Source organism: Notolabrus celidotus, chromosome 5 (assembly GCF_009762535.1).
Source record: "Notolabrus celidotus isolate fNotCel1 chromosome 5, fNotCel1.pri, whole genome shotgun sequence".
Taxonomy (NCBI): Eukaryota; Metazoa; Chordata; class Actinopteri; order Labriformes; family Labridae; genus Notolabrus; species Notolabrus celidotus.
In genome coordinates this window covers 20,501,540-20,614,210 of record NC_048276.1, presented here as the reverse complement: position 1 = coordinate 20,614,210, position 112,671 = coordinate 20,501,540, and the positions used below count along the sequence as shown (strand labels likewise).

General features: G+C 40.4%; 1 protein-coding gene across 2 annotated transcripts; it reads right to left on the bottom strand.

Annotated features, from left to right (window-relative positions):
- Positions 1 to 15,724: 15,724 nt before the first annotated feature.
- Positions 15,725 to 106,633, bottom strand: spns2 (spinster homolog 2 (Drosophila)). Of its 2 annotated transcripts, none has more exons than XM_034682932.1 (13): positions 106,030 to 106,633; positions 79,370 to 79,435; positions 55,564 to 55,700; positions 49,880 to 50,031; positions 46,856 to 46,922; positions 43,024 to 43,166; positions 41,362 to 41,514; positions 39,755 to 39,944; positions 37,219 to 37,284; positions 35,885 to 35,983; positions 31,463 to 31,626; positions 28,243 to 28,289; positions 15,725 to 19,910 (listed from the first exon to the last, which is right to left on the bottom strand). In XM_034682932.1, exons 1-12 carry the CDS (start codon positions 106,259 to 106,261, stop codon positions 28,247 to 28,249), a joined length of 1,512 nt encoding a protein of 503 aa, XP_034538823.1. In that variant the 5' UTR covers positions 106,262 to 106,633; the 3' UTR covers positions 15,725 to 19,910; positions 28,243 to 28,246. The 2 variants fall into 2 exon arrangements, with proteins under 2 accessions (XP_034538823.1, XP_034538822.1); XM_034682931.1 differs by having other exon boundaries at positions 28,253 to 28,289; positions 106,030 to 106,475.
- Between the last annotated feature and the right edge of the window lie 6,038 nt (positions 106,634 to 112,671).

Below are 112,671 nucleotides of genomic sequence, written 5' to 3'. Positions count from 1 at the left end.
ACATCACCCATCTGTTCCTGAGCGCTGTTTTGAAGCCAATCGTCGGCGGCAGCCATATTGGAAAAGGGGAACTCAACCAGGCAGAGTGTGAGGTAAAGGGGAGGAGTTTCAGCCTCCTAGCCAACAGCTATGTGTTCCTGTCCGGGAGTCAAGTCAGTCATGTCCTTATTTGGGCAAAAACTCATAATCTTAATATCTTCTGAACCGTCGCATTAGAAAAAAATGTCACCCCTGTACAGTGTGTGTTGATAGAGAGATTAGCTACGTAGTGCCAAGCTGTTTTTTGAACCAGGCTGTAAACATGTTTATTTCTGCAGCAAAGATCATCTTTTTTGAATTGTTGTCTATGTGGTTTCCGGTGTTTCTGCAGCCAGCCTCAAGCGGATTCTCAATGAATTGCAGTTTATAACACTTCCGCATGGGCTTCATAGTTTGAAACCGGAGGTTGTCACATGGTTAAAATGCATCATAAAACAAACTTTGGAGGGAAGCATAGGAACATTGCTACAACACTGAAAACAAAGAACATAAAAACAGTTTTGAAGACAAAAATAAAGTTACCAGTGTGAGCAAAAATCAAAAAGAGGCTTGTTCATTCAAGTCTTTTGCACCAACCTCTGCCTGACAAAATATTTTGTACCTCTGCCAAGGGAGTTATGCTTTTTCTTTTTTCCCTATTTACCACAAATATCTCAAAATTATTTCACCATTTGGTGTTTGCAATATGATGACAAACTGAATGAGGCTCATGGCTATCAGAAAATAAAGACTGCCTGTTCCATAAATGTTGCCACCAGGTGGAGCTGTAAGATCGCTCTTTCGCGCATTCTGCAAACAATACAATGTGCAGGCTGTGCTCTTTTCAGTGGGAGCGTGCCGTTCAATAAGCAGTCAAACTGCATTTCTGACGACCTAAAAATATCCTCCACTGCATCATCAAAGCAGACTTACTGTGTACAGGGTGTGTGAGCATAAACAGTAAATGACTGGAGCTCATCCACACCTCAACATCTCACCCAGACAGATACAGTGCTGCTGTATCTGGTGCTACCCTGCTCTGACACACGCAACCACACCCACACTCAGGCAGAGACTTCCTCGCACCTTTAATTGTCTGGATTCTGATAATTAGATGCCAAGAAATGCAAATCCCATCATTCTAACCCAACAGTGTGCATACGCTAGATGAAAATGTTGATCCTTAACAACAAGAGTGAGGAAAAAAAATCCATTTCAGCACTAATCACACATTTTACAACAAATTACATATTTCATGCTATGAGAGTAGACACACTAATGTTTCATATTAATTGGTTAGCTCTTGTACTTGGCGGCTTCAGTTAAAAATGATGAAAAATTGAGGATATTTCAGATGGTTGACATGTCAATGATTGAAATTACACTCAAGAATTCCATTAAACCCTAAGCTGCACTCCCAGTGTACTATATTACCCACAGTCCTCTACCATTTCATTCATAACCAATCAGCAGAGGAATCAGTGTTACCTGCACACAATGTGAGAGCAGCTCAGACTGTCTCCTGCATGAGTATGAATATTTAATGAGGTGCTGGTGGGAGAGAGTCCTGCGTGGATTACCCTGCTGCTGCTGCCTACAGCCCATAAATCTCCCCTTCGTCCCTCGAGGCCGCCACCTACCATCACATCTGATGGATTCACTGGTCGGATTAAAGCTGGGATAAACTTCATGAGGGTTCAGCTGTTTGTATGTAAAACAGGGTGTGAGTGTGCTGAGGATAATCCTGATTTTACACTATTAGTTTTAGGCTAGGATGTATGAATTGTAATCAGAATTTAGAGAGCAAACAGAAAGTTCAGTACCTCTCAGCAGAATCACAGAAGACTCGCTGTAATTACTGTTAAAACATCTAAGGCACTTAGAGGAGTCTTGATTAAAAACCTTTGTTTTTTAAGACTTCAGACTCAGCCATGATTTGAGCTGTGTGAGTCAGATCTTCTGAATGAGTTGATACCTTTAAGAACACCAGAGGGACACATTCTCTCATACCTGTTTTCACACCTGTTCAGAACTCAGTGTATACTTACAGTTTATTACAAACGATTAAAAAGGATTTAACTGTTATAGGAACAATTCCTAAATGCAACACACCCAAATTAAGTCTAAACAATACCCAATATGTATTTAAGTTTCCATTTACTGCCAGTGACTACTTTTCTCATTTCAGCATCTAATGTGACACTGCTCGAATAGAAGCTACAGTATATAACATCATAAAACTGCTGTCAGTGGTCAAAAACAAACAAACAAATACAAAAATCAAGGCCTTTGGCTCCAAATTTGTAAAAAGACAACATCCAAACTTTCTGCTATCGTCTGACAACAGTACAGCCTCTGGGAGCCATGGCCCACTTTTGGGGGCTTCCAGCATAGCCAGCGGCCAGTGGTCAAGGACTCCTGGCCAAAACTCCTTTTTAAGTTTTGTCTTTGTTAACAGTGAAGTGAGAATGGTGTTCGGGTAGAAAAAAAATATATTCAAGAGCATATAATCAGCTGCACTTTATGCTGACTTCAGTTTGTAGATATTAATTAAAGCTGCTATGAGGAACTTTCAGTTTGGGTTAGTGATGGGCGGATGAGTCCTACGAAACTCTGCGGCTTTCTTCCAATTTGTGCCAAACAGATTTGATGCTTTAGAGCTTCAAACTCGTTAAGGACAGTGACGTCTGGTGACATATAAAACTTAAGGCAGCCCTCTCAGTGAAGGACTGAAGCACCAATACACCTCTCTGTTATTCATAGTTTTAGAAATAAAAAACAGAGGATTGTAAAATAAAACTATCCATATATCTGCCTACCCTTGTTCAGATGTGCTGCATTGTAGATGACTACAAATGGAAACAAGATCACTTCTGATACTGAAATCTGGTTTGCTACCAACAGATTCTGTATTTATATGCGCAACATGTAGATTAAAAAATATAATACATGTTTGTTTTTGGGTTGTTCTACAAAGCATCCTGAGGTTAAGGGAAATGTTGTTGATTTCAACTTAATCTTCGTCCAAATGTTAATGCAGAAGATCTGTCCATTTCAGCCAGTGTTCTGGCTCTCTGGCGTACGAAGCCCCTGAAGTTTCTAATCTATATTATTCTGTGTAAACAAGAGAACTTGTGTGGACACTATAATTCTCATATGAACATTGTCTCATAATTATCTTGTGAGAGCAAGTTTTTATCTGTGTGCACAAATTACTTTATTTTGTGCACACAAGATAATGATTCTAACACCGGACTTCCACCAGATAGTTGTCCGGTCCATCTCTGCTCTGTTACGTTTCGTGCTCTCTCGTCCGTCAACTTTCAGAACACAGCATGTAGCAGAACCTCTGGACAGCTGAAACATGAGACTAAGGTTTTCCCACTGTAATTACTGAATCAGCAATTATCCTCCTCAATGATGAGCCTCTCTTCATCCATGCTGTCTTGATTGGACTCTGATAACCTCTAACCTGTTGACTCCAGACCTGGCTCCATTCACCATAATGGTTTGTTGTTGTAGTTAAATAAAGTATGATCTGGCAATAACAAGGAGTGCTTTATTCTGAAAAGTAACCAGATGTTTTAATTTTGTTTTGGTGCCTGACTTTTAAATCTGCTCTGTGCTGATTGATGCACCGTGCTCTGGCATCCAGCAAAAGTAGAAGTCTTGCGTATCAGCTACTAGGTTTCGGCCTGCTAGACGTGAAACGGAGCGTCTTGTGGAAGAATAAACTGTATATAAGGTTTTAACACTAGATTTAATTTATCTCATGCTGTGTGCAAGCATTTGTAAATAAGACGTGAAGTATCCATCATTTTGGTTCTGAATAAGCTTGGTGAAAAGAAAATTAAAGGAATTTAGAAATGGGCTCCCTCTTTATATTTTATAAAGACAGCATGAAATGTGCTTATTGTGTGTTACAGGTTTTCAAAATGTATCTTCAAAATGGAAGAAAGGGAGTCCAGCAATTGTAAAATAAATCTAGTATGTGTTTGTCCTGAAGACATTTCTTTTCCTGCAGTGTCACTGTGAGTCTACATCATTGTTTCCAGCTCACATTCAGCTCAGGCCTGCTGTGTGAGAGCAGATTTCTTGGACTGGTTCCTGCCCTTTGTCTCCACATCACTGTCCACAGGCTACATGGCTGCTCAGCATGCTAACATGCTGTGGCATTTTGCCTGCTGCACAGATTTAGGTGCCCTTTTTGCACCACGCTGAGGTCAAGCTAACATTCTGCAGATGTCCCCCTCTCAAAAACACATCCTCCAATCTCCTCATAAAAATCTTGTATTTTTCTTTTACCAGCACCAGGAGCTTTTAAACGCAGCAGGACTGTTGTGTGTTTTTCATGATCTTCACCTGGGTCACAGTGATGGACAGGAAAGACCTCACCAACATCGACTGTGTCAGAGGTCGTCGGACATTCTTACAGTCTAATGAGGATTTCAGTTTGAATGTCATTAGCTTAATGTATCCGTATCAAAATCAATGCCATCACTCATGAGATTAATCGACATAAGGATCAATTAAATTGATTTGACATATTGTCAGCTAAGGATTGGATGAACACATACTTCACCTGTCAGACTGGACTTAAACAGGGTTTCTAAAACCTTCTTCAACCTGGAAATTCCCTGAGATGTTAACTCTTTATCCCAAGGGAGGCTCAGCCTGCAGGAAATTATACCAGGAAGAGTTTGAATAATTCAACACAACATATTGAAACTAAATCACATGGAAGCCCATGAGAAAAAGACTAGATCATGTTCAAATTATTTGATTATAACTCTAAGATGGAAATATGTTTATTTAAGGAATCTATTGACAGTCAGAGTGCAGGAATTAAAGATGCTGTCAACTGTAGAAATAATTTATTTTGTCTGTGTGTCATGCTGCAGCTTGTGTGAGCAGGATGATGGAAAAAAGTATGATTTAGTTATTCAAGTAGCCATGTAAGATTTGCTGTTGTATGATTATGTGAATTAACGAGAAAATTAAAGCTCCTGTGAGGAGTACTTCTTATCTCTTTGCTCATCTTCTCCTGCACGTGTACAAATTGCTTTTTGACAAAACATCTTGTTTTCTATTACTGTTGAGTGTATAACTCATCGAGAATCTTTATTTTATTTTTTTTCACTTTCTTTTTATTGAATTTTAGGCATAGATAAGACAAAAAAAAAACAAGACAAACATTAAGGACATAATGGAAATAAATAAGCAAATAATAATAAAAAAAGGTGCTGCTGACAGTAGTTGAGGTGGTGAAATTTACAGCACAAATATAATTCACACATTCATTCAATATGAGAAAGAGAAAGAAGAAAAAACAAAACAAAAACAAACAAACAAACAAAACAAAACGTAGGCATCAGCATGTTACAATGTGAGTTGGTGGCAGCTCTAAAAACACAAGTGTCATCTGAGACGCTGTTAGGAGGGTTCAAGCGACAGGGGAAATAAAACTGAAGAAGAACATGTAGGTCCAGATTTATTTTGATGTTTTTGAAGAGCATAGACTGTCACTTGTGCTGTATCATGTGCATGTAACAAGTATTATTCTGAAAAAGTGAAGATGAATTTGTCAGTAATCAGCTGAGATGATAATTCTGCAATCAGTAGCACCACCACCAGGGATTTTGTCCCCCATGAAAGAATATAAAATTAAGCCCAACCATCACTTCACTCCCCAAATGTTTGAATATTTTTTGGCACCTGTCAGTCATGGGCTTTAAGATAAGATAAGATAAGATAAGATAAGATAAGATATTACTTTATTGATCCCCCGGGGGGGAAATTCAGTTGTTACAGCAACCCAGACATAAGTACAATCAAGAAAGAAGTTTCAATAAGTACATAATAAGTGCATAATAAGCACAAAATAAAAATAAAACAAAAATAAAACAAAATAACATAAAATAAAATAAAAAATAAAATAAAAATAAAAATTAGGAAAATAAAATAGATAAATAAAGCTATTTAAGGATTGTCCTAACTGTTCTCCCCTATCAATCAATCAATCAATCAATCAATCAATCAATCAATCAATCAATCAATCAATCAGTCAATCAGTCAATCAATCAATCAATCAATCAGATATTATTATTATTCTTTATAAAGCGCTTTTCATACAATGGCATTATAACACAAAGTGCTGTACATAAAAACAACCTAAAATAGAATAAACTAAGAAAGAGAAATCTGGTCAAAAACCAAAGACATTAATTAATGATTAATCCCTGTACTATCCCATTCTTCTCAATGGAAATGTCTAAATTAAGTTTACATAAACACTGATTCTGCATGGAAAAGACTTGTTGCAGGTTTCCATTTGTAAACATTTAAATGTACAATTAAAGTTATATTTTTTGTGCATTTTCTGCCTTGATTGGAAGGACAGCTGAAGTGAGACAGGAAAAGGGGGAGCAGTGAGTGGGTGAAGAAATGCAGCATAGGGTCGTGGCCACGAGGTGTGGCGACTGTATACAGGGCGTGCACTTGAACCGCCAAGTCAACTGGCACTCCAACTTGTAGACAGATTAGTTTTGTGTTCCCGTGCTTTAGCTGGCTTTGGGGCCACATCAGCATACTGGCCAGGGGTCACTATCTGCAACAACATCAAGTGTACGTCAAGTGACTTTTTGCTCTATAACTCACCTAAAATGTCATTAAATGTGAACAACTAGATTTTTAATTTTAATGCTTTAAACCATTGCTACCATAATCATATGAGCCATTCGCTCCAAAATGTTTGTCTATTGTCCACCTCTGGGTCACCACAGTATTGAGAGAAAAAGGAACAATGAAAAGAAGCCATAAGACCTGAATTACTTCAAAAAGCCTTCAATCCCATCCACTTCACTGGACGAATGAAAATTTGTCCTGATGTTGCCGTTAGATTAAAACATCATAGGAGGCCAAGAACGTCCGTACCAAATCCCATGACAGCCTATCAATCAGTTGTCAAGAAATTTCACTCACAGTCATAAATGTCAACCTCACCCTGGCACTTAAGGAAGTCGAGGAATCAACAAAGTCAGTGGGAATCATCCTCAAAGAACCAGGGATATGTGCCAAACACATGTCAGGGCAATTCATCTGATAGTTGTTCAGATGTCTCAGTCTATATCAGAGATGGGACGAGACAAAAAAAAACAGAACTAACATCCTAAGAGACACATTGTTGGTGTGGTTTAATATGTTATATAAGTTTTATTGAAGCAAATAATGAGGGTGTTTCTGGACAGGCTTATCTGAGTTGTATTTTTAGTCACTGTGAAGTTTAACTCTCACGATTCACTGGTTTGAACAAAGGGAGTTTGTGCATTGTAGGAATTGTGTGTCCTTTTCAGCAGAGTATTCAAGCACAACTGATTCAGCGTGGTTGGAGAGCACTTAATTACCCAGGGAGGTGTAGTGTTAGCTGCATGTGTAATGTATTCTGGGATTATAGTAATTTTAATCACACTGAGAGGAAAAAGAGAACATTTCTTCATCTCTGTATTTAATGAGGAGAAACACTGAAATTACCTCACTTAACCTCTGGCTCTTGTGTAGAAGAGTGGTGTGCATCTTTAATTCTGCTTTTGTAAACATATGTTTGATTTGCACACACCTGTGTAACCCGAAAACGCCTGCTGATTGTCGTGAGTGTATACACTGTATGTATGCTGTTCTGTTTCCATTCATACAGAGGTGTTTCCATTCATCGCCTCAGTCATTCACAAAGCTGCCTCCAGTCCTGCCTCTGCTTCACGTGTTGAGCCCATGAATGCAGATGCTGCTGTGCACTCACACACGGGTGCATACACAAATAGCCTCTGGATTTTTTTTCTGAATCAGTTTATGCTGCAGTGGAAACAGTGGTTCTAAAAATAGAAACACAAGAGCTAAAAACAGAAACTTAAGCCAACAAACATCATTCACTGTTTGCCAAGTCGAGCATAATCTCATATTTAATTCAGAAAACTCTGCTATTCATAACTCTCACTCTCTGCACACTGAGCCCACTGCGGAATATAACAAGCACAGTCCTGGTTACACTATTCCACTGTCAATTTACATTACATCCTTGTTAGCAGGCATGCTAATCAGATTAATCCCTCACAGCATCGGGGACCTCATTGGCACAGTTTGAAATGAAGCCAGCGCTTCAAGGCCTGATGGGTGACGAGGAGTGATCATTTAACCGGCTTCAGGCTAACGACGTCTTCTGCTAACGTGGCTCCAGTGACAGCAGGCCTGACCATTACTTACCATTCATGTAATCTTGAATCCTTCGTGTTGGCTCCTTCATTGACATTGCTCAGCCCACCATGAAGTACATCTCTTATTCCTTCCACATGGGCAGACAGTAAAGAGGGGGAGGACGTCTCATGCTTCCTCTGGAACATGTGTCAGCCTCCTTAATGACACAGTAACGTATGCAGAGACGTAGATTAATGCAGACTCTGACAGCTGAAGGTTAGCTGGCTCCTCCGGCTCGGCTGTCCACTCACACATGAAAGGAGAGAGGGGCAATGAAGATATGCTCAACAACGTGAAGGAAAGAAGAGGAGGGAAGTCTCTCAGCTGTATGTGGAAGACAATTACTTCTGTTCCTTTTCACCCAAAAAGAACTTGTTATGTAGTGATTTTCATACTTTCTGTTAACTCTTGTGTCTTTTGTTGTTTAATATCCACTTTATCCCTACTGTCAGGAAAACTTTCTAATTTACAGATAAAAACATCTTTGGTTCATTGATTGTTTATTTCATCTACAACAATTATTTGTGGAGTACCTCATGGACCTCTTCTTGAACCACTTCAGCTTTCATTCAACAGTGAGTTGTAATTCACTTTTGAAGAACTGCAGTGGATTTTGTAACTAGCACAATTTAGATTTATATTAGATTAAACCCTTTCACCCATTCTGGTCACCACAGTGGACTGCTATTTAAAGCAGTTTTTTTTGTTGGTTCATTTAGACAGTCATCACATTCAATGCCACACACTATCCAGCTTTTGTAAGGTCACAAGATATTTTTCAAATCCAGCTTTTTCTGACAGATGGTCAGAAATCCCATGCTGCTCAGTAATATATAGACAATCTTTATTTAATAGAACACCCTTGGGGTTAAAAACAAAGAAAAAAACAAAACAAAAATATAACACATGACATCAAGTAATCACAAAGAAGGAATTCACTCTAAATATTAAATGATTGAGCATTGATTTGAGAAAATAATTATGTATCATTTGTCCACTTTAGCTTTATTTTAGTTACAATAAATACTTATATTGAGGATGTGTTGCTCTTGAAAAAAAAAATCTGATTAATTTTTTTTGTGTTTATCAATTGATTTATGTTAGTGTGAGGGTATGTGTAACTTGCAGGATCTAAAAAAAACAATGCAATTGGTGCAATTAACTTTTCTGTTACTTTTATTTAACCTTTATTTAACCTGGAGAAACTCATTGGATTTATCAATCTCTCTTTCTAGAGTGTAACCAAGATAGGCATCATAGCATAAGAGCAGCCTTACACACCAACATAATACAAAAGGTGATTATACAACTTTATTACCCAGCTGTCTTACTAATCACCTGGTTGAGTTGAATTCTTGATTCTGATTGTCTAAATCCCTTGAAAACCAATTTCAATTCTGAATAGTGAAGGCAATAAGGATAACTTGATCACACACGTCCCATTTGTCAAATTCAACCTGCTGTAGTTAGTTACAGTAATGTGACCACTTCCTGTTAACCTGTCAAAACGATACTTTCTGAAAGCATGGTCAAACAACATGGAGGACATCTTTATCATTAATCTTAATTTAGTTAGAGAGCACAAAACTTTAGATTGGCGATCAATGACTGATCAGTCACCAGCAGAGAAAAGACGACAAGAGACAGTGAGAAACAGTGCGGGATGTTTAAACACAGAAGGAGCTGAGTGAAAGAGACACTGATCAAACTGATGAAACCACAAAGTGCAACACAGTTTGGCCTTTGGCAGCGTTCTCCTGGAGTGAGAACAAATGCCAAAAGAAAAGTTATGCGGAAGTGAACCTTACACAGGTGCTCTTTTAAGACAGACAACAGCAAAACGTTGAAGTTTAGACTTTAAGCATGAATGAAAATGCTCAGTTTAATGTTAATTCAACTTGTAGGTCTCCTTCACGTCTGGGTGTGATGTCACCCGGTCAGGATTCTATTTGGAATTGCTCCTGGCTAAATAAACATTATACCTCATGTAAAACTCTGAAAAGCATGTGGAACAAAATCATAGATATATCAAGCAGAACATCTAAAGCTAGATGTGTCTGCCTCCAAGTTCTCCAAAAGCCCCTTACAAGCATCCAATAAGACAAGATTCATTTACGTGAGCAGGAAACTGAAATGCTTTTACCAAGCTTGGCTCTGACCTTTTGAACTGACAGTGAGAAAAAGTCCTGGGACTGAAGATTACAAGTTCCTGTATTCTTCTGCCTGGTGTAGTTTAGAAAGTATGAAGGAAGTAGATCTAAAATAGCCTCATAAATATGTTAGATATGCCAGTGTTTTAGTCTACCTGCAGAAAGGGAAGGACTGCCAACACGACTGAGGGTTTCGAAATTTGTAATGAAGCTCACAGTGCTCCATGACACACAGTGTCAGGATCATGTAAGTTCTGAGAAGAGGTATGCATGTTTAAGAGGTCACCACAGTCTCACAAAGACATAAAAGTTTCAGCTTTCAGTCATTAAAAAGGCAGGAATTGATTTTTGAACAAAAACGCTTTTTCAATTTTAGTCTTCTCAGTGTCTGCTCAATATGAGGTGTACACGAGAGAGATTCAACTGACTTCTTATGTCAGTTTCAGTCAATGCGTCTCTTTTGATGGACACAGCAAATTTTCCATCTTGCAAAGCTGCCATTACAACGTGAGGGTTCAAGTTATTTGAAATTGCACAAACTAAATCCTTAGCCCCCACCATAGGTGTTTCTAGCCCATTTTTGGGGGTGCTGAAGCAACCCTAAATTGAATCCCAGCACCCCTAAAATTTGAGAGATTTTATTTTATTTTTTTCTGTATGTCCTTTTTAACAAGCTAGAAAAGTTTCAAAACCATACAGCACTTGGTTGAAACGTAATATTTTTACAAACAAAAATACAGCAACCCCCCCCCCCCCCCCCCCCCCCCCCCCCCCCCCCCCTCAAAAATGGTTTGATCCACCCCATCTCTCCCACCTTCCCACAGGTTGGGCTCTGAGCGCTCTATCTGCACAGAGCACACTTTCCCAAAAAGTGTTCTACTTTTCTTTCACAAATGTGGGAATGAAATTGCATTGAAATGTACAAAACAGTGAACTGTATCTTGCCCGGCCGGGCAGCTCTCTGTGGGCTCAGCACCCGTAAACATCCAATCCTAGAATCGCCCCTGACCCCCACAACCTGTCAGATGAAGAGGTTTAAAAACTACTTAATGTCATCAAATCAGAATTTTATTTTGGAAAATAACAATACTAAATGGCGAAAAAAAACCATTTAAATAAAAAAAATTGTAATCAAAAGTGGGCAACAACAACAACAATTTTATGGGCTTTAAAGTATGTGTTTACTGAGCAGTCTGCATACTTTTGGTGTGTGTCATATCCACAGTGTCAGCAAGATTCACCTCTTTATCCTCTCTTAAGTTAACATAAAAGGAATATGCATTGTACTTATGTATCCTAAATATATAGAAATATATGATTTCATTTTAACTTGGTTAGAATATAAACCCATCCAAAATGCTCCACACTGTAACTGCATCTACCATCTACATTCTCCTGGTTTCCCACACATGGTGGTGTGGTGTTGTCTCGTTGCTGGCAGTGTTTGTGACGTAAATGTTGTTTTCTTCTTCTCGTCTTCTCGTAATGACAGTTGTCGAAAACTTGAGCACATCCCCGCCTAAAGTGAACCTCTAATAACCCAAAGAGCTATTTTTGCCTTTTCCCCTCAATTGCACTTACACTTATAGTTGAGTGTTGTTTTCTGTTATCAGTTTCTCCTGTTAACCCTTCTTGTTCAATCCTGTGTCAGGAAGAAAATGTGCCTCGTGGGCCTGTGGAGGACTTAGCTCGTCAGTTTGAATCTTCTTCTTCTTGGTACAGTGTACACTAATTTTCTTGGCATATTTCATACATTTTTCATCCGTGTTTCTCTTTCAGTAGAGTATAGAATTACGCTGTGAACTAAAATGAATGCTTGTTGAAGATGAATTTAGAAATAAGTGAAAGAGTTCAGCCAGCAGGATCGAGATCCAGGATCTAACATTCACATCCAAAGAGTCAGTAGCCGTAAGAAGTGTGTAGCCAGGTGTGATCGGAGACTCCTGTAATGTTTCCACCAGACTTCTCTTCATGAAGGTGACTGTCTTCCTGTAGTGTGAAGCAGGTTGGAAAAAGTCTGCTGGTGTCTGCAGAGAGAGGTGAGAGATTCACAGCGGAGGTGTGATTCTGCACACCGCAGATTCTCCTTCTTTTCATGTGCTCCTCTGCAGCCTTTTTTCTGTTTGAGATGAATTATCACGTCTCCTTTTTCTTACCCCTGAGCCGCTCACTCTGCATTAATCATCAGGTCAGTGATACACCAGCATCTCTGCCTTGAGTGAAGTGAAACTCTGACATTATTACAGAGAGCACAGCGGGGATTGCATCATATGAAATTTGTTATTCCAGCTCAGAAGAAGAGTATATTATAAAACAAAGACTATAAGCGTGTTCAAAAATTCACTGAGCAGTCGTGTGAATCATGTTTCCCGACACTGTTATTTTAAAGACTAATTAAACATGATTGTGGGTGTTACCACAACATAAATCTATTGTCTTAAATTCATAATGAGATGCTGCACGACAAGCAAGTTATGTTGTGATGTAAGAAATAAACCATGTTGTCTTTAATTCAATTAAAGACTTAGCATGTTTTCAACTTGTTCACACCCTTTACTGATTAATGGATACTCAGATACATCTGTCTATTTAAACATGGGTTACTGTTGAAAATACAGTTTTATTTGATTTATGATTTTATGACTGCTAGAATGCTTCAGACACAAGAATAAGAAGAATATTTCTTAATTACAAGTGTAGCACGATAAATCAAAAATGTTTTTTACTTGAACTGAAAGCTGACTTACTTCCTCCTGAACTGAGTAAACATTATAACATCAGGCCACAGTGATTCTAAATGCATGGTTACATTTAAAAATGCATGACATAGACAATGCTGCTTTATAAAAACCCTGAGTTGATTTGACATTTTGAAGCTTCACTTCCACCTGCAGCTATTTTTCACCCTGATTTACCCTCCATGTCGCACAGAGTTTGTCCTCTGTGAGTTTAAGTGCAAATGGAAATTCCAGCGCTGGCTAGAATGGCTACCCTTTTCCTGCCGACGCCCGACTGTTTCCTGCACGCTGCATGACTAGGTGTGTTGACTCTGAGACAGGAGCGTCTGACTTTTGGGGTTCGTGTTGGGCTGACTGTGGGAAAGGGTGTTGGTTTCTGTGGGTCAAACACTAATTCTCCACTTTGAGCCTCTTCTAGCTACTCTATAATCTTCTCTCCTCAAAGTACCAGGAAAATGAAGCTCTGCTTAATTAAAGGCTTCACGTCCAACATCTTCAGTCTTCTTTTGTCACAGACACACTCTGTACTTACTCTTTGTGTTGGTGCAGCTCTGTCATAGACAAGTCCATTAGTGCTATTAGCCTCTGTTCTGTAACTGCCCTTTCTAATGAGCGTGTGCACACATAGGGCCTTCAGCTGTGGACTTCCTCTCTTCCTGTGAAGGTAAATATTATGTATTTTTTTTTCTGATGAAGCCCTATGTCTGTCTGTGATGTGTCAGTGCGTCTGTACATTGCTCTGGAGACTGGAGATTACTCTACAAACTGAGTCTCACAGAGGCCCGCCTCACTGCACCTGAACAATACAGTGGTTCATTCACAGACTGACTCTGGCCTTCTCCTGTTGCGATAAAAATCAAGTCTTTGTGAGACTCTGCAAAGAGGAGACGAGGAGGAAGAATGGTATCCTGTTATCCAAAGTGGTGTGTTTTTAACTGAAAGCATGCATGTATCAATGTAATACATTTAACTTGAATCATCCTCTTAAATCTTCCCTGTAATGGAGCTAAAGAAATTGAATAGCTCAGTATTATAACAGCAGATAACTTTACACTCATGAGTAAAGTACAAAAATACCAGATTGTTGTGAAGCAACAAATCCTAAGAAGATACAGTTATTGACATTTTGTTACATGTACAGTCAAAGTAGTTTTATTTCAAATACACATTACAAAGTGAATATTTTTAGAATCAAACATGACAAATGTAAAGTCCACACATTTTGTTTCATGACTGGACAAAATAATTGTGCCAGGAAATGGTCTTTCTTTAACCTTCAGTCAACTAAGGTTTTTTTTGACTGTGCTGATGGGAACCTAATGTCCTCGCTGATGGCACATTATGTTGGTGCTATTGCATTAAACTTTGCATCACTGTGAATATGACATTGAACATGTAACAGAATCAGCTACACTTGAGAGGACGGGTCACGGTCACAGCTGAACAGGCTGAAAATCAGCAGATTGACGATCAGTGCATCTCTGGTTGAAAATCAAATGTTTGATGTGAATTTAGTCCACCTGATAAAATTCATATCTCAGAAAACTACTGAGAACAGCTCATTAGGCATCGGCTTGGCTTAGAGATTAAATCACACTGCCTATACACAGAGACTAAAGACCTCAAAGTGGGTTGCGTGGCTCCAACCTGTGGCCCTTTGCAGCACTCCCCCAGTGGTGGTTCTGGGGAGGGGCCAACAGGGGCCAGTGTAAAACCCCCCTCCACACCAAACAAATATTATACAATAAAAAATGCTTTGAGCGCTAAGGGACTCATGTTGAGTGTAAACAGCCAAACAGCTGCTGTCAGTCTGCATTTTGATATAGTACACAGTAGTATATATGTCTAGTATATAGGGATGCACTGATGTTTTGCCAGTTTGTGCTCAACAGGTCCTCGCCCTTCTCAGTCTCTTTTGTCAGGGTTGAATGTGTCCCTCTGATAACAAGCTTGGCCCCAGCCTGGCCCCTCCAGTAAAATTGGTCTAGAACCACCACTGCACTCCCCACTCTGTCTTTACTGATTCCCAACCTATCACTGTCCTATCACTCAATAAAGGCATACACCCCCCAACACACACACAAAATTAACTGTTACTGTAGATGAGCAAGATGGTGGCCTCTGTGGAAGTGGACCTGCTCCTTATGTAGATGTAAAAGGCTGATTCTAAGTCAAAGAAAACACATCAATGTGTATCATCAGGTAATTATACCCTAATTTAAACATACTGATAAATATACTAAATCTTTACTGAGTCTGTTTTGCTAAATGCCGCTAAAAACTACGGACTGCACCTTTAATTTTTTTGTGCTCTTGCTAGAAAAACTAGTTTAAATTCACATCTATCACGTCACAAATTTTAAAGTTACACCAGAATATTTCCAGATAGCTTGTATGCAGACATTAACATAAAACTGAACTAACTACATTTGAACCCTCGCTCTCTGTGTTTGGAAGTCTCCTTTGACAAAGAGGAAATTTGAAACTTGGTTTCAGGCACTCGTGGATGTTGATAAGTTTTGACGTGATGACAGTGAATCAGAACGAAGAGGAACAAACGACACAGTGATATGAAGTGATTAAATAAGTTTATTTGATTTACAGACATGTACATTTTCTATCACAGTTCAGTTCTAGTATAATATCCTTTGATTTCTCAAACACCTCTCTTTTGTATTTACTTGCTCTAAAAATAAAAATAAACCTCTATTTTCTGCTTAACATCAGAAAAAGGCTTCTTTATACATGATTCTTGTATGACAAGAGATAGCACATTTTCAATACATCACTTCAGTGATTATTAACACAGAATTACTCAACACACAGACTTATACTCCTAAAGGATTGGTGCTAAATCGTCTAAATTTTGGCAAAGTGAGACTCGATTCATGACCCATCTGACCAGAGCCAACGTCCCTTCTTCTGAAAGATGACAAAATGTCAGCACTTACTGTGAGCATGAAGTGACAGGCCTCTGCTTCAGAGGCTTTGAAGTTGATGATTCAAATAAATCCCTGAACAATACGTGTGCAAAATGGTTTTATCAGTTGTTCTTAAGAAATAATAATAAAATACATTTACTTACAAGAGCTACAAAAATGAATGCAAACATACTGCACCCTCAACATGACAGCAATCGGTTGTTTAAAACAATCATATTGCATCATTCCTTTTGTGTGTTTTATGTTTGAGAAGTCTACGGTGGCGGATGAGGGCAAATAAGCTGCAACGATCAAGATTTTGCATGGGGGGAAATGGGCTGCAAATTACAATAAGTGAAAAAAAAAAATTAAAGAAATGCAACAATGGAAACATGCTGCAAATTAGAAAATGTCCTAAAAATACCAAAACATGTGCATCATCAACAAACAAACAAACCCTAGAACCCAATCAATATCTCCCAAAGGGGGCACTGAATAGAAGTGAATTTTGTTTTTGTATTTTTTATTTTTTTTTACTTGGTTCTGCATTGGCTTCATTTCTGAATTTGTACCCAGCTTCCCTTAATGTATATCTTTGAGCAGTTGCAGTGTGTTTGCCCATCTAGGCCACCGTAGAAGTCCAATTTATAATCACAGTAAACAGGGTGAATCTTGATGATGTAAAAAGGTATTGTGTTGTTTTGCTGTGACACAAAAGGAGGAACATTTCTAAACCCAATGACAACAGCAAAGTGTAGTATGCTCAAACATTAAACTTCCCTTTATAGATTATTCTTCATTATGATAACAAACAAATAAATACATTGCATCCAAGCCATCATTTACAATATATTAAAGTTGCTGCGTGATATAGCTTTATATATCTCTATTGTAGTTATAAAAAAACTCATTTGGTGACATTAAAAAGTCGATAAAGGAAGGTAAGAAGCTTAGTTCATTAAGAAGGTGTAGGTGTGTAAACACGTCAGGTTGGACAGAGTCACATTCAGAGAGCTCCACGCACTGAGAGAGAAGCTAAAGCTAATGATCTGTATCAAGGACACAGCCCACACAGCACCCCACACACAGCCGGTGAGTCATGCTCACACATCAATGCTACGAGAACTACCTCAACGTCTCCCTTTATTCCCTCTGCTGAGGTCAGACCACCACCACCCTCCTCCTCCTCCTCCTCCTCCTCCTGCTGTTTTCTCTGAGGTCTGCAAAGTGCTTTCTTTCCCTTTAATGCACAAGTTTTAAAACCTTTGACTCCATTAGAGGCTTCAAGGTTTCTCTAAAACTGTATCAAGACTAAAAAAACTCCCTTCAAGGTAGCTTAAAATTAAAGTTTTTTGTACAAGCAACTAGGAAGTTTAGACTTTTCTCTTTTGGAGTGTTTTATATTTTTCTTATGAATGTAATTGCAACTACTAGAATGTAATTAATGCATCAAATGTGTCTATGATGCTCTGATGTGTCTTCTGCACATTTTGCATGTTCATTCTTATGTTAGGGGGACTCTGGTATCCTGTAGGGAGATCTGAGACCCTGCTGATCTGGTTTCAAAGGGGGATTCCTCTCTTATCCGTTATCAACTATAATGAGGCCCCTCCATCAGTCTAACCTGAGGCTGAGGAATTTCCTGTTCCTGTCTGGGATTTTGATTTCTCTCCAAAATAAACCGATAATTGTGACTCAAAGCTTTCTTTCAAATGTGGAATGGGATATCTACAACTGTGAGGGGAACAGGTCTCTTTTCACAATGGCTGTTATTGTAACCGGTGGGGACTGGAGTGGAGTCCATCATTAAAGGCGACTCTGTCTCTGTGTGGGTGATGTGTCCAGAAATTTAAAACCAACCATCAGGGAGCTCCCCTCTTTAAAGGGAAACATTGCTCACTGATAAGGCAGTGTGTACAAAAAAGGTTGGTTTCCTTTTAAAAATGTTTCTATTGCTTCTACACAAAATCAAAAGTCAAAGAGTAGCATTAACTCTTGGGAAAAGCATATACAATATAAATAATAAAATATATATTCCAGTGTCTGCTTCAAGGTCGCCAAGATTGCATCATAATCCTTCTGAAACAATCATAGGCAGAAACCTCCAGTTTCAAATCAAACATCACAACAAAAAAAAAAAGATTAAAAAATTCACAAGAAACCTTGTGATGAAAACTAGTGTGCAGAAATCTCTCTACTCTGTCATGCTCTCTGGTGCTGTCTGCGCTGATTTAAGTGCTAAAAGCTAAAAGTAAAACACACATGAGGGGTCAAAAGAAACAGCAGATGATGTGAAAGCTCGAATTCTTAAGGCTGATTCACTGACCGCTGGACAGTAACACTATTTGGCTCTTGGTTGACAGCTGTGTTTACATGCACAAGGGGATAGGGATCAGATTTGTTAGGCGTAAACTGCGGCTGTTTCCGAAACGGCCTGCTACATACTACTTACTAATGTAGTAGGCAGTAGGTATTGCCTACTACATACTGCGTTTGAATTTAGTATGTAGTATGACTGTTCTGTCCGATCTGTCATGCAGCATGCTGAGCCAGACTTCGCTGGATTTCCGGTTTTGGAAAGCGGAAGTAAACAACGGTGAAGCCGATAAATAAAATGCTTATTTAGCATCCATTTATGATTTAAAAAGTTAGGAAGTGGTTTATATGTAATTTGATAACTTTCACAGCACCCAAAAACGGATTTCCTCCCGTCAAAAAATGAGGAAAAAGAAAAAGCAGAACGAGCGCTGTGCATTATGGGAAACAGTACGCGAGGCAGACTGGTCCAATGCATACTGAGATATTTTCCCGAATCAGTAGACATCCGGGGAGTTTTGGCATACTGCAGATTTTGCTCTTGTTCACATACTACTTACTACATACTGAATTTTGGACATATCAGTACGTACTGCTAGTATAGTAGGCGATTTCGGAAACAGCCCGCATCTATCATGTAAAGAGGTTTGGAATTCACGTTGTAAATACTTCCCATCAGGATATGCAGGAGAATCTGATACTGAAATCTCTGCAGTATGCTCTTTAGAGTAAGGCCAGAATTTATGGGAATTTAACAGCTTATTTTGTTCATTTTGAGGATAAATTTGTGCAAGTAAAACAAAAAGTGGAGCTTCATGAATACAGTTTAAAAATGACACTTCTTCTGTCCTGCTGCTAATATAAGCAGCTTAATCAAACGGAATTCATAACAAGAAGCTGGATTATAATGTGCATGTAAACACAGTCTGAGATGGAAGTCATGAGGGTTGTATGAGGTCAGTGCAAAGTCTGAAGGAATGTAATGACGCCATGGCACTTGGTGCGGATCGACAGCCGATGTTACAGACAGACAGACGGACACAGAGGACACAGAGGAGACAGACAGACAGACAGACAGACAGGGCAGGTTCATGGTCAGCATTCAGTAGTATGGCATCAGGGAGTCACGGGGGCTGGGGGGGGCCGGTACCACCTCCTCCCAGGAAGGTTCAGTGGATCCTGTCAGATGGAGACAGAGGTGAAGAGGACACCAGCAGTTGTTCAGCACACCGCTGTGCGACTTCAAGACACAGCCTGTGATTCGGAGGCGTTTCAAGGAGGGGCAAGACGCTCCCTCATTCCAGTTCTGAGCGGCCTCCATGAGCTTAAAGGAAGAGCAGCAGGAGCCAGAAGGAGGAGGAGAAGTGGGAGGAGGAGGATGATCATGGAGGTGGCAGCGGTGATGTGAACTTGGGCGTGGCTATAAAGACGTGGATCAGCTGCCCTCGGTTTATATCTCCATCTTGTCATCCTTATTGAGTTTGGTTGCTCCTTCACACGGCTCCTAAATGGTCTGTTACCTAAATAAGAGAAAGGAGGAGAGAGAAAGAGAGAGAGAGGGAGAGAGGGAGGGGAGGAAACAGTTTGAGTGCAGCCACACCACAGGACATTCTCATGTAATTAATGTTGAGGTTGAAAGCTCCTGGGCCATCTGTTAGGACCTTCCTGATAACACCATGACCAGCCTGTGACCTAAATATTTCCTGCATACCGACACATAAACAGTTTGTTTAATGCAGACCCCCCCGATCTAAGAAACAGCAAGCTGTAAGCTTCAGTACCACACAGCTGCTGTCAGATTTAAAACGGGGCTTTATCTTAAAAGCCAGAGTGTACATATCAAATATTTAACTAAACATATACATAAAGATCCATGAGGCAAAGGATTTTCCTATTGAAACCATGTTTCTGAGGCATTCAGTAAGCTTTCTCAAAAATACAGATTACCAAAATATTACGTCACTGATAGGGCCTGGGCTTACGACAAGCATGTATTTGTACTGGCAGTGCCAAAAACCTAAATTTCAGAGCATTTCTCACTGGCGTTTCACTGTTGCTAGGTTATGAAAATTGTATGAAAATTGAACGGATCTCAGCCATTGCTGTTGATGAGGCGGATGTCAGGAGACCCTCCTCTTCTTGACTTTGATTGGTCAGTGATGGATAAGTAATATTGATTTATAAACTTTTTTCTATTGAGAGCACAGCAACACAAAACAGCTGATGCTGAGGGAAAGTTTGTTTTTAGGAAGCTGAGCGGTAAGAAAGAAAAGAAAATGCAGTCGATGGACACAGGCCCTTACACTCGTCAGTTACTGATCGCTTAATATTCTCATGTGTTTATTTGTATTTTCATTTGAATTATGTTAGTGTTGAGACTGTCCAGTTTGTTCGAGGACATTGAATCAAATTATCCTTTGGCCTATAAACTCAGTGATGGACATTTTGTGTAGATGTTTTGTTTATTAAGTATTTCATATAATCATATTCTGTTATCTCTTTTTATTGTTGTATTTGTTATTTTACACTACGGTGGTACTATCACCATCAAATTGGTACTGTATATTGTCCGTAAGAAGTGGACTTAGCCTCTAGTTTTAGAAATGCATTCATCCAATGGCCACTGGGGAGACTGCATGGGTTGCAATCAAAAGATGTTTAGACGTTTAAACACACAACTTTTCAAATTACAAACGGTTGTCATCAAAATGAACCTAGAGGTACGTACATGCACTATTATATGGAAAGGCTGCTCTCAGGTTTACATTATTAAATGTTTGGTTGTTAGATTATTGTTAGCAATGAAAAATAATTTCAGGTTTAATAAGTTGATTTTTTTGTGTATGAGATACAATCACCAACATATATATTATGCTTATGTTACTTTACACATCAGGTGATGTATATAAGTGAAAGTTTCTCACTGAATTACTTGATAAGTTAAACATATTGTGAAATGGATACCCTCAAAAGGAGCAAGATTCTCAATAAATAATTCATGAAATAGATCAATTAGATGAATCATTTTACAAGCTCATGACTTTTTCTGACTTCTTTAATCTCTTCCAGCTGTAAAACACTAATAAACAAAGTTCATATGTGGAAAACTGCAGCACCAAAGGGGAGAACTACACTCTAGCTTGAGACTATTAAGCCTTCATGGTTCCAGGCTTCAGATCCCTTGTGATTGGTTTGGAGCGAGAGCGATGCGTCCTGTTGTTTGTTGTGGTCTGTCATCAGGCTGCCCTGAATGCTCCAGTACACGAGATACTACTGCAGCTACAGCGGGATTAGTGCAGGGGGCTCGAGCTCAGAGCGAGTGTGCCTCACACTCCAAACCACATTTATCCATGCACACACTCCTGCATCATCACACCTGCAGACACACAGGTGTGTTTGAGAGAACAATAAAAAGCCAAATCATCCAAACAGGGATAATAGCTTTACAGGAGGATTAGAGGATTCTGCAAAAATATGTTTTGTTCTGTAGCTGCAGATCCGATCCTCCCTAGGATGAAACATATTCCTCAATTATTGGTGTCAGTTGTTTCTGGTAACTCTGACTTGTCGGTGAGCCAAACATGAATTTAAACCGCCTTAACACCAGCCAGACATTGACAATTAGGAGATGGGAAGGCTTTGATTTCTGTGAGAATGCTTTCCTCCTCACAGTTTCACTGTCACTGTGCTGAGACTGCTGGCTTCTTAAACAAAGAGGAGCTCTGAGAGGTCTGGAAAAGACAATAAAGTCTAAACAAACCAACTTGTAGTGGGTTTTTTTTTCCTGGGAGGAGTTCAATCATGACTGAATTTGGCTGGCAGGAGGTCCCTATAGATCTGACAGGGTTCCAGTTTGGCCGAAAGTGTAAAGATATAAAAGTAACAAACCCAACATATCCTATTGCAGGCCCCTTTTGAAGCCTGAAGTTCTGCATCATGACTGAACCTTCTTGGTTTTAAAACCAAGTGTCCATATTTGGATGACATGAGGTACAGTATATCTTGGCTGACAAGTGGCCAAGTTAGCAACTTGTCTAATTCAGTTATCTGTACATATCATACATAGCCATGGATTTAAGAGTTGAGGCCATTAGCAGTGGTTTTACTGAGTTACCAACAGCTAAGTAGCATTGGTTTCTCTACTAGTTTCATACACTGATTCTGTATAAATATGGATGGTGCGCTTCCATCTAATCCCATTATAAATAAGTAAAGCCAAAATACTACTTCGATCAGTACTGACAGATCAGATCGGTTAGGTCAGTACAGTCCTCTGTAGAACAAGAGACAGGGGAAGCTCTAAAAGATTTGGCTTAATTTTAGCAGAACTGTTGTGCTGTCCATGTTTTAATCAGCAACCTCCGGTATCAAACTATGAAGCCCATGCGGAAGTGTTATAAACTGCAATTCATCGAGAATCCGCTTGAGGCTGGCTGCAGAAACACCGGAAACCACATAGACCCCAATACAAAAAAGACGATCTTTGCAGCATTAATAAACATGTTTACAGCCTGGTTCAAAAAACGTCTTGGCCCTACGAAGCTAATCTCTCTATCGGCACACACTGTACGGGGGGAGAGTTTTTTTCTAACGCAGCGGTTCAGAAGATATTAAGATTATGAGTTTTTGCCCAAATAAGGACATGACTGACTTGACCCCCAGTCGGGAACACATAGCTGTTGGTTAAGAGGCTCAAACTCCGCCCCTTTACGTCACACTCTGCCTGGTTGAGTTCCGCATTTCCAAAATGGCTGCCGCAGTCGATTGGCTTCAAAACAGCGCTCAGGAACAGATGGGTGAAGACACGGATACTACGTCCATATTTTATACAGTCTATGGTTTTTATACAGTCCGTGGTTTCATACCATCCAAAATCTGTTTGCAACCACCATAGTCGCCCCCTGCTGGTCATTTCGAGAAACAGGTTCAAGAGGCTTTTGGATTCTCAGCGATCATTATTGTGTGAAGCCAAGCTTGAAGATGGAAGCTCATAAGCTGTACTAACATTTCACTGCTGTCTTAGGGGTTAAAAAATCCTATATGTGGAAAATCTAATATATCTTTTCCCCCCACCAGGTCTCATTAGATTACAGTAGCTATGGTACAACAGCTGGTTGTTACAAACAATACAGTTAGCTTTCAATTTACACCTTTTCTTTCCTGCATTGTTGTTTTACTAGTTTCTATGAACCAGATGCTGCATCCACTTCTTGTATACTGTCTGCAGTGATTGGTCCCACAAGACCAAAGTTCATTGCTGCTTTTGTTCCTCCTCTTCAAATCTGTATATAATTGTAGAAATGTTAAGCAAGTTGATGGTTTCTATGAATGCATTACAAGCTTAAGGTTTAAAATAGAGCCTAACCCTGTGAGTGTATGTGCATGCATGTGTGTGTGTAGTCTGTGGTCACTCTGCTCCCATTCTGCACTGCTTACCAGAGACTCAGAGCTTTTGCTGAAGGAGGAGAACATGAAGAGTAGGAAAGTATGCGCCTGCAGCTGTATAAACACTTTGTCACAGTTACATTTCGGACAGCCGTGACTGACTCTGAGTTTTCTTTTTTAATTTCCTGGGAAAAACAGGATTGTGATTACAGAATAAATGAGTGTGAAGCTAGGCTGTCAGATCTCACGCTGATCTTTTGACAGCAGCCAGCTCGGGATGTCCTCCAGTTATCATGTGGTGCGGGGTGAGTCTGGTCAGCGTCGGTCGCTTCCTCCTGCTGAGGAAGTTAATTGGATCTCAGTGTATCTGATCTCAGTCTGGGATTGCATCACTGGAGATTAATAGCTTGCGATGTATAACAGCTGAGGCGATTACTGCTTCTCTTTATCCTTTTATTCGGCGGTCGTGTGTCTTTTCTCCTTTGCTTTTCAATTCCTCTCCTACACTTCCAATCCTCATCAGACTCATGCACTCCTTTCAACAATCTAAATCTTCCTCTTATTCTGCCACATGGTGTATCGTCTTCCTACTCCTTAAATTCAGCTAGTTGCCCCTCTGGGACTTGTGGTTGAACTGTGAACTGTATTGATCTGAGAGTTAGACCCAGGGGAGGAAATATTGCCTGTCACTGATTGAATTATCCCCCAAAACAAATGTTGGAAATCAATCACCACAGAGCGGCTCCATGTTTCACTTCAGTCGTATTCAACTCTGACCTCATGTGGCTGTAATCACTGTTCTCTATAATTAGCCCTGTTTGACAGCAGGACAAAAAGCTTTAGCTGCTGAGTGTGACAGAGAGCTGATGAAACCCTCAGGCTGAGCTCACAAACTGCTCCTGAAACCTGATCTGAGAGGCAGCCACGCAGGAGCCTTTCATGTCACCTGTCGTTAGCTGTGCATGCTAATGTCTCCCCCGCTACTTGTAATGACTGTGCAGCACTTACAGTAAAAGGCCAAACTGGTGGTTTTGCATATTATAGCCCATTAGCTACAAATTATGCGTCATTTATATTTCTGCAGAATGTTCTCCAAAGAATATGACAACTTTTAAGATTGATTTCCTGCCGTCACGACAGACACTGGCTCCCATTCATCAGCACACAATGCAAATGAAGTTACAGAGCTTTTGGAGTTGCTCATGATGGGTGATACATCATACTATTGCAGCTTTCTATGTTATGGGGTGATGTAGACTAGCTACATGCATTACTTGTTTGTAGGAATGACTGTCTACACTTTTAGAGCTGTTTTGACAAATTTTACCATACAGCTATTCAAAAAACAACAATTTTAACTACATCAGTTTCACATCATCCATGTCAGCCTTTTATCTTAAGCCTCTTTCACATATGCACCCCAGAATTTTACCATTTTCAGGAGCTATGCCGCCAAAATTTTCCAAAGATGCTTTTTTACACATATCCCTCACAGCACGAAACCTTCCCTTGCATGACATCAAAGGCACACAGCAAAATTCACTGTGTAATGTCCACAACACATACAGACCTACACTATGATGATTGCTTTTGTATTTGTAAACAGACAGATGTGCACACATCTTCACTACTCTCATCCTAAAAATGATTTTCCCTCTCCATCCTTGGGTGTTTTTATTCATCCCGTTACATGTTATTCATCCCGTTACATGTTACTCACCCCTGATTGCTCGCTGTGAATATTCTGGAATTTTTCCTGCTGTGTTCTCACATCACATATTAAATTAATCAGGGGGCTGGCATAAAAAAGTCTGGGTTAAGTCGAGGTAAACATTTTGGCTGGTTGCTTTCACACATGTCGCCCAACCTAAAAATGTTTGTTAGTTTTTAAGCGTTTTAAGAATACAACTTGAGACAGAATTGCCTGAAATGTATTACCTTGATTATCAACTACATTATTATTACACATAGAGCAGTTATTATGGCTCATATTTGTTAGTATTCCTTGTCCTTCATGGGGATGGAAGTAAAACTTAAATCCTTCCTCCATAATTCATCTTATTCTTAACCCTTCGTTTTACTGTTTCTTCCAGCTTAGATAAATATTTTATATTTCAGATTCTTTTGTATTCCTTTGTAATGCTGAACAACACAGCACAATAAAGCTTGACCTTAAACAATGCTTTTCATCCACCGATGCTCAAATGTCAAATGTGAGTGTCCTTGAATGCACCGAGGAGGAACATTTTTATAACAGTCATATGTTTTAATAGACAGATAGTCAATGTTTATGATAGATATTCCAGTGTGTTCAAAAGAACATCCTTTATGTTAAAGTGAACTACTCAGATAAGATACAAAAATACTGATAAACACAGTAGTGTGCAATTCAACACTTTTCCAATAATGTAAAAATGATTCAAAGTGGATTTCCAAATCCAACAGCTTCTCCCTCACCATTGATAACTCCTCTGTCTCACCCTCCCCCCAGGTTAAGAGTCTGGGTGTCATCCTTGACAGCACATTATCCTTTCAATCGCACATCAATAACATCACCTGGACTGCCTACTTCCATCTTCGTAACATCAATCGTCTCCGCCCCTCCCTCACCCCTCACACAGCCGCCATCCTTGTCCACAGCCTTATCACTTCCCGTCTGGACTACTGCAACTCTCTCCTCTTCGGCCTCCCTCACAAATCCCTCCATAAACTCCAACTGGTCCAGAATTCAGCTGCCCGGATCATTACCCGAACCCCCTCCATCCACCACATCACTCCTGTCCTCCAACAGCTCCACTGGCTCCCTGTTCAGTTCCGCATTCAGTTCAAAGTCCTTCTGTTGACATTCAAGACCATCCACAACCTCGCCCCCCCATATCTGTCCGACCTCCTCCATGTTCCCACTCCCTCCCGCTCCCTCAGATCCTCTTCCTCCATACACCTGTCTGTCCCCTCCGCCCGTCTCACCACTTTGGGGAGCCGAGCATTCAGCCGCTCTGCTCCCCGTCTCTGGAACTCATTGCCACCTCAACTCAGAAACACAGATTCTTTCCTCCATTTCAAATCACAACTCAAAACACATCTGTTCCAAACCACCTACTCCGTCTGACTCCAATTGCACTGTCACTTTGTTATTGTTTCTATTTTTTCTTACCACTTTGTTAGTTTATATTGATTTCATTTTGACTTTGATTTTGTTTCCTTTAATGTAAATTTGTGTATGTATATATATATATATATATATATATGTGCGGTGTCCTTGAGTGCAGAGAAAGGCGCCTTTAAATAAAATGTATTATTATTATTATTATTATTATTATTATTTTGTAGGAATCTTGGAGTGTCCAGTCTTCCGCCTGCAGAAATTTGCACTTCCATGCAACCTTTCCACAAAATCAGATGTTGCCTTCAAATCCTACACATAGATGCAACTGGCAGAACATCCTGCTTCCTTGGCTGAACTCTAAACACCCTGTTAGAAATCCAGCACACCTAAATTTCCAAGTATTCACAAGTCGGTGCAATTTTATCATGAAAAACCCTCTTCAACAAGCTTATGATCACAAATTTGCTTCCATATTTAATTCTTCGAAAGCTTAGCAAAACACCTTTTTTTTAGAATACAACCACAAACTTAAATAACAAGAATGTATTGGTCCTATAATGATTAGTTTGAGATGCATTTCACACTAAAACAAGCTTCATTGGAAGGTGGTGATATTAAAACCTGCAGTATTTAAATGGATGTCTAATTTCTTTCTCTGTGTACATACAGTATTTCCACAAAGAGGACAAAAAATCCTTAAAAGGTTAGAAGGAAATAATTAGGAGGGGGTACAACCTTGAACTTCTGGATTTGCATGATAACCTTTACAGATAAGTCACAACACATTCCTGGTTCCTCTAATCAGTGACCCAGAGTTTAATCTTGTTTTCCTTTACTGCCAACTTCAGAAGTTCCCCATTGTCCAACAATGCGGAGTCGGATGGTTTGCTGCCAAATTATTGTGTCTATTCTTTCCTCAGTTAATAATTGAAGGGTTTTTTACACCGTGTGTGAGAGTCTGATAAAGGCAGGAAGGCAGCTCCGGCCTTGATAAGATGCCAGACAGTCGGTCAAATAACTCCAAGAACTTATTGACTCTCCCTCTGAGAACAATGTGTCGTGGAAACAGATCATAGATCAATCATTTGTGTATCATCTTGTGAATCAACTGCCGCATTTACAATGTCATAAAGCTTAGGATCCTTTCAGGTCAAAGTGTCCTTTAAGCCCAGAAAACATCTTGTTCTCATTTATGTGCCTCTTCAATGACATGATGTTCTCCAGGTGATGAGAAGACAGCGGACTAAATGTTAACGTGCCACGACTGTCTCTGTGATATCACCCACTAAGACTGTGTTAGAGCTGCTGATGTGAAAAGCAGTACAATGTAAAAAGGGTGTTTAAGAGAAAAGGTGATTTACCTGGTCATACCTTGACTGTGGAGGAGGGTCGTGACAGCTGGCTCAACCTGAGGACAGAGGAAGAGGTTCAGACATTAGTGAAGCTGAAAAAGTACAAGATGGATCTTTTCAAAGCACATCAACCCTTTGAAAAACAGACCTCCTGGGGGCAGTTTTTCCAATGCCAGAAATTCAGTTCATAAGACACTGTTAATGCCTTGCTTTTCATCAAAAAAATAGGCTTTGTCCCACAAACTGGTGCTACCAATGATCACGTATAAAATACACAGATAAATATTATATTTTGTTACTGTATTTTACTCAGAAGATGGCGCTTGAAGAAACTAGGAATGGCTTCAATGCACAAAGCATGCTGGATACATAGCGAAGTGGATCAGTCTAGCAGCACCACTTTTAGCACTTTTCTCCCTCATTAGGTCATAATCATGCATTTACAGAAAATTGTGGTATACTATTAAGTTACTCCTCAATTTAAGACAAGGGACTACCAGTAAGGTTGTATTAAGCAGATGTCAAAAAATGTCTGATATTTTTGTAAGTTCATTTATTACACAACTCAATACTTTCATAAACTCTGAGGTCTATTTCACCTTGAGCCTGTGTTGTATGGATTCTTGGGATATCAAGTTTTTGGAATTACTCCAAGCAATAAGCAGATAAAACAGTCAAGGCACTAGTTGGCCATTTCCATTGCTAAGCTGAAGTCAACTTAAATAACCTCAGTCTTTAATTGATTACTTAGTTTTAATTTCCATTTTAAATTCCTAGTTTTTGGCCAGATGTGTTTTTTTAAGTTGAATAACTTTCTGACTCATTTTTAATATTCTTCTACCTCTTCCAAGCACTTTTACAATGTTTTTTGAAAAGTGCTTTATAAATACAAGGTTATTATTAAACATTTATTATTCTCTTTTCCGCCACTTTTCACCAATTTCACTCATCACATGCCATCTGTCCTGCTTGATCTGTCAGTCATCACTCTTCGCTCCTCCAGGCTGCCCTGACCCACACCGAGTCTGAACTGTCAGGGCAGAGTGGCATAGCAGATGAGACAGATCTGCTCTCACACATCACTAAGTGTAAATATGGACCGGGTGAATGCACCGAGGAAAAGAAGGGAGAGGAGGAAGAGGAGGAGGAGGGGGCTTGCACTGAACCCTAGCTATAAATGGCATCCCTGCAGCCAAAAAAAGCTAACAACCTAGAAATAATACAGCACTCTTCAGGGCTGGAAATAGAACGGCGCGCTCCAGTGAGTAACTCGTTCGGCTCCGCTCCCTTCAGAAATAGCACTGAGTATCTGAGGACACACGCTCAGAGGAGGGAGAAAGCAGCCTGTAATGTTGAGGGGAATTTATAAATTGGAGGCTTTATAGCGTGAATGGAAACCATAAATATCCCAGTCATGAAAAAAACTAAGTTGTACAAAGTTGTGGATGTTGTCATCTTTCTTGGTCCCTGAGGAGCTGTTTGCAGCTTCTTACATAAGAGCGGCTGCTGTTGCTTAACTTTGAGGTTTTTCTTCTTTGGGATGTTTAGTACAAATCTGTACGACTCTGCGGAGGCCTTCAGTAAACTATGTGAGCTATGCAGCCTGATGTTTGCTGTATGGATATATCCATGGATGGTATCTCACAAACTGGTTTATGATTAACACACCTTTGGGTAAGAACAAAGGTGGTGGAGAACAAAGGCAAGATGAACTTTTCTGAAAAGAGAGAGTAGTACCAAAAGTTTGAAGACTGAATTATTATCAAATATAGTAGTATAATCTTAAATTAAGTAGCAGTAGTAGTTGTACTAGTAGTAGTAGCAGGAATAATAGTATTGGAATAGAATGGAATAGAGCAGATTTTATACTATGCATTCCATTCCATTCTATTCTATTCCCACTATCAACCCATGTCTAGGATTGTATTTGTTGAAAAGTACAAAGAGAAATAAGCTCCCTGTGTCTCTACTGCATATCTGCAAGTGTTTAACTCCATCTGGGGCTCTGTTAGTTTGGCCCTACAGCGTAGCAGAGTGAGAGTCATAAAAGAGGTTGTGGTTAGATATAGTTTGAGTGAACATGTGCCATCAGCCCACTCTGTGCAATAATGTGGTCAGATAGCTTTAACCACAAACTAGTATCTATTACTGGCACAATGGCAGAGTGTGACTTTTCTTTCAGTCATTGTTTCTGCGTTTGTTCCCCTGTTTTTATTTTCCTGGGTCAGACCCAACAGAAGCCGCAGTCCATAGCTCAGTAGGGTTTTTGAAGAGACCCCCTTTGAAACTGTGCATCAACATTACACAGAGGAGTTATTGAGTGCTTGTGTGGTAGCTTGACCCATGGATTATTAGATGCAGTAAATCTACTAAAACGGGAAGTTAAGAGTTCACACATTTCTTTTTCCAGATTTTCAGCAAAAAAAAAAAAAAGGCTTATCCTGTCTTAGTTGTATAAAATCTTGCACATGTGTTCTAATGAGAAGTTTTGGCGTGGGAACGACCTGCAACCAACTCCACAGAGTAAAGAAAAGACAACTGTAGACAGACATCAGACTGCCATCCTGTCTAAAAATGTCCCTCATCTTCAACAGGAAGGAAGTCATTTCTGAGGGCGCCGGCACCAAGGGAGTAAGCCATTATGATAAAAAGTAGGAAAAAATAGTCAAGAAAGAAACAAGAAGTCATGTCTCACCATCCGAGAGAGGATGAGTGTTTGTTTTAGCCTTTTATGGGCATGGCCAGCTACTGTGCCCCTATGGTTCATGTCTTTTGGTGTTTGAAAGAGGAAAATATGAATTCATGAATAAGAGGGTCGGTAGCTGGTAAAGTCTAAGTAAGCACACTTAAAGGAATTGATGGCTCGAACAGCCTGTGTCAGCTCTGGAGCATTTTTTTTTTCTGACTGGGACTTTCTTCAGGCTCAAGGTCCTTTCTGAGTCTTGCTGGTTGGCACCCTTATTGGCATGGCTTGTCCCTGACACATGTCTAACCCCAGTATCAGGGTTAAAGAGCATAACACTGTCCAGATGAGTCAAAAAAAACCTTTATGTCTTAGAATAAAACCAATATTTTGACCATTTTTCTGCTGCTTGCACTTAAGTGGTGTGTTTGGCTTTTTGGGAGTCAGTGGATGACATCTGCAGCTACTATTAAATATTTAAAGAGTGAATGACTAAATAACAGAAGAAAAATGACCAGTTATTCAAACAATGTCTGAGTCACTCACTGTTTCTCGGCCTTCTCCCTGTCATCCAGGAAAAACAGCGCGGTGGCCAGGAAGAACATGCCCCCCAGGACGATGATGAAGGGGCAGAGCATGAGGGCATAACCCAGACTGAGGAACCGCCACAGGGCCGATGTAGCATAGCTCTCCTGAAGGGCATCTGAGATCTGCACCCAGGTGAAACACCACAAACACACACACACACAGAAGAGAAGAGAGATTTTGTTATAGTTGATACTATCATTCTCATTTAGCCAAATGTTATGTCAGATACATGCAGGATTATTAATACAAATTAAACATTTATTTTTAAAGCCAATAAGTAGAGAAGAAGAACTTCTTATTCAAACTCATCATTGACTTGAAGTTTTGAAAATTATCCTTTCATGGTAAAACAAAGTACACACAATAACATGGTGAGTTCTGCCTCTTTCATCATAGCAACATATAAAAAGACACTACATGATGTAAGACGCCCTGTTTTAGTTTGAAGTGTGGCAACGTTTCACAGCTCGTGCAGCCATCCAAAGCTTGAGTAACACCAACGTTCAGTCTGTTTTGAACAAACAACAGCTGGAGAACAGTGGGTGTGAAGTGACCAATTTTTCCTCCCCGTGTCACTCATGAGGCAGCTCAAAAACACACATACATCACCGGACTGACAATCGTGACGTTGAGGAGGCTGCTGGTAGCTTTTAGCAGATTGTGTGGATGTATGCAAAAAGAGGAACAAGAGGGGGCTTCTCATCTATGTGAGAGAGTGTATAAGCAACCACAGGTCACTCTGGTAGAAGCACATTGATTATATGTTAGAGTCAGCAGAACGAGAGCCGGAGAAATGCTGACAGGAGGATGTCCGAGGGGGTATGTGTACAGTATACGTTCATACATGCATGCATCATGAGGAGAAAGAGAAAGACTGGTGGAAGAATAAGATAAAACGCGCGTGTGTGTGTGTGTGTGTGGCTGCTGCAGAGCTATTTCGTCAGGTACAGTAAATTGCCCGGCAACTTGCACTCTCCAGTTTAGCTAAAAATACATGGCACATAGGACTGCAGGTCTAATTATCCAACTAGAAGGCATTTCTTGGTGAGATTGCTGAGAGATTGTTCCCGGCGTTCCCATGCCACCCACTCTGCCTGCGGCCATGTCCTACTCGTGCAGTATAGGCAAAGTCTATTATGTGTTTCTCAAGGGATTCTGACGTGACAACTGCTGAGGTCTACGTGCCGACGGAGGGGGATCTTGGCTCAATCTGAGGAGAATTACAGATGTACCACAGCACTTTTATGTTACACAGCAGGGTGTGCAAACTGTGTGGCATTTGGGCACCAATATCTGCAGGCCTTACCACAAAATATATCAAAAATCAAGTAAGCTTTAAGACTTGAATACATGATCTGGTGTTCTGTTTGGTTCACATGTCAAAACCAAATCTTGAACCAAAAGGACTGACTCATCGCTCACTTTCTTCTGAGGCTGCTTAGTAATAACCACCAGTCTGTTTTTCTCCAGATTCTCCAGTTTGCTCACACACAGGATGATGCCAGTCCACACAGATGACTGTATATCTGCCTGAGTGAAGAGTGCGTCACGACATGTCCATCACACTCGCGTGCTAAACCTCAGTCCAGGAATGGAGGCAGTGAGAGATGACGCAAATGGAGCACTTTGGACACTGCTGGTTGGGGGTTCGTGAATGAATAGGAGACCTGACTGTGAGAGTCATGACCCTGGAGGCTAGAGGGAGAACCTGATTGACATACTGGCTCACAGAGGGGACATGTTTAAGTGATTTTTGGTGGCAGCGAGTGTGCGGGCTGCTGTGTTCTGATAATTTGGATTTTGTAAGAATATAGGATAGCCTCTCTTTCCCATCTATGTTTTCAGGTGAAAACCCAACATGACACAAATGATTAATTATCTGTTTGACTTAAGCCAGGTATACACTGTGCAATTTGAAACGGTTTCTGACCGGATGTTTTAGATGCACAACTATTGGAGGCAAGCTGAATTAAGCTTGATCCTCCATTGTTTGCCGTGCAGTGTACAGGGGGTACAGTCCTGACATTATGAGCACCTGTTCAATCTAAAGCAATCTGTTACAACAGCTCTAGCTCAGGATATGATACTTTTATGAACTTCTACATTTTCAGTTTCTGTTGACATGTCAGAAAGGCGATGAGGGTACTTTATTTTTATCCTTGACGACACATTTTCTGACTATAACTTCCCTCTGTGTGAATTTTCAAAGGGAACTTTATTGACATTTGTCAATGCCATGTCCCAATGTAAGCACAGTAATATTCCGGGCCTTTCTTATTTTATTGATAAGTCTATAAAAATGTAATAAAACTGTGAAAATGTCCGTCAGAGGCTTTAAGAGCCAAGGCTTCTTTCATGACATATTTTCACTGCTTGTTTTATCCAACCTGGACTTAGTTCTTTGGAATAATCTGATCAGATTTCTGCCATCAAGTTGGATCAAATCTTCAAAAAAAGATTATAAAAAGATTTAACAAATGTAAGAAATCACAAAATCCAGTCTCAGACTTGATCTGGATCAAAGTGTCAGTATTTGGTGTTCAGTACTTTTGAGTGGGACTGGATTAATCATCCCTCCAAAAGAGAGAACAGGATTATTCTTCTCCAATCAGAAGAGAGGATTTCAGATACATAATGTAGTCTAATAAAACCTATGAAATTTCATGTACAACACAAACTTCATATTGATTTATACATCATGAAGTTGTGACGTGTATAAAGCCAGTCTGTATGGTAAATGGGATACGACAGATATTTTGGGGTAAAACAGCCCCAGATGGATGTCAACATCAGACATTGCTGTATCTTATTATATTCATTAAAATTACACAATTAGCCTACCTCTTATTCTTCCCTTTCATTTTGCTAATAGAGCTCTTTTTGATTTTTTAAAGGACCTGCATCTGGTTTAAAGCTAACAGGTGTCAGCGATGTCCTCTTTAAATCCTTGGTTATCATTCTATAATGTATATTTTCTCATCTTTATGTAGATGTGGCTCAGATAAGACATCTGTTTTTTAAAAGAGGATTGAAAATGGAAGGTGTGACTGTTTTATTCATTAATTAATTTACTTTATTTATTTGCTGTGCCTCAAAGCAATGTATGACACAATTGTATTCGTAGGGTTTTTTTACAATCAAAGATGACTCTAGGTTTTATTTGATCTTCAGAAACAATACTTCAGAAGTTGTTGAAGCAGATTCTGTTTCCCAGAAATTTGAGTTTCTTTATGCCAGTTTTGTTTAGTCTTTTGCGGAGCTTGTCTGAACTCTGAGATAACTTACTGCTCCTTTTATTCGCTCTGACAAGAGTTTACCATTTCTATTTACAAAGGAAACAAAGGAATTGACACTTTCAATGCAGCTGCCAGCCTGTCAGGGCCCGACAGAAGATCAGTTGATTCACTAATCAAAGACTTCCACTTCCCCTTTGTGAACATGACCCAGGCAGTGAGCCAGGGGTACCACAGAGAAACACAATGTAAACACATAACACTGTAACAGTCTGCTCTCTGCCAGCGACTAACAAGAACCAACGTATATCATTAAGTCCCGGACATAAAGTTTAAAACTCTGGCATGATTTTTGTGTACCTGTAGCTTTAAGTTAGCGTGCAGAGATGCAACTACTTTTAAGTCGAAGCTATGAATGGTCATTGATAACCCCCAAAGATGATTAACTATCCCAGCAAATCATCAACAGCACATGTTTCACTCCTGCAGACCACTGAGGTTCTGCAGCGGTCGGTTATCAGATCACCAATTCTTTGTCTGTGAATGAAGGTAACACTGGGTGTAAGCAGCCATGAAGCTGTGCAAATGATGCATGCAGAAAGTGGGTCATGAGTTACTTTTTAACTTTATATATGTTCATAGTGTATTAAGAATGAATGAATGCTGGCTGATAATCTGAGGTAGATCCTGTTTCACACTCCAGTGAACAGCAAACAGCACCTGTCCTCCTCAGTGATATTCCTTGGGCTGATGCTTGTGCTAGTTTGAAGAGTAGGGGGGAATTACAAAATGGTCTTTTGGAGAGTGTATTTGACCCTGAGTGTCCCTGTAAGGATCCCTCAGCCTCCTCATCAAAATCAGCCCCTCCTTGTAACTGAGAACTTTTACTAGAAAACACCACCGACAGCCTGAAGAGCAGTGCTGAAATCACACTTCGGTTCACCAGCCCTCCTGAGACGTGTGCTAAAAGCTCCTCTTGTTCCTCACTTTGCACTGGCTCACTTAAAGCAAGAGCTGCACGGGTGTCTGAAAACATCCTGAGTATGAATGGGGTACTTACACAGACGGCGAAAGCAGTATGTTAAATATAAATCCCCCTTCAAACACACCAGTCAACCACAAAGAGCTGCCTCTTGGAGAGTCTTACCAGGCCTATCAGGTACGGACTCCCTGCGTCACCCAGGAGATGAGAGGTGAAGCTCTGAAAGGCGACTGCTGTTGCTCGCCTTGTGGGGATGACGACAAACTGCAAAGAGATAAACAGAGGGTGAAAAATACATGAGATGATGTAAGGTGATAAAGAGACAGAGGTAGAAGGTTCACAGAGCCATGTTAAAACAACTCTTCAATTATGAACGCAGATCCCACTGCACAGGGTCAGAATACACCAGGCAGACCTGCCAGTCAAAGAGAAAATGTCACTAATGGTCTGTCTCTGTCTCGACACACCACAGTCTCCATCCTAATGATGAATTAATAGGCTTGGTGAAACTGACTGAAATGGCTCATATAACCTCATCTTTCCTTTTTAAGATACAAACTTCAGATAAAGGGCTTCCCTCTGTTTGTTCTGATGAGTAGTCCATAACAGGAGCTGAAAAATGACACCTAAGAAGAAGCGCCAAAAACTGCAGTTCCCCAAATGTCCTCTTGATGATGACTCCGAATGTGAGTCAATCCCCATCAGTCACCATGATAAAAATCCCAACTTCACAGCAGAATTAAACTTCATTACAGCCTGGTACATATGATGGTTTTAGTTCCTTTAAAAAGTTTCACCATTCATAACACCTTTATAGGGATAACTATTTATATGATGACATTTTGAGTTTATATAAATACTCATAATTATCTAAAATCAGGGTTGTATTGCTATGAATGACAGATGGGAGCTGATGGCTGTCTGCTAGTTGTCACCGGCTATGACGTTAGATATCAAGGCTCATTGTATGATAATTATGCTTACTAATAATCAGAAGTCATTTTGGCAAGCAGGTAGCAGAGCTGCTACATTCCTCAAATGTTATTAGCTTCTTAGGTTAAACAAATAAACAACACCTTTCAGCTCCTTCAACAACAACAATGCTGTGGGCCACACTGTTGTTACCAAACCTATTGGTCAACCACTGAATTACCCACAGGCATAGACTGTGTAGCTTTATCATGTATTGCTCGCCTGTTGTTTGTCAACCCACGGCTGCTCCCAGCTCCACCCTCTTGTTCATTCTGGGTTAAATTTGGCTCATGAAAAAAATTGTGACAGTGAAAATGTCAAACTTGAAGCTTTAACCATTGGTTTGCTGAGTCAGTTGACAAACCAATGATTGCCATCAGGGAGGCTAAATCCATTAATTATTCAGTTTATGACAAATCCATCTTACTAAATTAGAACTCTGTCTAATTAAATGACTATTTTTTGCTACAGTTAATTGCAGGAATTTCCAGAGACCCAGTGGATAAGTACAGACTTTCACTACTCACCATTAAAATGTCTGCTGTTATGGCCCAGTTCAGGAAAAGCAGCGTCTCTCCTATGAAGATGCAGACCTAAATAAAGAAAGTAGAAAAAAATATTCCATTTAGTGGTGCTAATTAAAGTCCGCCCATTTCCTCTGCACAAAAGACTGCTAACCAGAAATGGAGCCAGAAGAGGAGGATGCAGATATTGCTTCTGCGTGTGGGAATCTACGGCTGAATAAAAGTGCTTTGGCTGCTGTGGCTTAAAAACATGTTATTATGCTGTGGCCCAATTATACACAGAGGTGCAGGCTTTCATTTTGGTTCCATCGAGCCTTGGAGCTGAAAAAAGCTCAAGATGATAAGGGCTGTTTATTCTTCTCACCGCTTTGTATTGGATGTGCAGTTAAGATCCAGCTGCAAGATTTGAATTTATGTACTGCTGCTGATTGGGTGGGACAGAAAATGTAAACTTTAAACACCACAGTGGAGATGACATGCAGGGTAGGACATGGAGGCTTCTGTATGTAGCAGCTGGTGTTTTTGGCCACTCCAGTAAAAAAAAACAGCCCTGGAGGGATTTGGTTGCAGTGGAATCTACTGTATCTGTATCAGCTGGTTTGGTCTGGCACGGTTTAACACGGTGGGTTTGATGTGTGTTTCCTGCCAGGGGAATAACCCTTCTGCCGGCGTGTCAGACCTACAGTACAGTACAGAGAGCTTCAGAGGGAGTCTGACAGCGAGAGGTGTAGACACGTCTGCTGTGAGAGCTGTGAACCAGACACCGTGACCGACATGTTGCCTCTTGAAGAGAGAAGCCTGACCCTCTCCTCAGATTAGCCGTGCGTTGATGAGACAGCAGCTGCAAGGGGTCAATCGGCCCCGGCAAAGAAACACCAACCGTTACCGCCACGTCACGCCTTATAATGATACACATCTGTCAGTGATTCGCCGGGAAATCTGAGCCGATCACTTACAACTCCTGCTGTACTGTACACTGAATTACTACTGTACAGTAGAGGAGCCTGAGAAGACTGAAGACATGTTTGAAGCCTGATTAGAGCCAGAGGTACGACATTGAAACACAATGTTTTGGCATCAACATGTGGCAGCATTTAAAGGCATTCAAAATTACTAAATAGAAATACTTCATCTTATTCTGGATAGTGCAATTTGCTATTATAGCTCATCTGAAAACTCCTTACAGGAGCTTTGATGTACCCCAAGGAAAAAACAACATTGATGATTTTTAAATGGAAACACAGCAAGAAGCCTTTCCAACACGAAGCTACTTTTAACTTACATTCGTTGGTGAGTGAGTCAAGTGAGTAGCACTTCCAGTAGCCATCTCTTCTTTACATCAGTAAAGAAAATATTTGTGCATTAACTTAAAACTGTTGCCTTTTTTTACATTAGTGTCTGTAACTTGACTGAAGAAAGTGTGTACTTTTGATGCTCTGGACCTTTCTGTCACGCAGCCCTTGTCCCAAATTGAGTTGGACAGATTTGTAATCATGTCATTAACATGGATACTTGTGCAGCTCAGGTCTAATTGGCTGAGTCATGCCTCTGTCAAACACCTGATAAATGTGCGCCTTTGACCTTGTCAGAGTTCATAAAAATTTGAATTTCATTAAGTCAAAATCACTTCTTGGGCGAGTGATTATGTGTAATTTAGGAACTACTGTTTTGAGCAGCTGTTGCAAAACTACAGTATGTCGAGCATGGAGGCGTTATTGATACATTTTTTCATTGTTATTTTTTGGGAAATACTGTTTGCTGTAATACTGCCATTATATTAAAGCATTTTTTTTTCAAATCTTTTGTTAGTTTTCCTGAACATAAAAACAAGATAAGCCTCTGCTTTACTCAGTTACTGATGCCTAAAGGTCAGGGGCCAGACATGCAAAACCAGGGCAAGGATACGGAAGCCTCTTTGTTATTTTCCCTTTCATGGGAAATATTTTCTAATCTTTCCAACTTTCCAGCTTCATTACTTGTTGAGAGTCAGTTCCTATTCCTTTGTTTCCTGATAAGAGGTTAAAAAATGTGGTCCTGTTAAGTCTGGCAGCTTAGAGTGCATTGTTTCAGGGCAGCGGTTGTTAAGTTGCACCCTTTCCTGCTTTACAGGCAATTAGACACACGAGATCTCTGCAGATTTGAATGTGACCCTAAACTTTTGGACGGACAAGCTTTGAGCTTCAGCCACCAGCAGCAGCTCCTGAGGCATCTCAGTGTAACCTACAATTAAAGCTATTTATTATGACTGCATCAGGGCCTGAAAGAAGCTTGTATAATTCTTCATTTTAACACTAATCCCACCTGATAAACTTCTTTAAACTTTCTCTTGTTAGATTAGTTAGCACACTTTTCGATCGAATTTTCTTCCCCTGAGGCGAATCCATAATTAACACACTAATACCACTCTTTAAGAGGGACATTTTTCATTTTGGGGAAGGTCAAGTCTTGGAAGTAGGGGAGCAACAGCACCATTGAATTCGACTTCCTCCACTGCAGACACAACAGTATATACAACAGAGTAACAGGAAATGTCTCTTACATAAGCTCCTGCAATGCTCTTCTTTGCCACCACGAAGATGAGGCAGATGAAGATGGCCGAGCCCAGCATGCTGACGGCGCACACTAGAGGGTCGGCTCTCTCGGTCTTCTGGCGGCAAAAGCGCGTGGTGGCTGCCCCGATGACGACGCCCAACAGACCCGTCACACAGGTGATCGCACCAAAGATTATACTGGACAGGAGAGCAGAGAAAAGAGGGGGAAAACTGTTAATACAAAGCCACAAATGCACGTGCATATATACCTCACAGGTAGCCACATAATGCTGCGATGATGAATCAAATGGTACTGAAAAATAAAGCTGAAGAGTCAGGGTTCTTTCGAATCCTTGACAAAGTGTCACATAAGGTCTTAAAAATCATAAAATGTCTGTAAAAGTGTTAGTTATACTTTTGAGAGGTCTTAAATGCGAGTTCTTTGTCCATACATCCCAGTAAATAAGCTTCAGCTGCTTTTTGCCCACATACAAACTCAGTAGGTTGTCATGATTCAGGATTATAATATTATATATATTTACATACATTCACTGCAAAAACTAAAAATCTAACCAAATGAAATTGTCTCATTTTTAGTCAAAATGTCTTATCCAACTTGATTTCAGAGAAATTTACTTAACAAGTAACATTTGAGCAAGATAGAGGGACTTGTTTTAAGACAATGCATCTTAAATATCTTGTTAAGTCAAACAATCTTGAAAATATCTTGTTTGGAGTTGTAACTTAGAAGAAACAAGGTTTATTTTACATTTCATACATTTTTCAAGCTGAGATCTTACTTGTAGAGGACAGATAATCTTGATTTAAGACAAACCCTTTACTTGATTTAAGTAAATGCATTTTATTGGAGAATCTATCAGGAAACCGCTCCATTGATGAAAGAAAGAAAGAAAGAAAAGTTGGTTTTTTTAAAGCGTGGGTTACAGTTTTCAGGCACTATTTCTTCTAAATCCGATAAAAATATACATCCTCAAACTAGGTACACAATGAAACACCTACTTTTGAGCATAGCTGGCTTATCCTAAAAAACAACATGACTGAATATTAGTATATCCAGCAAACTATGAGAAGACATTATATCTCAAAATGCTCAAATTAAACTTTGTAATCTTATTTCAAGTTCAAGATGGTCTTAACCATAGAAAAGTGCTGCTATAATACAACTCAAATCAAGGTGAATATATCTCAAATGAAGAAGGTGACATGAACTGTATTAGTGCAAAAATCTTTTTTTAATGGAGAAATACTAATTGTTAGCATTCCTGGCTTATTCTGAGACACTAAGCTTTAAAATACTGGTAAAATATTGCTTTAAATAAGTTTCCCCTGCTAATTTTAAGATCACAGTTTTCTAAATATTACGTCTTATTTTAAGGAATCTTACCAAGCAAATTTTCACTTGTTTTATTGGCAGTTTTTTGGGGTAAAAAGGTAAAAGTACCTTGAAATAAGTTTTTTTTTCTTGTTTTTGGAGGGGGATTTTTTCCAGTGTAGTATAAAATAAAATTATTCTGGTGTCAGATTAACCAGCCCAAAAAAAAAGCAAAGGCAAATTAAAATCCAGGTACTCTTTGCCCACTCAGTTCCCTCTTACCTGTCTGTGCTGCTGCAGATTTCTTTGGTACAGGCCTCTGCCGTCTTCTGCACCACCTGTGCTCTGGCCAGGTACAGAGGAATCATTATGCCAAATGCACCTGTTGCAAAGGACACCGCCGCCGATGCCAGGGAGGAGAATACGTAGCTCCGACTATCCAAGGAGAAAACCACACAAATAAAATCCAACAGGTGATTATCTGGGCTTACAAAAGACGAAAAATAAACAAGCTACTGTTTTCTGTCAGACAATCTCAAGCATCTCACCTCTCTGCTCTCTTTAATCTGATAAACTGTGACGGATAATAGGGGTTTAGAAAAGGAGTTTGGTAGATAATCTGGTTGGACGAGATTAGCATCACCTCAGAGGTGAGAAAATGAGAGTCTTGTGCTGCATGGTATGTAAACTGAAATACCATGCAGTGAAGGCTGACAGTTTTATATGGCAGACAAAAATAACATGCTATTTTACACTTTTCATGTTTCCATAGGTGGTGAATGTGGCAGAGCGTGTACAGCTCACGGTCACAGGGGATTCAGGGATGAATATGTGTTTGCTCTCTTGAAATAGTCCCCATAAACCTGCGTGGGTACACTGCTGTACCTATGTCTAATAGTTATAAAATGGTTAAAAAAAGAAATGTAGCCCATGGATCGTATAAAAACAAGGGTCTACAGTGTCATTGATGCAAAGCTCGCCTCACAGTTCACCAGTGTTGTAGCTGTTTGACAGTGGCGTTGACATTTCCATTCCTTTAGTTGCTACTTTAAAAATATGCAGTACACAATGCTGGACATCCATCAGTTCGCAAGCAGAAGATAAATTGTTTCACTGCAAAAGTGAAATATAAGTAAGATGAGACATGAATTGTGTGTTTTTCATTTGTGTTTTTACCACTTAGTCTTTACCTGAGAGCATTTCATTGATGTAAAGCTCTTCCTCTAAATCATTAATAGGATTTCATAATTATTCAAACTTTGTGCTTTATATAATTACCAGAAACAGCCTAATTGAAGTCACTGTTCATAATGCCAGTCTTACATCAGAGCACTACTTTGTATTCCTATTAGCATACAGAACAAAGACACTTTTCATATCTGAGCTGAAACGCTTTGAGTCAGTTAAAAAATGGTGTTTGACACTCGTATATAAATTTGGCAAAGGTATCTTTATGATGCTATTTTTAAGACAAACACATTAGTTTGTTTAGCGTGGATATATATGGACAAACTAACTTATCTTTAGCATAATATTTTATCTTTCTCTGTGAACTCCAGGACATAAAGCCTTTTTTCTAAACAATGGTGCCCACAGTCGCCAAACTGGCACATTAACTGAGAAAACTAATGAAGAAGTCTAACCAAAATGTAGATTTTTATTCAGAAAAATTCACTTTTAGGACATGTGTGGGTTCAGTTACCCAAGCTATTTTTACTCCTTTAAAAAAGACTTGGCACGTTAAATTTCCCTTTTCTTTTGGCAACTCTTTATTCAGCTCATTTTAAGTGATTTCCCCCCCATTTTATTATTTTTTTCATGTTTTTGCCAGCTGATAGTTTGCGCTGAAATGTTAGTGATCTGCTCGGGAATAACTGCTGTTTTTAGTGGTCTTCCCTCGTTTATTGGTATAAATATATCTTATATGTTATCCCTGGAGCTTACTTCTTGGCGAGGGCCTTCATGTCACAGGCCCAGGAGGTACGGGTCTTGAGGCGTCCACCCATCTGGTCGGCACTGCCTCGCTTTGGCTCAGGCACGAAGACCAGGATCAGAGTCCCAGCCGTGATCCCTAAAACTGGAGACACCTGCAAGAAAAAACAAAGACCTATGAGACCTTGAGTTGAAAGTGACATGATGTTCAGAGTGGGCAGGGCTTGTCTGAGTACAGACGTAAGACTCAGAACAAAGAACAGTGTGTTTACAATCTGAATAGATGGCCACTGACTGTGTTTGTCGATACGCCTGACATCCTATACAAGCCATCTGCAGCTACGAACATTCCCTCTGCTCACTCTGCTGGCATAGTGTGTTTGTGCGTGTGTGTGTGTGCATGCCTTTATGTGTGTACAAGCATTCAAGACTTTAGAAGAGCTTTTGGCTGCTGTTTTGTAAGCACCAAGGTGAAGCCCTTACAAGTACTCATCTGCCATTATGTTCACTGTCGTCTTTAATAGGATATAAGGTAACGTGTTTGTGCATGTGTGTGTGTCTTTCTTTCAGGGCGAGACAAAGACAAAAGACAGGATGGGATGTGTGGGAGAGGATTTGTTTGAGTGATATAAATGCACACAAAAGCTGAAACCAATTTCGTCTGTCAAGGGAAATTTATGATATTATATTTTGTAGCTCATTTATATGCAAAAGCATGTTGGAAATGAGTGTGTCCTCAAGTTTATTATTGAGGGAGTAATTTTGCAAAATGATGTGGCTCATAATGTTGCTCATAATGCATCTCAACACAGTGTTTATGGTCCCAAAGGTGTGAGCATTACACTGATTATTTCCTCTCCTGTATTATGCCTCTGTTTCAAAATCCTCCTGCTTTTGAGGAGTAACCTAATTGCAACAACATCTTCAGGAAAAAATAATATGAGTAGTTTTTTTAATGCAGGATACAAAGCTTGACTTAAAGGAAATACAGATCTGTTTTTTCCTCAAGACCTTGCATAATAACTCAAAGAGGCACCAGGAATTTGTGACCCTTAACCCTGACCCTCACAGGGCAAACTTCCATTATGGATGGTTTGCAATTAAACAAATTAGCTACTGCCTGCATGTGCTCCTTAATTCAATGCACCCCCCTTGCTTCTTCATACCAAGGAAGGTCTCATAAACAAGGAAGGTCTCTGGAACACGCTTGGCGAAAACAAACGGAAGCTCTGCTGTGTTTTTTCCTTAAAGCAGGATACCGCCACAGAGAGCCCGTTTCATGTCTTGGTATTTGTTTTCCTCTGCATGCCACATCGGTGATTAATTGGGTTTGAGATTGTTTTATGGGAATGTCATTGTGGCTGCCGTGGAAAAAAACACCCCGCTCTTTGTGCTGTTTTTTTTTTTTAATGCTCTACCAAGACAAAAAGACTTTGTGTTTCCTTTAACCCCGTGAGCTGGCATGTCCAGGGATCTCCTCCAACACGACACACTGGGGGAATATTGCATGTCCTACTTTAAATGCCAAAAGGTTCATCAGGTCATAATTTGTTTTAGGGATTTAAAGGCTGACCCTGAAGGCAGCAGCTCCTGGGGAGTGCTGTTAGACCTTCCTACTGCTGGTATGACTTATAGAGCTGTTCACTGCTAAATGCTTTGTCTAAAGCACTCAGTGGAGTCCTAATAAAAAAGTGCTATGACAACAATGATTTATGACCCTGTGTTTGCTCCTAAGTTTACAGCAAGTGTGCTACTGCAAAAACACAGTGAAGTGGGGATTTTTTTTTCCATCAAATTCGGAAATCTAGACAAATTTCTCTTGATGGTTGAAATTAGCTCTTAATCAGAGAAATCTGCCTTAATGCTTCAGATTACCCTTGGGGCTCTTTGTAAGCTAGTAAAAGAAAACAAATGTTTCACTTTGACATCTTATAAAACAAAACATAGTCCTGCTCTCTGTCACCTTTTGCTGGCCTTACAACAAGGGACATTTCAAGCAGTCACAGACAAATTTCAAAAGTTGGTCTAAAATCACAAGAGTTACGTTCAAGTTTGGGCATGCCGATCCATATGGCAGATCTATTCTTCTCAGTTCTATGAGTTCTTCTTCTTCTACACACGAAGAAGTTTACGTCAGCTGTAGCCTACTGCAAAGAAGCAAGAAACCTTGTATTAATGGATTCAAAGTATGAAAAAACGGACAGGTTATTGGATTTAATTTTTCCAGATCCTTGAAATTAAGGGATTCCAGCCTCTGGTTTAGCACTTGGAATCCAGGTACAGTTCACCATCAAGTCAGAAAAGCCTGAAGTTGCCAAAACATGATTCTATCCTCACATTAAGGAATAGAGATTCTTAAATCAGTACCAGGATCGGATCGGCTAGTATCGTTATCGGCAGATACCAAAGCCCAGGTATCGATGTCGGTATCGGGACCTAAAAAGTAGGATCGGTGCATCCCTAGTGTGTACACAAGACTGTATCCCAACACCCCGGATGTTATGAATGTGTTCTATCTGTGGAGGACAACTTAACTGGAACTTTATAACACTGACTTTAGAGAATCTAACTCAATGATCGATAAAGACAAATCTGCAATCAACCATTTCTGATTGACAATGAAGACATGTCCTTACCCTGTATGTGAAGCTAGATGAATATCATGTACAATGACAAAGTACAGTGCAGTCACAATCTAGAGATGCAAATTAGGGCATTGGGATTTGGCCTTACTGCCTTCTCTGGTTTACATTTACATTTTTACAGATGGTTTTCTACTTTCCATGGCTCCATGGACGTCATCATTTCCCAGCTGTAAACCTTCCATTGTTCCCCATTGTTGAAAACAGACACTGTTATTTTTGCAGATGTAATGGTTAACTGGTGGTTACTGCTCTGTGGTTGGTCCTGTACTCACTGTTTGTTTATACTCTCTGACATAAATACACATCGGTTCACCAAATCACAATCCACAGTACAGTTAGCACCCCTGAAAGTACCAAGGACATGCAGTCAGTATTTGGCATAGAGAAAAGCCTAAGCTATGTGCAACTGAATTCCTGGGCTCAGGAAGTCAGTTATTCATAGTTGAGGAGCTACAGACACCTTGATGTCCACTGACTGAGGACAACATTTATTCCACTTCACCGGAGATGACCTCTGTGTTTAAAGTGCAATGAAAGATAAATGTGTTTACAACCACTGAGGGAAAAAAATCAAGAGTCAGCCTTGATTTTTAATAGAAATCCACTTTCCTTTCTGCAAGCCCTGGATCAGAACAGCACCACTATGACGGACAGCTTTGCTTGAACAGGTAACAGAAGAGGTGAGCTTTCAGCAACATTTTTTAGAAAGACTTCTTTTAAGTAAAGTTTTTCAAAGCTGATGCTAATACTAATGTAGAGAGATGTCCAGCTCTTAGCTCTGTCTGCTGTGTCACTTTCAGACCATGTCAGGGCCTGGACCGCCTGTCACTCTGTATGTGTCCCTGCAGTGCTTCTGCCACCACTGACTCCCTCGGGCTCTTGATCCATTTCACACCTCAGCCTGACCAAATTCACACAGTGGCATTCTCCTCTGACTTTGCATGTTCACAGTCATAAGCTCAAATTATGCAATAATGATGCAAATGTTAAAGGTGTTAGAGGTAGGAGACTTATTGGGATGTTTTCCATTGATCAGCAATGACAAAGAAATTGAAAATCAGAAGGAGCATTAGCTTACATTTCAGGTTATAAAAACATATTTGCCACCCATCAGTGACCTGCAAAAGTGGACCTTTGTGTTCATGTTTGTGTGCATGTTTGTGCGCATGTTTCGGGTTAAATGATGATAATTTCCTTACCCTTAGTGCCCAGTGCCAGTCTCCTGCAGCCACCTTGGCGCTGGAACCCAGGATGTAGCCCAAACCACTGCAGAGAGACAGAAACACAACACATCACATACATTTCTTTGAATTGCTCCTAAAGGTCTATGTTATTTATAAAATGTATGAGTCAGCATCCTAAGTTAGCTTAGTCTGTCATTTCCATCACTTAATCTCACGCCTACAGTACACACATCCTGCTTGTAGTGTTATTTAAGCAGTGTTGAGTATTTGGGTGCTTGACATGGAGAGTTTCTGACAGTGGAACTGATCAAAGCACCGGTAGTAACTTGGCCTGCCGGTCTATTTGTGGACGTGTGATTTGTGCATGTAGTCACAAAATGCAGGTGCAAAGTTACCACCCCTGAGCAAACACTGGACACTGAGCTAACATTGTTGTAATAGCTGAGGGCTGTGTGTTGTCCCAGTTCTATTGGATTTCATCCCATTTCACTTGATTTAATGGATGTTTTTGTTGCTATAAAGGGGAAATAACACTGAAGTGCTTCGAGGGAAATGTTGCTAGATCACATCAGATCAAATGAAAGGGACCCCTATGCTGTGATGAGCCTCAGCTGCAAGATAGCATCAGCATTTAAAGGACAAAGAGGATTCAAACAGTAGAGGTATGAAGGTATAGCTGCATAAGAGTGTTATTATTAGTATCTTCAAAGACTGTAATGAATATGTAAATGCTGAGCTGATTGGTCTTTAATATTTGTTAGCTATTACTGACACATGAGCTGTCTTCAGTTGACAAAAGACAAACTGGTTCTATTGCATTGAATAATTTGTCTCGTTTTTTAATGACAGGTATTTGCTGGTTCCTGCTGTTAAACAGTTAATTTATGCTGATGTCTTTGTCTCAAAGCCAGGGGCGCTGCTGGGATTTTTGAGCCCAGTGAAAAAACATTACAATGGGCCTCAACACTTCACTACAGCAAAAGTTTATGGTATGAGCAGTTGGCCCTTAGAAACAGCCTAACTGTTTTTTTTTTTGAAGGGTTAAAGGACTTTTAAAGGTGATGACACAGAGTGAAATTAACAGAGATGCATCTTACTGAGCTGCAAACGCGACTGAGACCATCAGCAGGGGTTAGAAATTGTCTAAATTTTAACATTTGATGCCTCAACCATTGTATCGGTACAATGGTACAGCAAGACAGCACGCTGAAATAACTGCCTTTTTCCCAGCTAATGTTCACAAAGAGCAATACATGCATACAGGGAGCAAAATAGATTTTTCAATATGACTTATACATGTATGGGAAATAAGCAGCAAAAAATGTGAGAGGTAAAACTGACCCAAACAAAGAGTTCCTAAGAGGAGCTTTAAGTTGTAAAAAAAACAGAACATTTTTAGGGTCGTGAACACTTATCGGACCAAAATGGAGTAGAGGAGCTCACTTTGAGTTTTAGAGGCTGTGTGTTTTCACAGTCTTATTTATGCCTTTTTTTGGAAACTGTGTTCTTTGTGGTTGGTCCAAACCCCTCAAAGTACAACACTTCAGTATTATCAGTCAGAAATGTCAGTAAAGTGTCCCCAGGTAATATTATTCCCATGCAAATAAAACTAAACTCCGTAAAAAATAATCTGGCTTCCTGATATCTCAGGAAACCTGTTTGTCTGCACGTGTACAGCCTCTGGCCAAGAGTTACTGCTTTCCATTCGAATAGCAGATTGCAACAATAGGTAGATAATCGGTGGTTGCTTATCAGTAATGGCTGCTCGAGGGCCAAAACATGTTTAACTGGATTTACCCACAAAAACTCATACTCCTGCCCACTCAGAGCACAGGGGGGAAACAGTCTGCAGTCCATGATTAGTTCTCCCAAAATAACAACGCAGTATAAACGGGCGCAGACAGCATATGATATTTCCAGTGAGTGACTAACAGCTAATCTTATCAGCGTCAACACAGCGAGGGTTTGAAAAGTTCAACCCCAACAATAAAACAAGGGCATGAAAAAATATGCTTGCATCAAACACATGGAGCACAGAAACCTGACTGAAAGGAGAAGTTTAGAAAAATGATGGCAGGAGCGAGCGGGAGAATCCATTTCCTGTCTGATTTCTGAGGTCATTTCCTGGAAACGGTCATAACAACCCTGGAAAAGACAAACAAGTGGGAGACTGGATAGGATGTTTGGCTGCACTTTACTGAAGCCCACTCTGTCACCTTCATCTGTGTATGTTGCCGGGCAGCTTACGGTGACCCAAACATTTTGGCAGCTCATAACACAAACACTCAGAGGGTTGTTTAGACTATTTCCTTTGCTGGTTTTCTCCAATTGTCTTTCATTTTCCATTAAAAACATATTAGAAGTTGCATAACCATTCATCCTTGTGGTTTTCTCTGCAACAACAATTCCAAGTGACATGTTTTATGTAAATTTGGTGTTTTCACAGTGTTGGAGAGACCGCAGCCTGTTTCCTTGCATGTGATTCTGCATGAGGTAGCTGGAAAACAGCATGTAGAAGCTCGAGCACACGCTGTTAAGCACTGTATAGAACGATAAACCTCAAGTGGCTCCTGTGCTGCATCCACCAGCACATTCATCTTTTATTACTTTACTTTGTTTGTTTTCTCCCTGTGGCCTTTTTTCTGATTGAATGAACTGAAAAGGCTGGAGATTTGAGCTTAATAATACCTCCCACTCCCACACTCTCCCAACGCCACATCTCCAAAAAGCTTCCCTCTTCTTCTCCTTTAAGCTCTGCACTGCCAATTGTAAGTTCTGCTTTTCTTTCTGCAGAGGCCCTGAGCTCTTTGTGTGGCTGTGGCTATAAAAGAGAGAGCAAGATAGAAGCAGCCTGACCTTTTCTGTGTGAGGATAATTAAAATTATCTTTGCTAATTCTCCTAATTTCACTGCGATCCTACAGTTGAACAACCAGCGGGGTAAAAGGAAATGATAAAGGACCAAGCTATGGCGTCACAGTTATAGATTTAATACCTCGGTGATGTCTGTTCTGAGAGTACAGGATGTGTCTGACTCTTACCTTCCCAGCGGGATAGCCAGGTAGAAGACAGAGAGCATCATAGTGCGGCTGTTGTTAGTGAACAGGTCTCCTATGATGGTGGGAGAGATGGAGGAGTAGCTGGACTCTCCGATACCCACGAGTCCCCTGGAAAGCACGAACAGCCAGTAATACTGCAGAGAGAGAATGAGAAAGAGAGAGAGCAAAGAAACAGAAAGATTGAAGAGCTTTGTTATCGTGTTCTGCAGGAAAGTTTCTGTCTGACGCAACGGACATTTCTCTTGGTCGGAGGTCTTTTCCTCACCAACTTTTCATTAAAGTGAAAAACAGCTTTTAACTTTACCTCGAGCCCCAAGACAATTTCTCAGAAGCAGGTCTGTGAAAGTCTTTGCTTCCACTTCTTATGCATTCAATGTACTTTGTTTAATTGATGTTTTTTTTTTTTTAAAGTAATCCAATCTTTAACATTGATATTGATCATGTCTCAGTTTCCATACGACACATTTTATGGCACTTTATTCTTGTTTTTACTGATTCTTTCTATTAACTGTAAAGCACTGAACTGAATTCCTTGTTTAAAAGGTGTTGCACTGATAGTTTGTTAACATTATATACATTATAAAATCAGGCTTATAATGTAGTTACTATGGTATGACTAGATTTCAGCCTTTCAAGTTTACTGGGTCAGTTTTGTGTTATTCAAGTCAGTTTGAGCCTCATTTATAAATAGCAAATCTGAAAGTCACATGTATTTCGTGATAGCTCTATCTTGCAGATAATTTGAGTCACTCCCAAAAAAACTGACACACATGACTGGAAAATAAATAGACAAACGTCACTCATAACATCACATGTATAAAGAGCTCACACCATTGAAACTTGCGCTTCAGGCAGGGAGAAGTCCAGAGACGTGGAAACGGTTAGCATGGCCCCCCCTTTTAGATATACCTATCCAAAATCTGTATAGAGAGGCGGAGCTTACATGAATGTGCTGTAAGATACTGCAATGAGCTTTCTTTGCATTTTGTTGTGGCACATATCTTTATGTTTGTACTTTAAATTCAGAGTCCTTCAATAGTTGAGATTAGCAGATGATGTGTTGCCTTTTAAAATCACAAAATTCTGCACAGGAATATAACATCCATCCATTATCTTGACCGCTTATCCCATTAGGGGTCACAGGGGGCTGGAGCCTATCCCAGCTGACTTTGGGCGGAAGGCAGGGTACACCCTGGACAGGTTGCCAGCCTATCACAGGGCTAACACAGAGAGACAGACAGCCACTCACACCTACGGGCAATTTAGAGTGATCAATCAACCTTGTGAGCATGTTTTTGGGAGGAAGATAGAGTACCTGGAGAGAACCCAAGCATGCACGGAGAGAACATGCAAACTGCACACAGAAAAGCACCTGCCCGGCCAGGGATTCCAACCAGGAACCTTCTCGCTGTGAGGCAACAGCGCTATCCACTGCACCACCGTGCAGCCCTGGAATATAACATCTGTATGACAATTTAATATTAGTAGCTACAGTACATATGACTGGTGGGAACTACAGTCCAATATATGTTATTCATTCATGCTTGCGCACATACATTTTATGATGTGTCTGCATAAGTAAGTTGGGCCACCTCAGTCCAAAAAGTCTTTGCTTTCAGCTCAGATTTTTTTTGCACAAGGTCCAAAAACTGTGGAGGAGGTCGCCTTGATCAACACAATAGTCAGACTTAATGAAATTATCTAAGGCATCACATCATCTGCATTTTAATCTGTTTAATTATCCACACGAAGTTACTGTGGGGTATCATTTTCAATCACATAACTGATAAAAAAGATGAATACTTTTACAGGCTTTGACGGGAGCATGCACGCAGGCGGGGGATCCTGTGTAGGCAGCTGGATTGTTAACTGTTTCCATGGCAACTACTACTCACTGCATATGAACTCACATGTCTGCTCGTGATGCTGTAAAGAAATCTGCTCTCCCTTCATGCTAAAATGGTAACTGCAGCAAATATTGAACCAGGATTTGTAACATTTTGTCCCATTTGTAAAATTAGTTGCATGTTGAACTTTTGCAAATAGGTTTCATTCTTCGACTGCCAAACATTTCAGAGCTTTTTTTTTTTTTTTTTTTACATTAAAATGTCCTTAAAAAATATGCATACACATAGGGGGCCCTGACAGTTTGAGGCCGGGCTCTGTGTGGTTATGATAAGATTACTCTCTCTAGGGTTTGTGAGCAGTGCACAGAGATTAATAAACAGAGGCAGCACTAACACTGTGGTCCCTTCACTGACCTGAACTCTCAGCTGTGACTCCCGGCTTCATGCTGGTGATGGGACATCATGTCATTAGGTCATGCACACAGCCACCAACCATCCACACTCACACACCTCTATGTAACATGACACTGAAAAGATGCATCCAAAAATAACTGTGTTGTTCACTCATATCACTTTCAGTTCTTTGTGTTTTCAGTAAACTGTTTTTCCTCTGCCTCTTCTTTTGTGAGATGAGCAGTTGTGTTTGTGATTTATCACCACAGACTGTTACCGCTGCCGTGTTTTTCACATTGTTCCCTCTGATTTACAGTCAGTCTATTTTCTTCTTCTTCTTTAATGGCCTGCCGTTTAGTGGGATCACGATGGCGGTCTCAGCTTGTGTCACCGCCACTTGGGACAGCAACACTAGCAGCCGTGACAACAACAAATAGCACCCGTGCCAGAAAGTGCCACAAAAATGAGGTTTAGAAATTGCAGCGGCAAATGGAAAACAACAAAGCGATAAAAGAGTAAAAGGGGGTTACTGAAATCTACTTTTTAAAGTGCTCTAAAACTATTTTAAAACAAGGCTAAGAGGTTACTGCCATGCTAGCTGCTTTGTGAGGAGCTAAGATAATGCTACTTTTTTCTAGGCTGCATAAACATTACACAGAAGTTATCTCAGGCAAGCTGCATCAGTATCTTCTTTTAAATCACAACTGAAATCACATTTTTATCGAAATGCCTTCTTGTAATATTGTTTTATCCACAATGTTACATTTATTTGTAATCTACTTTTATTCACTCACTGTTTTATTTGATTTACTGATTGTAATTGTTTTATTGTTCTAATTGCTTTTAGTAGTTTCTCTATTACTCTTTTCTCAGCTCTTAAATTTTCTTGCCAGCCCATATACCCCCCCACCCCCCTGCTTTGTTCTCTTTATTGTGGGGTTTTATGATGTAAAGCACTTTGTAACGTCTGTTTTGATAAGTGCTTTATAAATAAACTTTATTATTATTATTACTATTATTATTATTATTATGAGTTACACATACTTGAAATTACAAATCTAAGGCATTTTGTTTGACAGTTAAAATGCTTGCAATGTTAGCAGGTCTATTTACACTTGTTAGTATGCTAATATGAGAAAATCAGAGACATCTTAAGACAGCTTAAAAAATAACAACTCTATGATTCATGAAGTTTGAACTGTCAGGACATTCTCTCACTTATAGCACTGTGAATTTCCTGATAACACTCAGGGAACATTCACACCCTTTAAAAGAGCCACAGATATATATAGATATTCTATGCTAACGCCCTATTGAGATAACAGTGAATGAAATGGTCAAAACTTTAAAAAGACTGTCCACTATATGTTTCACTTGTCAGATGACCTACAACTGATGATTTCATGAGGATAATCTCCTGTGATCATGCAGAAAATAGTGTGTAACTTGACTTTAAATCAGTGGCTAATTTTTGTTACATAAGATCTGAATTCTTTATCTGCTGCAAAACCCTCTAAAGTGCCCCAGAGTGTCCTACATGCGTAATGATAGGACTCAGTTGTAAGTGGTCATTAACTTTTCATCACATGTCATGTCTCTTCATCTCTCAGGCGACAGCACCGCAGAGCTGTTACATAACGTACATCTAGCCTTGTGTCATTTGATTGACACTCTCAGAAACATGACTTGAAGATGGAGTTAAGGTTTGGGGCAAAGGCCTGGGGGTACAGAGGATCACTCCTCATCTCCTCGTTGGAAGCCAGCAGCGATTGTGGTATTTGTCAGAGTATAGGAGAAAGCCTTTATTTAAGTGTACCCATAAGTACGCATTTCCTGCTTAGGTTGCTATCTTGCCTCCTGGCAGATGAGTCAAAAGGGCGCTCAAGTCTAAGGACGCCCTTCTGAGACTGTCAACATCTCAGAGCTGTCACTTCCCTTCACAGCTCAGGGCTGAAGATCTGTGGCAGTGAAGGGGCTTACTCACCGGAGAGACGGCACTGTGGGACTCCATGACGCTGCTCTGCAGCCACGCCACGTGCTGTATAAATTCACCCTACAACTTCTAATGCCACAGATCCCTGCCAGTCAAGCTACGTCAGACTATTTGTGTTTTAGAGTCTCAGTATTACACAGTGGTCTTGAATACTCAATTCTGACTGGTCAGTTTTCACATTCTGAAGTCAGAAAGAAAGAAAGAAAGAAAGAAAGAAAGAAAGAAAGAAAGAAAGAAAGAAAGAAAGAAAGAAAGAAAGAAAGAAAGAAAGAAAGAAAGAGGAAGGTGGAGGATGCATTCAAGAGTTGAATTCACCACAGAGTCCTATGTGACCGTTACTGCCCATTTTATTGATGTGTGAGAAATGCATTCCTATGTACACCAAACTAACGTGATGCACAAGACTCACACTGGCTAAAGTTTAACTGAAGGCTGCGGATGAATAGTGGCTTGCTGAAAAAGACTCAACTGTTATGGAAATGTTTTTATTCATTAAAACAAATGTATTCATTTAATTTATGTAGCATTCTTAAACACGTATTTAAGTTATTTATTAAACAGTGTAATATGAATTATTAATGCTACTAAGAAAAAACAACAAAGGCCAACGAATGAATCAGCTTTTAAAATTTGAGGGACTATTTCTTGAGATGGACAAGAAAAAAATTTAAATCGATAAATCAAGTCCAATTCCACATTTTATGTCAGGTTAGTGATGTCTTGAGTCAATGGCTGTGCAATAAGTGGGAAAATGTACCGTGAGCAGATTGTTATAGCTGGAAGAAACCTCTCCAGACTGCACCAAGACCCTTGCATCTCCCTGTTGAGGTTTCTTTCCTCCATAACAACTGGCCTGCTGTCCATTACCCCTTACTTACTCCTGTTCATCAAAACTGCATAAGAGGTCTGTCTACACACCCACGCACGTATACATGCATTTATTCAGGGGCTTTTACTGTAATGTGATTGCTACTCTCAGCAGCAGCATACCCCTGCAGCGCATCAACGCCCCCCAAGACTAATGCTGTTGTTTAATGCGCCTCACACCGTCATGCACACAGCAGGGCTTCTAGAGATATCAAATCTAAATCCAGCTGTCAGAGGGCAGTAAAACGGCGCAGTCTTATCTTCTAAAGCATTGTAATTGAGACAAGTCAGAAACATGGGCCTTCATTAGTTGATTGGCTGGTAGCCAGCGACAGACAGGGAAAGAGGAGGGAGAGGAGGGAGACATAGAGAATGTCCACAAAGGCAAAGCGGGTGTCTGACTTAACGAGCGTATCATGTCATTCCACCAGCCTTAACATGAAGCATATCCAGACCAGAACAGAATCATTAGCTCATCAGAGTTTCACAGGAACAGAGCGCTAATAGAAATCCTCTGCAGCTCTCAGGCTTTGATTCGTCTTTAGAGCATATGTGGGATGTCTTACCTCTTTACTGATGAAGGAGCTCGACAGAGTCACAATGGACCAGAAGAAAATGCCACAGCTCAGGATGACCTTTCTGTTGAATCGGTCACCAAGGTAACCGAAGATGGGAGCTGCCACCATGAAGCTGCAGATGAAGACTGCGGAAGAAAAAAAGAGAGTGTTACTTTGGATTCTGTGACAGCTAATGAGTGTGACTGATGTAGACATGTCTTCAGTTTTTAGATGCGTGTACATGCACGAACATTTCCCAAGAAGTATACATACTTAGATCTCAATGTACTGCTGGACCTTTATAAAGCTCCAGGTACTTTATCTAACCCCTTAAGGGTTCCCTTCTCTTGGCATAGCACTTTCCAAAGTATTTGTAGTGGGCCTAGCTGTGCCATCATTTTTGATTTGGGGGTAAAAGTTGTGGCTTTTCCACTGAAAATACACAGAACGTTTAGTGCTTGGTGCTACTTTTCAAGGAATAAGTTCCCAGCACTTAATTTGTTACATGCTCATACAGGCAGTTTACTGAAAGGCCAAGCAACAAAAACCCCAAGCATGAATCTTTAAGACATGTGGATATGTTTTGCAGTAGGGGTGTAACAAAGGTTTTACAGTATAGAATTGTCAAAATTAGTTGTGCTGTATAAATGTCTGCATCACACAAAGGTTAAAAAGGTTTCTCCAGCTTTCTCTGTGATTTGTCATGCTTCCACTGTAGTACAGAGACCTGTTGAATTAATAGGTAAAGACCTTTTCATGTTTGGTAGAGTTCCTGCCTGGTACTTAGTTTAGACCCTGATTTCTGCAATGTCAACATTCTCACTACTCTATTCTTATTTGCTTTCTGAGCTGAGTCATTCTAACTCTGATGTATCACTCATCAAGAACCTTTGCTGTGAGAAATGTTAAACAAGGCTCTTTCAGTAGCATGCATTTAATGACTGTCTTTTTTCAGGCATTAAGAAATAACCTTTTCGAAGTCATCAGTCTTTATTTTGATGGTTTGCTTTTGTAGCATCAGTATTCTGTTTCACAACTCTGGGACTATAGGAGCTTTAAAAAGAAGCTCTGAGTATTTTGGTGGAAACAGCTTTTGTGTTTGGTCTTTGCTTTGTTAGACATCATGCTCTACTTTTTAGCACTGTGGTGTAAAAATCCTTGAATTGCATCTGGACAGAGCTGAGATTCTCAGCTTTTTGGTCCTTTTGTTTAGCCAAGACCTGTCCAGATTGACTGAATGATACCACCACAGTGAAAGACTGCCAAAGGACTCCTCTATGTAACTCCAACTAATTAAGATCCTATTATTCCTCCACTGCACTCACAAAACACCTGGCATGAGAGCATAGTAAGAAAAGATGATAAAGTGCAATATACAAATGCCAGTGTGAGAGGTTATTTAGGTTATAGAGGACTCAATTAGTTCAAAAATAAGGAGTTGTACAAATGTAGAACTATACAGGAGGGAGGAAGCCCGGGGTCGGAAATCAGCCAGAGATAGCCCTCAAAAGAATGAAAGGATAAAAAAAGAGAGGTCAGAAACGAGAATCTATGTCATCAGTGTGTTGGAATCAAACAAGACTGGACAAAGCGACCCGTATCCGGTATGAGTCACATATAAAAAATATCCTAAGACAGGAATACTGGGTAATTTGGATAAAAACGTCTACATATGATCTCTGTTGTATCTCTCATTCAGATCAGACTCATTTATCAGAGGGATCACAGATCTGGTAAATGACATCACTAGATTTGAGGCCGCTGTGTACAGTGAGAGATACAGGGAAATGAGACAGTATTATTTTCTCTGAACTGAGGAGAAAATCATCAATTCATGATCTGAAAAGATTTTGGGTATGACCCTAATAGCTGTGCAAAAAGCATATTTTCTGGTTTGTCAGGGATTCTTACCTAACACATTTGTTTGAAGCGTAATCTGTTACAAATGCAAAATGCAATATTTGGTAATACAGACCTGTAAATCGAACCATCCCCCAGACATGATCAAAGATGCACTTAAACATCAGTGTATGCATTTCACAGGAGTATCTAAAGCAGGGATTTTTTAGAGTCCAATTTGGTCCATTTATGGAGATAATTTAAAGTATGTTCACTGAAACATCCTGTGGGTATTCAGGGTGATATGGTGTGCAACTTTTTTGCTGTTTCTGTGCATTTATATCAGTGCATATCAAAGAAAATAACACATATCAAGATTCATTATACTAATTCATTGTATTAATACAAATAAATTAAATACCAGCACTGACTCTTGTTCTCTCTATTCCTCTGAGAGGACAGTGGTGAGTTTGTGGTCATGAATATATCCTCCATTTCAAAATCTTACACCCAGCTTTATGTCCCAGTAACAGAAACACAAGTACTCTAATGTGTCCCCTCTAATTGCTCCGGTGCTGAGTGGACAAATAGGCCTGGTTCTTGGGGCTTTTAGTCAATATTTATGAGTAGGGCCGACCTCAGACAGAGCTGAATTTTTAATGCTCTCAGAGCGCGTTTTGTTTCTTTGCAGAGGAGAAAGGGCAGAGATGTTACTCCTGACAGCGGTGAGGGGAGCTGGGGAGGCAGGCTAGAGTGTTTTGACAGATCATCAGCATAAACAAACAGCAGAGGAGAAGAGGAGAGAGAGAGAGAGAGAGAGAGAGAGAGCGAGAGAGAGAGAGGGGAGAGGAGAGGAGGGGTGTTATATAAGACGCCAGCATCAGTCCCACAGCTGCTGAGGCCAGCCAGCAGGATGAGGGACAATAATCAGATTATGGCACAACTGTAGTTTTGAACATTTGATATTATGACGTGGTGAAAGAAAAAAAGGAATAAAGCACTTCTGCTGTCCTATTTTAAGAGAAAAGTCAACCAAAATAGACTGTAAGTAAATCATGCTATGCGATCTTTTGGTTACAGTTTAAATCGGACATGAACTGTCCTACATTCAAAAATAACAAATCAGAGCATGTTTATTTGAGCTCAGGTCTATTTTGTGTTCATCACAGCTGACTCATGCTGAACCACTTTCTGCTACACGTTCTTTGTTTACTTTTTGTTGCCTTATTATTCTCTCTTCTCTTCTTTTATTTTCTTTCTTCTTTCATCTCCAGTGTTCATGCTGTAAAGTGTTATCTTTCTGAGAGTAAAAAAGAAAAGAAAATATTGTGGAAAAGCTAGCTTCATATTGAAATAGAAAAGCTGCAGCTGCTGCATGCACATAAAAAGCACATCAAACAGCTTAGGGTTCCGGGAGAACTGCAATTAAACATCTATGAGTCTTGCATAGTGACTGTAAACATGGACGGCATAACAGTGTCCTCAAAGGGAAGCAAAAACTTGTAGTACTCTCCTGCTGACTGGCTGCAGTATAGGTCTTAAAGCTTGCCTCCTCCATTATAACAGAAGGAGCATGGGTCAAAATTAAAATACTAGAATGTTTTTTTTTACGTCAGGATTTAAAAATAAAAACTGATACATGATAAATGCTGTATCCAAGTTTAAACTGTTTTAACCACTGTACAGAAACACCCACTCTGATAAAATGTGTCTGAACTGTGTCAAAACAAAGAAAAAAAATCTCATTCCAGAAAGAGAAATGTAATCTAAAATCTAATTTAGGCCTCATTGAAATTATCATTACCAAATTAATCAATTACAGTTTGTGTTTTCACGGGTGTTGTGATTACTTTATGTGCTCATTACACATAATGAGTCCCTGCCTCCTCTTCTCTGCAGTGTTTCTGCCTCTCTCTCTCTCTCTCTCTCTCTCTCTCTCTCTCTCTCTCTCTCTCTCTCACTGCAGCCTCCTTCATTAGAAGCGTTCAGGTGGCTGAGTTCTGCAGGTCTGTTGTGTGATACTAAATGACTCTGATGACCGCTCAGTGCTGGTCTCCCTCTCTAAAGAGCTTACACAGCTAACCCTGCAGCCACAGCACTCACACATACACACATACACAAACACGCACACACGTACACACACAGAGGAGGGGTGTTCTGCACTGTATACAGGAGATAAGACTTGGGAGAGGTCCGCAATCGCCCTCCACCAGCTGCACCTTGGCTCTAAAAGCCAGACATTATTACTATCACTGTTTAGCACCTTGTCCTAAACTCATCTCCCCGTATCATTAGCATGCTTTTTTAAGGTCATTAGCAGGACCACACACCACTGTATCATACTTCATGTTACTCAAAAATTCTTGATAAGCTTTTTTCTCAGGGTTCATTATCACCTGTTTGTAGTGTTAGCACAGGGGAATGAAAGTGTGCTCACATCATTCAGCGTTAACCTTGCTGCTTATTAATCTTTATCTTGTTTCTGAGCTAAAGGAAGGAGCTTTGTGTTTCAACTGGTTTAAAACTAATACGGGGATTTTTTCAACTGTCTCAATACACTCTCATTTTGTTTCTAATGCCTTTAAATGACCAACAAAAGCCCCCCAAACTCACTCTCAGCCATCTTTGGCATACCCCCAGACTCTAGCCTCCCTGTTGCGATGAAACGAGCTCCTGCTTTTACTACTTTGTTAGCTCGGCGGCTGATCCTATTTGACTGGAAACTAGCTCGCCCCCCATCATATGATCGCTGGATCAGAGAAGTCCTCTGCAACCTTAAGCTGGGAAAACTCAGATTCTCCTTGAGAAACTCCTCTATAACGTTTCAAAATATATGGAATCCTTTTCTGACATTTGCAAAATCCCTTACTTTAATTCCTGATTCTGATGATGAGTAATTCACCTTACTCCCACTCTTTCCACTCTTCTCCTCCAACTGCTGCACCTTCTGCTTGTTTGTAATTTTTTTATTTTTCTATTTTTTTTTAATTATTTATTTATTGTTTTTCTTTCTTTCTTTCTTTTTCCCTGTTGTGTGTCTGTGTGTGTAGTGTGTGTCCACCAGCCTCCGTACAGGCTGGACCTGAACTGGGTGGGTGGGGCGGGTGGGTTTAAGACATTACTGTAATCCTGTGCCTTATTATTCAAAGCAACGTGACACTGTCTGTTAAAATGTTCAGAAACTTAATAAAAAGAGTTTGAAAAATAAATAAATAAATAAATGACTGACAAAAGCAAAAAAGGCCAACTGCTGTAGGACTGACTATTTCTGTTAAGTTATTTTAAAGGTATAGCCAATTGTATAGGTAATTGCCAATGGTAAGAGTATCAGCCACAGGAGATCCCAGTCACCTCAGCCCCTTTGTTGAGAAAGCGGCTGGAGAACTAAAATAGGGGCTATAGGTAATCAACCACTATAGACAAGTTGCGCTTTACCACGCAATTTAGCTAATTTGAAGAAACTCTATTAACAAGTTTGTCAGCACTTTACTTTGCTGTCAGAAAGCTAATCTGTCTGCAGCATTTGTCTGTTTGAGTCTGTGGGCTCCGAAAGGGACAAACGATGCGCATGCACGTGTGCTAATGGCAGCGTCAGCACATGTAAAAATGATCAGTGTCTGCAAAAATGTACAGCACCTACCAGCTGGTTTATATCCTGAATATCTGCTGTGACTTGACAGCGAAAGTACATTTGCAAAGAAGGTGTACAGGGAAAAAAGAAAGCACCAACCCCTCTGTTCAGAAATATTTGAACTCAACAGTTATGCCAGTTGCAGAGACCAGACAGAGTTGGCGCATCAGATAAAGATTTTCAAGAGAAGCTGCTCTGAACTCTCTCAGTAACAAGATAAAGAACCACTGTCACACTTGAGTTACAAACAGGCGCTTTGTTTACCTGCTCAGAGGCAGATATGTGGACTGTTTCTTTGTTTAAGCAAATACAGCTTCACCTTTTTATATAATGAGGGGGCATTGTTTTTTATTTTGGATGCATTTTATCTCATAACATTCTTCATAATCAGATTCATCACTGACAACCTGCGGAGCATTAAAGATTCAGATCTGCAGAGGTTATCTGGTTCTCTTTGATGTAGATCATGGATTTACAAGAGATTTGAAACGGGCCTTTGTTCAGGATTAAAATAAGACATTTCTCTGCACTGTAGGATATACAAGAATGTCAATTGCAACTCAAGATTAGACGTTACAAGAGGAAAGTGGTACTTTTTAGTATATTAAAATCAGAGATCTCCACAGAGGTCCTCTTCATGTTATTAATTAGAGAAAATACATTAACGCACTGTTTTTAAAAACTGCATCGTAATAATCTGCATTATATAAGACACAGATTGTCACAGAGAACGGATGCAGAGTAACGACATTTAACCTTCATGCAGGCTCATCTGCTCCCAGGAAACACCCCGTCACAATAAAGGCTGTCTTTAAAATGATCCCACTGTTCTCCTGTCCGTCATCATGAATGCTGCAAACTTTCAGAAGCTTGAATAAAGAAACCTGTCACACTAAGATAAAATGATTTCCTCCTCAGACTGTGACTCACTTGAGAAGTCAAACGACAGCAGATGTTTATTGTAATTCGTCAGAGAATTTAAAAGGCAACCTTGATTTGTTGATAGTTTTATTCAGGGTATATGAAAAGAAAGATATTTATATAAAAAAGTTATAGAACAATAGGGCAGTTTTTATTCTAGTATCTTGAACTGAGACGTTTATATGGACTTACATTAGGTTTAAGTCATTAATAAACTTGCTAAGTTTGAGTGTCTGCAGTGTAGTTTCATAATGAAATAACATATTTTTGGATATTGTGTTTTGAATATTGAATGTCTTGTTTACTGATACGTTATGCAGCATACAGTGCAGTACAGACCTGCTGTAAGATTTGTTTGGCCTCATTAGAAAGAATTGACTCAATGACAGCAAAATAAATGTGTTCAGTCTATTTAAAGACACAGTAGGAAAAACTTACAAACCAGCACTAACAAAGTATTCACAGATACCCCGTCAAACGCAAAAATCCCTGCACAGTCTTTGACATTTATAAGTCATTCAACATAGTTATTATTCAGAAGTCATCAGCAGAGGATGTGTTCAATCCTGTGGTTTGAAATAGCATCAGGGAACAGGTAACTGGGTAGATGTATTGAAAGGTTTAATTGACAGTAAACAGTAAATGGCTCCTGAATATAAAACATGTGTGAAATGCAGCCCATCCTCATAAGTCACATTCCTGCACTGATCACCTTTGTCTCCGTGTTTATTCAAGTTTCTGCAGTGAAACATGCCTGTGTGAGATCCACGGTGCCAGCAGAGATAAGAACGGCCTGGATAATCAGCACAGATGTAATCTCTCATAAATAAAGAGCACATGTGAGTTAACACATGTTGAGCAGGAAAAAGCGCTCACAGAGAGGAGCTGTGGTGCACTCTGTGGATGTTTACTCTGCAGGTCAGAGGGGAGGAGAAGTTTTCATAACCTCATTTAAAGAACAATGGTCAGCTTTGACGAGTTTTCACACAGCTGCCCACTTGAGCTGCTTTTTCAGAGTAGTAGTAGTAGAAGAAATAATTTCCTCTGAATATTGTCATACACCATTGTTTGCATATCAGAATTTTACAGATTAGATGAGATAAGCAGAAGATAAACACTGAACACTTAAGGAGATAAGGAGATTTTTTTGACACATAAGAGAACATGTTATAAAAGGGAGGTCGATACTCTAGATTAAATAATCTTTGTTTGGAAAAAGTGTCCTTAGAAATTAAAAAACTAAAGTAAAGGGTGCTGGTTTAGCTCAATCAGGCACTTTTGTTTTTAGATTAACTTCTCTGTGTTTGGAAGCTTTAGATATCCAATCAGAGGATCTAAATGAGCTCCCCCAGGAACTATTCTTGGCCCTGTCTTTTCTTTTCATCAGCTGACTGTAATGTCCACCACTATTTAACTGAATGAATAGATGAAATAATTTAAAATCTATATTTAATTTATCCTACACATACTCCCCATCTCAAATACATTTTTACAAGTCTAGAAAGTGAAATGAAAATCACATTCTTCTTTCACTTTCAGTTCATAATAATAGACAGGCTGGTGGTCAGTTTCTTTTCTTTTGGTAGAAAACACAGTTTAATACAATCTACTGAGGAAAAAAAAAAAATCATATTGGCCCTTCCCTATGTATCTATGGACTTGGTTTTAGTCCATTTCTAACATTTGATGTAGAAACCATTTCTTCTATGTGCTCTTCTCAGTGTTTAAGCTCTTATTTCCGTGCTTCAGATGGCTAAATAGGTCACCCCTTTTTGCAAACCTCTATTATGTCTTGTATTGTTGTGCTTATATACCTTACTGTTTTAAATGCAATAAATTGAGACTGAACAAATCACAGTTGTCACTGTTAGTGTTTCATTAGGATAGAACCAGTGACGATGACAACACCACATAAATATGTATTTATGAGGAAGTGTCTCGAGTGCCGACTGGAAAACATCGTAAACAAGCCACACAGTATCGGCTCTGCTTGCACTTCCTGTCGTTCTCATCAGGATTATGTCACATTTTCCTCGTTATCAGCTTAACAAACACAGTCTCCTCTCTTTAAACCTGTTGTTTATCTCATAACTTGCTCCCTCATTTGCTTTGAGGCACTGTTGAGTCCACAGAAACAGCACAAGTCAGGAAAACAAGCTGTGTGGTTAATTAATGCCAAGGACATTTGAGACTAAATTGTTGTGCAGACTCATAACAAAGCTGCACGGAGCCATGCGGTAAATATGGAGAAAATTCACCGTCACCTTACTCTGCTGTTTGAACAGTTAAGGTCATTTATTTAAAGGTGATATATCATGCAAAATTGAATTTTTAATGGTTCTCTACCTGAAATATGTTTCCCTGGCATGTCTACAGACGCCTCGAGAATGAAAAAAATCCATTCTGCCCCTGTTTTGATTTCTACACCTTTCTGTAAATGTGTGTGAAACGAGCCGTTTCAGACTTCCGTGTTTTTGTTACGTAACAACGATATCCGGTCTGTCACGGAGTCAGAGCTCGGAGCTTGTTCAGCCCATAGACTGTATAAAATAATACTGAATCCCTCCCCCGTTTTTCATTACCTGCACAAATGTGTGCTAACAAGGAGCTTAGGAGGGAGGCATGCTAGTTGTAGGCTGTCTTAATAAACACAAAGGTCGGTTTTACTCCCCATGTCTGCAGATTTGAAGATCTAGTGGATGATTTTTATTTATCATGGATAAGTGCTAGCCCTAGTTAGCATAGCCACATAGCTACATGTCGTAGCCATAGACTGTAAATAAAAAGGTCGTAGCTGTAGCTGTAGCTTTAGCTGTGTACCAAGACACACGTCGACATACTGACAAATAAAACAACAAGTAACACAGAATCTGTGACCAATCCTTCATAAAAGGTCCCGCTGACTTTCTGTCAGAGGTCGGTTTTACTCCCCACGTCTGCAGATTTGAAGATCTAGTGGATGATTTTTATTTATCATGGATAAGTGCTAGCACTAGTTAGCATAGCCACATAGATACATGTTCGTAGCTGTAGCTGTGTACCAAGACACACGTCTACATACTGATAAATAAAACAAGAAACACTAAATCTATGACCAATCCTTCAGAAAGGTCCTGCTACAGGCGCCTCTCCGTCAGGATCAGATTCTGGATCAAATTCAGAGGGTTGGAGTAACGCGGGTCTGTGAGCAGCCGTGTATATTCAGCCAACATGTAAACATTAGATCAACGTGCTGGACAGCTGAGGGCACATCCACTTCCTGAGGGAGCGTGGTCAGAGAGAAAACAGAGTGTTCTGAGGAGGGCTGAAGAAGAGGGCTTTTCAGGCATGCCAAAATCTGATTTCAAAGTGTTTTTTTGAGCATAAACTTTAAAGACATGTTTTGGGGACCTCTTAGACCAATATATATTGATGAAAAAAGCGTGATATGTCACCTTTAATGTCGCTTCATAGGAACCCCATCTGAGACCTCTGTAGAAGAAGTGATGTTGTGTTTTAAAGCCTCTGTGGAGAAGATTAATTAATCAGTAGTCCTACTTATCTTTCTTATCCTCTGTTGTATGGATTGAAAGGTAAAATGTCACTCAAACTCTTAAGATTGAATAGATAACACAAGTCCAATGAATAAACTTCCCACAAAGACTACAATAGATTCTAAATTAAGTCAATTATACCTGCTCAGGTAGGAGTGCCAAACCGGTTCTCTTGTTCTCCTTCAAATTCTTAATAAAATGCTGCACATATTTCTCACAGCCTCTAAGAGAGCAAATTACATCAATCATCAGTCTTAGTGCGTTCCTTTAGAGGACAAAGGTGTGTGAGAGGTCTAAAAGCAGACAGGTACAGGAAACATTAGATTCAGGTGTTTGCATCGCTGGTGTGTCAGACACAGATGAATCATGCTGCATGTATGTGTGTCCGATAGTAACCTCTTTCCAAAGACATATCCAGAGCAGGGGAGTATCTAGACTTTCCTGACTCGGGTGGCCTGACTGGGGCACTGAAGGGGGCCTAATGCACATGAATACATCATAGACTGTGTAAAAGATGGACAAAGTCTCAGTGACGCCATCCATGGTTTCTGAAGAGGCAACATGAACCCCAATGACAGTGAGTGAGTTATAACAAAGCCATACAGTTGTCACAAAATAAGAAAAGATAGAGAGACCAAAACTGTTCATTTGTGCCAGGCTGCAAACATGTTTGATGTATGGTTTAAACATGAGCATTTTAATATGGCTCTAATGGGATTTCATTGGTCAGTCTCAAGTGGACACACAAGGAACTGCAGTTTTATAAATTTCTGCATTGAAATCTTTAATGACCCAACCTTAATGTTTGGTTTTAACAAACTGTCTTCCTCTGGGGAGGCAAATCAATCATAGTTTAGGAATTTTGAGGTGGCACTAGGGCTGGTCAATCTGATTTAATGGGTCTATGCCACCAACATTCATCTCTCTGGGCATGCCCCTGATCCAGAAGTTGATGCCCAGGCTTACCGTGTTTTCAGCCTATTTTTGGACATCTTACTAATATATAGAACTGCCTTGTTGTATTGATAGTGGAATTGCTCTTGACCTTTTAAAAGGGACAAAGGTTTTTCACTCATATAAAAGCCATTAAGTCAGCAGTAAGAGCTAGTATGTTAAATGTCAGAGTTCTGACTTCCTCATTAATCATCCATATTTCACATCACCATCATTCTTTATTGGCTCCACCTTACAGTCCTTAAACACCTCATGAGGTGTGTCTGATGGAGAATCATAATGAAAGTTTTTAACTATAAAAGCATCACGCTTCAAAAAAAGTTAGCTTTCAATTTTTACTAATCGATCTGATGCACTGATGGAGCAGATGTTTACATTTTACCACGGTTTCACAGTGATGTAACCCTTTAGAGGAAGAGGGATTATTTTGGTATACGGTTTGAGGATGACCAAGACAAAACTATCAAAGAGATAAGGTGTACAGCTTTGATTTAAAATGATTTAAAATGAAAGTTCATCATTGACTATAGCTTAGTGTAGACTGTGTAAGAGAGTTGATGAGGCTCCTGAAATTAACCTCAATTTGGAGCAGTAGCTCCTCTCAGGAGCTCTTTGAAACTCAATGACACTCCACGTAACTCTCAAAAAGAAAATACAACTGAGAACAATGGACCCTCTTCTAGCAGACCCCCCTTAACTAAGACACGCTTTCCCCCTCTGACAGATACACACACACACACTGAGGCAGACTGGAAACACCGGACATCCAGCTCTGTCTTTGATTGGCCAGCTTAACAAAACCTCCTGAGATGACTCACCTCCTATGATTCACTGCCACTGTGAATAGAGCATGAGGAGGAGATGCAGACACACGTATGTAGAGTGCATCTGGATGCGTGATTGATATTCACCAAGCTTGTATGGATACATTTCCCTATGAAACACTAGTCTCCCCTGAACAGAGCACCTGTGAGGGCCTGTATACAGCTGCGGGCTACCAAATTCTCAGCAGCCCATTTGATCCCCTTATTGTAAATGTGTGTGTTTGGTTGTATTTGTGATAACTCACCTTCCTCATGAAGGTGACTGACAGATCCACAGTCTGATTTAGTGAAGATGAAAGTACTTAGAAGCATCTTAATCCCCAGCAAATGCAGGCGTACACAGAGAGTATTCTGCTGCCTTCAAGCACTGCCTTTAAGCTCCTTCCGCTGAGATTAGCCTCCCAAAGTAAATATGATTGTCACAGTAAGATGCTACTACTTCAAAATAAAACGAGTTTTTTATTTAATTTAGAAATCAAGTGGCACAGAGCTACTTTATGCTACAGTGGCAGAGTGCAAAGTAGAGGCTCTTTATGTTATCCAGAATGAGCATAAATTATGAGCAAATAATCCCTGTCTTGAAGTGTTTCCATTCAGGTTATTGCATTTTAGGTATTTCCCATTGCCATTGAAGGCATCCTTGCAGCTGTGAAACCTGACAGTCAGGACAGATTACTAACCAACACAAAACACCTCAACCAACTCCATCATTGGTCAGCTGCCACAGACAGAATTAGAGGAACAGGAGAAGTATATCTTATATGCAGGTCTGAACATGTCTACAGGCCAGGCGTTGTCATTGGGTGCCATTTGCAGCAGTGTCACTGAGTGACCTGTTCACTGTGGACGAGGTGTGTGCGTCGAGGTGTCAGCGTTCATCACATTGCAAACATGCAGCTTCCATAAATATAACTTCCCTCTTTAGTGTCTGTTGACTCTGCTGCACCTTTGTGCCTCGGCCCTCTTTGTCATTACAGAGTTATCTGAACACTGCAACAAGAGGCAGTCGCAGGAGTAACATTAGATGAGTAATGTCTGTAAAGTCCATAAAAATGCTTTTGTATTGTATCAAAATATGTCTCAAGTCTATGCTAATATTTGCTCTATTGTCATACAGACTGAGTCATTAAATGCTTCAGTCGGGTATTGATCTTATTTCACAACATACATTTCAGAACCAGCAGTAGCTTCGAACAGGTAAAATCTGCAAACAACAGAAGCAGACCTTCAGTCCAAATATGTGGGAGTATGCCACTGCGGTTTTTGTGTCACACCTCTGTTGTGTGTAACCACATTGTTGTGAAGAGTCATTGTAATGATGGTGCAACACATTTATCATTTTACTGTAATGTGAGAACTATACTTGCCATAACTCTGAAGGTTGCCCGTTCAAATATTTCAATAAGTGTAGACCTTACATACTGCTGTCAAAGATCTCATTACGTATAGAATGTCTCCCCAACTATGCAAAAAATTGTCCTTTGCTTCAAGGTTTCACAGAGTTGCATGGATGCAGAAATGAATGAATCTGTGCACAGTATTAAGCTGTCACTACTGTGTATTTGGCACGAGATGCTGGCTGACACATCTTTGACAACACCGCCCACTTAATCTGCGGCAAAACAAGATTCTGCAGAATAAGAGCACTCCAGCTCTGATTCCAGAGGAGGAACTTCTGGTTACTTTAGGTATTAAAAGCATGCTGTACCTGCTAAAGCAGCAGGGGTCCAGGTTCAGATTGATCATGTGTACACGGAAAGCTGTCCACTGGGACATGTGAAGCATGAATGTCTGACTGAGTTAGAAGGCAGATGATTCAGAGTTTCCAGCGATGTAAGAAAGACATACATTTTGAGAGCTGTACAGGAGATATCATCATATTCAGATGCTTATTTTGAAATGTCTGCATAATACCTCTCCTCTCTGCTAGATTATTAAGCATTTGCTTTAGCATTATCTGCCTAACAGTATGTTATTATATCCCCCATTGATCTACATAATGCAAATGTGCAGTTAAGAAATAAAAAGGTTGAATGATTGAGGCTACAAAAACCTACAAGCGAGTATTTGTTTAACAGAATGCAGCCTTGAGGTCTGCACCATCTCTGGTGTATTATATCTAATGCTGCATTCAATCTCATTCTGTTTACTGGAGATGTGGGTCTCATAAAGGCCGCTTTGCATTCACACAGAGCAGAGTAATTTACTGTTCTCTCTGCCTGCTTTGCTGTGATATTCAGATGAAATAGGAATGAGAGAAAATCAATATTTATTACTGCAGAGGTTGGGGAAGATTGTCCTTTATTTTATTTTAATGATGAAGCTGACTGAAAATGGTCTACAAAGAGAAAAAATCCACAACAACAGAGAAACCACATTAAGGAAGCTGAGAGCATTATCTTCCCTTCAGTCATCACCATGCAATCCAGTCCAGTGTACTCTCAGAACAATGTTATGGTTTCTATCAGGTGTGCATGCATGTTAGGAGTGTCACCTTTGTTTCTGCTTCCTCTAATGATTAATGAGGCTGCCTGGTGAGGGTGTGACACATAACTTAGGTCTGAGTAGGACACAGTATCCAACCAATGCTGCAAAGCTCCAATGTTCTCATTCATCTTTTCTCTCCCTCCTGGATTCCCCTTCATGTGACGCCCAAACATTTCTGCATTCCTAACATTTCTGATCACCGCTAATTCCCTGCGTTCAGACTTCACCAGTGTTGGATTACCAAAGTGCTGGCTGCTGTTTGATAAAAGCCACATGCAGCCTGGGAAATACCCGCAGCTCTCTCCTTCTCCTTTCCTCTCTGCTGTTTCTGTCAAACTCAGCAGCTAATTCCCGCAGAAGCTGCCACCAAGCGTTACCCAGTGCCAACTTAACCCCCTTTTTATTTTATTCGATCCTTAAACAGTACTGAAAGCTGATCGCCTGTCAGTGCAGCTGCAGTAGATCTCTTCACTACCTGCTCAGTGTGCGGGCTGCTGCAGCTGGGGGGAATTACACGCTGCTACAAATACCACAAGTTCTGGCGAAAGTGTGCTGGAACATCATCTTTTGCACATCACCAGCACATTTTGCAAGTAAACACAGGTGGTAGGAATAAAGAAAGGTGCTTGAGTCTGTTTTTAAAAGAAGAAACAGTAGATTGGACAGCATGCTGTTAAGTTTCAGAGTTCAATCCAGGCTGCAGCATTAATAGAAAACATGAAGTTAATTTTTTTCCAAGGATGCTTTTCTGGGGCTGGTGACATGGCACCAAGCAGAAATCCAGCAGCAGAGCTGTTTCATCATGAGTTTTTCTTTCCTACTGTTTGCCAGCAGTGACTCCAACTTAATAACAAGCTCTGAATGAAATGAAAGAGGACCCTGCTTGTCTATGTTTGTATACGTGTATGCTGCTGTTGTTATTGTGACTAATAGGATATAAATACTATGACTGAAACTTGAGACGACCACGAGTTATCCTCACATATACACATACTATTTATACTGCTGATACCAAAATCAACATCAGCCTTCTTACTCCAAAGTGTGGGCTCTTACATAAAGACACATAATATCAAGCAGTCAAAATAAGTTTCTGAAAATTTTTCTGATATTGTATTTGAGTCACAGTGGTTTTAGCTTGGAAATTTATTGCATCACCAATACCATGATCAGATCAAATGATCGTCACTGGACAGTCATCCTGTTGTTTACAGCTGGTGTTTGTAATATCTGCGGACTGAGCATTGTCTGCCCCCCCCCTACAGTGTGTGCCGATCGAGAAATGAGCTATCCAGACTACACTCGTCTTTTGTACCAGACTGTAAATATTTTTATTTCTGCTGTAAAGATCGGCTTTTTTGAATTGGTGTGTATGTGGTTTCCGGTACTTCCGGAGCCAGCCTCAAGTGGATCCTCGATGAACTGCAGGTTTTAGCACTTCCGCATTGGACGCATATTTTTAGACCACGGGTTGCCGCTTGGTCCGGAGAGAAGCGTCAAATTAATACGGAAAGTCAACAAGGAAAATTGGAGTAAAAAGAAAACATCACTAATGTTGGTCCATTCAGTACTGAAGAATGGTCTACAAAGTAAAATTTGTTGTTCTGTGCACTACATTTTCTAAAAGTTAAGATGATTCTGTGGATGCTCTTGAATTAATAAATGCAATTTTACTGTTTAAAACTAAATTTGTAGAGACTTGCACGCAGAATCAAACTTGACCATAAAAGCCGCTGAGAGCCTTAACATTGACCTTGACTTGCAGCGGTATGTTCAAGTTGAAGGCATGTATTTGACTAGCAGGGGGCGTGAAGGTTTTGTGTGTGTGTGCGTGTGTGTGTGCGTGTGTGTGTGTGTGTGTGTGTGTGTGTGTGTGTGTGTGTGTGTGTGTGTGTGTGTGTGTGTGTGTGTGTGTGTGTGTGTGTAATTGATCTGTTTTTGTCACACAGAGCAGAAAGAGAGGAGCAGCCCCCCTCGGCGTGAGGCAATCGATTGGTGTTCAGCCTCTTTTTTCCAGAGAAAATCATGTTTCCAGAAATCCCTGATCGCTCCCATGAAAGCTATAAAAAAATTATGAAATATCATCCCTATTTTCAGAGCTGTTTGTGCAGCGTCTGCTGTGCTTTAAAAAAGGGGGTGATTAAAGATCTGATAGGATATCACCATGAAGAGAGGTTGACAGCATGCTTGTCTAAGTGGCCTTAAAACCCTGAATGCATTGGCAGTCACTCGTCGCCTGTGCTGCTGGTTCGTCGACAGGAAGTGAGGGGGAAGGAGACGGGGTGCCAATCATCACCCAACAGCTGCCCTCCTTCGAGACATGGCCTATAAAAACAGCCCGAAACACACACACACACACACACACACACACACACACACACACACACACACACATGCACACTGAGATGTAGACACATCACCAGGTCATAGTTCTATTCTCGTCTCAGCAGGAGACGGAGGCCGCTGAACACCATCGCAATGTAATTATTTGGCTTTGGAAATCAATAGTAGAGAAGATTGAACCTCGGTGCCAAGCATGACATGAGGAAGGAAATCACAGGTGGCTTTTTCTTCTCCCCTTGATTCCCTTCAACCCTGCATCCCCTCTCGCTCCTGTAATGTGACAATGAGGCAACAACAGCTGCCAAAGAGAGAGAGATAGATAGAGCGACAGAGAGGAGAGAGAGAGGGAGGAGGTACAGAGGGATACCAACCAGGGCAGGAGACAAAATAGGAGCAGCAGTAAGCGGCAAAACAGCTGACCAAGCACTGATAGTTCTGCTTCCCGCTGTGTAGAAGAGGAGAGATTTCTCTTCAATGAGAGACAAGTTTTATTGAAACTGAACCTTATTAGTGTAATGTAATAATGAAATAGGACCATAAGTGTCTTTATGTCTTGTTTAATTCTTCAAAAGACGCAAAATCTGTCAATTTGTATCAAAATGTGACCTGGGTGATCTCAGAGCAACAGAAAGTGCAAGTTCAGAGCTCCTTTTTGTTTAATACTTTTTTTTGCATCATCTCTGAATTTTTCATTATTCCATATTTCCTAAATTTCCAATCCCATTATTTGTCTCTTGTAGTTAGTAGTTTTACTCCATATATAATGTCTGTTGAAACCAGTTGTATTTTTTGATTTTGATGAAGTCGCCCTGAAAAACAACTGTTTACAGATTGATTGCTTAAAGTGACAGGACACTAAGCTAACATACATTTTGTGCAGTTATTTATATGTGTGTCTGTGAGGGTTATATTAACATGCAGGCTCTGTGTCACTATGCATTTGTCAAGTATGCCAGCGTGACAGTACATAACAAACTGGCAGTTACAAATGGTTGGTTTACAAGGGTATGCTGCTAGCTTAACGTTACGGCAAACCAAGCTAAAAGATATTTTGCATTAGTGTGTATCTGTAAGCAGAATTCACACGGGGGCTCCTTTTCACTATGTGTTTATGAGGTAACAACTCTAACTACTCATGTTACTCCTATGTGTTAAAAGGAGCCAGTTACAGTGGTTCGGGCATATGATTAGGATGCCTCCTGGACACCTCTCTTCGGTGATCTTAACTAGCCTGGAAACGCCTGGAATCAACCAGGAGGAGTTGGACAGTGCTGCTTGGAAGAGGGAAGTCTAGGTTGACTTGCTACGCCTGCTGGCTGCATGAGCCGACTGGAGAAGGAGAAGAAAATGGCTCTTGAGGGATGGATGGTTGTGTACTAATGATGCCTCACTGGTTTTATTCAATGATTAATTAATAGCCATTCTTAAGCTTATCATACTCTATATTTATGCCCACTGATGCACATTTTGTGTGTTTATTTTAAACCTGTTGGAGTCTGGGCAGGCAGGTAAATAGCAGGTTCCAGATAGCCACAACTACAGCAACATTTGTGTTGTACAATATTTATTTCTTGTGGTTTAGTCTTTGAGGGCAGAGTGTAGGTCTGATATGTTAGCTTAGCTCCAGTCCTGCACAGCACCTGTGTCCTCATTCCTAACGGCTCGCAGACTGGCTGAGTGGCAGACTGACACCAAGTTAAGACTGGGGCTATGTCAGTTGGTGTGTGTGTGTGTGTGTGTGTGTGTGTGTGTGTGTGTGTGTGTGTGTGTGTGTGTGGTGTTGTGTTTCAGACAAGGTGGGCAGCCACACACACACAGGACACAGACAGTCTGCAAGCTGTTTTGAGCGCCGGCTCCTTAATAAGCTGCCGCCCCCGATGTGTGTTGAGTCTGACTGACCCCAATAACTAAACTACTGAAGCAGTGGTGGATAATTAGCGTGCCAGCCTCTATTGTCAGGAGTAATTCAACAAATGAGAGGGATAGGTTGGATTCTTTTGATGTGGGGTTAGTGTATAACCTGCAATAGATATCAGTCAGTAAGCTGTTTGACCGACGTACTGACAGGGAAGTGAAGAGTCAGTGCCAAATGAAATACACCAGGGCAAAGGTGTATTATGAAAACATTTAAATATCCCTATTTATTCAACAGGAATCTCACCAGTCATTGTAAGTTACTAGTTTGTCATTCCCCTGCCCCTGATTGTGGAGTCACATGATGATCCAAAAGCTCTCTTTGCTTTTTAGCCAGTTAACAGCAGTCAGCTACCATAGAGTCTCTTCATGTGGGAAACACAGTGGATAACTGGCTCATTCACCAGCTGATGAGCTAGCGGCCAGCGCAGACTGTATAGCTTTAATGACTTGGCATTTGCAAACCCCTTGCTCCTCTCTCAGCACCACACTCTTGTCCAAATATGGTTGCTCTTGGCTCTGAAAATCCAACATGACAACGGCTACAATGCCTGCTAAAGCCTTGCTGTCTTTACTCCGGTTTGCTTCTCCAAACAGGTGCTGTGAACTTCAGGTAATACACTCCCTGTTGAAAAGAACCTCAGGTAACCCCAAAAGTCCAAACTTTCCTCCTTAGATGTACTTTCCACTTTGCCTCAGAGCAACAACCTCAGCATGTTGACAAAAGGAAAAAGCCATCACAGTGATTTTTTCTGTCTGCTTAACAAAAAAGCTTCCCCTCTAACCAAAGGTAACACCATCCAAGTGAACCCCCCTCTCCCCTTCCATTAACCTTTGGTGCCCTGTGCACCCTCAGGAGAAGTCCTGTTCACAGCTGCGTGTGAGTGTCATTTACCTGGGATAACCACAGCCTAAGGGCCATTAGCGCAACGGCCTGTCATTTCCACTGTGGGAGCAAAGTGTCCCTGTGCTCTGACAGGTCTGCTGAGCTCAGGTGAGACCATCACCTGCATGCTGATGGACAGGCCGGGAAGCTCCAGGCTCAACCATCATGCCTTTACCCAAACCTGACTGACAGCTTCTAACACCTCATCCTCTTACACAGAGAGCTGAGACTTCTTACCTCAGGCAGGAGTGACACACGTGCACACAAACACATGCACATACCATCAGTCAGTTTGTGTTGTGTAGGCTGCTTTTGAAGGGGTCGATGTTGCCAAATAATAAAAATAACTGGTGCTGCTGCGTAGGCTGAGCTCACCACAAGGTATTTTCCATGTGTTGTCCTTTAGCATGACAACACTGGTTTACACCACCGCTCTGCAGAGAGTATTCTTCTCACCGAGCACACATTTAGTCTAAAGACGTGTTGGTCGTCCTGCAAAAAGGAGTGATAATTCTATCTTTCTTTTCTAGGAATAATCTGGGATATCTAAGGGTTGAACCACACTCTGAACAAAGCCTCTGCTATTCTGCTACTTTATAACTTCCAAACACATGATGGATTTTTTGTTAACTAAAGCTAAATATGTTGGCTTCTTGGCCTGCAGCCTTTGGCCAATTAAGCCCCCCAAAAACACTGGAGAAACACTGAGTTTGGAAGTGAAACAGCTCTTTCAGTGGTTTTCTGGTTTTAAATAGCTAGTCGGACTGACTGAGGGAAAAGGAGACATCTTTGGATAATTCGGCTCTTGGTACAAATATGAAAAAACAATCCTGGACTTAAAACCACACATGAACAAGTTAGTGTAAGCTTCCCTTGCAGACCATGGTATATCTATGATATCTATCTATTTTCTAAAATAAAAAATTGGAGTCTTCTTGGGTTCTTCTTGGCTGATAATTTGAATCTTTAGTTTTTCATGGTAATCTTTTAAAAAGTAAGCCAAGGAGAGTCAAGTTTTCTACTTTACTTGATAAGAACCTACTCAACAAAACATCACTTTACCAGTTTCCACTGGAAGGAGGTAAAATTATCTAATGATATTTACAAATCTTCATACTGTTCTCAGAAACTTGCATTTTTTTAGTCAAAATTCGACAAAACAGATGTTTTTTTTGGAGGGAAATAACCAAAAAGCAAACACTGCAGCAGGGCTGAAGGGTTCCCTCACTCAGGCTAATATTTCCCAAAGCAAACAGCCTGTCAGTAACTTACAGATATGGGAAATTTTTCATTCCAGTAGTCCTGATCATGAGCCAAAGAAAAGGGTCAAAACCATCTTTTCCCGAGAGCAGGGTTCATAAAGTGATTCTGACTCACACTCCTGTTTGTTCTGGATTCTGAAGAGTGTGGTCAGTGTTTGTTTTTTAAGTGTTAGGATGACCTGGCAGCAGTGAGAGAGAGAGAGAGAGAGAGAGAGAGAGAGAGAGAGAGAGAGAGAGAGAGAGGAGAGAAAACCTCTGCACACACAACACCCACTGACTGTGAAACACCTACGTGGGCAGTTTATGTTCCCAGGTGACTAAAGCTGCCAGGACAGAGGCAGAGAGGAAGGCAGAGCTGGCCTGGACTGCAGGTGCTCACAGAGAGAGAGATTGTTCCCTTTGGGTACAGATGTGGGGGGTTGGGGAAAACTAGAGGTTGCATATTGTAAACATACACACACACTCCCTTCAAGCACTCTGATTACGTCAACCTCCTAACCTCTTCTTCACACCTAGGCTCTCCGTCTGCACCCACCCGCTCTCACAGCTCACGGCCCCGACTCCTAGCATTCCTCAGGCCAGTGTGAGGAAGAGGTCGCCGCCTGGGGATCAGGGGCCAAGCGGAGTCTGAACCATGACAGGCCGGGACACGCAGGACTAACCAAACAAACTGCAGACCTGCATTTTAGCTGAGCATGGAGGGTAAACCAGCTACACATGCCCCTCTATTAACAAGCCTTGTGTGTGAGTGTGTGAGCTAATACAAACACAATTAAGAGTCAAACACCTCTTTATGCTTCCTGTTTCTTTTAAAGATTTCATACAGATCGTCTGCTGCAGAAGGAGCTGTTAAGAAAATAAATTACTTGCAAGCATCAGTTCATTTTCACAAATACTTACAACCTTCAAAAAATCTGACCTATGTTTGTCTTCTGTGGAGTGAGTCAAGGAAAAAATGCAGGAAATGTAGGATCAGAGAGGGGCCAAAATTCCGAGCTCTTCATTTTAAGTTTATCTTATTCTAATGATAGGAACAAAAGTTTTAAACTTTGGATTAGGATACATGCAGTCAACGAAAACAAAAGCTTTTTCAGGTCTAAAAAGCCTATGCAATGAAAATGAAAGAGTGTAATTGGTTTACAAAGACAGGACCTGGGAGTTTTTCTTGCTTAGCAGCCTGGGAAGGCATCACATGTAAAAGTCTGATGTGAATTCATTTGTTTCCTGCCACCAGACTTTTTTATTCTTTGACTGCTGCTGCTGCAAAAAATCCCCAACAGCTTTAAAAAAGAGTTGAAGGAGAAACATGTAAAGAGGAGGCGTTGTTCGAAATTTAGAGGCTTCATAATGCAGTCAAAGTGGAAATGACATTTTGGAAAGGATGAAATGTCTCATTTACTGAAAAGTCAACAGAAGTTAAAACACTGATTTCTTTTTCCTGATGGATATTTTTGTCCTGAACACACCATTCAGCTCACTGAACATCACGTGAAGGAGGAAAAGACTGGCCTGTATTCTCCCCTCCTCAAACTCAAACACACTCACTCAGGCTCAATGGCACTTTGTGTGCAGGTTTGTGTTTGTGTTTGAATCACTTTGAGAGCATGGAGACAAGACCTGGTCCTGTCCTCCAATACGAGGTCTTTGCAAGGTATCTACCTAAAAGGTAAATTCATTGGGGTGTGCAGAGTGGAACAGGAAACCCTGCCCTGAGTCCTCAGACGCTCCGGGTACATACATGAAGCCCGCCTGGCTACGAACTGTGTTTTTCTTTCTGTTGACCTGCTGCTGCTGCTGCTTCTGTTGCAAGGACGTCTCAACTGTACCTGTCATATACTGATGCTAAGTAAATACTGCCTACTTCTAATTAAAGGTATGATATGGAACACATCCATTTTAAAATGCTGATAAAACTCCTTGACCTTTGCATTACATTTAGTTTAGTTGTGTACTTAAATGATGCCCCAAATGTTGCCCACCTGTAGAAACATAAGAAAGTGCTGAACATTAGGAGCAGTCTATATAAATTAACATTACTGGTGGCTGCATCATTGTAATGAATTAGAATTCATGTGAATACAACTTTGAAACTAGAACCAGCCTGCCAGAGTCACAGAAATGTTAAATGGACTCCACTCATGTAGTGCTTTTATAGCCTTCCAACCACTGAAAGCTCTTCATCCATTCATGCACCTCACTGATGGCAGTGGATGCTACAGGTTCAGGGTCTTCTTAAAGGACACCTGGACATTTAGAATCTGAAAGCTGCGGCTCAATCTGCCAATACAAAGGCAACCCACCTTAACACCCAGCCGAGCCACTAAACCATTTCACTGACAATGCCGTCTCTTTAACAATGAAGACAACAATACCCATAGCTCCATGTGTGATTAATCTACATCTTATGTTGCTGAGGGATTTCTAGTGAAATAAGTTACATTTAAATGTGGTTAAGCTTGGTAATAACCAAATATTCTAAACAATACTGAAATTAAATAGACAAAAACATGCTCCTTGATATGGTAAATAATCCAGTCTCTCCCCTGCTATGCCTCGGTTACTACCCCCAAAGCCAGCACAGCAACGGACCACTTGGTCCCATCATTACACCTCTATGATGTTTATATAGAAGACGGTAAGTCACATAAGTATAGTGCCTTGAACTGGCAATATAGAAAGTGCTATTAAACTTAACAATCAACCTTTCAGAGATTAGAGTAGCTCTTTGTTTTTTAGTATGGCCAAAATAATCAGTTTTCTCTTAAGGGGGTTGTACATGTGGATTAGAGGCATTAAAAATGAGTCAATTTTTATCTTTGTCCTGAGAAAACTAGAGTGGGTTTCCTCTGAAATGGGATTAAAGTGTGTTATTTGTATGGATTTGAAGTAAAAGTAAGTAATTTGTGGGCTGATCAGTGTGTTAAAAACCCCCTGATGTGTATCATTTCTTCAGAAAACAAGTGCTATCAGTATCTCTGAACAGAGAAACCCTTTGATTTGTTTATCAAAAGCACAACATAGCAAACATGTCTGCTGTAAACTGATACTCAGCTTGTGTTTGAGTGCAGACAGATTGAGCCTCTGCCTTTCATTTCCCATCAATTTAGCTAACAACAAAACACCAGACTCACTCTATAATTGCTCCCATCACTTTGAGAATGTGTTTGGGTGTTTAGCAAACATTCTTCACACGCATAATTATGGGATTAGAGGAGACTCACCTGTTTGCAACAAGCCAATTCCACTGTCTGTGACATCGTAGTGCCGCTGGATGTCCTGGAGAACACCTGCGAACAGAGGGGGGGAATCATCAGTGTGGTTTCAGACATCATAATAGCAATAGCAATTTTATTTATAAAGCACAATTCATAACACGTAAGCTCAATGTGCTTTACATGGAGAATTAAAAACATAAAAACATAAAAAAATTAAAAATTAAAACATAGACAAACAATAGATACACCCAACATACATCAAACACAGCATACAGAAATCTAACAGACAGCAAGTGTTGCTGCACATGCAGCCAGTCACAACAGTCTTATATCATTCACACGCTTTGGAAAATAAATATGTTTTCGGTTTTGTTTTTAAAGTTGACACATTTGTGATGGACCTTAGTTCATAACAATCTTAATGACTTTAAAAGACTGGACTCTGTTTGACTTAATGCTGAATAGGTTGTTTGCATATGATGTAATTTCCGTTGCGTGGCAGTGGCGCGAAATGCAGATGGGGGTCAGGAAGGGATTTGCAGCAGTCTGCGCATGCACCTAAACACAAGAAAAATGCCTACGGTTTGCGTGTGTGGTGACCACACACACAGTTAAAGTTATATATGTATGCTGTATATATGTATCTATGTATAAGTAGCTACCTGAAGTCTGGAGGACGAGGTAGTTAGTGATGTCAACGGCAGACACATTCAGAAATAAGCTCGGGTCAGTTAAAAAATCATAAGTCCTCATGAGAGGAGGATCTCTTCTGACATAATACAGATTTTTTTTCGGTATCGCTGTCTTATTACGGTGTCTAGAGCCGCACAGTACGGGGTTTCCTCGGTTGCGTCCATTCTGAAATTTACTTCCTGACCCCCATTTGAATTCCACACATCACTGGCATGACGTTACTGCGAACAACCTATTAATTGTCAGTCCTTTGTGGCTTATTATCATTATTGAAGGAGATGATGGACAGACAGTTACTCTGCAGCTATTATTCACTTTTACTGACATCCCTAAAAACTAATATATGCCATGATAAGTGCTCTCTTGGCTGCTGCACAAGGATTTCACTGCAGATTGTTGCACAGGGATCATTTCTGGCATTACATTTTCAAACACCTTCTGATTAACAAACAAATACACCATAACAAAGTAATCCAGCACTCTGTACAACCCCCCCCCCCCCCCCCCCCCCCCCCCCCCCCGCTAGCTTGTGCAAGCAAGTGTGGGCAGCAGCTCCATAGAAGCCTGGAGTTGATTTTGGTTTTACTGGATGAGGCTTTCTGCAGCCGACGTGTGCAGTCAATATTTCAGTCACACAGACACATAGCAGCACCAAAACCACGAGCTCTTTGAAGTCGTCTCAATCGTGTTACTGTAACCCGAGAGCAGATATGCAGGAATGAAGCATCTTCACATACTGAGCATGTTTCTGATGCCAAAATGAAGTGAACGACACCTGCTGCCCAGAGAAACACATGAGAACAGCTGAATATCTGCTCATCACAACCATCGGCTGTATTTACAGTTGTATGGGTGTACAAAAGTGAAGCCAAAACACTCCCACGATGAGCGCTGATATCTTTCACCAGTAATGTCTTTTGAAACACAGCGTGAGCAGAAAAAATTACCTGAACAGGCAGAGTTGAGGTTACAATGTGCCTGCTTGTTATTTAAGTCAGCCCAGCCTCTAACTGTGCCTACTTTTGCAAACTTGTAGCACTAATATCTTAAAAATGAATGAGTTTTTAAAAATATCCCCATACAGTGTGTGTGAATAGAGAAATTAGCTATTCAGACAAAGCCTATTTCCTACCCTGCTGTAAACATCTTTGACTTTTTAGGCCTATATGTTGATGGGGTTTCCTTAGCATTATCCTCAAGTGGACACTTGAGATACTGCATTTTTTAGCACTGCCACACTAGCTTAATTTTTCAACCCTGGAGGCTGCCATTGATCGCTACAATTTGAGAGCGTTCTTTCTAGCTTCTCGGTTAACCCAGCAGGAGAAAATCTCATAAAGTTTTTATCACATCATAAACATCAGAGGATGAAGATGAAGTTTGATGTTTGATGTTTGATGAACCAAACAAATTTAAGCTCCAGTTAACAAGGAGCAACAAGTTTCATCAAATGAATTTTTCTCCCTCATGAGACCAGCAGCCTGTAAAGGTTCAAAGTCCTATTTTCTAACTGAATAGATAAAGACTGGAATAACACATGTCTGGAGATGAAATCCCTGCAATCCAGATGCACTGTGTTGTGCTTGGTAGTGCTGGCTGACTCTCTGAGAAGCTAGCAGCGCGGTTCTGGGGATTGCAACACAACTCATGAAAATGGAACAGCAGCATGACTAACATTTTAAGGAGCTGGCTGCATCTGTCTGCTCCTCTCTCTCTCTCTCTCTCTCTCTCTCTCTCTCTCTCTCTCTCTCTCTCTCTCTCTCTCTCTCTCTCTCTCTCTCTCTCTTAGAGGTGCAGACCAGAGTAACCCAACATAACCTGACCTCTACGGCGCACCTGAGCATCAGTGACTTTAACTTATGAGCAATGAACGAGGGAGTGTGAGGGCTGAACACAAGAAGAGAAAAAGATTTATGTAAATGAACTTTCAGTTTGAGTGCCAGGTATGAGATATAATAAATCAGAGAAGGAAAACTTTTGGAGGATGGAGTGAAACTTTCAGTAAAGTGCCAAGTAAAATAAATAAAAAACACATTATTTTGTATTATGAAAATGAAAACAGACCTTCAGTTTAAGTCCCACTTATCAGAGAAAAATAACTTAGATAAGATTTTGGGGGGAACTTTGAGTAGAAAGCCAACATGTTGAGAATAAAAACAAAAGGTGAGTCTGAGGTTGAGATTAAAGTTTGAAATGTTTTTGTACCAAAATCAAACTCTGTCTGACTTTGGGTGTCCTCTAAATACACTCCATTTAACATTTTGATTTGTAAAAGAACCATCAAGGAGAAGACAGGAGCAAGCTGCACTTTTACCAGACACCTGCAGGATGCACCTTAAAGAGTGAGAGATCCTAAAATAAGCTCATGGATTATTGATAGTGTTACTTTTAAAAAGCTAACAATAATGTCAGCAAGTGACTCAACCACTTGGTACAAGATGTTTGGTCAGTCAAGACAAGAGTGGCATGATTCAGATTTCCCATGACACACTGTCAGTGTTGTAACTTCATTGACAAGTTAAATCTCCAAACACATGGTCAGAATCTAATATTTATAAATGAAATGTGTTTTCTACACATCATAAAGGTCCCACAGAGTCAGTCCAGGTTCCTACTGTGAATAGTTTGGAGGGAAACAGCAGTTCTCCTTAAAATAAACAATAATATTGATAATGAGGACTCAACTCTGACTGAAACTCAGACTTGAACACTGAGACTCAACTCTGACTCCAGGTCTGTTGATGCGACTACAACGCTGCATGTAAGCCTTCCCTTTTTCTGAACATTTTCACACTCTCCTGAAATGGACTTAAGAAAAATCTTCCCTCCTCTCTTCCTTTTTTATATACATGGCTCTAAAAGTCTCCCATTATAAAGTCCCAGCACTCTCAGGGAATGTTAAATAGAGTAAGACGAAAAGAGATCACAGTCAGACAGATCATTAACTGCATCCAGATTAATAGATGTGGTTGTTTCTGCTGTGCTCGACACTGGCTCTGTGTCTCTGTGTTGTCTGCCTGTCAACGCAGTGAGACAGCATGTTTTAAGTCAGGTTAGACTGAGACATGCGTCAGATTCCTGTTAACTGAGTCAAAGCACCTGCTCTCATTCTCACACTGCAGGCAGCATTCCTGTTTAAGCCCGACTCTCACACCTCTGCAACGTGTTTCTCTTTCTTAATGAAGTGGCTTAAAGGTGCTGGTCAGCTCCCAGTTTCACTGAAACTCACTTCTCACTCTCCTACGCCATCAATTATTAGCCGGATGGGGATTTCTCATCATTTCCTCAAAAACATTCAACATTTATTGCTTAAATTTGCTACACCAGCTTAGCTTTGACACATGGCTTCTGTTTTTCCTGTTCGTTCTCACAGCAATCACTGCACACAGTTATGTTGCAATTCTGATACAACCGCCTCCAGGCAGGTTAGAGTCACTTTGCATTTCTATTGCAGGCTAACTAATCTCAGTTCATTTCCACCACATGTTAAGGTGTGTTATGGAAGAAATCAGATCACATGTTGCTGCCCCTCAGGGGATTAATGCATTCTGTTGTCAAAAGCGGGACACACAATAAAAAAAGTAGGACACAAACAAACTTGCATAAACACTTCAATCTTAAACACATCAGACTGACATCTCTGCATCTCCACACTGTCTGTGACAGCAACTCCTCGCCCCCTGTCAGGCCTGTCAAACAGCAACAACAGTGTTTAACAGTGTACAGTACAACTGCAGCTGTACACCAATTAGCCTGGACACACACACACACACATGCACACAAATATATACACACTGACACATACACACAGCCTGCTGGGAGGGGGATTCCTACACCAGATGGTGGAGCGTCCCTCCTGGACAGAGTCTGGATTGTCTGAGCCACACCCGTCTATGCTTGGCACACAGTTACAAGACAATTAATAAAGGTGGAGCTGGAGAAATGTGGCTTACTGTGAGATTATAGGATGGAGGTCAAACTAGATCTACTGTGTGATAAAGCTCTGTTTGGATAAGATCAGATCTGCTACATGTCACATCTCTATTGCCTCAGTTAAGTATGGTTCATGTGAAGTAAGTGATCAAAGCAGCAGTTTTTATTGTACTTGATTCAGAAGCGGTGAGCTGTGTAATGTACTGAGCTAATCTGTGAGGGATTATAGAGAGCCAGCAGCTCTGTGTTTGTGTAGCAGACTATCTCAACTATCATCGCTGCTCTCAATGAGGCCTTTTAAAGCCTGGCAACAAACTCTGTCCCTTTAAATCATCCAACTCCTGGCCTTTCTTTCCCTCTCCTACATTTTGTTTCCCTTTTTGCAGCGTTTTACCTTCTTTTTCTCCTGAGGCAAACTTAAACTTCTTCTTTGTTTTTGTGTTTTTGAGGAAATCTGTTGATTGTGTGTTATGAGGACAAAGACATTCAGTAATGTTTTCATTGGTGATGGATTACAACCTTCACCCAAGCAGGCTGCACCCATTTCAGTTGCCATGGTGATGCAGTACGAGCACTCAAAAAGATAAAGGTCAAGAGACCACAAAGCAACTCAGCCTTCAAAATCTCCAAACTGTCTTTTTCTAACACTGGGCTATACACTCTCAGTTTTTGGCATCTGCAGACATGTTCCTCTAATACACAGCTTTTTAAATGACAATAATAAAAGATGACAGCATCATAGTAACAGTACAAAGAGGGATATGTTTACATTACAGCCTGATATCAGGTAACGCTGTAGTTGTGGCATTATTGCAACTGTAACCCATCGGATCCAGTAAGGCGAACAACGTTAATGAGTTTGTGAGTGTCAGGCCTCCAGGGGTCTGAGCTCATCTGAGCGTGATGCCAAGCGAGAAACACGGCAGGAATGTAGATCTTCCTGACGGCACACAACAATTACAGCAGCTACGTCCATCTTCATTTAAGGTAAAAGCATTTTGTAGGCCACTCCCTCTAACACATATACACACAACAGCGCCTTCATACCATATTAGGAGAAAAATTAAACATGAACAAGCTTCAGGAAATGGGGAGTTACCAGTCCAGACCAAAACCAGGTACAAAGACGCACTTCCTTTTCTAGCTTATTAAGATTGGCAAAATATCGTCCAGTCCGGATGCGCACAGGAATCTGTTGAAATTAAAAGCCACAGTTTTGAAGAGCTCAGTTTCACTCTTTTTGGCAGCACCTGTCGTAATGAACTCTAATAACAGGTGTGCATTTTAAGCCAATTTTTAGTCATAAATGAGAGCACTTTGGGGCTCTGGCTCAACCATAGACTGTGTCAAACATGGACGTAGTCTCAGTGACATCAATGAGTGGTCTCTGAAGCAATGTTTTGAAGCTGATCAATGGTGTTTGCCATGTTGGCCAATACGGTGGTGCAGTTTGTCACTGCCTCATGTTTGTTTCCTTCAATTTGGTTGACGTTTCTTAGACTGAGCTTCTTGTGTGTTTTAATATTCCTTGCTAATTACTGCACTGTTTCCCCACTTCTCGTCTTCTTCTCTCTACTGATGACTGGACAGCTATTAACCCCTAATCTAAAGTGTTATGCTCTTCCAATAAATTGAGAGTAATATTACACATTTCCTCCATGAAGTTTACTGATGCTAACAGAAGGTAACTTTTTTTTATCACATTGTCAATCATAAACAGCACTAAACTAGATGTGCTGTAACTCCCCTAACACCTTTGTTATTGAGAATTAATAAGCAATGTTATTGGGTTTCGACCAATCAGCATCAAGTATTGAACACAGCTGGGGGATTAGTAAGAAAGATTGGGAATAAGGTTTTTTTTACAATTATTTGTGTGACTGACTGAACAATGTTCAGACTGTAACTCAAGTTAGGCCATTTAATTGTGATTTAATTGTGATGCTGAACTGTAGACTCAGTGTGTCTGCCGTCAATCTCAGTGGACAGAGAGAGTTGGGGCTCACACTCACTCCAGCCTCTTATAAAGTCTTCCTTTATGACTATTTTTTTCAGTGTAGTTCAGGAATAAATGGCTCATGAGTGAATGCTACAAATGCTGCATTAAGAGCAACATTCATCAACATGAATGGCACTTTCTTTAGTCTCTGCTGCCATTTTAAAGCCAACAGCACAGCATTTACAAACTGAACAGCCTAGAGGGAGGATTCAATTCAGCTCCAGGAGACTGAGAAAAACAAGTTTTCATTCTATCAGCAAAAAAACAATTCATTTTGAACTATGACTCCAAAGGACAAGACACCACAGAGAGATGTTTCTGCATTATTTGATCTTAATTTGCTCAAAGCCTTCAGTTGAAACATGATGTCATGTTCAGGAAACATTTAAATGAAGAAACAGCATGCTGTTTTTGCTAACCCAGCTTTTGGCAGTGACGCACGCTGCCAGAATTACTCCTCCGGGACCACCAAACACTAACACATACACCAAAAGTGAACACACACACACACACACACACACACACACACACACACTCACACACACACACATACTCAGAACTCCATCAGCGTTAAGAGGACAGATTTCACGTCAAATCCCCAACAGAGACCCGAGGATCTCTGGCCCCCCCTCGGATCTATTTCTGCTCAGAGAAACTAGGCTAAGAGGAAGGAGAGGATGGCGGTCCAAATTAACGGTGACAGTGTCAAAGAGACGGGAAGAGGAGAGGAGTCATGGGGAGCAGAGAAAGACGAGGTGGTGTCTACAATCAACTCAGTCTGCCTTTGTATTGTCTTGTACATTTCCATTGTTTATATATATAGAATATGAGGGTGTGTGTGTTCCCCTTTCCCCTGGTTTCACTGCATGTGTTTGTGTGCTCTAAGTGAGAGGGAGCCAATGGATGGAAGTTGTTCATTCTGGCCCGAGTGTGGCGGGCAGCGGTGAACCGCTCTGCTGATGTGGACCAATCTTTCCCCTTCATTCCTGTAGAAGGGTGATTCCTTTTCATGTGTCGCTCCATCAGTATAAATAGTCTGGGAAGGGAAATGGGGGGGGGGGCAGCGTAATGAGTGTGGAGAAAGTGCATCTTTTCTGGTTGTTTTGTGACCAATTTCTGGATTTAAGCAAGCAGAGGGCCTCAGACTACAGCGAGGAGAAAGCTAACCACAAATATGCCCGACTGTGGCCGGCGGGCTCCTGACCGACTGCTCTCCTCCCTTGCCATGTGGCTGCAGTGGGCGGGGGAGTGCTTTTTCCATTCCACTTCCTCTCCCCGCCACACAGAAAGGAAACGTGCTGCAGATGTCTGGGAAACTGTGAGGAGCCGCCTGCACGGGAGGACTTTCAGAGTTTGTACAAGGGGATGAAATCAGAAAGAGACGAGGGGTGTGAGTGTGCTGGAAAGTTCAAGTTGAACATATGAAACCACTTGTACTGCAGACTGTGTGAGAAGCACCATAACATCAGCTCAGAGGCTACTGTTTGGAAGTACAACATTAAAAACAATCCATATTAAATCAAGCTGATTAAAGGTATCATGTGTGAATTACTAGCAGTATTATTGAGTGATGCTTTTTTGAGGTGTAGTGCAACAAGAAATGCAGCACTGCACCAAAGCTACAACTAATGGTTGCATTCATCACCAGTTCATGTTATTATATTCTGATATTCAAGATTAAACATTGTTTAAGAGAATTCAAAGAGATGTCTTAAGATTGCCAAACAACAGGAAACAAAAGACTATTTTTGTCTGACTAAAATGACAAAGAAACCTAATAGTTTCATATAAGAAGCAAAACATACTAGTAGAAAAAACTCCTCCTTAGTCTGCATGATGTGGAGGTCGGGCTGTCAAATTCAGGAAATTACATCTGACAATATTATCCTTGTTGCTCATTCATTTTGTTTAGCTGTATTTTCATTATTGATTCCTTATTTGGACCTCTTCACTTCCATTAGTGCTGTGGGTCTGCTCAGCTTAAAGTACTGTGTGTGTGTGATAAAGTTGTCTAAAGCTGTATTCAGACTGACATTACAGGACTGTGTCCACTAACCCCAGCTGTGAACCTTATGCAGTTCAGAATTTTTATCTCTCAGTGTCCTATTGATTGCTGCACTAACAGCACACCTGGATGGAAATAGTTCAACGTTTGAAACACTGCCACACTCATCAATGTCACTTCTTCATCATCAACCAATCAGACTTCTGATGTGATTTTTTTAAACTACAATGTCTGGGGTCCATAAAGAGGATATACTAACAACACTTGTTTGTCAAGGTGCAATTATCAGGTTTTGAGCTGCTGCTAGTGTTCGTCTTTGTTGTACTTTGCTGGTTTGGCGTCAACTGTTGGCTTCACTGCTCAACACAGCCCCCACGATTACTGATGGTGCTGCAGCATTTGGTTTGGTCAGAAGGCTACATTTGTATTTGTAATCAAATCGGACATAGAGCATAAATGCTCAAAGCGCTGTATTTTAGCATCTAACAAGCTGTGTTGATGTACATTTAGTCTTAGAGGATCATAGTGCAGCTTTTAATCTGCAGAACAGAAATCGAACATTAGACAACTTCCCCATTCGAAACAAAGACTGTAAAAGTCAAGACAACTTCTGGTTTCAGTTCTTGTTCAATCTTTTTTTGGATGACTTGTTACTTGAAATGTTACTCATTTCTATGAATCTAGACTTTTAATTTTTTTAAATGGAGATCATTCCACCACATTTAAATTGAAAGTACAACAAGCTATGGCAATGGCTCATCATTACTAACTAGGAACTAGGATGAAAAAAGTGTGTTAGTGCAAATAGAACTGACAATTTCGGTTCATGTTTCTGTTCTTCAATTTGCTGCTTCTGCAGTGTCCTCTCTTGACAACGTACCTCTATGAAATGATGCTAGCACACCAATCTATTGTACCAGGTTAAATATATTCAGATGAGATAAGAAGTGTGTGTGTGGATGAATATGCTCTTACATTTGAGACAACTTTCACTCTAATCTTCTAAATTTGTGACAGACAAATTGGGTCAAAATCAAATTAGATCAAATTAGAGGCCTGCAGGTTTGACAGATCAACCACTCTGATTAATAGAGCTGTTTTTAATCCTAATTTTATCTCACTAATCAAAGGCTCGAATTCAGCTGAGGGGCTGTGGTGCATTAGTCCCAGCCAGTGCGTGCTAAATATTTGATGGTAGAAGAGAGGATGCATAGTGAGGCATCGAGGGAGCAGACTTAAACCTATAGCTCATCAATAATAGATCTGGGGCTAGCCCACTTGTTCGTATGAGATAATGCATTAGATGTATTGGAAAGAGACGCAGTGAAGCGCAGCAAAGGTATTTGAGACGAGATGAGACCGTCTGACTGCCAGGGGATCTCCGCGAGCTGCACTCGTTCACACTGGCGTCTCTCAGGAATACTGAACAGCAGTTGAACTCAACCTTGAATGTGGAGCGTTATTTCAGCGGAATTTTGAAAAGGAGCCACGTTTAACCGGAGAAAATCACAGAGAGAGGCTTAAACTGTGTCCAGTTTTATGTCATAGAGGAGTGATTTAGTCAGTGTCCTTTTCACAAACCCACAAAAGTGCCCCCGAGGTTCACAAACCATTTAAACATAATCCCCGAAAACAGTAGGAACCAAATAAAGGAGTATCCACGGCGGCTTTAAGCCTTTTATACAATAAACACTCAAACATGCACTGTCTGAAACAAAGCAGCATTTTAGGAGCAGGATGAAAAAAGAGCTCTGAACTTTTCAAACAGGCATCATAACCAAAGGTCAACAGAGGAAACAATCACACAAACACTCAGGTTTAAGCTCTCTGATGATGCTGCATATGACATAACAACTTAAAACTAGCGGCTGTGTTAGGCTGTGCTCAGAAAAATAAGTGCTTTGTGCTAAATGTTAACATCAACATGCTAAAAAGGTGCACATAAAGACCATGCTAATAAACTCATATTAAACACATGTTCTTTTTTTAATTTTTCCACAGTCCACAATGCTGTGAGCTTTTCAAACACAAGAGCAGTGTAAAAATCCGCCTCATCACTCTTTGATTTATCAAAAAGAGTCACGTACATACAGCTGATGGTCACTGGTCCATCTCTTTTCCATCATGTGTTGCACTGATCAGTTTATATCCGCTAAAAATAACGCAATTAATGCCTGAAAATGTGTTTTCTCATTTTGCTGATGAGCTCACTGTGTATTCATCTGCACTGAACTCCCTTTGAGGTGAGTGGGAGGTACTGAGTGTGTGAATCAAGCCAGTATAATATACATATGAAAAATATACATTGTGGGATAACTTTCTGCATTATTGCAATAAGAAGTGCCATAAACAAATTTTAGAGTGCATATTATCCATAACTCATACTTTCTACATCTACTCACTAATCAGTTTATTTTAAAAAATATTCCCGTTTGTCAGTTTCTCAAAAACCTTTTTTTTTAACCACAAAATTGACACAATTTTTTAAGGTTGTGAAAAGGGGGACATTTTAAGTGGATGGTGTTGCTACAGGAAAATGTATTATAGTGATGTGACTTATTAAAGTTCATCCTCTGGAGAATCTGAACGTGTCTATCACATGTAAACCCAACTATTGTCTTTATGTCACTATATTGTACAAAAATCCACCTGCTCTTGATGTCATTAATAAAATCAAAGGATCCCCAAACCCACATAGAGCCACCCTCTAAGGAACACAGCTCTCCAGTTGGATGACAGATTTTATTTTTGCACGCATTAGGTACTAAAACAGCAACACCAAACAATCCTGCTGTGCTAATTTTAATCACAGACATGCAAAGCTGTGTCATGTGGGGACAGTTTGTCCATCCAAATAGCGGAATAGTTCACCAACATAACTCTTTGCGTGTCAGTGTGTGTGTGTGTGTGTGTGTGTGTGTGTGTGTGTGTGTGTGTGTGTGTGTGTGCGCGCGCATGTGTGTGTGTGTGTGTGCGAGCATGTGCGTATGTCTGTGTGTCTGTGTGTGTGTGTGTCTCTGTGTGTGTGTGTGTGTGTGTGTGTGTGTGTGTGTGTGTGTGTGTGTGTGTGTGTTTGTGTGTGTGCCAGTGTCAGTCCATGAATTATAAAATCCTGTCAGTAATCCCAGTGCGTTTTTACATAACAGTGTGGAGGATTAAAGTCATTATGTAGTGTTTTTTAATGAGATTTCATTTCTCCTCTCTTACTTTCGTTTCTCTCTGGTTTTATGATGATGTGGAGAATCCACTGAGGGGGGATTGAACATCTTGCTGCATAATTATCATAAACTGTATGCACAGTTAAGACAAGCTCTTACACTGTCTTACTTAATGATTCAGACACGTTTCCTTAATTACATAAAGACAGAGCAGCTTCCCCAAAAATACTGCTGATCTATTATTAAAACCATGATTCTTTACCTATCTGCTTTCAAAGGAGTGTATTTCTGTGCTCTGGACTTGACTTCCCCTTTATTCACTCATAGTGAGAGCTGCAAAGAATAATGATGAGGTGCCCTGAGGCTACCAAACAGACTGTCTACACCTCAGTGCTGTTTCTCAAAAAAATGCAGAAGGTGCAAAGGGACCTCGAGATATGATGAGAAGAGTAGAAAATTGGTGCAGATTTAAATTTTCAGCTCAATTTAGCATCAAACAGTTTCAGCAGCCGCTATCTTCTCTCAATAATCACAAGGCTTATGCTGCACAGAATTGAGAATTGAGAGGCATAAAGAGGCCCAGCTGCTTCAATATGGATCAAATGTATGGATTTTTATTAAAAATCAATACAGAAACATGTTTGTTTACTGGGAATTTCTAGAATACTTTGTTATAATAAATAAATCTGTCTCCTACCATCATTTATCCTGTCAAAAATCACACACAAAAAAACAATTCTGAATATTTTTTTACTAGCATTTAAAAGATTAATTGTGGAAAAAAAATATCTATGATAAAAGAGCCTTGGTTTCATCTTGTCTACACTACCTCACCTCTGTGCTGAAATAGCGTCCATTTTGTTTCAAGGCTGTGTAGCTGGATCGCATTGAGGGCAAGTATGACTGATGAAGACTGGCCGTCTGCCATGTTTACTCTTTATGTTCACAGTGATCATATCTGTCATGAATTAGTTCATTTCTACTCCCACACAGCCATTTCAACTCTCCAAGGCAGCCACCACTGCTCCATAACTGAAGGGACATAACTGTCAGTGCTATCCAGTACAATTAACCATGCATACTGCCTGTGTTGTGAAATGTTTATGACCTTGCCACAACTTTAATGCAATAAAGACTCCTGGGAGTTTATGGATGTAAGTGTCAAACATGTTCTTTCCATCTTCAGGTTTCCTCCAGTGCCTTCTTCAGAACTACAGCCAGACATATAAGAGCATTTACTCTGAGGTGCTGTCAAGATAACCCCTTAATGCATATATCCCTCAGAATCCAATCCTGCCAATGCCACTTTAGCACTGTCTTTTTTGAGGAAGTATAGACTGCAGAAAGGAAGTGGACTTGGACACTGCAATGTCAAATGTTACTTTTTAAGAAGCCTTGAGTTTGGTCATTTGGCAGTCAGCCTCTTGGTTGTTTTGGAGCTATTTGCAAAGATGGATGACATGTACCCACATTCCCCCATTGTACACAAGAGTACATGGGATGCACGGTTAAACAGCTAGACCAACCAATGCCCAATGATACCTTCTTTATAGCATCAAAGGACTCGTTAAAATTAACTTCTCAGAAATTAAACACTTGGACATAAATCAGCGTAATAAGAACTGTCATGACAGAACCAATGTTTGTGGATATGTAAAATATAGTAAACACTAAAATACAAAGGTAAACATAATACCAGCATTTGAGCTTCCCACAAATTAAGTTAAGGTGTTAACTTAAATTCGGGAGCAGGACCACGCCTACACCACACCCTCAATCACCTGACAAGCCTACTTAAACATTGCCAGCCTACTCCAACTGCTTGTCCATGATTCTACTATCCACCCTCCCTCACCTTACTCTACTGCACTTAACCTTTTTCCTTATCCTCTCCTACTCAACTCGTGCTCGCTTCTTCTATGCCCTTGTCCACTTCCAGGTACGGCCTGTGGTCAAGATCAGCTCCGGCAGGATAATGCTGAGACGCCATCCTGAGTCTCCTTCTGCTGGCCACACTACGCACAACTAATTCATTAAATGTTCAAACTTATATCATTGTGTGGCATGGTCCTTGCTAGCGAATAAGTGTTTTCAGAGGACAAAGGTTATTGTGTGAAAACAAAGACTTTACAAACTTTTTAAAAACCAAGAGACTACAATAGCTTCATGCAGTCTATGGGAGGAAGCTGCTAACCTAAAACTCAATTTCATCTCACTTTTTTGGAGGACAGTTTAGTTAAGGCTGAGAGGTTCATCCTTCATTGTCTCATGAATTAGATATGCATCTCATTACTTCCTCTACTGTTTCATCAAACACTCTGAGAAACCCAAATATGTCTCTTTGCACAAACTTATGAAAAATGACCTCAGAAGCTAATTTGAATCTTTGCACAGTCTCAAATTAGAAACCCAATTTAATTTCTTTGGCAATGTTGTTGATAGCATTTTGCGTGACTCAAAGAGAGTGTTAATCAAACTGACCTCCATAACTCACATAGATCCTTTAATCTTAAGGCGTGAGTTTGACTTTGTGGCGTGGGAAAACACACCATAGCATCCTTTTTGTTCCTGTGACTTCCTCCACATACCAGGCCTGCTTCATTAAAGAACGGCCTACATACCTACAGCACAGTACACAGCCTCAGGCCATATGACATTCATTAAGACTACACTTAGAAATATGCAAAGAAGTCTTGAACTGATGTGCTGCCTGAATGCCGACACACACAGCAGGCTGCAGTCCTACCTGTAAGACATCACAGAGGATCAGAGTTTGGATTTGCATGCAAAGCAACAGCACGACTTTGATGAGATTTAACCTGATATAAAGTTTTCAAAGATAAACACATGCAGTCATCGTTTTGTGGTGTTGTTATAACAAGCTGCCTACAGATTTATGTATTTAAATATGCAGCAGTAAACATTTATGGTGCTGTAATAACCCACGCTGTGCAGTGAGGTGTAACCAACCATTCTGGTGTTCAACTGCACTGCAGAAACAAACTCATAGGCTCAGCCTGTCACTGTCTCATCTGCTAATTATCCGACAGTGCAGCTGAAAACAGAACACAGATAAGTCTTTTTGCCCACTAATCAAGCTGCTAAATTAACCAGAATTTAGATGAGAGGCTGTGATGATCAGAAGAGAGAACAAAACCCAGCATTTAGTGAAGTACCTGCACAATATGTATGACAGCAGTGGGGGTTTTCTGCTACCAATACCGGTGTGGAAAATGCCTTCAAATCAACCTAAAAGGTGGCATTGAGAGTGCACAAGTCAATACATTGGCCGAGTGTTGTAAATTATTAGCACTTCCAATCATTGACCAGATTTCTTCGACAAAACAGAAGACCACACAGTAAGAATTTCACAACTACTGTTTTAGGGCAGCAAAGAAGAACGTGTCAAAAATGTCAGAACTTTCAAAATGTAAGCGGTCAATGCTTTCCAACCGGACAAATTAAGGATGAGAAGGTATGAAAGAAGCAGAAACAGACAGACTGAGTTTATCAGCAGGTTTTTGAAGCACCTTTAAACTCCCTATGAGGAGTTTTGAACTTGTTACCAAACAGACTGAAATTGGCAAAGATGTCTTTTCACGACTTAAAATGAAAACGAAACCATCAGCAACAAGATTGACAACTTTTTTATTGCAATTCCAATTCCTGTAAACACTGCTAGGACGTAGATATCAGACCAGACGATTGACAGCATGCTGGAGAAACAGCCTTTTTTTCAATATATCCACACTGAATATAACACTGGACTGCTCCAAGAGAGCAGGATTACATGTTTTCTGTTTTTTTTATCACTTTCTCCAAAGAAGTCCACAGGAGTCCACAGGAGTCCACAGAAGTCACAAAATCGGCACAAAGTTCTCCACAGGAGCCTTTTGGAAGCCATTAGTCTTTCATTTTGCCTAACACCACCTTGATTTTTTTGGACTCAGCAGTGACCACATTTGATTTATCAGCCACATTTAACTCTAAACAGGACCATCATTTACAAAGTGGACATTATGTTGCATTGATTATGTCTTGAAAGTAACTATTGTGATCATAAACCCCCAAAAAAGATGTTTATTATGCTATTTTTAGTCTTTTATATTACTCTTGTGCTGTTATGGACCTATGAGTCTGAAATAAAGTATATCTATCTATCTATCTATCTATCTATCTATCTATCTATCTATCTATCTATCTATCTATCTATCTATCTATTAACAACTACTGTTTTTGATAAGGAAGAACAGCTGCCAACAAAGCACAGTCCAAGTAAGGCTAGCAAAATGTAAGTGAACACTGTTTTCTAATCACACGACATCAGGCTGTTTTTTAGAGTAAAGTGAAGTTGACTTAAACTATTCTGAACAAAAAAGAAATGTAGAGAAATGATATTTGCCATCTCACATTAGTGTTAGTGGAAAATTTAAGATAAAGGGGACTTGGCTAACGGCTAATTGGCTAATACTCAATTCTAGGTATTGGGATTGATTTAAGGAAGACAAAAAGGTGTTTGACGTCTTGGAAACACAACCGACACATTCTCATAGAAATTCATCCCTTAGTGGGAAATGTTACAGGAAAAAAAAAGCTGGCCATGCATGTTAGTGTGTGTGTGTGTGTGCGTGTGTGTGTGTGTGTGTGTGTGTGTGTGTGTGTGTGTGTGTGTGTGTGTGTGTGTGTGTGTGTGTGTGTGTGTGAATGTGTATTTGTGAGTGTGCACCTCTGACCCGGGGCATTAGCAGAAAGCCTCTGACAGAGGTCAGCGCCCTCATTCAACCCGTGTTCCTCTCACAATCACAGTTACACATACGCCAAACACAGTAATGAAAACCCTCCTGCAATCTCATCCAGCACTGACAACATGACAGATATCCACAAATCAAATCAAATAAAGCACTGACGAAACATGTGAGGCAGGAATGCACACAGACACACACACACACACACACACACACACACACACACACACACACACACACACACACACACACACACACACACACAGGCCCTTATCCCAGGCGGGATGGGTGGATGGATATAAAAGATTGCATAATTCCACAGCCAGACTCCAGTATTGACTCTATCACATGTAAATGGGTGGAAAAGATTACATTTTTGTGGAACAGGAGGGTTTACAGATATGGGTTTGCTGTAAATAACAACTCTAAATATTATTCTAGCAGCTGTGAGAGCTTCCAGGAGCTGAAGGCTAATATCACTGCTACAGCTGCAGGTCTGCTTTCACAACATGTGCAATGTGAGCGGGTCAATATTAGATACCAATCCTCTCAAGAACAACTTGTTAATGTGTCAGAGAAAAAAATTCACCTCAATGTTGTCTCAGGAAATTACAGTTTCATTGCTTGTGACTGCTTCCAAACTGCTAATCGATATTCAGAGATGGTGTGTTTCCACAAGGGTACAAACTATGCTCTATTTCCATTTCCTCAAGCATGTATCAGCGGTCTCAGCCAAAACACTCTACTCTGCAGAACTTTTCACTCTGACCTTCACTTGGTTCTGTTGCTTTATTTATTTATTATTTCATTTTAGCTTTTTGTGTTGAAACTGGCGTGAATGTCACAGAGTGCTTTGGGCTGGCCGCAGGGAAAGGGGAAATGTACCAAACAGAGTAAAAGTCATTTGTCTGACCGCGAGAAAAAAAAGAAAAGGTCTTTGTGTTTACCGTTTAGCTGAGGAAAACACACATTGCTTTTTCTTTTGGTTCTACCTGTCATTTCTGACATTTCTGTGCTTTCTTTATTCTCCGGATAAAAATCTTCCTGCTCTGATTTATTTTTCTTCTCCTCTAGACTTAAACTAGAACTTTGACTTTATTTCCAACTTTCAAGATGGAACACCACCCTCTTCAACAAACAAAAATAACAGATTAAATTTAAGGCGTGAAGAAATCATTTTTTCTTTCCTGTCACATTTTTTTTGAAAAGAGTGAGCTCTTATTCAAAAAAATGTCAAACACCAAAGTGTTCATTACGCCCCATATCTCTCCTTCTTCCTTCCTGTAATCTACCCGTCTGCCCGATGAGAGTATCAGCTCTTTCTTCAAGTTAACACTCCAGTTATCACAGATGATGACACAGGAAGGGAGAGGGCCCTTTAACGGAGACAAATTATGAACCAGCTACATTTTGACTGTTTCTGCTGGTGACTCATCGTGCTGTCACTCTGAAACTGGACTGAAGTGATGCAGACACCGTGTTTATCTCGGAGCTGTATCTTAAACAAACTTGCAAACTTGTAAGTGGAGAGCACAACACCAAAGAAATCCCCTCCTACCCATCCATTTGTCCACACACACTCCTCTGATGACAAAGAGGTCAGTGATTATCACCTCGTCAGGTCAAAGATCAACAGGAGGCTTGAGTAAGCACTGTCGTCTTTAACAAGTTTACTCGTCAAGCTTCTGGAAGTTGGGAGATAAGAGCCAGATAAGAGCAAGAACTGTATTTTGAAACAGGTACTTAAATCTTTGCCCGATATTTGATGTTGTTAAGAACATGATGGGAAGCTTTGTTCAAAGTCACTGAGTGATGACTCTCTCCTCTAATGAGGGTGTCATCAGTATATCAGTGTATCTTTGTTGTTGTGATTTAAGATAACAGTTGTTGAATGGAAGTAAGGTCCTGTTTGTCTGAAATGGGAACTCTTAATAAATTAAGAAACAAGCATTTAAGTTTAGTTTAAAGTTTACAGCTCATTTAATTGTTTCAACTGTGTAGGTATGGCCAACCCCCTCTTGAATTCTGTCTACCTGGTCCCACACATTACAATATCCTATGAATCAATCAATGTTGACATGTTTGAACTGTAATCGGTATGGTATGTGTAGGAAGCATATCTTTAAGTAGCATTGAATACCATTGTTGGCAGGTAATACACTCATGCAACATAAGCAGAGATGCCTGCCCTGTTTGCTCTTAAAGATATAAATGTCATACTAAATGATGGCTCTGTAGTGTTAGCTAGCTCTATTATTACACAGACTCAATACATCTATAAAAAATAGATCATCAACTCTTGCAGCTATAAACAGTCACCCGGCATCTGCACCCACAGCTCTAAATACCTACATTACAGGTGACGCCATGCAGAGTGTAATGGTGGTTTGTCTTTATCAACTCATCAAAATCAAACAAGCTCAAAATCAAAACAGTCACTGAGCCATATTGAATTGTAAAGAATCATAGAGCGTCAGTATCAAGGCAAAAGAAGAAAGCTGTTTTTGGCGTTTATTCAACTATTTGGTTTCACACAAATAAAAAGTAATGGTGTCCTCATGTTCCTTTCCCTGTTCTGTCCTTACCAACAGAAAATATAACACTGCCCGGAGAGTCACTCGACTTATGTCAACCTACTCATGTAACACACAAGCTGCTGCTGCAGCAAAATATATTCATGAGTAAATTCTGAAATATCATGAATAGTCAGTTCTATTAACTTAACACTAAAATAACAACAAATGGTTGAATAATTATTACATAAACAAATTACACATAAGAAAGAAAATAGCTCCAACTTCTTACATTCACAACACATAAGCTGCTCTGTGATTTTTCCTTTAAACTGATTTCACTATTGTTGAAACAATAAACATGTAGAAATATCAGTGCTCTGTTTGAAACAAATACAAGGAAGAGTTACACAAACTTGAATGACATAAGATGGTTTCTAATACTTCTAAGGTGCTTATTTTTTCATACAATTGTCCCTGTCTTGCATTGTTAGGAGGCTATATTGTGGGTTTGGATGTCCACTAGTTTTCATTTGTATATAAACCTATTGTTTATTCTTACACGTGGCTCCCTGCTTTATTTCCCCTGGGATTCATTTAATTGATACTCCTCTCATTCACTGGGCAATCTTGTAGAAGGTAACAAAGGGAATTTAAAAGTCCGACACTGCAACCCCCAATCCTAAAACAGAACGCAAAAACCTGCTAATAAGCAGAGTTATTGCACCGAGAGGAATAAAAGCCAGAGGCAAATTGCAGCAATCATGCACTAAAGTTTTAAAGTACCTTAATTGCCACTTAAAGCTATGTGGCTCCTTGGTTCTTACAGATGACTGCATATCTGCCTAATCTGAACATGGAAAATGCACCTGTCCCTTTCACCTCACGCACTCATCTTTGCCTTCAAAGCACAGTTTAAAACCTCTGGTCTAAGGCACAAGCAGCACAGAGTATGAATACCCTCTTCTGAATGCAGCACACATAACAGCCTCAAAGCTGTGATGAGTGATGGAGGATGCAGAATTGGGCTGATGCCAAAATAACAGCTGTACAGAGAGGGAAAGTGGAAGAGTCAACGCCCCTGAGCAGACCTATGAAACGGTGCGTTCACAGGTGAGTGGGTTCACTGGGTGAAAGGTGCAGTGAGGGAAGAGCGTGTGCTGGATGGTAAAATCTGAAGGAGCCACATTAAAGGGTCTAAACTGGCAGAGGAAGAGGCTAAGTCTAATTCTACTGGTTACTATTACAGACGTCGGCTAAATCGGAGCCTAAAGAACACACAGACTGTTTTCTCACAGCAGTGGGAAAGGCACGAAAGGATATGGACATAAAGCGATTAGAGGGATATCTGTGGGAAACCTGTCTGGAAAAGTCCCTTTGCTAGAACATCGTGCAAGTTGCTAAAAAGTCCCATAAACATCTGTTGAATATCGTCAAAATGTTACTGTCAGAATTTAGAAAGAAGTGTTGTCTTTCATGCGGTACAGTGTAGTTTGCCTAACTAAAAACAGTCTTAAAAGCATGGAAAGAAATAGGCAGCCACCCTATAAAGTAAATTACAAGAGGCTGCTCCATCGTTTTAATGTCCCTGCTGTTGTTAAGGGACCTTCAATGTGAAAGCTGTAAAACGAGGGAGGGTGAGATGGAGAGAAAAGTGAAGGGTGAAACAACCGACAGCTAAACCCCAAAGCAACTTGAGCACAACAAACATAGCCTCTAACACAGTTTGGAGTGAGACGACACGTCCTATACATCTATTTCTGATATATTTTGCAGCAAAGCCTCCAGAGAAGATCTGCAGAAATGTACTTCAACAAGTGTTTCTCTGGTATCATATTTGTGAGTGATTTGTTACTGTACATCCTGACATCTCCCCAAAAGACCCCATTTTCAGTCTTCTTCTTTTCAAGACCCTGAAGAGCTGAAAACTGGCTCACTTTGCTGGATTTTTGGAACATCCACAGCAGAAAAAATGCTTTAGGTTTTATCTCAGATCAAATGAAATAGAATAATCAATATACTCAAGTTAATGCAGATAAACTTTGCTATAATGTGCAAATCAGTTGTCTTTGCTGAATCCATTAGTCTCGAATGTTGGCTTGTCCAAGATCATCCATATTGCTAATAGTTCGCTCAGTTGGACACAGACATCGCATGTTTTTCCAATTTCTCAGTCCAATTTCCTTTCATCTATGTTCCTTTTTCAAATATATTCGTTTGGTGCATTGTTGCTCTTTCTGGTACCATCTGTTATCATCATATGGAGTTTGAAATGCTTGAAACCTGCTGGGTAGTTGATCTCAGCCTACGCTAACTTCAATCTGTTTCAAATCAATCTGCACTAGTTGTCTGGAATTGCCAACTCTTTTCAATCAAATCAGCACTCCACAAGATACATTTGCTCCATGCTTTCTTAAATTGCACAATTATGACCTAATAATAGAGAAAAAGCTGCAGATCAGTCGCTTTGCTTCTCTTCTAGGGTAAAAAGACACCAGTGTATAAGATGCAGTCCACTGTACTGCAAACAACAGATACCTTACAATTCAACTTAAGCACCAAAGTTTTTGTCCTTTGTCACCTGCGGCAATGCTAATGCAGAGGAATTCCCTCAGGCTTCTGTGGACAGTGTTGATGAGCTGCCACAAAGAAACTGGACAAAAAGCAATCAGGAGTTAATCTGCATAGCCGGTCAGGCAGGATGGATCGCTGCATCTTTCTTACAGTTTGACAAAGAGCTTGTCTTTAAGAGGATTATTTACTGCCCGGTCATCTGTGCTCATATGCAGGATGCCAAGGGTTCACATGCAAGGGTCTCAAACTGTCCAATAGGATGTGAGTTTTTAGAGGTATCCTTGAAATGACAGCTTGGACCTAGAAAATTCTTTAATCTGCAGCTACCCAACATTTCTGTTTACTGCAGATTATGCCGCACCCAGTACCCCGTGATTACCCCCTTCTCTGGCGGAGAAGGGGTGACTTTGGGTGCACACAGGGGGGTCAGTTGACACACCTCAGGGTTTTCATCTTATCATGCTAATAACTTAAAGTGCTGAGTGTCTGCAGCAGACATCCTCATATTCCCTTAAAAAAAGAAGAAAAAAAAAAGCTTAATCTCCTCTTTATGATAAGCTGTCCAGGAGCTTGGACTGTCTGCTGAGGGACCATAGACCCACCAACAACAGGATTTAAGGTTACAAAGTCACCTCAAATTAGATTAAACACAGTAGCCCACTAAATCTCACAGCTCTTATGCACTTTGGAAAATAAAATATAAGTGGCTGTGGATTAAATGGCTGCTTCCACAGACACATGCAACCCAAGCAAGCATCATAAGTCATCCTCCTCCTCCTCTACAATTTTGTATTGTCGGGCCTCCACCTCAAATATCCCAGACGCTCCCCCATTTCTGCCATGTCTGCTTCACAGACAGTCGTAAAAAACAAGCACCAGCTTCTGAAGAAGCACTCCAGGTCAGGTCACAGCTGAACAGCTGAGTCCAACACACTGCCTTCTTACACACACCTTCCCTCTCTTCATCTTAGACTTACAGTAACACTGGAGTCCTCCTCTGTGCCTGTTCACACTCAGATTTGGTGCTTGACCTAAACCAGATCCCTACTTTTTTGTCAATCCACAACATAGAAATGAGGAAATTGAAGAAATTAGTTCTCTGATGATGACATTTTTAAAACACTGCATAACAGAAAGTGAAACAGATACTTTCAATCCTCTCTCAAAGGGATGGATGGAGCTGTTTGAGGGTTGGAAAGTTGAAGAGCCCACTCAGTCATTTGATATCACTACAGTAAATTTCAGTCCTCTACTGAAAGTAAATCACTGTGAGGAATTTTAACAATGATAACAATAATACTTACATGTGTTTACTGGCTTCACCATTGCCATCCTTCTACTGAAACTATAGAAGTCTTGTATGAAATATACTAGCTGTACATTGAGAATAACATCCCATAACACTGGATTATGACTCCTTCACCCATCTTCGATAAGTCAAGTGTTGGAATGACAACCAGCAGTTTGTATGTGTAGTCATTTGATGTGTGTGCGTGTGTGTGGCTTCACCTCTGACACTGTGGGATTAAAAGAAAGATCTAAGTGTTTGACCCGGCTGCTGTGCATGGCCGGCTGCAGTTTTCCCATCATTGTTGTAGAGCAGAAAGGCCTCGGTGTCTGGAATGGTCACCCTCTGTCTCAGTGACAATGCTTTAGTGATCCACACACACTACAGTAATGGCCGCTGGTACAAAGACCTTTTGACGCTGAGGGGGAACTGCATCACTCTCTGCGTTCTCTTCTCCCTCTGACTGCCTGCCATTGCAGCAGCAGCCCCTCCCCTCACAACTCCCCTCTCTCATTCAGTCCCTCTTCAAATGGTGGATAGTCTTTCTAATGTGTGTGTGTGTGTGTGTGTGTGTGTGTGTGTGTGTGTGTGTGTGTGTGTGTGTGTGTGTGTGTGTGTGTGTGTGTGTGTGTGTGTGTGTGTGTGTGTGTATGTGCTCATGCTTGGCTAATTGACATTACGATCTATGAGCTGGGATGCGCTTTGGGTACCTACAACTGAAAAGGTCTGAATAAGAAGAAGCCAACAAGAGAGATTAGAAAAGAGCAAGAACTAAGTGATCTCAAGGCTCTACAATAAAACCTGTTTTCATCACAGACACAATGTCATTTGAATCGCTTCAGGCACAATCAAAACATTTTATGTCCACATGCAAACTTCTACTAGAGCCATGAATTCAAATCAGAACAACCCACTACTAGGTGTTGGCTAACCTCAGATTGGTTCATGTTATCTGATGGCAACTGTGAGAATTGCAAATCTAGATGGCTAGTTACTCCATCTAGCTGAGATAGGACAGAAGAACAAGCAATACGAGGATAAGGAGGACCTGCAGAGGAAAAAACAGCAGCAGTACAGCATGACATCTGACTGTTCATTAGAACTGAAATGCACAATTTAATACCTTCATATACTCTTTGCAATATTGAATAGTGCAATCCCACATGGCAGATTTTCTCATATTGTTCAGGCAGCAATGTACAGTAGACAAACTGATACTTAATCTCACTTAGAGCAATGCAATAAGCTCAGAAACCCATTAAGAAATAACGATATTCAAGTGTAATGTCCCTTTTTAAAAATGACTAAGCCCACCAGGAGATCTAATCCAACAGCCCCGTATTGATATTATAGAGAATGATTATACATCTCCATATCACACCCCTCCCCTCACAAACACACATGCACACACTCTTGGAGAAACAACCTGTACTAGCAGCACAGATATGCTGTTTTTACCACCTAATTATTACTGCGCTGTATCACACTCGGCGGGAGTGAAGAGGAGATGAGGGCTTGAAGAGAGATGGGAGGAGATGGAAGGAGGGAGGGGAGATCAGCTCAGTCATGTTGGATGCACATGGTTGCTGCTCCTCGTTCTGTGCGGGGGTCCCACGCACATGCTGCCCATGCATAATGCAAACTAGTCCAGCAGCAGTAGCGATCAGGTGGCAAGCACTTGGCAAGGGAGAGGAACCCCCTCTGCACCACGTTCTCCGAACACAGCCTCTCTCCCCACGAGGGTTAGCCCGCGATGCTGCAACCACCACACCCCCTTCCTTCCTCCTCCTCCTCCTCCTCCTCTTTCTACTCCTTCCACTCTCTCCTCATCTCTCTTTAGCCACTACTTCTCCTGTCACTGCACAGAAAGAACTCTGAATGTTTTCCTCCATGCATTTCATGAGATAGTAGTGGCAGGATAGCAATTGGAAAGGAGGATAAAGTTGATTTTGAGCCCCATTTAGTTAGGGCTTTTCTCTGATCAAAGCAGGAGGAGGTGCAAGGAGACAAGAGTGCAAATCTTTACCGTAAAAGCCGACTGACTGAGGATGAGGAGGATAATCTATCTGCTGTGACTTGGTGGCTGTTGGAGATGCTAAGATTAGATATCCACATCCACACATTCTTTGGTGTGGCTGTGGAACCAGGAGTTGAAGCCTCTTCTCTGTGTAATGATCATTCAGTTGCCTGAGGCTCAGTGGATCACCTCTGTGACAGGGGACAGACCGGGAGGATGAGCCTGCAGGATGAAGAGCTGCGGGCATGTGGCTACTTCACTGTACACATTGTCCTGTTTCATGTAGCCACTCCTTCTTTCTGCCATGAAATGATACCACTTCTACACCAGATGTATCAGATTCACTTATCCTAATGTTGGGTGATTAAATGTGCTTAAGAAAATTTTTTAAAAAGCTAAAGAAATAAAAGGATTCAAATTAAGGGTACAATTTCATCATCTTAGTGAGTCAATAAGAGCAATTTGCACTTTAACCAGGACAGCCTCTCTTTATACAGAACAGCCTACACTCCACATGAGCACGCTTTCCTCCATTCTCCATCCTGCAGCATTCTCTTTAACCCATTCAGTGCCATGGTTCAATGCCAAATAAGGCTTCATAAGCAGCTTTAATACAAACTCTGGGGGGAAAAAAGATCCCAGAACAAAGGTAAGGAGTATTTTGACCTGGTTCAGCTTCAAAATCTCTCATTTTTGCACCCTCATTCATTTCAGAAATCACTATTCGATGAATTTTAGGCATGCAAGATAACCGAAAATTACTTCAGATTTGGCAAAGGGACTCAAAAACATGCAGAAATTAACCCTTGATCTTACAATAAATGATCAGAGTATTATTAGGTGTATTTTGATCCCCCCCAAAAAATCCTCCTTTTTCTATCTAACCTCTACTCTTTACTTGCCTTTGAACAACTTCTACGAATCAAAGTCACAATAAATTAATACGTTTCGTATTTGGACTCAAACTACTCCAGATTTCACGTTTTAACAGTCTCCCAATGATTACACCAACATTTACTCTAGTCACAATTAACTCATTAGCAACATAATTAGGAAAAAGCACTGAAACTTGATCTCATCTGAACAGTTTTCACTTTTTTACTTAATAAAATATGCTCTGTCTCATTTAAATAGACTCAAATGCGGACACTTGAGTGAGATTAACACCACATGGCCTCACTGCACACATACACTCATCACGCATCACACACAGACATCGAGATGTTTGACTAAATCGCTCCCAGAAACTGAGGTACTGATGACTGATTCCTCACACTAACACACTCCCTCTCTTTCTCTCTCCATTTCTCTCTCTCACTCTCATTTTGCAGTCTCTTGCACTGACACCAACACACACTCAGCGCGAGCGCATGCAGCCAGGTTTTGAGGATGATGGAGAGTTGATCGCCCTAATTGATCGATCTGCAATTATCTTGCTGCCCCGGGTTAAAATCATTGCTGTCAAGCCCCTCACTTGAGTGTAAGCAGAGACATGTTGGCTATCTTTCCAAGTAACACACCACACACAGTCTACAACCATAGAAAACACCTCAAATGCTTGTGAATTGAGTAGACTGTCCACTGCGCTTTGGAGAAACCCATTGTTCCGCCCGCTTCAGCTGAGGTGCCGCTTTACCTACACCTTTTCAGCGCGTAAAAATGAAGACATCTGCTTTTCTTTATGTGTAAGAAATTAATATTAATCTGTAATCTAAAAGGAAAAAAAGGAGAAGTGTCTTACCAGCCACAGTGTATCTATCCATGTAATTGAGGACGTTTCCAAAGCTGAGGATCCCGGCAGCCGCAGCCGGTGAGCGGCATCTGAGCAGCGCGGCGCGGAATTTGTGGCCCGGCTTGCACGGGTGCAGGTCCGGGTTGGATTTCAGTCCGGGACTCATGCTGCCGGACAGCGTGCGCACCTCGTCCGAACTGCTGCAGCCTTCAATCTCGCACCCATCTCTGTCCACGCACATTTTCTCACACGAAAGATCCAGCGCAGGAATAGATAAAGAGAAAATGGAGAGAAGAATAGTTGGAGAAGGAGCAGAGTGAGCACTGGGCTGTGATTTAAGATGGAATTAGTCGTAGTGGGGTTGTTGTCTCAAGTGTTCAAGCGCAGGAGCGGCTCTCCTAGGGTTCATATTTTTGTAGCAGTGCGCGGTGACGGACGGGCTGTGCGCTCCTTAGTATGTCTTTTTTCTAAAGGGACCTGGTGCTATAGTGCAGGGGGTGTGACCTGGCTGTAATGACTCCTCCCATGAAGCCCTGCAGCGAATGATGAAGCCGCACCTGATACTGGAGCTGCAGAGGCAACCAGAGTGTGTGGAGCGCGGTTGGAAAACCCTTTCTGTTATTTAAGGGAGCTGGCAGACGTGGGAAATGGGTGGGTGGGTGTGACTTCGTTTATATTTTTATTCATTAATCCGCAGTGATCACAATCATGAGAGAGTGATGGATGCTTACTGTGAAAATATTACCATTATTCCTATTAATAGAATTGGGTCACCAAAGTATGCTGCACTGACACATTTATTCCCTGTATAATTTACCTTTGGGACAAATTTGTTACACTGACTTGGCATCTTTTTCTGACAGTTTTAGATCAAAAACAGCAGCTTGAGACTTTTTGTTGAAGCAGAGGACAAGTCCCTGTATCTTCAAGAGCAAATTTGAAAGTAATGTTGATGAAAGTGCTTTCCAGAGGGATAAGATTGCTGTATTGAATAGTATAATCAAGTAATACACAGACAACCTTGTTTTAAGGGTGTAACTATAAAACAACCAATATTTTTGCATAAAACATGGTTAACAAAAAACATTCAAGGTGATCGACCAGCAGATCAGAGGGATTTAAGGGTGGAATATTGTAAAAGGAGTGGTTGTAATATGGTGTCAGTCTTTTTAGGGCAATACAACTACATGAGTCAGTGCAGGCAAGTTCAGGAGTGATAATGGCCTCTCCTCTTGGTACCAGTGAGGAGTTTTGCTGTTGCAATTTGGAACAGTGTCAAGAAAGATAAACCTGTCAAAATACAGTCCAAAGTAAACTGGATTAGAGATTGGATTGATTCCTTTACAGAGAGATTAGAGACAGAGGAGAAAAAACAATATGCTGTGATATGACTCAATAACATACAATGCAAAATGATATTATGATGTGAATGATACAGTATGATATAAGTCCATACAATGCCATACAGTACAATATGATGCAATACAATATGATACCATACAATAAGACGTAATGCAATTCAAAATACAATATGATATAGTATAATGAAATACCATGCAATACAATATGATACAATATAGTGAACTAAATTACAGTACAATATACAGTACAGAACAATAAGATATGGCACAATAAGATGTGACACAGAACATTATTGTACAATATAGTACAGTACAATATCTACAGAATGATACAATACAATACAATACAATAACAATAATACATCACAATGCAGTGTGAAAAAATAGGATATAGAACTATAAGATATGATGCAATACATTATTGTACAATACGATGTAAAATGCACTTTGACACTGTACAGAACTATACAATGTCATACAATACAATATGACATTTAACATTTAGAAACTCTTGAACAGACAGGAAGAATATATGCCCTTGATACAGGACGGGTGAAAGCACTGCTGACAGTGAGTCAATCATTTATCTCACTTGGAACCAGATTCAGTAAGAAACCCTGAAAGTTTTTTTCCTGTGAATTAACATTCAATGAAAGTGACCCAGGAGTGCTGACTGAGGTGTGGGTACAGATTAATGACAGATTAAGTGCTGCTAACAACATATTGTTTCAAGACAAAGACAACCACAAATCATGATCACTGCTGGTTTACATCTGTTTAAAGAAGAATTAATGATATCATTTCAAGTTTTACTGTTGATGTATGATGACCTTATGATCACAACTTTGTTATGCATGTCTGAGAAACTGTTCTTGAATGGATGATTTATTCTGTGAAAGTAAAACTTTTGGGGCTCATTTTATATTCACGTTTAATATTTTTTACCAGTGTCTTATTTATTATGTGCCCTAGCAGTTCTATGACTCCTCTAATAACTTGTCAAACTGACTAATAAAATGTATTAAATCTTTGGTTTGTGGAGTGAGTTAGTGCTTTTAGAAGACGGACGTAGGACTCATGTAGTGTCAACTACCGTAAAGGAAACAGTGAAACCAATTCTATAAAAAACTATTTCTAATCAGGTGAACAGGAACTGCTGTCAATGTGTATGGGAATAAAGCGTAACAATTCCCCTCAACAAAGTCCCCTGGTAAGCAGGCTTTCCTACAAACAATAAGCCTCAGAAGTTTATGAGGTTTAGAAAATACCGTCCTGAGCCACTGAAACTATTCAGGTTGGGTTTTCTTCTATTCACGTTCTTTTTTTTTTTTTGACCAAGTGTTTTTCTGTCCACATATTTGTCATATTTTATTGTTTACGTGCAGTTATCATGTAATTTTATTCTTGGTTTTTAAAGTAAATGTTGTGACTGTATTGTTTATTGGGCCCTTTGAAAGATTAATAACAGACAACAAACAGATAACTACGAAAGGTAAACTGAAACACATTAATATTTCAGGAACAAGTTGACAACCACACACTATATACAAGGGAAATTGAACATGACGACACTGCTATAAAAGAAGAAATGAGAGTTGTTGTGGTGCATGCTAAAATCCCATGGAACAGATACTGTTAGGGTAGATAACGACTATAAGACATATTAAGTTTAATCTGAACACCACATTTTAAACCTCACAGTTATGACCAAACTTATGAGTGATACATATATGATTCTGGGAAAAAAAAAAAAAACATTTGCAGTGACTTAATGACCTCACACCTCTTCAGTAATTTCCCAGTATAAGTTGTACCATCCGTTATAACTGTATGCTGATGATTGATAACTCAATGTTGGGAATGTTGAGGATCCCTCCATGTTTAAGTGATTTGAAAAACAGCAATCAAAAGCAATGATCTTTGGCACTCCACACAGCATCATTCATAGATACATGCTGAGTCTGCTGGCCAATAGCAGCCAGGAAATTACTGCAGACACTTTATTTCTACAGCAAACACAGACTCCACATTGGGGAAAACATGATTTGAGAGAATCTCTGTTAATAGATCTCAGAGCAAATGATTTGCTGTCATTCTGTTTGTCGGTCGGCCTGTCTGAGCCTGAACTTCTTATCAATCTCAATTCTGACTGTCAGCTCTATTTTTGGGATATTAATGCAGAAAAGACAACATTCTGATTAAAAAGTCCACAATAACACTGAATTTAGTTAATTATTGTAATTGCAGTTCTGAAATTAGCATAACTTATTTGTCACACACCAGCATGGAAGGCCCATTACAGCAGAGATTTTTCACTCCAACTCCAATTCCACAAAGTGTCAAGGAAGATTTTATAACCACCAAATTAACCTCACTGTGGAAATATTTCTGGTGTAAAGATGAAAAAGCTAAACTCAACAAAGTAATTTATTTGTCTGACTACAAGGCCTTGGAGTTTTAATACCACATTAAATCACAAACCATTTTTTCCACAAAAAAAGCAATCACGAGGTATTCAGGGCATACTGATCAATAATGAAACTGACTCTTTTTGAGTGATGACAATGAGAATGTTTGTGGCAGTTGTGGTCCTTACAGGATTAAAGTAGAAGGGAAACTTTGGTTATGGAAAGATGATCAAAACATGTCAGTTTTGCTTTGTCTTTCTTTGCTATTTAGTTTGCATCCGTAATAGATTGCGTGCTCTATTTCTCTGAGCACAATGATGATCTATCACTTGTTATATTGTGATATATTGATGTTGATAAATGATAAAGGACAAAAAGTTCAGTAAATTCAAAAATATGCCTCTGACTAAGTAAGAGGTTTTTTCACTGCACATCTGACAGCCAACACTGTCCCCAAACTTCATATCATCCATGGCAGACATGATAGAGATAACTTGAATAACTAAAGGGACTTTCCTCTGCACTGATCCCCTGGATGATACAGGAAGACTCCATGCTGCCTTCACTACCACTAAAGAAGGTAACTATAACATGGCACACAGCGTTGGTGTGAGATATTGTTTAGAATTTAGTCCCCTGTATATACGGGTCTTTTTATGAGATAAGCTGTGGTGATAGTAGCACCACAGTTGTGATATGAATGTGTTCCCATAGAAGAAATTAAATTTTTTAGAACCGTTGGGGAAGATCCAATCATGCTTGATGAGTGTTCCTTTGCCATCTGTGTTCTGTCAGAAAGGAGCCAAAACATGTCCAACTAATTGTTCCACTGTTCCATTGTGTACACACAGAGCTATTTTGACTCTGCCAAGACAGAAATCCAACATTGTCTCCATCATGATCTACTTGCGATCACAGAAAAAGGAGCACAGGAAGGTTTGTAATTATAAAGCAAGGGGGGATAGAACAGAAAGGTGTGAGGCAGAGCAAAAAAAAGGAGAGATGTTGTTTATTTGTTTGAATTCATCATATGAGGGAAAAGTGGGCATGCTGAGGGGCCTTCCCTGACAAGTGCGGTTTCATTTCTCTGAGAGCCAGAGGGTACATTGGCCAAAAGGTTTGATCTAATGAACTGGCAAGTAGACTTTTTCACCATTTTACTCTGACAGGGTAATGCTGTTGTCATGTTGTGCTGATATTCTGGTTAAAATTATATGAATGACGGGAATATAATTATTTTACAGCTTCCAGATTGATCAGAAGCTGTTATGTAGGATAATCAAAATGAATGTTAGCTTGCAAACAAATATTTAGGAAAATTAACTTCAATGTAAACTAGCTTACAGTTATGATTGAACAGTTATAGCAAACCCACATAAATTCAAGCTGGCTAACAGGTAAGTAGCAAACAGTAGCATATAAGTTAGTTAGTTCTGTTGGCAAATTAACTTATATGTAAGCTAGCCGTCAGTTATGTTAGAAGGCATAATATAAGCTTGCTTATACAGTTTTATCAGACATTTAAATTAAATGTAGCTCTTGCGAAAGTTCAGACAGGAAGACTATAAAGCAATCACAGCAGTTGTTTAACTCTCCCCTGCCTCGTTCAATAGCAGTGATCCAAAATAATTTGAGCTAGGAATTGGTTTAAGGCTGACACTCTCATCTGTCAGCAGTGTTTAATAATCGATCACACTGTTTGGCCTTATAGCCCAATTAACTTCTTCTACTGTATTATCAATGGCTGACCAAGACATTTTATATTAATTTCCTATTAATTGTTTCCTATGTTTGTGTGACTTGTAAACCTTGAACACAGCTGATTGACTACAGCAGCAGCATGCTTTCTCTCCAGGGGTGAGGAGGAGAAAAGGCCAACTGTGAATGTGTTGTATGCCTGTGAAACATTATCATACACCTCACTGAAAACCAAGTGAAAGACTAAACTAAATCTGGGAGAAGGTTGAATTGTAAATGAGGGAGGCTGAACCCTGGCATCATTTTGAGAGAAGACTGGTTGCTGCATGGCTCTGCAGGCGTTTGGCAGTGTGGGTACCAGAGTTTAGTTATGAATGCATAAGGAACAACTGACTTGACCTGTTGTTTTTGTTTAGCCTGATATTAGAACGTGCTGCTTTTTAAACCTAAAGACTCTGATGACATTTGTTTTAAGGAGCTAGTTTCAAACTATCATCTGTGAACTTCTCAGTAACTTTGATGTCTGAAATCTCCTCTGTTTCAGTCTGGAAAGTATAATACAAACACAGCAGCCTGGCAGCATCGGCAGAAAATGATCAAGTGATACTGACAAGAATTGCTTTTGTATCGCTGCACACTGACAGCCAGAATAAGGGAATGCAGGAAAACAGAAGAGAAGAGGTGCCAAACCAGGCAGTGGTCTCATTTGGAGGGGCTTAGGAGGGAGCCCTAGAAAACAGTTGTTCCTGTCTCCCTCTGTGGAGCCCCCTCCTCCCCTCCTCTTTCTTTGGGATGTGCTTGATATGCTACTCATGTCTGCGGGATCCTGTGTATTTTTCCATCGTGCAGAATGGCCGGGTGGGCCTGGACCTATCTCTCTCTCTTACATTTTTCTGTGATGTGGCCTAGAGCCACTGAGTCACTGCCCCAGCCTTCCTTCCTGTCTCAGCTCAGGGCCGGGCATGCAGTGCAGGATGGGAGATAACCTGCTAATCGCTGGGCCCAGCGCCTGTGGACCGATAAGGGCGACTCTTTCTGCTTTCTAACATGTGTCTGCCAATAAAAGTTTAAATGTCCCTCTGACACGCGTCTATCAGCTGCTTCCAGTAAACACATCTCCACCTAAAAAGTTCAACACCACCCATAGTCAGCAATGACATTTGTTTTTTTCAAGCAAGAGTAAT

Coding starts and splice junctions, on each gene's coding strand:
- spns2 (XM_034682931.1), bottom strand. CDS start 106,261: ATGTGCGTGGACAGAGATGGGTGCGAGATTGAAGGCTGCAGCAGTTCG. Junction 37,285..39,754: donor AGAGCATTGCAGGAGCTTAT/GTAAGAGACATT, acceptor TTCTTTATTTAG/GTCTGCATCTTCATAGGAGA. Junction 19,911..28,252: donor GACCCTCCTCCACAGTCAAG/GTATGACCAGGT, acceptor TCTCTTATTTAG/GTAACAGACCATTTAGGAGC.